The 120,037-nt window shown below is 43.3% G+C and overlaps 3 protein-coding genes across 3 annotated transcripts; 2 read left to right on the top strand and 1 right to left on the bottom strand.

Annotated features, from left to right (window-relative positions):
• Window positions 1–12,407: 12,407 nt before the first annotated feature.
• Window positions 12,408–27,226, bottom strand: SYPL2 (synaptophysin like 2). Its single transcript, XM_056844989.1, has 6 exons — window positions 27,164–27,226; window positions 26,849–26,920; window positions 21,567–21,691; window positions 15,578–15,782; window positions 13,913–14,104; window positions 12,408–13,061 (listed from the first exon to the last, which is right to left on the bottom strand). Exons 1-6 carry the CDS (start codon window positions 27,212–27,214, stop codon window positions 12,933–12,935), a joined length of 774 nt encoding a protein of 257 aa, XP_056700967.1. The 5' UTR covers window positions 27,215–27,226; the 3' UTR covers window positions 12,408–12,932.
• A 12,991-nt stretch (window positions 27,227–40,217) lies between these two features.
• PSMA5 (proteasome 20S subunit alpha 5) lies at window positions 40,218–60,381 on the top strand. The gene is made up of 9 exons (XM_056844454.1): window positions 40,218–40,251; window positions 42,861–42,927; window positions 47,635–47,761; window positions 48,865–48,932; window positions 50,708–50,815; window positions 50,913–50,971; window positions 55,194–55,296; window positions 56,269–56,355; window positions 60,105–60,381. Exons 1-9 carry the CDS (start codon window positions 40,223–40,225, stop codon window positions 60,180–60,182), a joined length of 726 nt encoding a protein of 241 aa, XP_056700432.1. The 5' UTR covers window positions 40,218–40,222; the 3' UTR covers window positions 60,183–60,381.
• A 10,119-nt stretch (window positions 60,382–70,500) lies between these two features.
• On the top strand, window positions 70,501–119,008 carry SORT1 (sortilin 1). The gene is made up of 20 exons (XM_056844197.1): window positions 70,501–70,615; window positions 93,126–93,185; window positions 95,823–95,896; window positions 97,446–97,548; window positions 101,226–101,390; window positions 101,746–101,819; window positions 102,852–102,901; window positions 105,131–105,261; window positions 105,957–106,101; window positions 106,536–106,691; window positions 107,884–107,990; window positions 109,460–109,562; window positions 110,113–110,281; window positions 110,952–111,142; window positions 113,654–113,843; window positions 115,768–115,884; window positions 116,834–116,942; window positions 117,613–117,719; window positions 118,291–118,414; window positions 118,941–119,008. Exons 3-20 carry the CDS (start codon window positions 95,865–95,867, stop codon window positions 118,953–118,955), a joined length of 2,088 nt encoding a protein of 695 aa, XP_056700175.1. The 5' UTR covers window positions 70,501–70,615; window positions 93,126–93,185; window positions 95,823–95,864; the 3' UTR covers window positions 118,956–119,008.
• Window positions 119,009–120,037: the final 1,029 nt, after the last annotated feature.

Consider the following 120,037-nt stretch of genomic DNA (forward strand, 5'->3'; position numbering starts at 1 on the left):
ATGGGTGGGGAACCTTTTTTCTGCCAAGGGCCATTTGGATATTTATAACATCATTTGTGGGCCGTGCATTCTGGCCCTGCCCCCTTTAACCCCTCCATTGTCGCCACTTCCGCCCCAGCCCTCTTGTAATGCAGAGGAAATATGTTTCTCCACAGCCCGGGTGGGAAAGAGTTCTTGGGCGGTCCTAGCAGCTTCATAGCTAATGACTGTTCTGCAAGGGGGAAAGAAGGTTCCTTTTCTGGCAAAACAAACACATCCGCCTTGAATAGAGGCTGTTCCTGGCTGCGGGAGGGGGCGGATTGCCAATCTTAGATCCTTCTGAGCTAGAGATCTGCCAGGGCCCACGAAGTGCCAGACCAAATGATTTCGCGGGCCTTAAATGGCCCCCGGGCCTGACCTTCCCCATCCCTGTCATAGAGGCTAGGAAAACCAGAAATCGTAGAGTGATATCACATCCCTGTTGTGCACCCTTCTGTCCCCAAACACCCAGGAATTTTCCCAGCCAGATTAGGCAATACTACTTCAAAAGGTTAAGCAATACAAATCTGTCCCAGCAGCATAGTACACCCATCTTCTGTACCCACTCAGTAATGTACAGGTGCTTCCTACACATGCTTGTTCTTAAATCAGTTTTTAGTGGAGCTTAGGTAAGCATAGGCCCTTAGCCACAGACCTCTCAGTAGGGTTGCCAGGCCCCTCTTCGCCACTGGTGGGAGGTTTTTGTGGCGGAGTCTGGGGAGGGACTTCAATGCCATAGAGTCCAATTGCCAAAGTGGCCATTTTCTGCTGATCTCTGTTGGTTGGAGATAAGTTGTAATAACAGGAGATCTCCAGCTAATTCCTGGAGGTTGGCAACCCTACTTTCCAGTTCTTCATATGGAGCAAAGGAACGAGGCAGGAATGTTGGCTGGTAACAAAAAGGTTGGGAGTGATGGGGGAAGAGCAAAAAGGCACCACTGCTTTTTCCCCAAGCCCCAATATTTTATCTGTACTACCCAGTGTTGCCATGTTGGTCTATTGACTCAAAAACAAAAGGACTTCTGTGGCAGTTTAAAAATACGTACACAGTACAATCTTAAACAGAGCTATGTCCTTCTTTGTACATTGAAGGGAGGGAAGGCAGCATGGTATAGCCCAATTTAATCTGAACTCGGAAGCTAGCAGGGTCAGTACTTGGAAGGGCGACCTCCAAAGAAGACTCTGTAAAGGCAATAGCGAACCACCTCGGCTTCTCACTGGAAGGCCCCTTGTTGGGGTTGCCATATGTTGGCTGGGACTTGACAGCACTTTACACACACACATGATATGATAATCATCTTCAAGTACTTGAAGGGCTGTCATACAGAGGAAGGTGCCGAGTTGTTTTCTGTTGCTCCAGAAGATCGGACCAGAACCAACGGGTTGAAATTAAATCAAAAGAGTTTCCGTCTAGACATTAGGAAGAACTTTCTAACAGAGCGGTTCCTCGGTGGAACAGGCTTCCTCGGGAGGTGGTGAGCTCTCCTTCCCTGGAGGTTTTTAAGCGGAGGCTAGATGGCCATCTGTCAGCAATGCTGATTCTATGACCTTAGGCAGATCATGAGAGGGAGGGCACCTTGGCCATCTTCTGGGCATGGAGTAGGGGTCACTGGGGGTGTGGGAGGGGAGGTAGTTTGGAATTTCCTGCATTGTGCAGGGGGTTGGACTACATGACCCTGGTGGTCCCTTCCAACTTTATGATTCTAAGTACTTTGAAGAATGTAACTGTGCTTAGAATTGCACTGTTGTTGTGACATAAGCATTTTTTGGACTCTGGCTACATGTACTCATTGGATTCTGTGCTTTCATTATCCTATAACAGGGCTCCCCAATCTTTTTGAGCCTGCAGGCACCTTTGGGCTTCTAACACTGAATGCTGGGCGCAACCACAAAATGGCTGCCACAACTTATTGATTTATGTTATTTGTAGTCCACCTTTCTCACTGGGACTCAAGGCGGATTACACAGAGGGAGTCAATACAATTAACAAGATGGGACAATCAATAAACAATGAGATAGGATGGGGTTTAGAACCAACTAAAAGTCTAAAACAAACAGAACTGAAGCAAAGCGTGTTAACATGACACATTAATTTCTTACATACACACAGCTTTTCCTCAGTCATACAGTGAAGATCCTTGTGTTGTGGTAGGACAGCCCAATCAGATCTCCAATGGCCAATAAGAAACCCTGCTGGGCAAAAGCCCCACCTGGCCCCACTTGGTGGGCACCAGGAAAGGTGTTCATGGGCACTATGGCACCCACAAGCACCAGGTTGGGGGACCCTGTGCTGTAACAACCGTTCGCATCTGTATTTTCCTGTGTGAACAAGACAATCCAGTTCTGCCTAATTGTCATAGTGAAACAATAGCACAATATCCAACAATGGCAGATGCAGCCTAATAATACTTGACATTTATTCAGCACTTTCATTGTTCAAAGAATACTGAATACCCTATCTTGTTGAACTAAGATAACTTCCATATAGAAAGGCAGCAAACTTCTCAATATCAGTGCTGGGAGACGGCAGCAGGAGAGGGTCTTGGCCTCTATGCCCTATTTGCTTTCTAGTGGCAACTGTGTGAAACAGGATACTAGACTTGATGGACCACTGGTCTGATCCAGCAGGGCACCCTTTACGTTCTTAACCTTGTTGCATCTTAAAAATTAACCCATTTATGGTGTCTGATAAAGCGGTCTCTGATGTAAGAAAGTATATGCCACAATAAATGTGTTTGGTGTTACAAGACTGTTGTTTTGGCTTGAGCAGATTAACATGGCTACCCCCCTAGCATTATCTTGTTGCAATCCTTACAACAGCCCTATAAGGTAGGTCAATAGAAATGAGGGACAGGCAGAGTGACCTGCCATGCCACCTGATGTCTCCAGCAAGTGTCTCTCGGCTCATGGTTTATTCTCTTTGCCACTAGGCTACACTAACTCCTGTTTAGAGGCATTACCTTAGATGCCAACATAGCTCATAAAAGTTTATGCCACAATAAATATGCTAAATGGTGACACTAGACTTCCAAGTGGTATGTTACATATATGAAATCACCACACACACACACACACACACACTTGATGCAATATTCTGCAGCTATCCATGCTGCACAGTGATTGCTAGTGTAAAAATCACCCTGCGCAGCAAAACAGCATTTAAATCAGAAGGGAGGCATGAACCACTTCTTGTGCTAGCATAGAGAACCTCCAATGATCTGAGATACAGGCATTTATTAACCCCTGTCCCAAGTAAATCGAGCTTACTTACAACATAAATTATGTGGGGATTGCAGCCAGAGTGTCTGCCAGGCAAGAAATGCATGTGCCGGAACTACTTCCCCTCCTCTGCCTAATGCCTGAGGGAAGCTCTATAGGGAAATGGCGCAAGCATTCCTGACCACGCCGTACCAACTCAGCCAGTCTGGATCTTCTGCCACAGTGACAGAAAGCTCCCTCGGGTTTCAAAAGAATTGCAAGCCAGGGGGCCCTCTCTATCCCGGAAAGCTTTTTGCTGCTCCGCATCCCCCTCCTCCACGTGTAGATCAATATCTTGCATGCCAGCCAGCATCCTCCCGTCCAGCCTGTACAATGAATTCATCCATCACTTTGCTCTTTTCCTAATGAATATTTTCTCCCCTGTAAGGGCTGTTGCTAAAGTCTCTGAACAGCAATATTTCTCCTTCAAGATGTAACTCCCTTTAGCAGGTCGAGGTGGAGTTTAATATCAGCAATTGTTCCTACCTCTGTCTTGCTAAGTGAAATCTTTCTCCCCCAAACCCCACCTTTATCATATCCCTTTCTGAGCCCTCAACTGATTTCTTTTAACGAGGGGGGTTCTCCTGAGAAATTTTCTGCTGCTGAGAAAGGATTCCAAATCAAACTACTTAAAAAAAACAACATGAAATTTCAAGATTGCATTATGTGGAGGGTTTTCCTGTTCACATGCCCTGGTTGGATTACCCACCCAAGGAGCTATTATCAAGGGAACCTCTGGCTCACCATCTTGCTTAATGAAGAATGTCTGGTTCTTTACTCTTTGTTACTGAATGAAATTCCCTGAAGGTGATGCCGGTCAGTAGCGAGACCTTATTTTTTCACCTGCAGATAAAATCTGCACTAAGACAGTTGTAGCCTGGCTTCTTAAAAGGGTGGGGGGAAGGCTACCATAGGATGTACAGCTAAGCCAGCCACTAGAAAAGAACAAACTCTTCAATCTATATGGTCTGCAACAACAACTGATGCCTGAACTGTGAATTTAGAAAGGGGGTGCTTTATTGTTAGTGATAAAGATGACGAAGGGAGTATATGCTAGAGACTTAGGAATTTATGCATGGTGGAGAAAATATAGAGTCCCTCCCCCTTATAACACTAGAACTACAGGTCATCCACTGAAACTGATTGGCAATAGATTCAGGCCAGACAAAAGGCAGTACTTCTTGCAACCATATTGCTGCCACAAGGCCTGGGGATGGCCATTCCCTTATATACCATTAAAAGGAGATCAGACAAATTTATGGAGGTCTGTCAAATGGTGATTTTGTTGCTCCAGTTTCTGATAGCTGTTTAATTTGCCTTTTGCAATATCAACAGATTCTACTCACGGTTATCCCACAACCTCTCAAAACAGGCTTTAAGACAGGTCTGAGAAACAATTGATAGGTATGCCACCTTTAGTGGTGAAAAACTCTTTCATTTGGTGATGTTTTGGCTGTTATCCTACCTTTGAGGAGCCAGGAAAAGAGAAAGGTGTAAACATGCAAGATTTTGCAAAGCTAGATTTTAAAAAAATGAAAACAACCTCAAATACTTAAGAAGAAAACAGTGACAATTCATCACCAGATAAGACCCCTGATAACAGAGGCAGCATCTTAGTTGTGCCACACCCCGGTCCTGAGGTCTATCTCTCCCCTTGTTCCTTTTCTTTTTCTCCTTTGTGAAGGATGGGGCACAATTTTGGGTTATTCTAAACTATGTATTATAAAACCAACAAAACAAGTGAAAGCAAGAACAGGATATCCTTCACAGTGCAGGAGGCTCAAGAATCAAGGTCTGCGAACTTGTAGGCAAGAGATATTTTTTTAAATACATTGATAATATTTGCATCCATCCCTTCCTCCAAGAGGCTCAAGATGCCAATAATTCCTCTACATCTTTTGAAGCAAACGACATGGCATTCACACTTGAGGAGAAAAGATAGCTTCAGAAGCCATAGCTACTTACAAGGGAAAGTGTTTGGCCCCTTTCGTGCAGTGCACTGTTTAAACAGGGGCCTAATAATTGCCCATCTAAATATTTATAAAACTATAATAAGTCCCTAATAGAATCAAGCCACCTTACAAGACAACGTTGGGGGGAAATCTGAAGGTTTTTTTTTGTGGGGATGGCAGCTTCTTTTTCCTGGAAGTGGTATGCGCACGGGAATACTTTTACTACAACGCTTTACAGCTCTGAAAACTATATACCTTTTAAAAAAGCTCAAGTTACACAATGTCGCTACTAAAGGGTGGAGGAAAGTAATATCGGTTCCTGTTAACACTAATAGTTCTTGAAGCCAAAGAGGCAGGACAAATTATAAGCGGCCAGTTTTCAAAGAGCAAACCTGGTCTGAAGCAGCATGATTTGTTAAACTGAATGTGGGCCTTGGAGCAGACAAACCTGGGCTCAGGTCCCAGCTCAGTTATGAAGGCAATTGAATAGACTTTGGCATTATCACCAGTTCAGCCTTAGCTCCCAAAAGGGAATAAAGCTGACCCAGTACAATCAAGATCAAAAAATCATATCTCTTGCTCTGTGCCAGTGGGACTTCATGTGTACTCCTGGCTCAATAACTACTGTTTTGCTTGATGCTCTTGGAATTACTAAACCAAAATTAGTTTGGGAAGAAGGAGTTCCAAGTCTCCCTGTAAAGCAGCATGAGGTAGAGAATGTAGTAGACACAACAGATCGCAACCAGCGAGCAAGAAGGCTGATAAAATGCCTGATCTCAATTCATGTCATAAGTAAGCATCTATGAAGTCCTTCAGAAGCCTGAAAGTATCAGTTTGAAGAAACAGGGAAGTTTCTAGTTCTCATTATACAGACTAACTTAAGATGGTCATGGTACTTGCTGACAGAAATTGGAGGTAAACGGAATGCTTCCTGAAGCCAGTACAGTCAATTTCTTTAATCTACTAACCTTCCCACCCACCATCCTGACTCATGTTCACACTCATATTGCACTCCAGTAGCTCTGAACCAGTGGTTTTCTTCCCCATCCTATATTCCATAAGGGGGGAAACGGTAACAAATGAAATGAATTTTAAGCCTATTATATTTAAATCAGCATTCTTTATTTTCGTCATTGGAGTAATTGTTTCTATGGCTCTCTTGTACACAGCTGCAGAAAATTAGTACTGTGGATCTGGGTAGCCAAAGTTGAAATCACTAAGTGATCTTGGGCTATGTTTATGCTTTCCCACCCCACCCACCTCAAAGGGCTGTTGAGAAGATAAACTGAGATTCTCCATCTCTTGTATGGCACCTATACTGAAGGAGGGCAGGATACTAATGCAACAAAGGATCTCTTACTTGTTCATTACTCAGAGGAAGTTCTGGCAGTTTTGTACATATACTTCATGAAGTGTCTGGATTTGGCTATTGCAGCCCTGTTTCCCACCATAACTAGCAGTAGGAAAAGGAAACACATACTCAAGATGCATATGAACATTTATCTGGAGCAATGGGAGCTACTCCCCCTTAACTACTATCCCATAACTACTAATAAAGTACTCTCTAGTGATACAAGTGTAAGAAAGACAAGGTAGATTGGTTTAAATCAAGGGAATACAAAATTATATAAATCATCATTTAAATCACTGTTTAAAAAAGATTAAAAACATTGATGTAAATCAAGCTTTCCACTATAAAATCCATATATTTCCTGAACAAGCATGCATAGTAACTGGTTGCTGTAGGAATTCAAACATATTGACAACTAAGTAGAGCCTTTATAAAACCTGGGAACATAAGCACAAACTGTTGGCTTTGCAGCCCGTGTCTTTTTCACCACATAATTGTCTGTTTAAGGTGGAATATCATGTCACATGCAGCTCCATGATTCTTTTTCCTCTTTCCAAATGCAGCCGTGGGGGGTTGCCATTTAAAGGTGGCAGGTTGGGATAAGCTTTAACCCTTCCCTCTTTTGCTGCGTTCCTCTAAGACACCTCAACAAAGCCTGCCTTTACTTACTACACACATCCTGCAAGCTGCAAGTTTTCCCCAGAGAGATAAAAACAGCTTAACAAGTACACAAAAGGAAAAGAGTTAAAATTGTCCCTCTTCCCCCACATCAGTCCTCTCCTTCAAATCACAGTACCAATGACTGCATTCTGTAAAAGAAATTTTTTTAAAGGAAAGCTGGACTACATATGTTTCAGAGAGTAGCAGTGTGTGTGTGTGTGTGTGTGTATGCCTTCAAGTCGCAGCCGACTTACGGCGACCCCTTTTTGGGGTTTTCATGGCAAGAGACTAACAGAGGTGGTTTGCCAGTGCCTTCCTCTGCACAGCAACCCTGGTATTCCTTGGTGGTCTCCCATCCAAATACTAACCAGAGCTGACCCTGCTTAGCTTCCGAGATCTGACGAGATCAGGCTAGCCTGGGCCATCCAGGTCAGGGCAGTAGAACAGTTAAATTTGAGACCAGCAGCACCTTGGAGACCAGCAAGAGTTTCAGGGTTTAAGACTCTCAAAAGCTTACACCCTGAAACTCTTGTTGGTCTGTTGGTCTCTAAGGTGCTATTGGACTCAAATCAGACTGTACATATAACGTGTAGCTCTGTCCTAAGAGATGAATTTCTGCTTGGCTCTCAATCTGTACATTAAGCAAGATCACTTGTATGAAGGCGAAGGCTGCAATTCTTGGCATGCTCATTTGGAGGCAAGTCCAACTGAAGAAAGTGGGGCTTACACCTGAGTGAGCATGTTTAGGATTGGGCTCCAACTAGCACCCAAAATTTTCCAGAATGAAGTGTTAGATACTGGAGGGGGGGCAGTGTTTCACCATGAGATGAAAAGTTATTGTCTGTAGTTTTTAACAGGAAGAGTGTACAAAGCACAGTGTATTGATACACTAGAAGAATAAGATGGTCCATAAGGACTCAGCAGATGATCCTTGTGAGATACAGACTAGTATCTCCTGGACTCTAGTGGTTGTGATTTGCTAATCACTGGTTCCGGCAGAAGCCTACAACAATATATACAATATATGACTTTGTCGTTTATAATGCTTAATGTAAGTAGTCAGATTTTTTTCTATGCTTTTTTTAAATAGAACTAAAGAAGCATTTCACTCATGCTTGCCTTTTCAAGAGACTGTTAAATGCAGCCTTTCGCATGTTTTTTTGCATTTACATTTAGTTTTCTTTTAAAACCAGGCTATTAAAAAAAAAAGAGCTGCGCATTGTAAGTGAAATAAACATGAAAAATACTTCCAAAACAAAAATCAATCTTATCCACACTGGGGAAAAGAATCTCACTGCAAGTCAACAGAGCAGCAAAAGTGACCAAAGTAAACTGCAATCAACTTCTTATCAATTTAATTCTTAAGGGAAACTGCACTTTTTTTCCCTCCCTAATGCCATGCACGCACACAAAAAATTCCCAAAGCCTTTAAGTTCCAAAAATGCATTGAACATTGGCAAGAAAGGGCAGAAGCACCGCTAATGATGGCCACTATTTAACAGAAATCCCTGCCAGTCACACAGAAATTCACACACTATTGCAATTGTGCTAGCCACACACCTGGGTGTTTGTCACCTGTCAGGTGTCTTACTGTACAATTTGGTGTACTGTGCAAACTTACAGAACTGGTTTGATTGTACACTAGGGCAGAACAAAAAAGTACACATATATACCACAGGCAGTGGCATGTTTACTATATTAACCACACACACAAGTCTGTAGCAAACTAGACAGTGTACCTCGTCTGTATACCACCTCAGAACTAAGACATGCCTCAGACTGAGGTCAAATTAAACATGTGTGATTGGGCTTACATGCCCCTCATATGTGGATGATTCAGAAGGAACTGCAGCTACAGAACCAAGCTTGCTGACATTGTGAGGGGATAGCCAGAATAGCGGTCCAGTCTTTAGGAAGATACCTACATTTTATGAACTGAGATGGAAAGAGTGCACTGGATACAGTAGGCAAGTGCAAAGGAAGCCTGCCTAAACCCACTTCTCCCTCAGAGCATCCTCTTCCAATACTTATTAGAAGCCATACTAATAAGCACCTGGAAAATACACACACACATGTGTATCAGTAACCACACAGATTCCCACATGGAGCACTTATACATCACTTTGCACACTAAGCACATCATGAGCGGCAGGCATGGGCCCTCCCTCTTAGAATCACTTTGCAAACTACAGAAAATTGCAAAGCCAGTAAAAGATTAGGCTGATCCTCGCCTCTCTTGAGGATACAAGTTCTGCTCGTCCCCAGTCACCTGCCTGAAATCAGTGACACGTGGGGGCCCCAACACAATGGATGTTGTGTCAGCAACACTACCCTCATGCAGCCTGAAGTCTGAGAGCATTAGTCATGCAGGATGACTGTGGTATCACTGCAATCTAGTGTATCAAAGAAGAAAACCCACAAGGCTGTGATGCATTCTGCACCTGCTGCTAGCTCAGCTGCTCACAACAGCCCTCTCTGCGCTTTGCACAGGAGAAATGTGAACTTTAATACTATTAGGCCAAATTATATATTACTTGTCTCATTCCCCATATGTACAGGGACAATCAAACTTACAGGAACATGAGCCACATGCAAAGTAATTTACAGATCTCGCAGCACGATCAGTGGTATGCAATTAACATTTCTTTTTTCACAAATCAGTACTGCTGATTGGATCACATCCCCTCTACTGCCAGTTTACACACAGAACATTTCTCAAGTTGTGGAGCAGCACTGTCCAGCAGTTTTGAGCCCATAACTTAATTGCATATCCTTCAGTTGGTGTAAAGTGTAAAGTGGCAGCATTCAGTTCTGCGACTGATTTATACTAGCTGAAGACCTTGGGTACATGTTTAAGATCCTAGCAAAAGAAAAAGAAATCAGATATTATGGGGTGAAAGATTCATGCCTCTAAGTACAGAAGACATGGAAGGTTGACTTTCTCAAGTGTCCATAATGTCTGCACTATGAAGTGCTTCAGAGAAAGATTTCAGGGTGCCTAAAAAGGACAGTCACAGTACGTGAGAAGCTGTTTTCGAAGCATCCAAAATTATAGTTGGCAGCCAAAAACATGGGTTTTTAAAAATGACCAGAAAAAAGTCATCCTAGAAGACCGCTGGGTTGGAAGCTTTAAGGAAATCTTTCTACTGGCTAGTTTTCTTGTTGGATCAAACCTGGCGTTAGTTGCAGGAGGCTGGATGCCGCTGCACATTGGGGTGACTGCATGCTTTAGAGCCCATGGCTTCAAGATGGAGATGCCACAGGATTCCATGTTCTGTGATGCAGAGGTAGGAGTAATGGCAAGAGTCAAGTTAAGAAACAGGAGGGAAATGCTCAAAAAAGGTATAAAGGACATCTGGGCTTAACATAGAGGTCCCATAGCTAATGAAGCACCATTCATAATTCTCCTTCAGTGAAAGAGAATTCCTCTCCCCCAACCTGGAAACTGAGGAAGAGAACAGGAAAACAAGAAAAAGACCAAGTCCAGACAAGGTCTGATGAGAAAGGTTTAATAGAGCAGGCAAAGGTCTGACACCCTCCCCCCATCCCATTGCACCTCATCCTCAAAAAATACTACTTTTCTCCACCCAAGATTAGATATATGACAACATGGGGATTTAAGGAATTTGAAGCCCGAGATGCTTCTTCTCTGTTTATTCAGTGTGGAGAGCCAGTGTGGTGTAGTGGTTAAGAGCAATGGTTTGGAGCAGTAGAGAACCAGGTTTGATTCCCCACTCCTCCACATGAACGGCGGACACTAATCTGGTGAACCAAGTTGGTTTCCCCACTCCTACACATGAAGCCAGCTGGGTGACCTTGGGCTAGTCACAGTTCTCTTAGAGCTCTCTCAGTCCCACCTACCTCACAGGGTGTCTGTTGTGGGGAAGGGAAGGGAAGGTTATCGTGAGCCGGTTTGGTTCTCCCTTAAGTGGTAGAGAAAGTCGGCATATAAAAACCAACTCTTCTTCTTCACACAGGTTCAGGAAATGGAAAACAAGAAGGGTTAAGAATAGACTTGGGGTCAAACTCCAGGAAATGGCATGATCCACAGAGAGAAGAAAGTGATAGAGGGACAACCCTTCCCCCCCGCCAATAACTTTCCTAACATATGTCATAGCAAATTGTTTCTTATTAATATTATTGATGATTTTAAAGGCACAGGCAAAGAATACAGATTCTACTAAGTTTGTGCTGTGGTGGTCCCATCATCTGCCAGAGGGACATGCAGGGATCTCAGTTTCTTTTTTTAAAATTGCCATGTTTCCATGAAGGCCTGGGATGCATTCGACCTTAGTCAGGGATCCCTGAAAATTCTACAGCCAGATCTCTGCTGTCACAGTGGGCTTAAAGGGAATGAACGGCAGGTGACGGTGGCATACAGGAGTTCAGTAATAAACAAGCAACAGAGAGCAAGGGCTCAGCAGCTCATGTTAATAGTAGGCCAGTTCTGAAGTGTTAGCCAGAGAGACTGTCAACAATATAACAAGCTGCATGTGTATCAACCAGTTAATGAATGCCCTAGGTCTCTTGGGCCCTAAGATTTATAACCAAGTATTCTGGGAGCTGAGCATATATCTCTAGGTTTAGATACCCAAGAAGGACCACTGGTTGTGCTATATTTAAAAATAAAATAAGCTCTAGAAGATACTGAAACACATTTCTGTGATTGTCATCAGTGACAAAAAAACCTCTGAAGATGCTGCTTCCACATAGTGAAGGAATTTCCCATCAGTACATGCATAAAGCACAGCATAGAGAGATAGTAGCCAGCAGCTGCTCAACAGGCTAATATAATAATAATAATAATTGCTGGCCACCAAGTCGCAACAGACTCATGGTGACTCCAAGACCATGGAGTTTTCAAGGTAAGAAATGAGCAGATGTGCTTTTGCCATTGCCTTCCTCTGCATAGCACCCCGTCATCCTTAGTGTCAGCACCTGTAGTTCAACATGAACCCAATATACACCCATGTATGACTAGTAAACAGCTGCAGGATCTTTTGTCCACAAGGGGACCTAGCCTTTTGCTGGCAAAAGGCGTTAAAACATTCATCCAATTGTTCTTAAGGAAACAGAGACATTTAGCAAAATCAAACTCCACAATGCAATGGACAGAAATACAATACCATCCTTCCTTCAAGCATACTGAATGTAAAAACTTTCTGTTTTCTCCCTTCTTTTGCTGCTAAGTCAAGTGGCATATTGTTTTTGTTTTCATTATGGCTGCCAAGTCAATGGAGTGCTTGCTCTTGAATGAACCCAAATGATCCAGGTTTTGAAGCACTGGTGTCTCAGCTCTCCCTATGACCCTTACCCACCCTGCTTAGCTAGTTTTCTTCAAACTGAACAAAACCAGCTATGAAGAAACAAATGCTAGACAGCCTAGGACTGATGGCCAAAGTTACAATGTACAATAACATACATTTATAAAAAATGAAACCTAGATGAAACAAAAGTTTTGTTGCAACCATGTACAGTCTAGGACCACAAGAAGGCTTCCAATTTGAGTCAGAGGAAGGCATCCCATAACAGTCATGGAGGGAGGCCTGCATGACTACTGGACAGCAGCAAAGACGGGTGAAGTAGGCACATTTCCCACACTGCTGTGAAAAGAGATGAATATGTATTTAAGAGAAGGCACTGTCTGTTCTTGGTGGGGAAAAGTAGGCTTCAGAAGCAAGGGGGTAGGTTCCTTATTGCTTATCAACCGCTCCTTGTTCAGCAGAGCTTTCCTTGTTGGTGGTCTGTGCATGCCAAGGGGTCTCTTTAAAGACAAACCAGCAGTTTCCAGCCCACAGTATAAAGTTGACAAAACCAAACAGCTGAGAAAGAAAGAGAGAAGTGCACAGTTAATGCAAACACAACTGGTAGCCAATCTCGCAGAATGTATTTGTATGCAAAGTCTACACTAGAACAGCTAATGATCTTTTACTATTCTTTTGTTCAAGCTATAAAAAAGGTCCAAACATCTCCTGGGTTTCAATGCATATGTGGGTGTTAATCCATATTTGACTGCTAATCTATTGTGAGGACTGAATCCAGGGTGGAGTCAATTAATCCATAATAAAAGAACATGGCCTTGAACATGTCACCCATGTGCTCTCCAACGGCTGTAGTGTGTTCTGAGGTCCCCACTGAAAGGTGCCATTATAGCTATTATATATTCTATTACATAAACAGTTTAAACCAGCAACTGCTACGTTGGAAGTGCATACGCAGTTATAAGATTTACTTGTTTGTCTGGTGACTACCTAGAAAATGCCCATCATAAAAAGGGTCAAGTCCTTCTCAGTCAGCAAAGTATTCTTTGCTGGTGAACAAGGAGGGAAAGGACCAGACATTCTGGAAGTGTACTTAGCACTGTGTTGCTTGTCTGTGCATTATGTTTTTTAAAAAGGATAAGATTCAGTTAGCTTTCTACTGTTAGCAGTTGTTTGCTATGGCAAATGTTATCTTGTAGAGACTGCTTATTTGACAAGACTAGAGTATCTGAATTGCTATTGTTATACTTCTGAAGTTAAAACTTAGACCTTCTTACTCTGCCCAAAGATTCTCATGAAACACAACAATTTGCACAAATCTCCAGTATCATGCTAGCTAGGTTTATGGAACTTCACCAGTTCAGTATCTGGTCCAATGCAGCTGATGCCCTCATTCCACAGACAACTCTTACCACAGAGATGTTGGCCAGTCCCATAGATGGTGTAGCCCCTGCGTTGCAAACAGCGGTTTTGAGCTGACACACAGACATAGCAGCAATGAGGCTGGAGGGCCGAGTGGCCCCTTTTACATCTGACAGGCCCTTGCCCCAAGCTGAAAATGCCACAAGCCAGAAAAAGGTAAATGAGACGGTCACACAGAAGTCCTGGAGAGGAAAAAAAGAGATGAGATCACAATGATTTTCTCTCAGTAGAACAGCTCTTGCTACTGGTCCAAATAATGGGCATTAAGGGCTTTGGATACTGGCCTATCCTTTTTCATAGGCCAAACTGTCATGACATTCCAACCACATTTCTGGAAGGCTCCACAAGTGATATGGGGCCATCACAATTCAAATGATTACACAGATCTACAAACAGAAAAGGGTTTTAATGCCACAGTCTAGAGACTTCACAAGAGACAAGGAATAACCAAAATTCAGGCTTCTATCTTTTTAAAATAGTTGTGTTGAAACAAGGTTTTCAGTACACACAGCTTGTCACACGTCACAATACTCAAACCCTGTTTACATATGTAGCAAATGGAGGTCGTAGAGTACATTGTACCAATTCACTCAAACAAGGAAATGCTATTTTTGAATACTCAGTCATGCAAATAGTTTTCAAGTGCTGATTTTTTTTTCTACAAGAGGAAGATACCAATTCATACTACGAACGGGGAAATTCAATTTTTGAATACTCAATCGTGCAAACAGTATTCAAGTACTGATTTTTTTTTTCTACAAGAGGAAGAAACATTCGTAACATTGGTAATAATGCCAAGTCCTGCAGAACTCCACATGAGAGTTCCTAGGCTATAGAAGTGACATTGATAACCAGTTTCTGCATACAGTTAGGTTTTTTTTAAAAAGGCCAAACCCATTTAGCACAAAACTTTAATACCAACAACATATTTCAGGCATCTCCAATGAATGACATGGTAAAGCAGCTAATTTAGCAGGACTAACAAACCAGCATTGCCCGGTCTACTTGAAGACACAGATGCTCCACCAGAGCAGCCAAAACCATAACAAGGCCCAAAGCCAGAATGAAAAAGATTGAGGGCAGACAAGTAATCAAGAAAACCACAGAGTTAAACTACCATCACATAGTTAGATGCAAAGCACTTATGGATAAACTATATGGGACCCTAAAGATCTGTGATTTGATCCCAACACATGATTTCACTACAAAAGCTATCCACCGGGTAGTGGGGGAGGGGGGTGAGAAGGAAGAAATATGGATGCAGTTTATAGTGCTGGGGGGAAAGATACACTATTCCCCCACTGCCACTTTCACATCTGAAAAATCCTCCTCCCCAAACCCAGGGCCTGCTTTAAGAACCAGGAGAGAAAAATATAAAGTCACAATACTAGTATCTGTCTTTATCCTCAGAGGTGCTTAAAAGCAGCCCAGGGAAGGTGGATGGGAGAATTTCAACTAGGAAAATAGCACAAGGGAGGAAGAGTTACCACCAGCACCACAGCCCTAATACATACTGCTTTCCCCTCATTGCTTTTTGCAGTTAAATTACATGTTGTGATACCCAGTATCACAATTATTTGGTCCTTAGTCATAGGTTCTTCATAATTAAGAGTTGATAACCAAACAATTTGTTGCATGCCAAGCTGAGGTCTTACCGCAAAAGGAAGTCTCTTATTCTCTTTGTAGAGAGAGTGAAATCGCAGATAGACAGCAAGAGCTGCCATGGTATACAGGAAACAGAAGACACCCAAGGTTACAAAGAACTCAGCAGGTGCTGAAAAGTCTCCCATGAGATGCAGTGTCCTTTTTTCAGTAGAATCCGGATCACAGACTGGCATGTCAAATGGAACTTTGTACAACCTGGTCAAGATGAAAGGGAGAAGGAAGGAAAGAAAATATTTGGTATAGGTTAAGTGCCTGGTACAGAGATGCCTGGTCACAACGACCTCTTGCAAGCAGGAACAAGACTTAGGCCAAACAGTTTTTGCAGGATTCTGAAAGAGTACAAAAGCCTGCAGAAACTGTTTACCAGAAACAGAAGTGGAATGAGAATACATACGAAAAAGCTATAGCCCATCTTTAACCTTTAGGAGATGCAATTCTGCCACTGAAAAGAACACATCCAGGTCTGTTTATCCTCAAGAATACACCAAGTTCAAAAGCTGGTGACAGGCAGAGCTTTTCTGATTCAGGGTGCCATGGCAGCACATCTTACTGAGAAGGAACAACCCCTCTTTGGTGCTCAGCCAGGTTTCAAATTATGCTTGCATGCATGTGGTATTTGTCCTGTCCATGAGGCAGAGAAAAGAAGCATATCCTTTTTTTGAAAGAGAGAGAACTTTAGCTTTAGGTCACAGGGAGGCTAGGTCACTTTAAGACGTCCTACTGTGATGTTAGTTCCCTACCAAGATTGCAAGCAGGTGGAAGAGACTAATAGACATCTCCCTCCTTGGCAACTTACTGAGATTAGTCAGTTAACCACCAGACAATGGGATCAGTTTTTCCACCTCACACTGCCAGTTCCTCAAATAAATGTCTGTGCTGTTGCACATAATTGTTGCTTTCATATTGTGCAGAAAATGGGGTTGGCCAGCCTAGGGTTCAATACAGGTGTAACACAGAGGGAAGCAATCTTCTGCTGAGACTACCTCACAGTTGTAGGGACATAATTTTTGGTCCCAGAGATGAGCAATCACAGTGCTCAACCTGACTACTAACAAGTTATACACAACACTGCTGGCGTTGTACATTAACAACTTTCAGCTGCTTCCCAACTAGACCATTTGAATCAGACAGGCATTGCTGCAGTTCAAACCCCCAGCAAGAGCTTCCAACTTAAAATGATGTTGATGGAAATTAAATCGGGAGTTTTTTCTCCTTTTGCATTTTTGAAATTTTCCAAGCACACATAACCAATCTGGTTGGTGTATTAGATTAAATTCTCTTACAAGGTATGTGGAACTATACTACTGATTCTAATCAACTTGGGTTCACTAAAACCAGTTCAGAATTTAGCCTTATTTTCCTGCTCCATTTTTATAGTGAAATGCAAAAACAAATTTGGCTTTAAATGAACAACCAGATGTCTTCCAACATTCTAATGTTATGAATTGTATGGTGAACATGTCTCCTGGAAGAATTATAAGGAAGATATTCTTTAGGGTTGTATGTTAACAGTTTAAGACAGGAATCTAACAGCTCATCCAGCTACTAATTTAACCAACAATACCAGACTGTAATTTGAATATCAGGCTTCTTTAACAAAGGCATACCCCCCAAAAGATGTCTATATTCTCCACAACCAGATTACAGGAGAAAGTTATTTGCCATAAAACACAACTATGAATGTTCTTACATGATCTAGAAGATAAGCAGCAAGATGGGGCTCAGAGGATGGGAGCTAAGGCCTCTTCCATTTAAGCTGCTTACACAACAATTAATTATTTCAAGAAAATATTCACTAGATATTCTATTCTGTGCTGTCACCACTGGCTCCACAATCTCCCCTTGCAATCTGTTCGGCTTCTTGTCAAAGGCATTTCAATAGACTTCATAGACATGCCTCTATTTATAGCTATCAGAAGTTGGCAGGGACGCAAAGATGCACTGTGATATAGCCATGTTCACGTCTTTCATACACGGAGCACAGGATCAGTTTCAGTCTAACTTTGGTTCCTTTTCTTCTCAGCTAAGAAGTCTTGTGATGGATCCCTGACAGACCAGGCTTTTGCTATTGTTGCTTTCTTGCTCTCTTGTACAAGCAATCGTCTCCTGATCTGGCATGCCAACAAGACCCAAGAACATTTGTCCTTTTAGCAGTGACAAGTGATGAAAGAGGCACAAGTTTGTTTGCAGTATACCGATCTCTATGACCTACCACAACCTGAGCTAGAACTCAGGGGCTGGGGGAAGAGACAGAAGAGATACCAGCAAAAATTAACTTCTAACAATTGGTTCATACAGTTCACAACAGAAAACAGAGAGATGTGTCAAATCAGCTCCTTTTAAAATCTGGGATTAAAGACCTTCACTTTTTACTCCACACCTGAACTGCAAGTTGCACAGGATTTATAATTCACAGGTGTGTTTAGGTTCAGACAGCAGCCTCCCCCATGTGCAATATGCCACTGCAGTACTGATCTGAAATCGCAGTGAGAGAGGGAAATGTCAGCTACAGGGAGAGGTGGGAGTTGTGCTAAAGTCACTATTTTGGACAGTGTCACCTGCACTGATCCTGCTATACTCACCAATTTCACAAGCACTGATCAGTACAGGGAAATGCCACCGATTCTGTTGATATTTGCTAGACTTTCTATAGAGGGTTCTGCTTTAAAGCTTTAGCCATATTAAATTTATTGATTTCAACTTATATTTTGGCCCTAAATCAAGCCCCAACCTGGTGTACAGAAACATTTAAAATACATTTAGAATGTATTTAGAACAAAAAATAAACTTAGTTCAAACATTAACAGGTAAGGGCTCCTGACAGAAAATATCACAGGCGGGGGCTAGTGTGTTAAGATCAGCAGTGTTCACCAACAAGGTTTTCTGTGGATCTCCAAAAACTGCACATCAGCACACATGCTTAACCCGTCTTGCAATGTGACAAAGATTTTTTCATACTGTGGCCTCTTCTTGTATTTGAAACACCTATGTGCAACTGGTAGCATGATCAAACAGATATTTTGTCAAGAATATAGGTCAAGAAAAGGGAACATAAAATATACAGGCATGCAGTAGCATCAGCCAAGACATACACAGTAGGCAATAGTTGAGCCCTATGTATCTAACAGTCTTTATCCACTCACTCGAAGGTAACAATATTCCCTTAATTACAGTGTAACTTTAGCCTATAATGCTGACATAATCATATGAGGTCAAATGCTAGCTGCTCCTTTGTCTGGTCATCCTAAGTGGCCAATTTTAAAACCTGCAGGAACTAATCAGCTACCTGCATGGTGTAGCTACCTGCATTCAGTACCCATTTACCAAATTAGCGCTTTTTCGCCATTAGTGATCCCGTGGCCATTTTTTTCGCTACTATGAAAGACGACTCAGCTGCAGGTCATCTTAAATTCCTCTAGAAGAACATTGCCAAAACATGTTACAGAAGCACAGTAGGAATCCAAAAAACTGCACACCCCAAAGGACTTTTGCCTTCCATGCTGCATTGTAAGATATATTTGAAACCAATGAAACTCTCAAAAGTAGTTTGTAATGTGGTACAGTGGGGGAGAGAAAGTCCACTGTAGAAAGAAATGTCAAAATTCTCACTTGGCACACCCACTTTCAGTTGGGGTAGCCCAAGGATATCGGCAAGCTGATGGTAAAAGGCAGCCTATCACATTAGCGCTTGAACCCTGCAACTGATAACATCTAGCTGTTCAGAGTTGTGCAGGTGGGTCCAGGGAGTAGTGAATGCTTCCTTAAAACAAGGGGGTTATGCCAGCTTCCTTGAAGAAGGTGGCCATGAGACCCTTCCTGAAGAAACCCTCCATGGGCTCAGATGATTTGATTAACTGGTAGCAAACAAACTCTTTTTTGGAGTAAGATGCTGGGGCTAACAGAAGCCACACAAGTCCTCATTTTCTTGGATGAGAGAGGTTAGGTAAAAGGTAAAGGTCCCCTGTGCAAGCACCGGGTCATTCCTGACCCATGGGGTGACGTCACATCCTGACGTTTACTAGGCAGACAGTGTGTACGGGGTGGTTTGCCAGTGCCTTCCCCAGTCATCTTCCCTTTACCCCCAGCAAGCCGGGTCCTCATTTTACCGACCTCGGAAGGATGGAAGGCTGAGTCGACCTTGAGCCGGCTACCTGAAACCGACTTCCGTCAGGATCGAACTCAGGTTGTGAGTAAAGCTTTTGACTACAGTACTGCAGCTTAACACTCTGCGCCACGGGGCTCCTAATGAGACAGGTTACCTGAACCAATTTAAATTCAGCTTCCAACCTAGTTTTGGAACTTAAATAGCCTTGGTCACCCTGACAGCTGACTTCAACAGGGGAGAGAGAAGGCAAGCCAGACCCTGTTCATCCTGTTCAACATTTTGGTAGTTTTGATACTATTAACCAAGGTACCGCAGCTGGCTGAGACAGCGAGCAAGAGCACCAGTCTCTGCTGGCTCTTCTATCTTGTTGATCAACACCAGGAGGTGATACTTGGGGACAGCTACTCTGCGCTATGGAGTCCCCTCATCCCTTCCCCCATGCTGTTTGACATCTATATGAAAACACTAGGAAAGGGCTGTCCAAAGAGATATGAAATGAGGTGCCATCAGTATGACGACAACATTGAGCTCTATTCTCCTTTTTATAAGAGTCACATGAGACAGCGGCTGTCCTGAATGAGCATTTTGAAGTGGTAATCAACTGCACAGAGCCAATTAAATGACACTCAAATCCACAGGAAAAAAAGCTGCTATTGATCAACAGTTTAATTAATAATAGACCACATTTATTTTGGATGGGGTTGTACTCCCTGATGGATTACATTTGCAGCTTGGGTGGTGCTGGTGGTTAGATCCATGTCTACATATGGAGACCAAGATCTCATCAGCAGCACTTTTGTTGAGCTTTTGCTGATTCAGTAGATGTGGCCCTTCCTTAAGAAGCATGATCTGGCCATATTCAGGCATTGTATGGAAACTTCAGTTGGTGCAAAAATGCAGCCACAAGATTACTGATGGGCATAAACTATAAAGAACACATCTTACTGGTCCTGAAAGAACTACACTGAGCTGCTGCTTGTGGGGAACAATTCAAAGTGCTGGCTGTTACTTTTAAAGCCCTATAAAGTCTGAAACTAGGATATCTAAAGGACTGCTAGCACTAATATAAGCAGACCCAGCAATTAAGATCTTCTGCAGAGGTGGTGTTCTCACGCTCTGGAATGAGGTGAGTGGCTACCACAGACAGAGCCTTTGTTGTGATGGCATCCCTGTTCTGGAGCTCTCCCTTTGCAGTTGTTTTCATGTTGCAGAGCTCACTTAGCTTTTGGGTGCCAGGAAAAGACAGTCTCCTAGGCTCTTGGCCGATATTCCCCTTGTTTTGGCTGGAATGGTTTTTAATGATGCTTTATTTGATTTTATCAGCTCCCATTGGCTTTTAAAATAAATTTGTTTATTGTTGGGTTTTAAAGAAATGTTTGATGGTGCTCCATTTTTGTTTTATGTTATTGTTAGCTCACTGTTGATAACATTTAGTGTTTTTAGCAGCTAATATCATTTTTGTGGATTGCTCTTATATTGGAAGCCACCTTGTGAATACTTACCCTGACAGATGGGATATAAATACATTACAAGTAAATAAATTGCATTTTAGATCTCAGCCAGCACACGGAGGGTTCTAGCAGTCACCACGACAAGTTCTGCAAGTCTTAGAACTCTCAAATCCAATCTGTTTTGATTCACTAGTTGGACTTACCTTTCAGAAAGATTTTGACAATTAGTCTGCATTAATGAGTGTGTCAAGGTACATAGTGCATAACAGAGAAAGTTTCATTTTAAGAAATTAAGGAAACCTTGTCAACCAGAGGAACAATAAGGGGTTAAGAACAGGTTAGTAGTAATTTCCCTGCTAAAATTAACAAGAGTCAACCATTCTCCAGCTTTATATAATATCATAGATTAGGGCTTTCATTTACCTGAAGGGATATCCGAATTGTACAGTGATAGCGGTCATCTCTTTAGGATCTGCATTGCATTTCACAGTAGCCCCTGTTTCTGCACTGAAAGAACCACAAGTTCCAAAGGCAAAAATGGCAAACAGCTGGGGGGGAAAGCAAAGGAAGTTAGTACCAGATGTTACTAGCAGTCAAACAACACAGATGCACCAAGCAAGACAATACATCTGGACACCCCAATTACTGGGAACTGTTCAAGATCACCTTAGAAACCATGGCCAACAATCCATATAAAGCCAACTTTACCCTGGGAATCACAAGAGCTTGGAACTGCACCCATTAAATCAAATCACATGCAACCCACAATGCCAATGATGGACAAGTTATCAGGCAGTAATTCAAGGGGGGGGGGAACCTGCAGCTGACAAGTAGTGCCTTTTTTCTTTGAGCCACTTTTTGCAAACAAAAGAGAATAAAGAATGGCAAAAAGGAAAGCCTCACTACCTAGAGGTTTTTTGGATGGGAAGGCCACCCTTCACAGAGGTACCCTCCAAAACATCGACTAACCTACCGATACTATGACAGAAATTCAATGGATGAAAAAAGCCACCACAACTAGTTCGTCTTTACAGAAAACAGGGCAATTCTGTGCCCCTTACATGGAACCACCAAAGAAAACATGCCTCAGGGGTTCATTCAGACAGTTTATTTTCTGGCAAGTCAACTGTGAGGTTGCTTTTAAAAAGAAAAGAAAGAAAGCTCTGTCCTATGATCTTATAAACATGCATAACTATAAATCAAAGAGCTATTCAACTTTATTTGTTTTTAAATTTCTGTATCAGTAACATGGAGTCCAGTCCAGTCCAGACACAAGCAAAAGCAATTTTGTCCTAAACAAATGCTTGAAACTAACAGCCTTCCTAAATTAGAGCTGCTCCAATTTAGCACATCATGCAGACCAAAAACTATGCATGCACTTGAAACCAGAGAAGCCCAGCAAGTACTACAGGGTGTCAAGAATGACAGGTACATACAAGCAGGTGGTAATAGCAGGGACCTTGATCTACTCTAAACGTGATAAGTTATTACTACTAATATATAAACTTTGCTTGGGTTATCTGACTTTGCGTAATAGGATAACAAAACATGACACAAATAAGATTCCACAAACACACAAAATAATTCTACAAAGTTCATCACAGATGAGTAGGGTTGCCAACCTCCAGATGGTGGCTGAAGATCTCCTGCTATTACAACTGATCTCCAGCTGATACAGATCAGTTCACCTGGAGAAAATGGCCGCTTTTCAATTGCACTCTGGCATTGAAGTCCCTCCCCTCTCCAAACTATGCCCTCCTCAGGCTCCACCCCCAAAATCTCCAGGCATTTCCCAACCCAGAGCTGGCAACCCTAACAGCACAAATGTATTCTGCCGTAAAATCTTTTCTTCTTATTCACAAAACACACCCTCAGAACAGGCATCACACACAGAAAAGGCATCAACCACTAAGAGTCTCCTTCAAATTTGATCAAGAGGTTTTTCATAAATACCACAATGGGCCAGACAATAAGGGGGGGATGCACCAAGCTAGAAGGGATCATATTCTCAGTTTTCACAAGACCCAAGTTCAGAACAGATTTACACAAGCCACGTGGTCCAATTTTATATGCTGCTGTGCTGACCTAACACCACCTAAGGACTTGGAAAAGCCCTCTGAGCTGTACCACTATATGTGGTACAACACAACAGATGAAGCAACCCTGGGCCATGTGCCTGGCTGCACAAGCTTTGTAAATTAATGATAGACCAAACTATCTTGGACTACTTCCACACAGAGATGATTCTCTGTGTAGTTCTAGTTGCGGCTGCGAATGAAGAGGCATTTGTAGCGGCAACAAAGCATCTACACATCAGTTTGCCCTGTACTTTCCTTGCCTCAGAACTCCTTGGCTGCCACTGGAGGGCTTTCTTCAGGCTTAAAAAAATAGTAATAGCTCTATAGTGTTATAATGATCTACTGAAACAGCATACTGGTTCCCAGCTTTAATTTTTTTTAATTAAGCCTCTAGCACTTTTAATTGTGAGGTTCAGGAAAAATGCAGTCAACACCTTTCCCTATAACTCTGCAATGAAAAGGACCAGCAACTTACTTTAAAAAAAGGAAACTTAGGAACGAGCACATTATTACAACAGATCATTATAATACTGTAGCAACTTAGCCATTACTGATTTTTAAAGTTCTCCAATTGAGGGGCGGGGGGGGGGGGAGAATGGCAGCTGCAGGGAGTGAGGTAAAGAAAATGGCACCGATGCAGGCAGGACTGCAAAAATGCAGATCTTTCTCTCCACATGGCATCCAAAGGAGCTTTTACTGTGATCTTTCCAAAAATATCATACCAAAGTGGGGGACAACACAGACTGGTTCATCACCAGATATGCAAAAAAGCACCATACTATATAAATGACATATGTAAATGAAGTATACTGCTAGTTACAGTGTAGCATAACGGAAGCAAGGACCAGAATTTGCAACAAAATGCTAATACACATGACTAGTGCACAAGGCAGCAGGTATTTTGCAGAATCAATATAATGTCCAGTTTTAAAGATCAAGGACTCTGCAGTTTTCTACAGAGGTCTTTCTCATAACCCCTGACAAGCCAACAGCCTTGATGTAGCAAGCCTTGTCCAGAGATGTTTACAAGCAACCACCTCGTTGCCATCCTACACTGATGGCAGAAATGGAACAGAGCATCATGCCAAAAACCTCTTCCCACTCTCTTTTCGTTAGCCCAACCCACATGAATCGTTAGCCCAACCCACATGAGTTGGAAGGGACCACCAGGGCCATCAAGTCCAACCCCCTGCACAATGCAGGAAATTCACAACTACCTCCCCCCCCCACACCCCTAGTGACCACAAGATGGCCAAGATGCTCTCCCTCTCATCATCTGCCTAAGGTCACAGAATCAGCATTGCTGACAGATAGCCATCTAACCTCTTCTTAAAAACCTCCAGGGAAGGAGAGCTTACCACCTCTACATGAGCTACATGATCCTGTCTACTCTCCGTGAGGTTTGCATTTAGTAGCTAATGATAGCACCATGGCTCCTATCAAAGCAGTCACTATCTGAAGGAGGAAAAAAAGACTCAACTGCAAGCGTCAGTTACTGAGCTTTCCGAAAAAGAGGAGCAACAGTCTGAAGTGCTGCCTCTGTGTGGATACACAATCTGAACTACACAAATTTAGGACAAAGTTTGCAGAAGTACTACAAGGCAAGGGCATCAAAGAAGGTATGTTCCATTTCTAGCAGGAGCGCATGTTGGCCTCAGCTTTCCAAATCTGTAAAATGCCAATATAGCCAAGAAAAGGTGTTTAAATATAGAGAGGGAAGTGCTGCATTACAGCAAGATACCATCACTACACCAAATAACCTGGACAAGCTATGCAGCATGACAAATACTCCACGGTCATGAGAAAACATGCACAAAAAAACTCCTGATACAGCACAAATGCATAGGAACTACTTATTTCTTTTGCTATGACTGAAGAAATTATTTTGACTGACAATCAAGTATTGCCATTGATTCTGCCAAAGCGATGCCTTGCATATTTCAAAGAACTCAAAATATTCCAAGATCTAGAGCATGGGTGTCAAACTCAATTGTTATGAGGGCCGAATATGACATAAATGTCACTTGGTCAGGCCAGGCCATGCCTTGCCAGCCCAGATCAAGAGGTGTGGGGGTGGCTGCTTCGGCTGGCTCATGGGCTGAATAAGAACTCTCAAGGAGCCAGATCCAGCCTCCAGGCCTAATATTTGACACCCCTGATCTAGAGGCTATGGGGTTTTTTCCTGAAAAGATCCACCATAAAAGTCTGTGCTTAAGGTGCCGATATAAAATTTGGCCTCTTCTTCCAATGAAAACTACTACAACTGAGCCATGTAACCATTTTATCACTGTAAGAATTCTGGGGTAAAAATCTAAAGTAATCTGCATTTTCTCAGCAATCTGGAGAACTATGCAGATGGCAAACATTAAGGAACGCAAAAAAAAAAATTAAATGGTGTGGGAAATGAAAGAACAAAATGCCTAAAAGAGGGAGGAGAGAGAAGAAATAACAACTGTATGGCAATGTAGATGCACAAAAGTCCAATGTTATTACATTAATTCATCATTAGCCTCTTGTGCTGAATTTTGACCACCGTGTGTAGCCAGGCAATCCACCCAAAAGGTCTTCGTGACCTACTGGAGGGTCCTGATGCTTCTGTATGAAAATCTGTCCTAAAACTGTATGCTTCTGTATGAAAAACTGTCCTAAAATCATACATGTGCAGAGCATTACCTAATATATGAGTTGTGCACACCTTGAAGTATAAAACCATCCAAAATCTCTACATAATTAAATGAAATTGATTTGCCAGCCGCCATCCATCTCCTTTATCATGCCCCACCCTCACCACTTTATGACAGTTTTTTTAAAGTCTCAGGCCACAATGTTTTACTTTGTGCAAATGCACAAAACTACAGTCACCGGCTAGATATCCCGTAAAAGATGCCATCTAGTTTTCGCAAAATTTCTCCCCCTTTAAAGAGCTGTCACTTGTGCACTCATGTGTAAATATTACCAGTGTGATGTAAAAATAATTAACATTGTAGCACAGGACCTCTGGGGTTTTTTCTTCCTATAGCAGGGACATGGGTTTGCTCCTTTTTATGAATTATGGAGCACGTTGGGGTTCGAAGCAACAAGTTTTTTCTTCTCGTGCTTACCTCTATGGTGGACAGAAATAGGGGAATTTTCAGTTACCATTTTTCCTAGAGAAAGGTTTACTTAAGTCTCTCCACGCTTGGGCTCCAAGCTGTGGATCTGAGTAAACCTACCCACCCTTGGGAAGCCTGAGATCAGAGGGAGAATTCGTGAGCTCAGGGACAAGTTAAGGTGTGGTATGTGCAGGATCAGAGCTCTAGAAAGGTTAAACCAGCCTGAGTGAAATGTGAGCTGCTAACACCAGCTCCCATACATACCCCCAGCCCATAAACCCAGACTCCTTGCACATAGAAGGGCTATCTGAGGAGCCGTCCTGCCTTGCCTATGCCCACACCCTGCCCCATTCCCACAGCCAGAAATCACACACCCCCTCCTCCAATAAACCCATACCCCGTGTGTGCCTTTCCTTTTGCAATGTCCCCCCTAGTGCCAGGGCAGAGCCAATGCATTGCTGGGCAGGAGCATCCAACCCCCCCCCCCCCATGAAACAGAAAGAGCCTGAAAGTTGCACCAGATGACCAAACTTACCCACTGCAGCACCTTAATGAATCCGAGGGGCTCCTCCAGGAGGCCCCAACGCAGCCCCAAAAGCAGCTGGGCCTGGCGAGGAAAGAAAAGGGGAGGGAGAGAGAAACAAGGGCCGGGAGTTCAAGTCAGCCAGGAGGGAAAGCGAAGGGGGAGGGGAAGAGGAGGAGGAGGGCGTCAGGAAAAAAAGAGAAAGAACAATGCGGACCGGGGAGGAGGGGGGGGGAGAGTGAAGGGGGGGGGAGAGTGAAGGGGGGGGGGAGAGTGAAGGAGGGGGGGGAGAGAACTGGGAAACCCAGCCAGGAAGGGGGGCCCTACCGCCGGGCTTCGGGACTCCTTATCCGCCGTCTGGGCGGTGGGCTCGGACATGCTCGGCGAGGGTCTGGTCCGTCCGTGCGCGGCGGGGAGAGCGCGCCTTCCTCGTTCCTCCGAGGCTTGGCCGGAGGGCTTGACCCGGCGGGGACGGCGGCTCCCTCCTGAGCGGCGCTGCGAGGGGGGAAAACGCCGTCGAAACTCCCGTCAAAGTCGCCAGGGAAAGCGAGCGCGTCACGCGGCGGCCAGCGGACGAGCTCGCGCACATGGAGCTGGCCCGGGCGGCGGAGGTGGGCGGCGCCTCCTCGCGGCCCCCTGCAGCTCCGCCCTCCCCCAGACGGCGGGGCCGCACCCCATGGCCCGCTTTCCCTGTTATGGGTGTGTGTTAAGTGCCGGCAAGCCGCTTCCGACTCATGGCGACCCTGTTGAGACAGCAAGGTAGACTTCCCCTGACTATGGGAGATCCACTGATTTTGCAATTTGTAATAATCTCTTTTCCTTTCTGTAAATGTATTGGGACAGCAAGGGAATAGCTTGTTGCTGGGCAGGGTATCTCTGTGTGCTAGTAATTGGGGCAAGAGTCACGGAGGGTTACAGTGAACCGTAACAAGAACTGGGTGAAACTGTTGCTATACTGCCGCCTCTCTGTATTACAATCAGATATGCCCTGAATGTTGATGGCTGTCCTATCTTGAATTTGGATAAATATCCCTTCCTCAGTATGATCGGGACTCAGAGATTTCTGCCCATTAGGGCCTCTGGGTCGCAGCTGCCAGAATAAACTCTTTTCTTGAAATAACGGTTCGGGACTCTATTTCTCCCACGAACGAATCAGTGTCCTCCAAAATGTCCTATCTTTGACAGCCTTGCTCAAATCTTGCAAATGGAGGGCTGTGGCTTCCTTGATTGAGTCCATCCATCGCCTGTTGGGTCTTCCTCTTTTCCTGCTGCCCTTAGCTTTTCCTAGCATGACTGTCTTTTCTAGTGACTCTTGCCATCTCATAATGTGACCAAAATACGATAGCCTCAGTTTAGTAATTTTAGCGTCTAGGGTCAGTTCAGGCTTGCTTTGATCTGTAACCCACAGATTTTTTTTTTTGGCAGTCCACGGCATCCGTAACGCTCTCCTCCAACACCACATTTCAAAGGAATCTACTTTCTTCAATGTCCAGCTTTCACACCCATACATAGTAACAGGATTGCAATAAGAGGTGGTGCCTCGATACTGTCTGACCCTTAGGGACGCCCCTACCCTGGGATCCTGCATTCTGAGCTCAGCTGGTTATAGTAAAACAGGCAAAAAAAGGCAGAGAGGAAATGATACGAACCCACCCCCAAACTCATACTGCCATTAAGATGGGGGGGGGGGGACATATTTTTAACAAAGTGAAGAAGTGAGCTGTGGCTCAGGAAAGCTCATATACCCTGCCAGAAATTTAGTTAGTCTATAAGGTGCTACTGGACTCTTGCTCTTTTCTACTGATATGTTTTAACAAACATTCTCTTACTTTAGGTCGGATAAACTCAATAAGCAATAAAGAGACCAATTATTTGACAAACGCTCTCATGTAAGCAGCTCACACCTTGTAAAACATCACTGATTTAATGGGAAACAAGGGTCCTCATTCTACTCCATTGGTGGTTGGTGCACATTTACTGGTAGTTTATATTTGTGCTTCTGGAGGTAGTGAGACCCATCCAGTGGAGAGATGCACTTGGATATGTTTCACAGTTTTCTGAAAGGTCTTCTTTGGCTCCCAGTTTGTTTCTGGCCCCAATGCAAATTGCTGTAAACTGACCTTTAAAGATTTGGGACCAGGATATTTCAAGGGCCATCTTCTCCAACATGAAACTACATGTACCCCAAGGTCATCTGGAGAGGATAGGCTCTGTGCTTTTACCAGTTTGGTAAGGTGGGGACAGTGCCTCCTCTGCAGTGGCACACAGAGGTGCTGGAATTCTGTCTCACACAAGGCTCATTTGACACTATCCCTGTTTGATTTTCCCGGAGCTTTTCCGGGAGATTTTCCTGGATGTTAAAATGCACTTTTAACCTGCTTTAAATTAGTAACTGGTTTCCTGTTTGAAGCTTGAGCTGAATAGTCGTATGGACGTAGCTTGCTAGTTTCCATTTTCTGATTTTTTGTAACTGTTGAGTTATTGGCTATCGTTATTTATTACCATGTTTTAACAGGTTTTATTACTATGTTGCTTTTAATCACAAGAACCCTCACAAGCCAATCACAAAAAAAGTAATAAAATGAATTCTTGTTTAGCTCAACCATAGTGGATTTACACTATCATTTTTCTCCATTTCACAACCACAGACTACCCCTCAAAAATGTAAATTAGACTTATTTGGCATCTTAAGTAAAGGAGAACAACGTTTAACTTATTTCTGGAAAGTTTAAGAGGTTACATAATCAACTTGACCTTAAATTCACTAAATGCCATTGACTCAAAATCTGAGTTAAAGAAAAACAAATACTACTTTTAATATTAGAGTGTCAGACTAGGATATGGGAGGGCCAGGTTTGAATCCCCGCTGTGGCATGAAGGGCTGCTGGGTGACCTTGGGCCAGTCGCACATTCTCAGACTAACCTATCTCAGATGGTTGTTGTAATGATAAAACAGAGCAGAGGAGTACAATATTGCAAACCACTTTGGGCTCCCATTAAAAGTGAAAAGTGCAGTATAAATATCTATACCTAGGTAGCTAGCAATATATATAGAAACAAAGTTTCCAACAAATCTATAAATAACAATATTTCGGCAACAGCTGTTCCTGTTGTAAAAGATCTTATCCATCTTACATCAATAACTCCACATGCCATCATATCCCATTTTCAGATTTCAGATTCTGCATAGCCAAACTTCCATAAGGAATAATACAAAGTTTAAATTGTGAATTCTCTCTGGGAAGAACAGTAAAAATTAGTTGTATACGAAGCAATGCTGTTCCAAGAGCAACAGGTTTGTGCTTACAGCCTTCACACTAAATCTGCCAATATGTGGCTAAATTGACTTAGTCTTTTTACAAAACATGCAATCCTAAAGCAAGTTATATCCTGAATTCATTGATTTAGGATTGCATCTTTAATCCCTTTATAAAGGTGATGCTGAAATATATCACTTTTATATGTAGTATTTAAAATATATAAAATATTTATATCCCCTTAATTCTGAAACTAAAGTGATTTCTAGCAATTAACATCCTAATTTTGTGTGTGTGTGTTAAGTGCCATCAAGTCGCTTCTGATTTATGGCGACTCTACAAAAATGATCTCCAAAATGTCCTATCCTTAATAGCCTTACTCAGGTCTTACAAACTGAGAGCCATGGCTTCCTTGATTGAGTCAGTCCATTTCCTGTTGGGTCTTCCTCTTTTCCTGCTGCCTTCAGTTTTTCCTAGCATTATTGTCTTTTCCAGTGACTCCTGGAAAATGTGACCAAATAATGTGACCAAAGTACGACAGCCTCAGTTCAGGTTTGATTTGATCTATAACCCACTGATTTGTTGTTGTGTTTTGGCAGTCCACGGTATCTGTAACACTCTCCTCCATCACCGCATTTCAAAGGAATCTACTTTCTTCCTTGTCTAACACCTTTGCCAATTGGAAACCATTCTGTTTCTCAATATTCTTTCCTAACAGTAGCCTCTTGTCCATCAAAACAAACAGATGCTGTGACACATCCATTTTCTTTAAAACTAGCCATAATCCATACAATCAAAAGCTTTGCTGTAATCTATGAAACATAAACTGATATTCTTCTGAAATTTTTAATATGGTCCAGTGTACGTTTTAATCCATTGTACATTTCCGATATGATCTCTAGTGCCCCTTCCTTTTCTGAATCCTTTTAGTACCATAAAAACTTGACTACTGTAACACTCTCTACACTGGGCTGCCCTTAAAGAAAGTTTGCAAACTGCATTTGGTACAAAATGTGGCAGCCAAGATCCTTAAAACAGCATTCTTCCATCTATACTGGCTTATTTGTTTCTAGGCCCAGTACAGGGTAGGGTTGCCAGGCCCCTCTTCACCACTGGCAGGAGGTTTTTGGGGCGGAGCCTGAGGAGGGTGGGGTTTGGGGAGGGGAGGGACTTCAATGCCATAGAGCCCAATTGCCAAAGCAGCTATTTTCTCCACGTGAACTGATATCTATCAGCTGGAGATCAGTTGTAATAGCAGCTAGTACCTGGAGGTTGGCAACCCTAGTACTTTGTAGTGCTTGCTAAGCTATAAGATATTAATAACACTTTTTTAAAAAGGGAGCAATCCTAAACTAGTCTACTCAGAATCCTATTCAGGTCTATTCAATGGGGCTTACTCCCAGAAAAGTGTTGTTAGGGTTGTACTGATAATGTATGAAAATTCAGCATGAGCCCACCTGGCTGCCAGTCTGATCTCTCTTCAAATGGAGTTAATTATTTTCTGAGCCTGGCCTCTGGCCAGGATATAAATCAAAAATAATTACATAAATAAAAATTATTGGGACCAGCTCTTGTCATTTGACTTATAGGGCCCAGGATATGGTCGGTCCGTTTGCTTGGACCTCTTTTTCAGAAGTACCAAGTGGGTAGTAGTAGGAACTGTGAATGGCTGTGAGTCCTTAATGTGAATGTTTTAGAATACAATAATGACCTGGTTGCATTCAGTCACTGAAGGATTCCAAGAACTTCAGAAATTATGGCATTTCCTCTTGTTAATCAATGCCAGAGAAATAATGGGGAGCACTGAGTTGTGGGGAGTGGATATAAAGACATTGTGAGGGCAGTGGAACGTAGTAATTTCTGTTGCTGGATTTGAACTACAAATCTTCCACTGAAACTCTTGCTTTTAAATGAAAACAGACTGGATCCCACTTGAGACTCTAAGCAGTAAAACAAGGTGATCACGGAGAGGAAATCTTCTGGGAGACAGAGAAGGATGGTTCTAGCAGTAGGTATTATACGTTCGTTAGTTAAACATTATGTCAGTTTTTACTATGAATAAGTGGAAGAGAATTATATGCCCACTCTGAAAACAGAGGGCAGTTACCACTAATGAACAGAGCAGGCTTTTCAACACAATCTCATTTATGTTTTCTTCACATACTGAACACATGCAAGCCTTTCATTTCCTATTATAATTAACAGAACTAAGACAGTTTTTCAGTTTAAATCAAGTGCTCTGAAGCCCACACACATCCTTGCTTAAGCAGGGTTCAGAATAGCAATATCATCCATCCTTTCACAGTCCCTTACCTATATATGTAATCACATTCTAGCTTGCTGCATTTGTTACATTGCTGCACTTATATAGAGGATTTTCCTGAAGAGACATCATTAGCTTCTATTAGAGATTAAAACATTCTCCACGTTGACTTTCAAACATTGCATAAAATGGTCCTGATTAGCATCTTCCCATTACACAAGAACTGTTTTGGATTAACTTTCAGATGCATGAACCTGGAGTAACTATCTAGGGTCAAAAAAATTTTCAGTTGGCATGGGGGCTGTGGGTCTCTCTCTCTCTCTCTCTCTTTTTTCCCTTGACTTTTCATAAGAACATAAGAAAGGCCCTGCTGGATCAGACTAAGGCCCATCAAGTTCAGCAGTCTGTTCACACAGTGGCCCACCAGGTGCCTCTAGGAAGCCACAAACAAGACGACTGCAACAGCACCATCCTGCCTGTGTTCCACCGCACCCAAAATAATAGGCATGCTCCTCTGATACTAGAGAGAATAGGTATGCAGCATGACCAGTATCCATTCTAACTAATAGCCATGAATACCCCTCCCCTCTTAAAGCCCTCCAAGCTGGCAGCCATCACCACATCCTGGTATAATGGTTAGAGTATCAGATTAGGATCTAGGAGTCCCAGGTTAAAATCCACTCCATCATGGAAGCTTTCTGGATGTTTTTGAGTGAGTCACACACACTCAGCCTAACCTTCTTCTCAGGGCTGTTGTGAGGATAAAAAGGAAGAGGGGAGAATAATGTAAGCTGCTTTGAGTTCCCATTAGGGAGAAAGGTGGCATAAATGAAGTAAAGACCCAAAGCAGCTTACATTATTCTCCCCGCCTCCATTTTATCCTGAGAACTACCCACCCTCTGAGATGCTGAGAGAAAGTGACTGACTGTCCTAAGGTCACCCAGTGAGCCCTCAGAGCAGAGACTTGAACATGGGTCCCCAGATCCCAGTCCAACACTCCAACCACTTCTACTCCAACTTTTTTTTGTGTGTATATGTGTGTGTGATATACACACCTACGGTGGTTTACAATCATAAAAACCATTAAAAAACCCTTAAAAATATATCTAACTTCTATTTTTCCTCCATATTCATAATAACTCAAATGATCTTTTGTGCTGGTCACTTAACAATTAACCACACGGCATCACTGGTTAGTAATTCCATGTGGTCAGTTTTTAAGCAGTCATCATGCCTTTGTCCAAGTTCTAGGACTGGGGTCCCCAACCTCTTTGAGCCTGTGGGCGTCTTTGGAATTCTGACACACGGTGGTGGGCACGGCCCACCTGGCTGCCTCAGGAGGCAAAGCGAGCCACTAAATGGCTGCTGCAGCTTACTTTCAGTGATACAGTGAAGATCTTTGTGGTGGTATTGGCTGCAACAACATTTTAAAAAATCTGCACAGCCAATCAGATCTCCAATGGCCAATCAGAAGCCTTATTTGGTAAAAGCCCCATCTGGCTCCACCCACTTTTTACAAGCACTTGGCAGGCATCAAGAAAGGTACAAGCAGGCACTATGGCGCTAGGGTTGCCAACCTCCAGATAGTAGCTGGAGATCTCCTGCTATTACAACTGATCACCAGCCAACAGAGATCAGTTTTATTGCATTGTAATTACACAGGAATACAGCCAGTTGAGGAATAAAGATTCTGCCTGCTCCAGACAGGATTGCACCCCACCAGAAGGTGAAAGTATGCCTCTTGGGAGTGTGATTGGATCTATGCCTATCAATGGACATTCAGTTTTTCTTCTGCGACAGCTAAGCAGGGTTGGCCCTGGCTAGTATTTGGATGGGAGACCTCCAAGGAATAACAGGGTCGTGACACGGAGGCTGGGCATAGCAAACCACCTCTGAATATCTCTTGCCTCAAAAACCCTATGGGGTCACCATAAGTCAGCTGTGACTTGACAGCACTTTCCACCACTACCAAGCAGATATGCTCTGAAGCAAGTATCATGTTATTAAATGGGTTTATTCCCAGGAAAGCATCCTTAGGATTGCACCTTTGGCTAGTATGAGTGCTGCACCCTTTTTTTGGAAAGCAAAAGCTGGAGCCTCTGTTTACATCCACAATGGCTTCTCTATATGGCTCCATTTGAAAACTGTTCAAAATGCTGAAACAAGGCTGTTGGGGGGCATAGATTACAAAGATTGTATCTTATACCACTACAGGCCTCTCAAGAGAGATGGTCACCTCTGTATCAGTCAACCTAATAGGTGAGTCAGAAACCCCTGTCTTTGACAGGGCCAGATTCTTTCTGAGCTCAATTTACCTTACCTTTAAATGTCTCAATGGCCTTGGATCAGGGTAAATGAAGAACCATTGGCTCCCACCGGCACCCACCAGACTGTTCACTTCCTTCTCAGAAGCCATGCTTTGTGTGCCTCCCACCTTCAGAACCAAGGTGGGTGGCCATTAGTATTGTCAACTGTCTTGAAAAAAAAAAGTCCTGTTCCTTTAGTAGAGGTTTAACAGAATGCTATTTACCATGTGATAATTACCATAATGCCCTGACCTGGATAGCCCAGGCCAGCCTGATCATGTCAGATCTTACAAGCAGGATTGACCCTGGTTAGTACTTGGATGGGAGACCAGGGTTGCTATGCAGAGGAAGGTCTTGGCAAACTACCTGTTAGACTCTTGCCTTAAAAAACCCATTTTGCTGTTGTAAGAACTGCAAGAAGAGTTGGTTTTTATATGCTGACTTTCTCTACCTTTTAAGGAGACTCAAACCGGCTTCCAATCTCCTTCCTTTCCTCTCTCCACAACAGACACTTTGTGAGGTAGGTGGGGCTGAGAGAGTTCAGAGAGAACTGTGACTAGCCCAAGGTCACCCAGCTGGCTTTATGAGCAGGAGTGGGGAAACCAACTTGTTCACCAGATTAGAGTCTGCTGCTCATGTGGAGGAGTGGGGAATCAAACCTGGTTCTCCTGATTAGAGTCTACCGCTCTTAACCACCACACTGGCAACTTAATGGCACTTTACACACACAATTAACCTCCATGCCAGAGAAGATTTCACTACCTAATTATATGTATTAAGCCTTGCTTAAAGTATAGGGTTGCTGGAGATATCCTGCTATTACAACTGATCTCCAGCCGATACCGTTCACCTGGAGAAAATGGCTGCTTTGGCTATTGGACTCTTTGGCATTTAAGTCCCTCCCCTCCCCAAAGCCCGTCCTCTTCAGGCTCTGCCCCCAAACGTGCCACTGGTAGCGAAGAGGGACCTGGCAACCCTACTTAAAGGGACAGGACACTTTTCTGCAGACCTGTTGGTAACCCAATTTATATTTGATAATATTATTTAGCTATATATTTTTTTTTTGTGGTATTTTGATTGATTTACTGTTGATTAGATTTCTCAACTGCTCAGCTTTTTTTTAAAAAACCTATTTTAATGCGCTTATTTTTAAAAGTAAATGGAGTTTTATGTTGTGGTATTTATTGGTTGTATTAAGCTGCTGTTTCATTTTGCTGGTTTGTATCTTTGTTACTATAATAGCACCTGTTTTCATTTTTATAAAATGCCTTGGGAACGTTTTAGTTAAGAGTGCAAGGGATAAATATTTAAAAGAAATAAATGAGAGAAAATAAACATTGTGTGATTTATTGCAACAAGTGAGGTAGGTATTTGCTACCAATCTCTACCATGGGAAGTAAATGAGGCCTAGGTTCTATCCCTGTTGTGATATTTCATTATGTGTTTATTTGTGATGTGAGGAACTAGCAACTTTGAAATCACATTTCCTCATTATTTTTCAAGCTTGCACTCTTCTGTGCTGGATGAACAATACCTCTATAGCTACCCCCAGGTCAATTTTATCGTCTCAAAACTGGGTGGTATGCTTAGATTCAGATTAATATCCAGAAAGTGTGGCAACTCTAACCTGACTTTGGTTCTTGTAGGTTATCCGGGCTGTGTAACCATGGTCTTGGTATTTTCTTTCCTGACGTTTCGCCCGCAGCTATGGCAGGCATCTTCAGAGGAGTCACACTGAAGGACAGTGTCTCTCAGTGTCAAGTGTGTAGGAAGAGTAATATATAGTCAGAAGGGGGTTGGGTTTGAGCTGAGTCATTGTCCTGCAAAGTATTAAAGGTAATGTGCAAATAATTGTCCTGTAAGTATCAAGATACTTACTATCAAGATGCTAATGAGGGTGTGGTATGTTAATGTGGAACCATTGTATCCTGAAGTGATTTGTTAACATGTGGAATCGAAGGCTAATCCACATGGCTATTGTGGACTGTAGTCTTTGTTAGTCTGGAGGTTTTCAGGACAGGATGCCAAGCCTTATTCATTCTTAAACTCTTTTCTGTTAAAGTTGTGCTGATGTTTATGAATTTCAATGGCTTCTCTGTGCAATCTGACAAAATAGTTGGTAGAATTGTCCAGTATTTCAGTGTCTTGGAATATGACCCTGTGTCCTGTTTGGGTCAGTCCATGTTCAGCCACTGCTGATTTCTCAGGTTGGCCACTGCTGATTTCTTAGAGGCTACCTGGCAACCCTATCTATCTAGTACCTGGAGGTTGGCAACCCTAGTCTACTTAGAAATAACTCTTATGCTATTCAATGGGGCTTACTGCCAGGAAAGTACTCTAACCTGACTATTCCCAAGGAAAGTCAACGATAAGTGCCTATCGCCCCTACTCCTCTCCCAGGACTCTGCCTCTTTTGCAAAAGCAGCTGTAGTTTTTGGCATCTCCAAAATACAGTAAATTAAATGTTTGGCAGATGCAATGGACAGCATAGGGTTTTATTATAGGCTTGTATGTAATGCAACCTGAAACCCACTTGTGAGCCTCCTTCTCTTGAATCACTATTTAAGCCTTGGACTTTACACCTCCAGCATATTTCCTTATGCGATAGAACAGAGTCCTCTTGCGCTGCTCTGCTTATGGCTGGCTCAGCATTCCTCCTATATTTAGGGAACTTGAACTGTGAAATTTAAAGCGTACCACAAAGACAGTGTATTTTAATATTTTAAAATTCTTTTTTGAAATCCAGGCTTTCTAGGAATATGACTGATGCAAAAAACCAAAATAACATCCCAACTTGTGACACAGAATGGTGTAATGGGACGTGTTCTAGGGTGTATGCCTAGATGGCCAGAGGCTACTGAGTGCAAGGGAACATGTGAGTACATTATAGATCTGAGCTTGGTTCATGATGGCATTAGTCAAAGGAGAGGAGGATAAATCTGCCTGATTAGGCTAAGGACCTTGGAGCATAGGATTGTCTTATTCCCTCAGCGCTTTGTGAACAATCCTAAGCAGGTCAATTTTAGGGTTGCCAGGTCCCTCTTCATCACTGGTTGGAGGTTTTTGGAGTGGAGCCTGAAGAGGGTGTGGTTTGGGGAGGGGAGGGACTTCAATGCCATAGAGTCCAATTGCCAAAGTGGCCATTTTCTTTAGGTGAGCTGATCTCTATCGCCTGGAGATAAGTTGTGATAGCAGGAGATCTCAATCTATATGGTTGCAAAGTGCCCGGTGGTGGCGGGCAAACCCCCGCCAATCCGTCCAGCTGAGGGTCAGCAGGCAGTCATGCACAAGTGCCTGCACACTGCAGAAGGTCACTTCTGGTTTATACCTGGCAGAGAAGAGGGGGGACCTGGCAACCCTATCTATCTAGTACCTGGAGGTTGGCAACCCTAGTCTACTTAGAAATAACTCTTATGCTATTCAATGGGGCTTACTGCCAGGAAAGTACTCTTCAGATGGCAGCCTCTGTCTCCTGCCATGCTGATCCAGGCTTCTTTAGCTTCCAGCCCCAACTACAGCAATGTGATCTATATTGAGCTGCCCTTGAAGATGATTCAGAAGCTTCAGCTGGTACAGAATGCAGCTGCTGGCTTCTGTTGAATGCTGAGAGGCGTGCATGTAATCGGTGCCAGTTACATTACCAATTTGATTCCCATTTCAGGGTGCTAGTCTAAATCTTGAAATCCCTGAAAGATCTGAGCCAGTGTGGTGTAGTGGTTAAGAGTGGTGGACTCTGATCTGGGGAAAGGGTTCAATTCCCCACTTCTCCACATGAAGCCTGCTGGGTGAGCTTGGGCCAGTCACAGTTCTCTCAGAACTCTCTCAGCCCCACCTACCTCACAAGGTGCCTGTGGGAAGAGGAAGGGAATGTGATTGTAAGCCGCTTTGAGACACCTTAAGGTAGAGAAAAGCAGGGTATAAAAACCAGCTCTTTTTCATATTTGAAGGACTACCTGTCCTTATATGATCCCCCAATTCAGCTGAGATCTGGCCAACAGGTCACTACTAAGTAATGGGCAGCAAACTTTGGGAAGTATAATTTCTAAATGGATTGGTCAGTGGGCAAGTTGACAGTAGCAGAGATAAAACAATGTGGCATTAGAGACTAGGGGGTTAGGTTCATACTGTGAGAATGGACACATATAAAGGTAAAATGCCATTTCTCATGAACAGGGCAATGTGTTCTGGTGGTGTGTTATGCACTCTTTGTCTTTACTGATTGATGTAAGCTGCTTTTGGAGATGATTATTAAATAAGTGGGCTATAAATATAACAAGCAATGCACCTGGTAAAATATACAATTTTAGCAGTGCAAGGGACATGATGCGCAGAGCGATCCGAAGCATGTTTATTCACAGTAAGTCTCACGGAGTTCAACAGAGTTTATTGTGATTTAAATATGTTGGTTTTATTTTAAGAGAAAAGGTGGTTCATGAAGTCCAGTACCAACAGGACAGGGCAGGAGAACAGATGTTATCATACTACTGGCCCCCTCCTATATCATCTCTTGCTGGGCCACTCGCACCAATTCTCTAGCTACTGCACTAGCACAGCAGCTGGTCAGAGGAAGGCAGTGCATGTACTTTAGCCCTGTAACAAACTGCATCCGGAGACTGAGAAATACTTTTGTATCAGTTTATTTTTTATTTCTGCAACTCATTTGTACCCTGCCTTTCTCCCTAATGAGAACCTAGAGCAGCTTACAGCATTCTCCTCTCTTCCATTTTATCCTCACAACAACCCTGTGAGGTAGGACAGGCTAAGAGAATGTTACTGGCCCAAGGTCACCCAGTGAGCTTCCATGGCACGTCTCAACCTATTAATTGCCTCGACTTCCACCTTGAGAAAGGCAGATTATCAATAAACCAGGAAATGTTCAGTAAGGAGCTTTTGGGCTATGTGTGTGTGTGTGGCATTCTAGGGCTGGCAAACCATCATAGCTCCGTGATCGCGTGCTTGAATCAGCAGAGCACACGGATAATGCCCCAGTTTCAATATTTAGCATCTCTAGTCTCAAAAAAACTTGGGCAGCTCAATGGGGAAGAGCCCTGGCTGAGAACAGAGAGGGCTATTTGCTGCCAGCTCGTGAGATTATTGATCTGACTGAATGCAAGGCAGCTTCTGATTAGCAGCGCTGCTTTCGTGATTAGAAAATCGTACCATAAAGAACCTAGGAAGTATTCTTAACGCGCTACCGAGGGCAGGCATGGTTGTGATCCGTCGCAGGCAAACCAGCACAGCACGGTTCCCCTAACAAGGCAGGGCGGGACTATTGATCGTCATAGGCCCTGGCAACCGGGAGCCAATCATCGGTCGGGACGAGTGTTCCCCGGACCAATTGCACGATGGCGTTGTAAAATCCCGCTTCGGAGCCCTATTGGCCAGGGGGGGGCTCGACGTGCGCGGCCTCTATTCCACGCATGCGCGGTGCGCCGGAGTGTGTGAAACCGGGTGCTGCGCTGACAGGGCCGCAGCCGTCCTTGGCTAGAGTGGGGTTCGAACCGGGACTTTCCGCCTTCGTCGCCCCGCGCGCATATTCCAGTTTCCCCCCGTCGCCAGCATGTTCCTCACTCGCTCTGAGTATGACAGGTGAGCGCGGGCAGGGTCGGCGGGTGCGCGGCCTGGGCCTGGTCTGGGGCTGAGTCACCGCGGGCGGGCGGCCTGGGCCTCCGAGTGCCTGCTGAAGCAAGGACGCCTGAAGCGGTCTCCGTGGTCTCCTGGGGGCCGCTTCCTTCCTGCCCTCGATCTCAAGCTCGCGGCTGGCCGCTCTGGGGGTCCGCAGGGGTCTGCGCGGGTGCCTTTTGCTCTCCCTTCGGGCCGCGGGGTTCAGCCCGCCCTCGATTAGCACCAGCCTGCATGGTGTGGAGAAGTGGTCCATGGAAGTGTTTGGGTTTCTGCTGTAATCCTAAAACCGAGTCAGGTAGTAGATGTGATTCGAGTCGGGGGTGTCCGTCTTGCGCTCAGCGAAAGTTCATCCTACAAACAGAACTCAGTTTCTGAGACTCTCTTTATTTCTCTCTGTCATACGCAAAATGTTCCAGGCTGCTTTGTCTCTTTTTTTTTTTACTCAGCCAGATTTTTTTGGGGCGGGGAACAGGACTTTACTAAATCTAAACAGCAAGTTCTCAGGTGTTCCCACTTGTGTAACAGTTAATGTTTCTTTCACCTTGCAAAATTTGAGATTTATTTTTACTTACATTGCTAGTTTGTTGCAACAACCCGTCACTACCTGTTTGTTTAGGGGGAAAGCATTTCCATTTTGGTGTTAGACAAAAGAATACTGAGTTGCAGTGGAGGAGCTATGTTCCTTGCTCAGGCTGCTTGCTGTCCATACACTTACAGACAGGGGTTACACAGTATTAATAGGTTTTCTAGGAGAACTTTACATAATTCCTGCCTATGGCAGATGGATCCTTAACTGTGCTGAGAAACTGTAATACAGTTTTAGATTACTTTTGTGTAAGCAGGGCCTCAGCCAATTTCCTTAGTCACAGCAATGACTCTTCCAGCTTTTGGTTTCATTTTCAGTTATGCTGAACTGGGTGCAGTTCATGAATGGTTTATTGAACCCCATCAGATTAAAGTTCAGTATATCAACACAGAATTTCTTTGCTCAGAAACTGATAGCTAGACAGCTGTTTTTGTTGTTGTTCCACGATTTAGTTGTTGTTTTGCTATGATTTATTTAGGGTGAGAAGGGAACTGTGTGTGTGTGTAAAGTGCCGTCAACTTGCAGCCGACTTATGGCGACCACTTATGGGCTTTTTAAAGCCAAAAGTCTAACAGGTGGTTCGCCAGTGGAGAAGGGAACTACCATGGGCAAAATTGTCAGACAGTATGCTATATAAATACATTAATAAATCGTCAAAGGAGTTCATATGCAGAAAATCTCCAATGTATTTGGCTACTTCAAATAAACACTTCAAAGTGTTTTGGGAAATAAAATAATTTTAATGGAAATTACTGAAAGAACCAGTCGCTTCTGGATTGTATTACCTGTGAAGATGTTGGTGCGCTGGCAAACAAAGAGGCGAGGTGAGGATTGTTCATGCTTCATGCAAGCCAAGATTCATTGGTGCTACTAGCATCTCAGGGGGTTGCCATGGACTTGACTGGTGGCTATGTAGGCCTGGGAGGTAGTAAGGGGCGTAAGTCATTCCTGTTGCCTTCTGTTCTACTGCTGACTCCATCAGTGCCACTAGTGGTTGAGTTGCTGGAGTCGAGATCTAGACCTGGGTGCCAAGCAAAATGGTCCAGTGAATCATTGTTGGAATGTTTGCCAGAGGTTACCTTCCTCTGCTTTATTCAATAAAGAGTGAACGTAGATCTGCTGAAGATACATACTTCTGTCTCCACTCTATTTCAATCTGCCTGTATTACTTTAGAAACAAGTCAAAACTGAGAAGCAGTGATGTGGGGCAGAAATTGTACCAAAAGCAAGCATTTTCCAATGCTGTCCAGGCTTGTACGTGGTGTATTTACCTTCTTTTGCTAGCATTATTTAATATTCAAATAATTTAAATTAGAAAAGGATTCCCTGAAAAATGGATTAAAGTTAGTGCTGATGGGTTGAGAAACAGATATACTTGCACCTTCTACACATTTGCCTATTTGTATAAAGAAAATCTAATGAGAGTTCTTATGTCTTACTTTCTTATTAAAAAAATATGCCAAATCAAGACTTTAACATTATCTACTGCATTTTGGCACTTTCGAAGTCTGTAATTGTATTGCTGCTTATTCCTGAGTAAGCATAAATATAACTCTGAGTTCTGTTTTATTTTTGTTTTAATCATTTATATCCCACTCCCTACATCAAAGGTGCTCAAGATGACTCCATCCAATATAAATATTCCAGCGTAAAACATTAAAATCACATATAAAGACATAAGTTGAAAACATGTTTCTAACTGGAAGCAAAAATTTAGCACATATTGCCAGTCAGATGTCTCTGGGAACAGGAACACCTTCCCATAACTGAGGAACAGGGAGTACAGCTCACAATAATTACCATAGTAATCATGCACTTTCTTATGGGAGAGGGCTATTCTTTAATGCCCTGTGTGGTCTGGGGTCCGGATATTTGAAGATCATAAGCAGCACTTTCTTTGATTATAAATCAATCCATTGTAAATTGATTGTAAATCAATCCATTGTAAATCCTTTTGTTGTACTTTACTTTTTTCTTTTAATTATAGGGGTGTGAATACCTTTTCTCCAGAGGGAAGATTATTCCAAGTGGAGTATGCCATTGAAGCTATAAAGGTACTATAAGCATCTAAATAATGTTTTAAGCATAACACATAACCTGTTGTGTTCAGGGGTTTCTCAAGGGTGGATGATTCGAATGAGTAACTAAATGTATCTAAAACATTTTAGGTTTGGACTAAAATGTACAATATTATTGAAAGCATGCTGTTTATTTGGCGTACAGAAGCTAAGATGGTGTTAGTCAGGTAGCTGATTGGTCATATGTTTCACACAAGCAGTTCAAGCCAGTGACTTTTGTCTCTGGTTGCATGTACTGCTGTTTGGAAGGAGGCAGCCAGTAGCAGTAGCCCTGCTTCTTCCTGATTGTTACAGAGGTGGGAGGGGGGGATAAGCATTCCTCACTCCACTATTGTGGGTCAGCCAGCCTGATGGTCAGTGAATTTTGTGTTTGTGCTGTCAACTGCTTCTTTTGTGGGGTGGGGATACTACAGCAGTAATGCATTACCAGATTCTTGAGTATCCCAGTTTTAAACTATATATGTTTTTAATCCTCATGCCCCATGGTCAAGGAAATAGCTTTAAAGGGTGCTGCTAGAAGCTTTGATATGCAAACAGGGGCTTCCTGTGGACATAAGAAGAGCCCTGCTGGATCAGACCAATGGTCCCATCTAGTCCAGCATCCTGTTTCACAGAGTAGCCAACCCTGGAGGGCAAAACAAGTGGCACAGAGGCCAAATCCCTCCCCTGCTGCTGTCTCCCAGCAGTAGTATTCAGAGGTTTGCTGCTTCTGTCGATGAAGGCTTGCTTCAGTCACCTGAGGATGCTTCAAATCCTTCCTTCCCTACAACTATCTGTACTTCCTCTGTGCTGTGTTACACGCTATCGTTGCCATAGTGGTTTCTTTTACCCCATTTTATCATTTAAAACCAAAATCTCTCCTGATATAGCAAGAGGTCATTTCATATGTAGAATCATAGATTTGGAAGGGGTCACACAGGCCATCTAGTCCAACCCCCTGCTTAATGCAGGATCAGCCTAGAGCATCCCTGACAAGTGTTTGTCCAGTCTCTGTTTAAAGACTGCCAGTGACGGGGAGTTCACCACCTCCCTAAGTAGTCGATTCCACTGTTGAACAACTTTTACTGAAAAATTTTTCACCCTAATATCCAGCTGGTAGTTTTCTGCCTGCAATTTGAACCCATTATTGTGAGCCCTATCCTCTGCTGTCAACAGGAATAGCTAGCTCCCTGCCCTCCTCTGAAGGACAGCCCTTCAAATACTTAAAGACAGTAATCATGGCCCCCCTCAGCCGCCTCTTGTCCAGACGAAATCCCTAGAAGTCCCTCGGCCTTTCTTTGTAGGGCTTGGTCTCCAGGTCCCTGATCATGCTCGTCACTCTCCTCTGCACTTGCTCCATTCTGTCCACATCCTTTTTGAAGTGAGGCCTCCAGAACATCACACAATATTCCAGGTGCAGCCTGACCAATTCAGTGTACAGTGGAATTATGATATCTTCCAATTTGGATGTTATGCCTCTTTTGATACACCCCAAGATTGCATTAACCTTTTTTTGTGCTGTATCACAGTGGCTGCTCATATTTAACTTATGGTCTACCAGTAACTCAGGATCTTGTTCACACACACTGCTACCCAGAAGTGTATCCCCCATCCAGTATGCTTGCTTCTCATTCAGAACTTGGCACTTATCCTTGTTGAATTGCATCTTGTTCACATCCGCCCACTTTTCCTATGTGCTCAGATCTCGCTGAATTCTATATCTTCTGAGGTGTTCACTGCTCCTCCCCGCTTGGTGTCATCTGCAACTTTGTTTTATTAGGAAATAACAGGTTGGTCTGGTTATCAGAAACTTGCGTAATTTGTATAGTTATAGTAATTAGACATGGCTAGTTTGTATAATCTTGCTTTACAGACTGCATACTTGATCCTTGATCCTATAGTGTGCTAAAAGCCAGTTCGTACTTACCTTTCTCCTGTTATTTCCAAAAATGAGTAAATTTATTTGTGGGAGATGACAGCCTTGGAGCTTGGCCATAGCAGTTTCCATGGTGTTAAAGTTTCAATACAGAACCACAGAGAAATTACTGTAGCCATGAATCCTAAGCCTCCCGGCTGTCTTGTTATATGGTATGCATGAGTTAGAGAACTCCTATGCATAGAGAAAGTGAGGTGCATTGATTTAAATCAAGTTTCAAACTTCTGAATTTATAATTACTGAAGATTAATCTTTACACAGTAATAAATGTATGTAACAAGCTATGGATAAGTCGGCAACTAAATAGAGTATACTGCCCAGTTGTACAATTCAAAACCTCTGGTCATGCAACACACATTTCTTTTGCAGAACTGTATATTTCTTTACGAGAACAATGCAATTAAGGGCTGCTGTTCCTCTACATGTAAGAACACCAACCAAAATCACACTGTCCAGAACTGTCCAGAAGCAAGGGCTGATAAATACTGGCAGAACAGTGTTTCTTCACAGTATGAAAAATACTGGCAGAACAGTGTTTCTTCACAGTATGAAAATGTGCTTTGGTTGAAAGAAATAATTTTTGCAATAATTTGACCTCCTGTCTTATATTTATTATGGTTGACCTCAGGAGTAATCCCTCCTGTATTTTTATATAGAAATGCAGGTTTTAACTCATTTGCTGAATTCAGACATAATGTCAAACCTTGGTTGGCTGATAAATCAGTCTTCTGTTTCTGAAAACAGAAAGCCAGATTCATAAATGCAATAGCCCTTCCCCATTGTTTTCCTCCAGTATCTGATATTCATAGAGAGACTGAACACAGAATTCCCACTTAGCTATAATGCTAAAAACTATAAGTGGTGAATTTACCTTGGTGAATTTATCTAATCCTCTTTTAAAGTTATCTAGCGACACTAAAGCACAGTGCAACACTTTGATAGCAAATTCCACAGCAATTGTGTGAAGAAGTTCTTCCTTGTGTCTTAATTAGTCAGTGTAATTGGGAAACCCATAATCTGGTATCATATGTGTGAGATAAATTCTAACTCCCCCAGCTTAGAGAGCCGGCATGCTGTAGTGGTTAAGAGCAGCAGACTCTAATATGGAGAACCAGGTTCAATTCCCCACTCCTCCACATGAAGCCTGCTGGGTGATCTTGGGCCAGTCATAGTTCTTTCAGAACTCTCTCAGCCCATGTGGAGGCAGGCAATGGCAAACCACCTCGAAATGTTCTCTTGCCTTGAAAACCTTATGGGGTCACCATAAGTTAGCTGTGACTTGACAGCACTTTCCACCACCATAGCTGCTTTATTTATACAGATCACCCTGATAATATTTGTTTTGACTCTCTCATAGTTCTGATACTAGATAAAGGCTTTCATGGTAGAAGGTACTGAGGCAGAATTCACTAGAAATTCAGTCATAATCACTAGTTAGTCCTTGAACTTCTCTGTGCAAGAACTCCTTATTATGTCCAAGTCCCACGGCAAGGACATTGACAGAACTGTAGATCAGGCAGATTCTACCCTATCACTGATGGCCAAAATCTCTCTGTATCTGCTCCCCTCCCCGACCTGCATACAAATACATTTAAGCAGGTTGGATTTGGCATGCACGTACACAGGCCATCCCATGCACACATACATAGGCAACCGCTGTCCATGCATGGAGTCACTCACTACTCTGTAGAGAATGGGATGCTAGGGAAGATTACAGGTGGATGGCTTGGTTCTTCCTTCCATGGCCCTGGACTGCTACCTGAGAGGGGAATGGAGCCCAGCTAGGAATATTGGGGGAAGTGGGCAGGCTGGCCTTGGGCACCTGGTCTGCTGAATTCCAAAGTCAGCCTATGCAGTGACTCTGATACAACCTCTTCTTGCGCAGCTGGGAGTAGGAGAGGAGGAAGAGAGAGCATGCAAGGAATGTCTCGGCAGCACCAGAGGAGGCAGCAACTGCTAACTAGCAGCTCAGCAAAATGAAAAGTTGTGCTGGATAATCAAGGCCTCCCCTTCCCTTTCTGTCTGTGGCTCTGTGTGTGTGTATAGGTTTTGCACATGGACACAATTAAAAACATTGCTTTAAAATGAATAAAATACACTTACATGAGAGACACATTTTTGAGAGCAGTGTATCCTTGAAAGAAGAAAGAAAACTGGAAAAGTCTGTACTAAATAGGTACAACTGAAGGGTAAAGGAGATACCATTCTGCATATGGGAAGGAAGATTATTTGTTTTGTGCTCTTGCATAACCATGTATTGTCCTTTTTATGCTCTGACTGCCTGAGCTCTGCATTTGCTTCAGTTCCAAAATATTCATATTTTCTCTTGTGCAAACAAGAATACTTCCTTATTATATGAAAACATGCTGCTATGCCCAGTACATAACTACAGCTTGTTTCTGGAATGTTCTGGGCCTATAGTTGTCTCCTAACAGGCAAAGACGCACAGGCTATGGTGAGCAAATGGTTTTAGATTGTTAGATGTTTTTTCTTGGGTTTGGGCAAGTAGAATTGTATAATATAGTACCAGAAGTGACACAGAGTAGTACTGTGCAAAAATATACCCTCCTAGATAATGTAAATATTCTGTTCAGTTATAAATATTTTTGGTGGCTATATTAATTACTTGGTAATTGCTCATAACTGTATAAAGTACTGCTGTAATTCTGGGTCTAGTTACCACATATAATGTAGGTTGAAATAATTCTCTCCAAATTCTGTGCAATACCTAACATTTGGCAGTGATGATGCTTTCTTTTCTTTTTAAGCTTGGTTCCACAGCAATTGGAATTCAGACAGCAGAAGGGGTTTGCCTGGCTGTGGAGAAGAGGATCACCTCCCCACTTATGGAACCCAGCAGTATTGAGAAAATTGTAGAAATAGATTCTCACATAGGTAAAAGTAATGAAAGTTTGTTCATTCCTGCAGCAAAGCCTATTGTGTACTTCCAGCATACATGAGAATAAAAACCTTCCTCAGCAGAGCATTTAATGAGAAATGCATTCTGAAATACAGTCTACAGAATTGTGTGCTGACTATATTCAGTGTGGAGTTAATGTTCGTTGGTAATGGTCGTTGGTGTTCCAGGCTCTAAGCCAGCAGGACATAGTTGCGGGAGTAGGAAGCAGCAGCTGTAGCTTGCTTCTGTTTGACCTCAGTAATGAAAGTTTGTCCCCAAATTTAGAATTTGGAGGGCAGGGAATTGCAATATAAACGCTTGATCCCCAGCCAATTTCTATCATGGAAGCTTACTGATTGGCCCACTAATGTTAGCCTGTCCTCTGTGCTCAAGACAGTTTCTTGCACATAGGTATGCGCACGCCCCAGTGAACGCTGCCAATTTAAAGTAGTCTGTGTGATGAAAACTGAAGCTTGCTTTTGAGGACATACTTTTCCTTGTAGCTTTTTCTGTAGGGCAGGTAGTTACTTTCTCCTCACTGCTTTAATGTTGAAGACACCTGTAAGGATTTTGTGATTTCCTAATCAACCCTTTAAGCATGTACCATAGATGTTTTCATGTTTATCTAAGTGATAACCCGAAATGACTTTGTACAGTGTCTAATTTTGTGGCCAATTTAACTTCTAGAGCTCCTCCTTGGCCCTTTAAAAGAGGTCTTTAAAAGAGATCTTCAACATGCTCTCCAGATGTAAATGAGCATCTCAGTTTTATACTGGCTGTGGGCAGGAGTCTGACTTGCCATCTCAGTCTTTCCTCCGTATTTCTGACCATATTGGAGCTTTTTGGCTGGAGATGGAGTGATGAAGAGGCTAGTTTACTGGATGCTTTGGTAATCCAAATGGTAATCTATGGCACCAGTACTAGTAAAGTCTACCTTTTAGTAATTGATTTGAATTTTATTAGCTTCTTTTGGCTTCCAGCAATTGAGACACAATGTGATGGTGATTGGCTGCATATTTTGTGGGGAATGAAACTAACTCATTGGAAAATGTACTGCTTGATGACAAATTCTTGTTGGTATATCTTCATCTTTCTCAAGGTTGTGCAATGAGTGGTTTAATAGCTGATGCAAAGACATTGATCGACAAAGCAAGAGTTGAGACACAGGTAACACATTGCCATCTGAGTTTCCTCTTTTTGCCCTTTTTGTTACCATCTTTCATACGCTAGTCAATAGCAGCAACAAAACTGAGCAGAGAGCCATCTGAAGTTCTTCCCTTGAACAAAGGTACTAAATGTTCCATAGAAATCATTTCTGTAAGGCAAGGGAGTGTTCCTCCTTCCATCTTCACTCTCTCCCTCCTTTGAATATGGCTGGGAAATTGGTGATTACCTGGAACTAACCACATTTTGTTTGTGACATGCACATCTGGTGAAAAGGCAACATGTCTTTTATCCTATTGTCTACAAACACTGGTTCTAAACCACAAATTCATCTTGATTTGGAATCCTGGTTTGTAGGCAGGAGAATGAACTACGGATTATCATTTTCACAAGATGCAGTTGCCATAATGAACTATGATTAGCTGCAAACCAGTAAATTGTTTCCCAGCTGTGCATGTGGAAAGGAAGGAGAGGGAGCATGCAAGCCCTAAAACTTCCTGGTTGATTCTTGTCAGAAACTGAGGTTTGTTAGCAAAATCTGCATATAGTCAATGTACAGTATGCAAGGTTGCTTTGCACTAGTCAGGGTAGGGTTTTGTAAAATAAGCTGCAGGCATACATGGTTTAAGGACACATTTTTCTGTAGCAGGATGCATTTTATATTTCTAGAGTCTGAATTTAGTATTCTGTGATAAAAGTGGGTACCCTGTCCTTGTATTTTTATAGCTCTGACCTGATCATATCTCAAAGCCTTGGGAAACTCTGGAGAGGTGCTACATTACAGATGTGGGACGTGCTACTGTGAAGCAGCCAAAGATGCTTTCTGAGAGATTTCAGATGAATAGATAATTGAATATAAATATTCTAAAACAAGCGCCTTCCCTTAATCTTGCCCTGTTTGTAACTTCAGGTTTCAGGTCACTAAATGAGTATGTCTGAATAATACAGAACCTCTTAGCTGGAATGTTCTTCTAAGCAGGTTGTCTGAACTCATTCCTAGGAAGCTTCCAATGCCATCATAGCTCCCTGGAACTACTTTTCTGTGTGCAGCTGGGGTATTATTTAAACTTATGCATGGGACCCATTTAATTGGCTACTGCCTATGTGGTAGGGTCATTAAAGATCACCCTAACTATGTGAGAGTCACTGAAGAAAAACAGATTCCATGTGTTTAGGGTGATATTTTAAAGGGACCCTGGGTAGACTGTATTGGGAATGGTATAGTTATAACATATTGGCTTAGATTGCTGGGTAGGTGATACAGGTATTTTAGTAGGAATGGCTGACTCATGCTCCTTAAATCTATCCACCTCTGCCCAGATTCCTTTTATTCCCATTCTGATATTACATTGGAAGTGCTATATAAATGTCTCCCATAGCGCATCATGTCTGCTGCTTCCAGTGTGCCACCAGGAGAGGAACAAGGGATGGCATTTTCAAGCACACACAGGCTGAGAATAGAGAGAACCTTCCCTGTCCTAGCTGTTCAGATAGGGTGGAGCTGATAAGGTCATCACTGGGAATGATCCAGTTCCCAAGCTGAAGAATTTTGCCATTTCTGTACTTAAAAGTTAAAGTTGAACAATGCAGTTACATGAATTGTTTACTCAGAAGTAAGCGCCATTGAATTCAGTGAGACCTACTCTCAAGGGTACACAGGATTGCTGCCTGTCATCAGAACTTTGCCTCGAGCGTGTTCTGGTGACTTGTGTTGTGGGGAGTGGGGAGAAGCCAGCATATGAAAAGGGATACATAAACCAATCTCTTTCTTTTCTCAGAATCACTGGTTTACATACAATGAAATTATGACTGTAGAGAGTGTGACACAGGCAGTGTCCAATTTAGCATTACAGTTTGGAGAAGAAGATGCTGATCCAGGAGCAATGGTGAGTAAATGCTTGTGTAGGTTATCTTAATGTCTGTTTTGCATTTGCCTTAAGCAGTCACTGAACCAGTCTTGATCCTTCTTTGATTTTGTTCCAGTCAAGGCCATTTGGTGTGGCACTACTCTTCGGCGGAGTTGATGAAAAGGGACCTCAGCTGTAAGTTTGGCTTTTTCTTCTTCCCTCTTGTTCATGTGCGCCTTCAGCGGCAGAATATCATGCCTAAAGGGCTGCTACTTGATCACAATAAGAGATGTCCAGGAAATGAGTGGACAACACAAGTTGATTGTCCCAGATTGCCCCTGCAGCATGCCACCCCAGGACCTCCACGGCTGCCCCGGGGTTGACTGAGAAGAGCAGCCAGAGCATGGAGGTGGCCCACACTGCAGCGACAAGCTGCGACGCCAGCAGGGTGCAAGTTGCCACTAACAGCTTCGCAGCCAGCTCAAGCTCCCGCAGCGCAGGGGCTCTTGAGGCCGGGTGGGCTCAGCTGGCAGACGTGGTTGAGGCTGCTGCCTATTGGTCGATGTTCCAGGAAAGCATGGAGATCCGACTGGGAAGGCCTGAGATCCTCTGCAATACCCCGCCTGCTGCCACCAAACAGAATGGCAGAAGAGTGCGGGCGGGAATTCAAATGGCCAGGAAGTCCACACGGGGGAAGTGGGGAACGCTATGGGAGGCAGGGAAGGACGGCAAGCAGCTGGTCCCTATATGGCAGCATGGGGGTGGAGCAGGGGAGGAGACAAGACAAGGCTGTCTCTATAAAAGCTGGCAGGAGTGGAGGCTGAGGAGGATTGTTCCTGGCTGCCTTAACGCTCAGCTCTACAGGCAAAGTGGAAACCACAGAGGGGGAAGACAGCTCGGACTCCCCCTCTGACTGGTCTGAGGCAGAGGAAACTCCACTGAGCCACCTCGGGAGAAAAGGGGGTGCCTGTTTTTGCCCCCCCCCCGGCTGGGGATTGGCCTCACATTGATTGAGAATGTTGCACCAGTGTCCAGACTTCACAATTGCTATAAGGACTAGTGGCAACACAAAAAACTGTTATCTAGTATAGAAATGAGCAGAGGTAATATGGTGAGGCAACACTGGAGGCTGCTTACTTGTAAATTATTGCTTAGTTCCTGCACAGCCTTTTGCTGTTGATTCTGTTATGATGGGATCTGAAATGATGGGATAATATGATGGATTTGACTCAGGAGCCTCTGCTGATGCCTCTGGAGCTCTGCTGGTATGAGCCACTGTTTGCTGCTGCAGTTTCGCTTCTCTATGTTGTTTCATGCCCTGACCTGGATGACCTAGGCTAGCCCAATCTCATCAGATCTCAGAAGCTAAGCAGGGTCGGCCCTGGTTACAATCTGGTGGGAGACCACCAAGGAAGTCCAGAGTCGCTGCACAGAGGCAGGCAGTGGCAGTCCACCTCTGAACATCTCTTGCGTTGAAGACTACAGGATCGCCATAAGTCAGCTGCGACTTGACAGCACTTTCCATCACCAGCAGCATGTTTCATAGCCATGTGTACTCAGTGCTGCCTGAGTGGCATACTCTTGTACAGGATATAACATTTGCATGAATCCTGAATGATTGAATAGGTGAAGTTCAGACTGAAAGGGGGAAGAGCGAAATATTCCTTAGCCCTTTTTCAAAAGGCTCAGAAGAGCCACCAGTAACATAATATCTGTAGTCTGCTGTGGCATTCCTTAGGTGGGGTTGGGGAAGCATTTGTAATTAGAAGCCCTGTGTGCTTCAACGAACCGAGTTCTCTTTAAAGGAACAAGCCTTCCTAAATGCATTAGGGGAGACTACTCAGCTTGAAAGCTGTGTGAAAAGTTAATCTTTGTTTTATTTCCCATCATGTTGAGCATTATTGGCACTGCTATATAAGCTGTCTTGGTTGCACTTAAAATAAGTTGGTAAGTTTCTACCAAGGCGATTGCTTTCAAATGCAAACAACTGCACTTATGTGCTTCTGTTGATCAGTTCACTGCAGTGTTGAAAGTATCAGTTTGTAAAAATGTATTCTCTTAAAAATAGGTTGTTCTATGGGTGCTACCAAGGCTTTTAAAAAATAACCCAGTTGTAGGCTTATAGATCTGAAGATGCCAACTTGGTGTGTGAATTTAACCAGTGGATGTATTTGACTGTCTTCCCCTTAAGGTCACAACCTGAGCTCCTATATTTTCCTAAACACATAGGCTTGGATCAGTATATAATCTATTACGTTTTAGTCCTGTCCTTCCACCAGGGAGCTCAGGGTAACTTGCATGGTTATTCTCCCCTTCTCCATTTTATGCTTGCAGAAGCCAAAGGTCTCCATACATGAATGCAAAGCACTTCTATTCAAAGTAATTGATCTCTCCCTCTCCCTCCCAAATTCTGGCATACACGCTATCCCCAAAGCTACCCTGGACCTCTAGGGTATGTTTAAGGGAATGGGAAGGGCTACAGTGGATTTAGAGAATAGAAGAATGTTAGTGCACACTGTGCAGTTCTTGAGATCCAAGGCATCTATTGGTCTCATAGTTATTTCAGATGTAACACTGGCTGTCATGCTGTACATAATTTTTTTGTCTGCCATGTACACACTACTCCTACCACAAGAGGTCAGGCTTGCAAGCCCCCCTCTGAATCCCATACTGAGCTTTTGCTTCTCCTGGCTTCTGGCTGCAAGCGAGAGTATTGCATTACTAGTAATGTGTTACTAAAGATTCTTCTCTGGACCCAGGAGATTTGAATAACCATCGTCCAGTCTCAAGATGTACCATTCTTGAGCAAGATGATTGAATGGCGGATGGACAACTGCAAGGATTACTTTATGAAGTAGATCGTTTGGCTCCTTTCTGGTTTCAGTCCGAATTATGGGACTGAAACAGCCTTGGTCACCCTAGTGGATGGCCGGCACCAGGAGATGGAAAGGAGTGCAACCCTGTTGATTCTCCGGAATCTCTCTTAATACTGTTGATGATGGGATCCTTCTGAACTGCCTTTCTAGGTAGGGACTGGGAGGCATCATTTTGCAGTAGTTTCAGTCCTGCCTGGAAGGTAGGTTTCAGAAGGTGGTGCAGGGGACTTCTCCTTGGCCCTGGCTATGCAAGGTTCTGTCTTGTCCCCCATGCTTTTTAACATCTGCATGAAACTGCTAGGTGAGATCATCTTGAGAATTGCTCTGAGTTGTCACCAATAGGTGGATGCCACTGAGCTCTGTTTTGCATTTCCAGCAGATTCCAGTGAGGCTGTGCCTGGGGCCGTTTTGAATTAGTGCCTGGGGCCGTTTTGGGATGGATGAGGACTAATAAATCTAAATGCCAGCAAGACAGAGTAGCTGTTGGTGAGGTTGAAGGTCTGTGTGTGTGCTGTCAAGTCACAGCTGACCTATGGTGACCCCATAGTGTTCAGGGAAAGAGACGTTCATAGGTGGTTTGCCATTGCCTGCCTCTGCATGGGCTGAGAGTGTTCTATGAGAACTGACAGGCCCAAGATCACCCAGCAGGCTTCATGTGGAGGAGTGGGGAATCAAACCTGGTTCTGCAGATTAGAGTCTGGCACTCTTAACCACTACACCACACTGGTTGAAGGACTGACTGGGTATTGAGGAGTCTCCTGTTCCAGATGAGGCCGCACTCCCCCTAAAGGAGCAGGTTGGCAGCTTGGGGTGCTGCTGGACCTGGGCCTCCAGTTGGGTAAGTGGGTTGCAGTGGTGGCCAGAAGCACCTTTCACCAGCTTTGCCAAATTAACCAGCCTTTCCTGGGTAAAAAAGATCTTGCTGCTGTGCTGAATGCCCTGATAACATCTAGACTAGCTTACTGTAATTTGGTGTCTATGGGGCCACCTTTGAAGAGTGTGTGGAGCCTACCATTGGTACAGAATGCTGTGGCAAGAATGTTGACTAGTGTGGGTCATGGGGATCATATCACTCCAGTCTTGTTCTATTTATACTGACTTCCAGTTTGCTTCTGGGCCCAAATAAAGGTGATATTATTGACCTTTAAAGCCCCAAATGGCTTGGAAACAGCATACCTTAAGGACCTCCTGTTCCCATATGAACCTTACGGACCATTGCAGTCATCTTCAGGTGCCCCATCATCTAAGGTGACAAAAGACCTTCTCAACTGTGTTACCAAAGTTGTGGAACTCCTTCCCCAGAATTTCTGGGAAGTCTACCCAGACTTTCAGATTGTATTAATATGCCTGTCTCTATTGTTGTCTTCTGAAGACCTTTTTGTTTCATTGAGCATTAACCCTCCTTCCTGTTTATGTTTTTGATTTTTCGTAACTATTTGACAACTTGAGGGTCCCGATTGGGTGGAAAGATGGCATGGAAATGTTTTAAATAAATATGTATATTCTGGATCTTAAGGATTTCCTTCTGTTTTTTTGTGTAGGTTTCACATGGACCCTTCTGGGACGTTTGTACAGTGTGATGCAAAAGCAATTGGATCAGCTTCAGAAGGAGCACAAAGCTCCCTTCAAGAAGTTTATCACAAGGTAATAGCATGAAGTCTGAACAATGTTTCGGCTAATTTGTTCATCCCATAAAACAATGATTGCTATTCCTTGGTGGGAGTGTAAAAGGGGCGGGACATTCACTCTTGCATTGAATACAATAAGAACTGGTTTGTGGTTGATATGATCTTGGGCCACTATCTTTGTTGAAGAAATGAAGTAAAATAATTCCTCCTGTTGAAGATGGGCATTTCTGGGAACAACATCATTTACTTCCTTTTAAAATGTATGTCACAAATACATGTGGGACTCCTCTGAAGTATTATAGATCTAATTACTAGCATACTTGATAGCTTTTAAAGAGAAGAATGTAATTCAGTGCTTGTGGATATGCATCTTTGGCAGTTGGATATCTCTTCAGCCCATTACAGCATTAATTTAAGTTGCCAAGTTTGCTTTATGTCTGAGATTTCCTTATGCAGAACTTCCCCAGACAACACTTACTGTAAGGCAAATTACTTTTTAGCATGGCTAAATAACACCTGTGTGCTAATATCTGATTTTAAAGCCCAGTATTTACCTGCTTGGTAGATGCCTTTCTGTTATGACCAACAATCTAAGATTAAAAATCTACTCATAAGGTGAGAGAGCATTGGTTATGGTTCAACTGCAAAGTTACCTTTGTATCAATTTGTTGTTTCCACAATATGGGCAAAGATTTTGAATGCTACCTGGATTTAGGAATAATTAATTTTATTTCATCCGTTCAATCATAACCATGTGAACAATGGCCCTGTTTAGCTGTTTGTGTGCAGTGGCTTATATAGAGCAGACAGCAGTTTAGGCCACCGCATCACTTTGCCAGTTTTGGAAAGAATCACCAAATCTGCATTGAATGGCTGCACTCAAATGGCTTTGCCACATGGTGTCAGCTTCCACATGGTTACATAACGCATCTTTCTTCATAGATGCATCAGCCCTTAGTATCTAATTTTTGTGACTTTTTTAAAACAGTCAATGACACTGAAAGAAGCGATCAAGTCATCACTTATCATTCTAAAACAAGTTATGGAAGAAAAACTGAATGCAACTAACATTGAGGTATGTATTTCACTCTTGATAAAAGTAAAAGTGTTCTGTCAATGGCTGGGACACTTGTTAATGGGAGCCATATGGCCCTCCAGGTAATTATCTACAGATCTTGGAAGGTATTCAGAACTTTGGTTGCAAATGGAAGGCATTTGGAATTTTAGGCAGCCCCTTTGCCTCAGTTAAAATGACTCCTGACAGCAAGCAAAGTCAGGTTGCTTTATAATGTACACTAAAGATAAAATCTCAGATCATTGCTGTTCACTGTAGACTTAAAATGGCACAGAGCTAATGGGGCTCAAACCTAACAATAAGGAGTCAGTTGATGGTCATCAGGCACAAGAGTTTAATTGGATACATGCCTGAGATTTGTGTGTCATGTGCATACATCATAAATACACCTATATAAAACTGCCTTGTCTGAAGTGCTGTTTTTTATTTTCTGTTTTTATTAGAAATTTATAAGATAACATACAAAAAACATACAACTTGCATTCATTCCCATACTTCCAGTGTGTTCCATCTTCCAGGTGATTCAGTATTTTGTCGCCTTTTCTACATTTGCCATAACTATTTTCTACCCTTAACATATCTATTTCTTACTTCAGTTCTTTGTTCTATCTATATTGATTATTCTGCTATACAGTATTGAAATTTCCTGTTACCTCTGTCTGTTACTTTATATTTTTAATTTGGCATACTCATAATATGGTTCCCTTTCTGAAATTCATCAGACAATCTTCCTTTCAACAAATTGGAAAGTCTTGCCATCACTGCATATTCAGTCATTTTTCCTGTCCATTTTTTCCAATTCTGGAATGTCTCTTTGTTTCCACGTTGATGCCAGGACCAGTGCTGCTTTTGTAGCCTTATTTTTTTTTTTTACTGGTGGGGCATAATGTTGTGTACTTGGGTTAAAGGTTAAGAACCAAAGGACTGGAGTGAGGGAATGCTGAGATGGCTTAATATGTTGGCTTGTTTTTTTATCCCACCCTTCCTCCAAGTCAGTCAGGGCAGTGTGCATATATACTCCTTCCCTCATTGTATCCCTTAACCCTATAAGGTAGGTTAGGCTGAGATTTTACACTGGTTTGTTGCTTTATTAGGGATGGCATACTGCTGGCAATTTTTAAAGATCTTGTGCCTATCCCTGATGCTTTAGGCTATGATGGGGTGGTTCATGAAAGCCCATAACCCAGTGATGGCGAACCTTCTAGAGACTGAGTGCCCAAACTGCAACCCAAAACCCACTCATCCACCGCCAAGTGCCAACACGGCAATTCAACCTAAACACTGAGGCTTCAGCCCAGCTCCAGGCTTGGCATGCCCTCGGCTGTGGCTTACCTGCTACCCGAGATCCTTTAACTACAGCGGCTGGGGATTGATTCTGGATCCTCTGCATACCAAGCAGAGGCTTTTCCCCTGAGCCACAGCCCCTCCTCATGAGGCTGCTTTATCCTGAACCAGCCCATTGGTGCATCAGTACTGTCCACCCAGATGGGCAGCGGCTCTCCAGGGTCTCAGGCAGAGAATGACTGCCCCCCAGAAGCGTGTCCTGGGCGGGCCGCCAAAACCCAGCCCAAACCAGGACTCCCCTGAAACCCGGCGCCTGCCCGCAGGGCCGTCCGCCACCGGGGAGCAGGAAGACCCACCACTGCCCCAACCCCCAGCCTGCCCAGAGCCCCCGGGAGACACGACATCGTCCAGGGGAGCCGGGCAGGGCGGGCACGAAACCGCCGGCTGCCTGCAGCACCTGTCCCGCCGCAGCCCAGCTGGTCGGCGGTCGACCGGCCCCGCCCCCAACTGCTCCAAGGCCCCTGGGAGATGCAGAAGCATCGGGGAGGCTGGGCAGAGCAAGCGCAGGGCCACAGGGGCCCGCCGCCCCACCCCCACCCAACCCAGCTGGGGGGGTGGCAGGGAGAGGAGGCGGTGCCTGCCCCGTGACTGAGACGACGTGGTCCGTCTCCCTGACGGGGGGCGGGGCAGTCGCAAGGGCCAGGGGGCCAGGCAAGGCAAGCAGCCAATGGTGCGGCCCCCAGGGCAACAACCCCACCCTCGCTCCAGCCCAGGCGATGGGCCTGCCCCTCCCCGTGCCACTGCAGGGCGAGTGTGGGGTTCGCGCTGGCGGCCTGGGGCCTGGTGCGCTCCTTGGCCCACTGGCGGCGCCTCCACCGCGCCCGGCCTGGCCTCCGGAGGGAGGCGTCAGAGAGCGCCCCCTCCGAAGGGGGCGCAGTGCGGCCACCACGCAGAAAGCGGAGGAGCGCCCCGCCCGCCCCGTCCATGGCACCACCAGTGCTGCTCCCGGGGGCCCTGGCCCCACTGCCCCTCGCCTCCCAGCCCCGCGGCCCCCGACGGCAGCGCTTCCCCGACGGAGGCGACCCCGCTGGCGGACCTGCCCGAGCACAACCCGAGCTACCCCTGGGCCTGGCCGTGTGTGGGCCCCGCACCCAGCCCGGCCCCGTAGGCGCCGGTGGGGAACAGCAGCAGAATGGGGGCGGGCGGGGCAGAGCTGGAGAGGCAAGCGGCGCCGACAAACAGATGAGCTGCGGCCGACCCTTTGCCTTCCGCCCCGCTAGCGCTCGTCCGATGCCCAGCTGGCCGGCAGGCCACTCAGAAGCTGGCAGCGCGTGTCTCCGCCTTCCCTTGCCCCCCCCCCTCGCTCGTCCTCCTGTCTCCCGGACGTTTGTGGGGAGGTCCCTCGCTGTGCTCCTCTCTCGTGCCAGCCGCAGCTCAGCTGAGGGAGAGGGAGAGAGCTGCGTGCCGGCAGAGAGGGCTACGCGTGCCATAGGTTCGCCAACACGGCCATAACCCTTAGATGCCTCAGCTTGCTCACTAATTGTTCTGTCTTCCCTTTCATTCTTTACATTTGTCTATGGACATTAGACTCTGCTTGTAGGGGTCTTACCTATCCACCAATCTAAATGTTTCCACTTAAAACGGAGTTAAAGGAAATCAGAACATGGGATTGTTGATTTCAGCAACACTCAGATATGCATAATGCCATATTGTCACCATGGTTGTGGAAAGTGCCATCTAGTCACAGCTGACTTATGGCGATCCTGTAAGGTTTTCAAGGCAAGAGATGAACAGAGGTGTTTTGTCATCACCTGCCTCAGTGTAGCAACCCTGAAGTTCCTTGATGGTTTCCCATTCAAGAGCCAACCAGGGCTCACCCTGCTTTAGCTTCCGAGATGAGATTGGGCTAGCTTGGGCCATTGGAAATAAATTGAGCTGAGTGTGGTCAGCATGCTGGTTGCACCTTACCACAAATATCAGAACAAGTTCTTCCTAGAGTTTTATGTTAATGTAAACATACACAAACTTTCTTTAACACTTAAAACATGTCCTGACCTGGATAGCAGAGGCTAGCTTGATCTCGTCAGATCTCGGAAGCTAAGGAGGGACAGCACTGATTAGTACTTGAATGGGTGACCATCAAGGGTATCTAGGGTTGCTAGGCAGAGGCAGGCAATGGCAAACCCCATCTATTCGTCTCTTGTCTTTAAAACCTTATGGGGTTGCCATAAGCCGGCTGTGACGTGACGGCACACACACAAAAGCTCTCCTAGCAAAGGCTTCTTGGTTCTGCTGTAGGGTTTGTTAGAAGTCATTTTAGAGTTTGCTATTTCAGGAACCAAAAGAGTTCAGCTGGTCTTATTAGCAGAATCTTTTCCACGTGTAGTAAGTTGGCTGCCCCTTGTGTGAGCTGTCACTTCATTATGTACATAGGCATATGTAACCCTTTCTTCCTGTACTTGCAGCTTGCAACAGTGGAGCCTGGGATGAAGTTCCATATGTACACGAAAGAGGAACTTGAGGATGTCATCAAGGATATTTGATGAGGGGGAGGACCTCTCCAACTGCCTCATTCCCTGATCACAGCAAACTGACTCTTCGGTTTTTTCCAGTGCCCGTAACTTTATTTCAGCAGCACATATGCCTGCTCTTAAACAATGGCTCAAAAGGTTTTTTTACAGTTTCTGTACATAAAAAAGATCTTCAGTAAGAGGAAACTAGAATAAATCATTTTGTTACTCTTATCTCAATTTCTTCTATAATAAAGTTTTGGGTTGGGGAAAATGGTTTAAATTGATACTGAGTTAAACTGTGTATCTTATGCAGCCAGCCTCTCACTCATTCATCGCTTCTTTCCCTAGTATCTGGCACACTCTGGAGTTGCACTGCAGTGCTTCTGCAACCCTGACTGGCTCCTTTTTGAGCACCATTTTTGTTTCAATGGCCTCTAGCATCAATGATTAGGAGGAAGTCAGATTTGAAGCAAAAAAAGTGCTGAGGCAGCAGGTTTTCAGGGCAGCAAACAGCAACGAATCCGTGCAAAAAAGGTAAGCTTTTAGGGTACAACTTGGGGGGCGCAGTCCCTTTTCCCCAAACTAAAAATATTCCCCTCCCCTCAAATTCAGTGCTGCATTAATTAAAACAACAAAAATAAGTGAGATTATGCATTGTACCTAACGGTTAAAACTGCTTTAGAGCACTGCATTAATATCTGGTTATAGCTGGGGTGTGATACCTTTCTAATCTAATGTTAGTGCTGTGCTGAGTTCTCTTTCCCTTTTCTGGGCAGCAGTGTTTGTAACCGAACTCCCAGACATTTCATGGCCTCCACAAGCCACCTCTGGAGTTTCTTTTCTAGCTAGTCAGATGACACAGCTTCTCATGTGGACCATGTGATTTTAACAAGGCAACAAATGCTTTTGACTACTGAATTCATCTCCTGCACCCTGCTGAAATGGCATGTACATTAAAACGCCTTTCATAGGCAGGACAACCTTACATATTTACAACTGTTTATATTTTATTTTCCCTTCTGTATTCCTGTTGAAAAGTATATACTTCCATCCCGAACAGGAAGTGAACACCTAGCTTGGTGGCCTGCTGGTTTCATCATTGTATCTTAAATTTTTGGGGTAACAATCTTATCTGTTTTAATTTGATATTCTGGCTAGCTGGCATTTGTTAGCTTTGTTTTCAGCTTAGAACAGAGGGCCATTGGCCAGTTACCTGAGGTGAATGAGGGTGTGGGCACTTCCGTTGGGTATCAACAGATGAGATTCCTAACCACTGAAAGATCCAGGTCTTGAATTATTTCTCAAATTGTTATGAAAATAAATGAGCTTGGAAATCTTTTAAACTAGCCTTTTACTAGATTTTCTCATCTTATGAAGACCTAGAAAAGAGGTATTGTGTAGGGGCCATTTGTGCAAAGAATCAAGGAATTTTTTTATTGGAAAGGTTGGTAGATGCTTATTATGTTTTTGTGTCAAAGGTCTGATTACAGCGCACCAAATATGAGGAAAATTAACACAGGTGATTGTGTGTATCCCATTAGACTGTGCTTTGGCTAAGCAGGCTTAATGAACATTAAATAATAGTCTGGATAATAGTTAACACATAATAGTTAGACTGATTTGGTACAAAAGGCACTGTAGGGCTGTGAGTGAGTGGCATGAATATACATGGAGGCTATACAGTTTCTGTGGAAGAAAGATGTGAAGGATGCAAAGTGTAAGAGAGATGACAGATAAAATGCGTTCTGCAATGAGAATGGTGTGTTTAAAACCAAAGGTAAGTGACATGAGTCCTTTCAGGAGATAGAATGATTCCTTTTATATAGCTGTTGCTTGGCTTGTGCAAAAAATAAAAAAAAATAAAACCTTCCCTAGCTCTTGAAAGACAAAGGCTTTTTATGTTCTTTCTTACGGCATACTAGCTGGTACCAGTTACCATGTGATCCTGTACAATTTCTCTCCGATCAGAAAACATGACTTTGTTCTAACATCTGATCTAGTGGCTTGGGACCAGAAGCAACGAGTTTTGAACTGCTGCCGGTCATCCAGCAAGTTTATTCTTCAAAAGAACATTCTTGGTCCAGATACACTTCTTTTTTTCAATTTTAAAGAAATGTGTCATAGCAGTGAGGCAAGTATTTACAGCTCTTATTGCTATACTGCTCCCCAACATTTGATCTAAAACTCTTTACAAGTACGATAGAACTAAAAACTATAACACTAGAGCATGTCATACCAGTAAACTACCAAATCATTAAAGAACTGAGTCACAATCTTAAATTCATCAGCCAATAACATCAAAGCGGCAAACCCTAAAAATCATCCAATCACTTGAGCCCTCAAATGTCTGGGTGACTTAAAGGGTTTTGGCCTGGCACTGAAAAATGAAGAGGGCAGATGGCAGAATTCCATAAGCAGTAACTGTACTTGGATGAGTGGCACAAGTTGTCTGGAAGTTGTTACTGGCCCTGGCCATGATGATTCCTCCTTACAGGGCAGGAGGGAGGGGAGCAGAGGTGGAATGGGAGGCCAAAATAGCCCCAGAAAGGGCCCTGATTCTACACCCTGTCTTTTACTGACAGAAACCAAGGTTAAAAGGCTGGCAACCTTCACATTGTCCACTGAGAAAGGTGGTACCCATTTCTTAATGATATAGTACTGCATCTATTTTGAGGTAGTCTGAGTCTTTTATCAGGCTTGTAAAAAGATCAACTGTTTATAGCTCCAGTCTCTGGATTTAAGTAACTACAGATAGGGTTATGTTGACACATATATTGATAACTGCTATTTTTACTTATGTGTACTGCTTTTCAGCTTTCAGCTTTCTTTTTAGCTTTCTTTTTAAAATTCGGCTTCTGTGCCCAGAACTTGATCTTGGTGGCCAGTGACACATCCTTACATTTCAGAATCTTTTCTAGCTCCTTCATGGCTGCTCTTCCCAGTCTCAATCTACTTCTGATTTCTTGGTTGCAGTCTCCCTTTTGGTTGATGATGGAGCGAAGGAATAGAAAGTCTTGAAAAGTTCAATTTTCTCATTGTCCAACTTAAATTGAGTAATTCTCCAGTAGTGATTACTTTTCTTGATGTTCAGCTGCTGTCCTGCTTTGGCACTTTCTCCTTGAACTTTCAGCAGTAGTCGTTTCAAGTCTTTGCTGTTTTCTGCCAGTAATGTAGTATCATTGGTATATCTCAAATTATTAAGTCCCCCCACCCATTTTCACTTCACTTTCATCTAAATCTAATCCAGCTTTCTTTATCATTGGCATACAGATTGAAGAGATAGGGAGATAGACAAGGATGTATTTTAACACCTTTGCCAATTGGAAACCATTTTGTTTCTTCATATTCTGTCCTAACAGTAGCCTCTTGTCCAGAGTACAGGTTGTGCATCAAAACAGATGCTGTGGCACACCCATTTCCTTTAAAACCAGCCTTAGCTTTTCATGATCCACATAGTCAAAAGCTTTGCTGTAATCTGTGAAACACGTGCTGATTTTCTTCTGAAATTCTCTCATATGCTCCAGTAACCAACGTAAACTTGCAATATGATTTCTAGTGCCTCTTCCTTTTCTGAATCCAGCTTGTACAGCAGTCATTTCTCGTCCCATATATAGTAACAGTCTTTGTTGTAAGATTTTGAGCATCACTTTACTTGCATGAAAAATTAATGCGATGGTCCAATAGTTGCTGCAATCTTTGATGTCTCCCTTTTTGGGAATTGGAATGAGATTTTGATGGACTCCATTTCTGTGGCTTTGAGTCGCTCTATTGATATCCCATCTGTTCCTGGTGATTTGTTTCTCCCAATTGCTCTCAGTGCAGCTTTCTCTTCACTTTCTAAAACTGTAGGTTCTTCTTCAAAAGATTCTTCTTGGAAGGAATCTGTCATCCTTTCATCTTTTCTGTATAGTTTTTCAGTGTATTGTTCCCAGCTTTTCTTTGTCCTGTTCAGTTAATGTATTTCCATGTTGATCTTTCAGCATTCCTAACCTTTGATTTCTTGGATCTTGTGGAACAGATGTCTTCTTCCTTTTTTGTTCTATTTCTTTACACTGGTTATTAGAATAGTTCTTGATCTCTATGTGTGAGTCACTGGAATGCCACATTTAGGGTTTTTATTCTGTTTCTGTCATCTTCAACTTTTACTTCTCGTCTGTCTTTAGCAATTTTAAGCATTTCCTCAGCCAGCCATCGAGGCTTTTAATTTCTTTTGGCTACAGGATGTCTTTGCACATTCTTCCTTGATAATATCTCTAGTTCCAACCCATAATTCTTCTGGTTTACATTCACTTGAACTTAGTAAAACAAATCTGTTCTTTACATGGTCTTTAAACTCTTCAGGAATGTTGCTTAGATTGTATTTGGCACTATGAATGTTCTGGTGTTTTTCTTTAGCTTTAGTCTAATTTTTGATGTTAACAATTCATGGTCTGTACTACAATTGGCTTCTGGACTTATTTTAGCAGAGAGAATAGAGCTTCCCCGTCTTCTGCTTCCAATTATGTAATCTATTTGATTTCTATACTGGCCATCTGGTGATGGCCATGTGTACAATCATCTATTTGGTTGCCTGAAACATGTGTTTGCAATGAACAAATTATTGTCTTCACAGAATTCTATGAATCACTCTCCTGCTTCATTTCGTACTCCTACCCCAAATCTGCCAACAATATTTGTTTCTGTTTTGTTTCCTGATTTGCGTTCCAGTCACCTATGATTATCAGCATATCTTGTTTAGGTGATTATCAGCATATCTTGTTTAGGTGTGTGATCAATTTCTTCCTGGATATTTGCATAAAAGCTTTCAATTTCTTCCTCATCAGCATCTGTAGTTGGGGCATAAACCTGAATGATGGTTATGTTGATAACCATCTGATTGCCTGTGCTACATCTCACCTCACTATTAAAGCAACCCAGTTTCTTCTGTTTTTGTCGTTCCCCAGAGTAAAATGGTTTGTAATTTTCTGACTGAAAATGTACTAATCCAGTCCACTTTAGTTTACTGACTTCCAGGATTGAAATGTTTAAACCAGGGGTTTCGAACTCATTTGTTTTGAAGGCTGGATATGACATCAGTGCCACTTGACTAAGCCATGCCTCGCCAGCCCAGATTGAGAGTGGAGGGGGTGGCTGCCATGGCTGGCTCTTGGGCTGGATAAGAGCTCTCAAGGGGTTGGATCTGGCCCATGGGCCTTATGTTTGACATCCATGGTTTAAATGTTGTATTTCTCATTTTACAATTTCAAGCTTAGCTTGATTCATGCTTTGAACATGCGTTGAACAGCTTTGGACTTTCCTTTTGCATCCATTCACATCAACAACTGAACATCCTTTTGGCTTTGGTCCAGTCGGGTCATTAAGAATAGATCTATTCGTTTTTGTCCTCTGCTCTTCCCCAGTAACTGATTGAATGCCATTTGACCAGGGGGTATTATCTACCAGTGCTACATGTTTTTTTTCATTTTGGATTGTCTCATCATAAGGTTTTTGAGGTAAGGGTGGGTCAGAAGTGGTTTACCATTGCCGCAGTACTAACCAGGGTTAGCTGAGGTGGCACTGCTGTTGCCTTCAAAAGGCCTCCGCCAGTGTCACCTTCCACTACTGCTGCTTCCCAGTAGCTAGCCTTGAAGGATTCCTCTGCCTCATCACCAATGGAACTGTCCTCTTCTGCTGATGCGTCCACCCCCTTTGGGCATCAACGGCCACATCTTAGCCTGGTGTATCAGTTGAGATCATTCTGCCTTGAGTGAATGCTAGGAGTTTAGCCTCTTGACAGAGTCTAGACCCGTTACTGTATTGCTCCCGGCTTCGCTGACACACACAAACCCCCTCACCACATTAAGATGTGCGTCCAAAATGGGTATTACTACTGTAATACCTATGCATTATTTCAGCAGCCTGTGGTTGGTGGTGTATGCTGACTACTGCCTATTCTCTCCTAAACCCCTCCTCTGTGGTTTCATGTTGCAACATTTCTGTTGGATGCCACTTCCCTGTTCATACTTCCATGATCTTTCGTCTACCTTTTGACAACAGCTAGTTTGCCTGATTGGCTGCAACATCCTCTAGGTTCAAGAAAGGGATGTCACATCACTCTTGTTCTTCGAGGTAGTAAGAGGGATTGCCCAACGGTTTTTAGCACCCTAAGCAAACGGCTTGCCCTGCTTCCACATGCCACACCTCCACCATTGGTCCCAGACCCAGGAACAGGGGAAGACTGCACCCAGCTCTGCTGTTTACTGTTGCACTATGCCTATGAAGCTGGGCGGGGGGAGGCCCCAACACCCATTTGAGCACCACAGTGCACCTGCAACCCGGGCTGCTCCTCTAGGAAATGTGGCATAGTATTAAGATCTTTTAGGAAGTGAGAAACACACATGATTCTTGTTTGCCCTCTGTTCATTTGATTTTTACAAATAATGAAAATCATAACAAACGACAGCAGGATCTCATACCCTCATAACTGGACAAGTTCATCCATGTCGGTGCTCTCCCCCCACCCATAGTTACTGACATGGAAGACCAATCAGCCTGCAAACTGAACTCTGTATCTCATTGCTAACTCATAAGAGACTCGTGTCTGCCCATTCTTACTGACTCTGTCTTTTAACAGCAGGTAGTCCCTTGGTTTACTGTACAGCCAGCATATGAAAGTACTTGAATGCTGTAACTCTTTAATATGTTACCAGACTCCCACTTTCATCGGCACACCCCTCCCTCCAAGCCTGAATGTATATCCTGCATGTGTAACACTGCGTACAAGTCCCACGAGGCAAGCACAGATATGGGGAGCAAATTCCTTATTTTTTTTTTTATCTCTAGATGGATCTTGCAGTAACAAACACAGCAAATGATCATGCAGTGACATCAACTTTCAAGGAAGCCTTTTTGGGAGAAATCAGGGAGTGCCAATAGGACAAAACAATTAGCCATTCCAGGCTAGAAGACAAAGACACCGCTCCCCATATTGTCTTGCAATCACTGACATTAAGTGCCCCCTGACAGCCTGGAACCCGATTCAAATCTTTCCGTTGTCCCCAAAGTTCCTGCTGAATTTATGACTCAGCTTTAATATTTCCAGATTTGTAATTGTGAATTATAATTAAATCAAAAACTTTCCTGCTGCCCTTCCCTAGGTAATTTAGTCCATTCTATAGTTTTCTTAGCCCTGACCTAGATGGCCCAGGCTAGCCTGATCTCGTCAGATCTCAGAAGCTAAGCAGGGTCAGCCCAGGTTAGTATTTGGATGGGAGACCACCAAGGAATACCAGGGTTGATGTGCAGAGGAAGGCACTGGCAAACCACCTCTGTTAGTCTCTTGCCATGAAACCCCCCCAAAAAGGGGTTGCCATAAGTCGGCTGCGACTTGAAGGCACTTTACACACACACACACAGTTTTCTTCTAAGTTGCCCAACTTCCAAGTATTTCTGAAAAGAACCCACGTTATCTCATGGGCCTAAAACAGTATAACTAGCCTGGTTTTAGATCTTGACTTCAACATGAACTGCAACACAGGTTCCCAACACACTGGATCCCTCCTCCTTTCATCTGCTTTCTACGCAGACTAGGACTAATATATCTTTGCTCCTCATCTTGATCTATTTCCCTTTGTTTTCCAAACCACACTGCACCATACAGAGAGCTGGCACTTTGCTATTCAGACCTCACATCTGGAACACTAGGCACTTCAGCAAGTTTCACTTCTCTTGTCCTATTCACCATTCCCCCAACATTTACACCTCTAGCTTAGTAGTAACTCTTGCTCCAAACTGGAGTAGCCCTGGTTGATTTTGGTTGTTATTACATTGTTAGTTTTGATAATGTGCTATTTGTTTGTGCTTTGATTTACTATTTGCTAGTATTTGCTTAGGGTAAGTCCCTGCCCCACTCTTGTAGTAAATCCTTCAATAAATGCCATATATTCCTGTTTAAATCAGGTCTCTGTCATCCTTTTTCTACTGAAAACTTGCTACTCTCAGCCACTTCTAGCCACTTCTCTAGGTAAAAGATCCTGGTTTTCTGCTTCCTGCACAAACATGCAAGCTAATTCCCCGTCAGTCTGAAAATGTGTTCATAGAATCATAGAGTTGTAAGGGACCACCAGGGTCATCTAGTCCAACCCCCCGCACAAAGCAGGATGTGTTTGTGAAGGTGTGGTAACAGCTGGTGCAGTCATCTGAAGCCGAACAAGGATCTCTATTGGCTGAAACCATACTGGCAAGTGGTTGTCTCTATATGACTTTTACTGAGTACTGTTGAGATAGAATACCTCTCAGGTTTGGTCCCTATGTAGAAGAGAATGACACTGTTTGATGGCATGTACCACTTCAGACTTCAGCTGGTGGACTCCAGTGTTAGATGGTCTCACATTTACAAAAACCCTCCTTGTAGCCAGATGGTTGGCAAAGCAGGGAAAGAGATTCTTTTCCTGCTATATGATTGCCAAGAACTACAACATAATCATTTTTCTCATATTGCTACAGCCGTCGTGGTTTTCCATTTCGATTTTCTTTAAACCTTGTTTAAAGAGCGGAGCATTCCAAAATATGATCTTCCATGTTCTCCTACCTGCAAGCCTGAAATGTCCAGTATTCATGAATAGGGCTGCCAACTTTGGGTTTTGAAATACCTGGAGATTTAAGGGTGAAGCCTGGGACAGTCAATAATACACAAACAAGTGATGTCTGTATTCTGGAGATCAATTGTAATTCTAGGAGATCTCCAGCTCCCAACTGGAGGTTGGCATCCCTATTCATGAACCAGGTTTACAATAAAGACAAGTTGACTGTTGGAGAATGGGCTGTGCACAAGCTCTGGCTAGTGCCAACATCAGTTAATTTTAACTTAAAACTTCAGACTTCTCCCTGAATAGCCTTAATAGGGTTGCCAACCTCCTGGTGTTGGCTGGAGATCTCCCGCTATTACAACTTATCTCCAAGTGATAAGAGATCAGTTCCCCTGGAGAAAACAGCCACTTTGTCAATTGGACTCTATGTCATTGAAGTCCCTCCCCAAACCCCGCCCTCCTTAAGCTTCACCTCAAAATCTCCAGGTATTTCCCAGCCTGGAGCTGGCAACCCTAAGCCTTAACAACCTTGCTTGTCTGTAACAGCTAATCCTGGTCTAGTCATTTAAACAGAGCATTTACACTTGGAAGATCCATGACGGAATTCACAGCCAACCTTTCTGGCTCAACCCCTTGTACTCTTCCCCTTAAACAGAATTCACAATAGTAAAATACATATTGTTAGTCTTTAAGGTACCGCTGGACATTTGTTTTACTGGGCACAAGCTGCTTTTGTTTTGGAAAGATCAGCAGGTGTCTAGAAACCGAGCTAATGCAATTTTCGAAGAGGACTGCCACACAACATGACCCCACAAAATTGCTTCGGAGGAGTCTGGTTACCCGCCTGAAATGGCAAGTGTTGTGACAATCATGTAGAAACAGGGGACGCCTCACCAGACAGAGCTAACGCGTACAGCCCTACCCTGTCAACCGAATGAATAGGAAGAAGCTTTAAAGGAAAAAATTGCTCCCTTTGCACACTCAAAGCATCCTATTAGCGGCAAAGCAACCCCTATCTGAAGAAGTGAGCTGTGGCTCACGAAAGCTCCTACCCTACCAGAAAATATTTTGGTTAGTCTTTAAGGTGCTACTGGACTCTTGCTACTGGACTCTTGCCCTTGCTCACAAAGTGAGCTGTGGCTCACGAAAGCTCCTACCCTGCCAGAAAATATTTTGGTTAGTCTTTAAGGCGCTCCTGGACTCTTGCTCTTTTCTACTGCTGCAGACAGTCTAACACGGCGACCCAACTGCGAATGATCTTCCAGCAGTTCCGCGGTGGGAGGGAAGCCTCGGTAAGGGGAACCTCTCTTAACCCCTAGCCAATAGGCGAGACTCGCTTGGAAGTGGGGTGATGCTGACCAACTGGAGGGCCTGAAGGCGGAGGCCGATGCGTGGCTAGCCAATGCCTGTTGGAAAGTGGGGCCGGGGAGCCGCTAGACGACGATGGGCAGCTCCGCTGACCAGTTAGCAAATAAAAACCGGAGCTGCGGCACGAATGGGGAAGGAGGTGTCCGGAGGAGGCGGGGGTTGCAGGAGGGGCGGTCGGAGCGACACCCACAGCAGCCAACGAGCGTCCCGTCTCGGCCCGGGGCCGCCCGACGGAGGCGTTGTTGGGCGGGGCGGCGGCCGAGCCCTCCCGGAGCGCCGAGGGCTGCGCTGCGGGGTTGTTGTTGTTGTGGTCGGCGGGCGATGGAGCCGTCGGGGTTGGTGCGCGCGGGGCTGCTGTGCCTGCTGGTGGCTCCGCTCTGCGGCCTGGGCGGCGCGTCGGGGCCGCCGGGGGCGAGGCGGGCGCGGCGGTCCCGGCGGGGGTCCGAGGCGGAGGCGGCGCAGGCGGGCTGCGACCTGCGGGACGGCGGCTTCGATTTGGCGACGGTGCTGGGCAACCACACCCACAAGGTGAGAGGGGAGCCCGGCTGCCCCCGCGGGGGTCGGAAGGCCCGTGCGTGCGTGCGTGCGTGGAAGGAAGGTGGGCCGGCCGGCTGGCTGGCTGGCAGAGATGCCCGTTCAGGGTGGGCGAGGGGCCAGGAGGGTCGCCGGGACTTCCGACGGTCTGAACTAAGCCGTGGAGACGGCGGCGTCGTGCAGAACCGCTTATCAGACGGCGCACCTGCAGAGCGCGTCGGGGGGAACGCAGCGCTGTGCCGGTGGGGTTGGGAGCGGGGGGGGGGGGCTCATGGCTTCTAGGCCAGCTGACGTCTCTCGAGCAGACCTGTCTCTTTGTCGCATTGTCCGTCGATGAAACCCCTCCAGAAGGTCAACGCGTTTGCGGTTTGGCTGGAGGTGCCGCCGGATGTAGGTGGGCATATCGAGGGGGACTCGCGTGTGGTTGCCGAAGTATAGGTTGCCCGATCAGGGGGCTCTGCGGAGGCAGTATTGCCTAGGAGTGCGTTTTCCCCACTTTGTGGGTGTCTGTGTAGCAGAGAATTACTGATTTTTCCTGGATTTGAGCTGGTTTGCATGGCCGTTTGAATACACTTAAGTATTGAAGTAGCCCTGACCTGGATGGCCCAGGCGAGCCTGATCTCGTCAGATCTCAGCAACTAAGCAAGGTCAGCCCTGGTTAGTATTTGGATGGGAGACCACCAAGGAAGTCCAGGGTTGCTGTGCAGAGGAAGGCACTGGCAAACCACCTCTGTTAGTCTCTTGCCATGAAAACCCCATAAGGGGTTGCCATAAGTCGGCTGCGACTTGACGGCACTTCAAACACACACATTGAAGTTCATCCTCCTCCCAAGCAGGGTTTGTGTGTAAAAAGCTGGGGTGCTGTGTACAGTATCTGAGGGGGCTGACATTCATCTGACTTCCTCATCCCATGGCTGTTTGACTGGAAGTAACTACAGGTTGATAAAGCAATGCAGCTTCCATAACATCAAAGGGTTGTGTCATCTGTGAACAGACCTGAAGTTGGTATGGTGAAAATGTGGGCTGAGTTGGGCTGTTTGGTGCTTGCCACAAGGTGTTTGTGATCTGTTGTGGATCCAGGTGAGCAGTTCCAGCACCAAAACCCCAAGTCTTGATTTCTACATTTTGCAAGGTTTGGCTGTCCGGTGGGTCTAGTTTTTTAAAATGTGTTTACTGCGTATTGCACTCCATTGTCAGTACTCCTTAGACGAACTGCAAAAATCTTGCCTTGTCCAGTGAATGCTGGCTGTGGAGTCTGTTGTGTATTGAATTTATCTTCAGGAAAACTTGTTCCACTTGCTAGGCAGCATTCATTGGCTATTAATCCCCCGTGGAAACAAAAGAACAAACAAAATGTTCACCTGGATCCACCCATCTTGTACTAAACATAGAAAATGGCCAGTATTTACTTGTGCTGTTGTAGAGCTGTTGAGAGGGTCAATTAGAGGGAGTTGTTTGGTTGGGTTGCTATGCTGAAGTAGTCATTAAACTACTTCATCAAGTGATGAACTCTGCTTGCTCAAAATGGCAGTGAGCATACAACCCCTTTCGTCACTAGGATGGGCTAGGATGTACATGTTAGCTGAGTAGGCTTTCTGACCTTCCTTCGTGGGTGCAAAGAACTCTCTTTCTGTAGTATCACGCCTTGAATAGGATCTGCCATGTCTGAAATAGAAAGGTGTGTCCCAAGATTCCTTTTTGTTAGCACTAATCTCTCCTGCCTAGCTGCTCTTAGAATTAAGCAGGAGTCTCAGGTAGTTAGTGAGTCCGCCCTGCTTCCTCATTCTTTTTAACCCATTAATTGTTGCCATAAAAATCCCTGGAATCTTCAAGATAACTTTGCAACCATCAGTTAAGAGGCCAGCTCTACTGTTGTTTGTCTGATCTCACCTTTCCTTCATCTAATATTTTGATGTTTTCTTAGCTATTTCCTCCTGTTTAATGTACTCTTAAAACAATCCTGTTGAAACTGAGTTTCTGCTTCCAACCCTGCCACGCCTTATTTTTCTCCTTGTGTATCCATATTTTTCTACCAGGTAATTTTACTGTTTTCTTCTGCCCACAAGCTCAAAATCTTGGTAGTATCTTTGCTTCACTTTTTTGTTCCCAGATATTTCCATAGTTGTTAAATATTGTTGCGTTTAGCTTTCTAATATTCTTGTTCTCTGTTTGGGTACAGCTAATGTTCACAACTCTCATCTCTCACATTGACTAACCCACTGTTCTTTTGCTTTATTTTCTTGTCTTGTGTCCCAAACATACTTTTTTCAACTTGAATTCGTCAACTGTTTTATTTATTTCTTTACTTTATTTGTATCCCGCATTTCTCCCCAATGGGGACACAAAGTGGCTTACGTCATTCTCTTCTCCGTTTTAACCTCACAACAACCCTGTGAGGAAGGTTAGGCTGAGAGTGTGTGACTGGCCCAAGATTACTTAGAAGTTTCCATGGCAGAGTGGGGATTCGAACCTTGTTCTCCCAGCTCTTAATCTGACACTATAACCATTGTACCACGCTGGCCTAATCTGTTCTACTCATTGCTGTGATCATGTTGTGCTATTTTCTTTTTCCCCTCATATTCTATTTAAATTTATATTAGCATTTAAATATCTTGACTCATTCTCTCTGCTTTTTATCCATGCTTTCTTGTGCTCTCTCCATTACTCTTGGCCTCTATGAACCCAAGATGACATTCAGAACTTGCCAATGCCACCGTGTTCTTTTTCACATTATCCTTGGAACTCGATGTCTCATGACACCTGTTATAGCTCTTTCCATCATTTTCGAGTGCGTGATAAAACTCTCCTCTTATCTTTTATTTTGCCCTCCATTTTATCTTGCACTGTAAGCATGTTGGGGGGGGGGAACCTAACCTTTAGAAGCAACTAGTGGTAGTAGCACATATGTGCTGACATGGTTTTTTAAAAAGAATAGCTGCACTGGGGTGGGAGAATTTGGAGTTGAGAAGCAACTATGATTAACCCTTTCCCCATCTGCCAGTTCTCTGTTCCCATTGTCATCCCACCCAGCTTCTTATTCCTCCTGCTGGGTTGGGAACATGGGTTTGCTTTTGCAAGCATGTTTGAAACCCAGTATGAGAAAAACTGGACCAGGGACTTGACTTGGAGCTGAGAAACTTTTAAGCACATGCTCAAACCCCCATCTCTGCCCCATACTTCTTCCTCCCAAAGTGGCCTTCCTCTTTAAGCAATAGAATCAGGGCTTATTTTATTCCCTAGCATGTGACATATCATTAGCCTTAACAATGCTGTATATACCTAGAAGATTGTGCTGTCCTAGGCAGTGAGTGGCTGTGGCCATAATCTTGTTCTCTGCAGCTGGGGCAGGTACCCGGTAGTATTTAATTTTGTTCAATACATGGTGATCTTGAGATAATTATGCTCCTTTCTTTGGTGTGTTTGTTTGGCATACTTTTAAAATGAAATCCATTCAGTTGGGTATGTTGGCAGTTACAATAAGAAATTAAAACCTTCAAAGTGTGAATGCTTTGTATTTATGTTCATAAACGTTTTGGAGAAGTTACTAGAAGAAGAAGGTTGGTTTTTATACTCCGCTTTTCGCTGCTTTTAAGGAGTCTCAAAGTGGCTTACAATCACATCCCCATCCCCTCCCCACAGCAAACACCCTGTGAGGTAGGTGGGGCTGAGAGAGCTGTGACTAGCCCAAGGTCACCTACCTGGCTTCATGTGTAGGAGTGGGGAAACAAATCCAGTTCAACAGATTAGCATCCCCTGCTCATGTGGAGGAGTGGGAAATCAAACCCTGTTCTCCAGATTAGAGTCCACCGCTTCTCTTACCTATGATAAGTAGTCTTGACTGGTTCCATTCATACTGGTCATAATAGCCACATGACAACTGCCTGTGATTTTAGTTTGTTGCTGTTATGCATTATCTGCACTGTGGGCCATGTTATCTTTTCCCCAAATAGATCTGTGCAGTGGTAGCAGGAAGTCTGCCTGAAGTGTCCCCATAAACCCTGTAAAAAGTGAGACTGGAACCCTTGAGTGTGGACTGAATTACCTGCTCAGGCACGTCTGATTTGTGAAATAAAAGCTGTGTTGATTAGCTGGTTGGTTATAAGCGTTCTGGGTATTGTATTGCTTCTGGGTTCTATATAACATCTACCTCCGTATTGGCACTAAATAAATGATAAATAGTAATAGTAGTAGATAACTCTCCTGTGTTTACCCTGTTCATGTGCTTCCTAATGTATTCTAGGACCAATTAATTTCTGCCTCCTTCCTTTACAACAGGGGTTTCAAAAGAGCGATAGGCCTCCCTGAAGTAGAATAAGAGGGTGGTTTTTTGTATCAAGTCAACCATTTTTACAAGGAAGAACAGACTATTTCCAGGAGAGTCGTAAGCACCCTCTGTTGTGTCTTGATTGAGCTAGGATGCAGAAGTAGAGTACCAAACCTTTTCTCCCCATTCCACTTCCTGTGTCCCCGTCTTCAGCAAGCGTTTTGCTTCTGCAGAGGCTACTCTCAAGTCATTATCCTCTTCATCCCTTTTTGCTGACTTGTTTGTCTCAGGACTAAGGGCAGGAAAGTGTGCTACAGAGAGGCTGATAAAACTTTTGAGAGTCCCTGTTTCAATGGGAGGGGGCTTTATTTTAATTAAAGGGGCTTTAATTCTTTGGGCAGTTCACTGATTTCTTGAAACTCTGCACCAGGCGAAAGCGACCAGTGTTGTGAACTCAAGATGTTTCAGCTGCAGAAAACGAGGAGATAGTTTTATAAACGTACCAGGCCAATGGAAATTTGTTGCCGTCATCTGCTGTGGGAGAGACTATATTGTCCCCCCCCCCCCTTTCATTTCTCTATTCTGGATGGTTTAAAATACCACTTCGAAAAGCCACCTGAAATCTCATGGTATATTTAATTGAAAACAGTATGAAAATCAACAATCTCTCCCTACCTAATGTGTGTTTACCCACCGCTAATTCTATGGTGGTCCCCCCACCCCTGATGAAGCTCCTACTCTCGTATTCTGCTCCCTGTGCCTCTCTGCTCCAGCATTTCACAAATAGCACTATATTAAACACTCGCAACATGTTTAATCTGTTGTGCTTCCCATTAAGACCTGACAGGATGAACTGCCCTGCCGCAATCACCGTGTTATACCTAATGCAACTTAAAACATTGAGTTGGGGATTTTATAAATTTTCACTGAAGTTGTCTCTCGTTTTGAATTTTAAATTCTTTGAGAATCTATTTTGAAAATTTTCAGTGAGAATCTCTCTTTGAAAATTCTTTTGAGAGGCTCAGAATAAACTGCTTCATCGAACCTGTCACAGAGCCAAAAAGTAATGTGAGGTTACCTTGCTTCCCAGTTTTTAACCTCCAGTCTTATTTGTCCTTTCTGTAGTGCAAGGCTTCTGTGAAATAAACAAGTACCACAAGAACTTGGTGTCTCAGCGCAAGGAAGAATGTGTAATTGTTTGTGGTGTTTGTTTTGTCCTTGCTATCTGTGATAGAAGAGATGGTGCCTGTTGGAGACTAGGGAGCCAGTATGAGTCCTGTCACTGTCCTTGTGGTCTTTTGCCCATTTAAAAGATGGCCTCTCATATGCAGCTTTTTTGGCTCCAGTTTTAGATCATATGTGTTCTCTATACCAGAAATCTCTGGTTGATTTAAATATGTGTTTAAATACACTGCCTCTCAATCTCCAGCAACATTCCCTCCCTTAGAGAGTATTGGAATCATCCCGTCACAGTTACAGGTTTTTGTGCAAGAGAGATTTTAATCTGTTTCCTTTGCTGTGGGATTGGGCAAATACTGTTAAGTGCAGTATCTGTCCAAAAAGGGCAGCACCTATACCAAAAGTTTCTCCTTCTTCCATGCAGTCTTTTTTCCAGGTCACTGCTAAGACAGCTTCCTAAGCTCCGTATTACTGCTTGGGTTCTTTCTCACCCGAAATCCTGCACTGTGGCAGCATTGCATAAGTATGTACTTACAGATAAGTGCAAACCAAAGTTAAAACGTGGGGATAGAGACGTAAAATTTCTAGCAACTCTGAAGCCATGGAAAACTTTTGCAGAAACTTTTTTTTAGCAATATTGAAATATACGCAATATGTTTTGTACAACTGTTTTTAATGGGGTGTTCCTGATAGTGTATTTACTTTTCTGCTAGTCTTTGACCATATTCATTCATGCAATAAACACTCCCATATCAAATTTAAATTTATTTTACTGATTTAACAACAAAAAATGGACTATTTACAGTTTAGCATATAAAATTGTATTATTTGGTACATTTATATAATTTTAGAGTAATTTTTAAATTTTGTATAAGAAAAAAATATATAAATATATCTGATACTGGAAAGAGTTGCATACTGCTTAATTTTTGCCATCAGAGGAAAAAATTGAAGTTAGTAAACAGATTTTGTAGCAAATAAAAGGAAGTATATTTGGACAGAAACATCCTTATACATACACAATATATAGGGCTATCTGTATATTTGGATATCCAGTTAAACTTTATAACAGAAAACACTTAATGTGTTTAATGTATTATCATTCACATTACAGTATACAGTATTGTTGCCATAATCATTCACATTTGAACAATAAATATGTTATTGAAAATATATTGCATATGACTGCAGTATACATAGGAATAAAATAATATTGTAGATAGTTTTATATAATTTTTTCTTACTACACATTTAAAACAAATCCTGCCTTTAAAAACATCTAACTCAGTCCCAAAGAGAATATTCAAAACTTTGTTTTTCTGTTGAGTGAGAAAAAGTTTGTCTTAAGCATTTCACTCATTTTGAAAGAGAAAATAGTTCTTATGATTTCCCCCGCAATTCCCCCTGAGTTTCACATTTTTTTCTGTTTGGAGAAAAATGGGGGGGGGGGGAGGCCCTGAGGGGAAAAAATACCTTCCCCCCCGAATTTTTCTGTTTCCCCCCCTGGACCTTCACATTTCTACATTGGGGGTTATGGTGGAGCAAGGGCCTTCTTCATGAGCTAGTTTTGAGGAGTTTGTCATTTCAGTAGCTCTTTAATGTTCTGAATATGCTTTTTGAAAATGAACTAGAGAAAGCTGTTTGCTATGTGTGTAAAATGTTCTATGATCCTGTACAGCATGTTTCCACAATAACCTTAGCAACAGTTTTACAGCTATCATCTAAAATTACTCTTCAGCTATATACATAGCTGAAGAGACCACACTTGAAATACTGTGTACAGTTCTGATCACCACACCTAAGAAAGGATATTACAGAGCTTGAGAAGGTGCAGAAAAGAGCAACCAAAATGATTAGGGGACTAGAGCAACTGTCCTATGGGGAGCGGTTAAGATGCTTAGGGCTGTTTAGCTTGGAAAGAAGGCGGCTGAGGGGAGACATGATAGAGGTCTATAAAATTATGCATGGTTTGGAGAGAGTGGACAGGGAGAAGTTTTTCTCCCTCTCCCATAATACTAGAACACGGGGTCATCTGCTAAAGCTGAAGGGTGAGAGATTCAAAACAGATAAAAGGAAGTATTTTTTTCACACAACGTATAGTTAAATTGTGGAACTCCCTGTCCCAGGATGTGGTGATGGCTGCCAGCTTGGAGGGCTTTAAGAGGGGAGTGGACATATTCATGGAGGAGAGGGGTATTCATGGCTATTAGTTAGAATGGATACTAGTCATGCTGCATACCTATTCTCTCTAGTATCAGAGGAGCATGCCTATTATTTTGGGTGCGGTGGAACACAGGCAGGATGGTGCTTCACTCGTCTTGTTAGTGGCTTCCTAGAGGCACCTGGTTGGCCACTGTGTGAACAGACTGCTGGACTTGATGGGCCTTGGTCTGATCCAACAGGGCCTTTCTTATGTTTTTACATCAAGAAGCTAGAAGCCCTGCCAGCTCCCCTGTTTCAAGCAACTAATTTTATTTTGCAGTGTGGTATGGTTCTTGAAATATAATCACAATTCCCTGTTCCTTATAATGCCACTATTATGAGTGCTATATTTGAGATTCCTCACATTCTGCCAGCATAAGAGTGGGTGCAGTGTGGGAAGATGCAAAGCAGTCTGCTTGGGCAGAGGCAAATTGAGATCTTGGTAAAAGCCTGTTGGAGGTGGGGGAAGCTCATTCTCCTGGAAATCTTTTCCTTGATTGTCTTTTATGTGTTGGTAGAATCAGCCATAGTATACGGTTTCACATAAATGCTTCTCTGCATGATGAGGCACATGCTACTGGAAGCAGGGTGTTCCCTAGGGTTGCCAACTGCCAGGTACTAGCTGGAGATCTCCTGCTATTACAACGGATCTCCAGCCAATGGAGATCAGTTCCCCTGGAGGAAATGGCCGCTTTGGCAATTGGACTCTATGGCATTGAAGTCCCCTCCCCTCCCCAAGCTCCGCCCTCCTCAGGCTCCACCCCAAAAACTTCCCGCTGGTGGCGAAGAGGGACCTGGCTACCCTAGTGTTTCCAGAATATATATGTGCTAAATCATCCTCAGTCTTGTTGACAATACCATGAAAACATTAAATTTTATTAATTGGTTTAGGTGGTCATTCTCCTCTTGAATGTTAAGTACACACATACAATGTTCTCTGGAGATAGGGCAATTTATGGTACTTTGCTCCTGGAGCTGATTTTAGAAGCAAACAACTGGACATCCATTTAGCTTTTGTCAGTAAATTGTGAATACACAGGTTACCGGTAAGTTGTACCATTTGAAAAGTCTGCCAGTCTTCAAATAAAATGTGTATGACTTTCTACCTGGGGCATTTGTATATTCTTCATGACTTAAAAGTAGGTGAAGTGACTAGACCACTGTTCATATGCTTCGCTGCATGGTGTGTGTATGAGTCACTTTTGTAGAATTGTTCTTGTTTTTGATGTGGGTGGGAGGAGTGACTTTTGTGCATTTGCCTAATTTGTTGCAAATTTTACAAGATCAAAAAATGGCAATATACAGCTAGTGTCTGCCAGTGGAGTAGGGCAGAAAATCACTAGTCTGTGAGAAGGCACAGCTGTATAAACAAGGGGTCCTCTTCCAGTTCTGTAGCAGTTTGTAGAGATGGTTGCCAACAAAGGCAGGGAAATCGCCACAAAACTGAGTTTCAAGTTTGACCCTGCAGCAGGTTCCTCCAGATCTTTTCTCTCTCTCCTGCGGTTGCTTCCTCATGGTGAAAATTCTGTGTTGCTTTCATCACCACTGCAAATACAGAGGCATGCGTGTTGGAATCAAAGCTTCCACATGTGGGAGTCTTGTGTGCTTTCGTCTGTGAGGATTAAATGCAAGAGGGGAGAACAATATAGTAAGCTACTTTGGATCCCCTGTAGGGAGAAAGGGCCCTGACCTGGATGGCCCAGGCTAGCCTGATCTCGTCAGATCTCAGAAGCTAAGCAGGGTCAGCCCTGGTTAGTATTTGGATGGGAGATCACCAAGGAATGCCAGGGTTGCTGTGCAGAGGAAGGCACTGGCAAACCACCTCTGTTAGTCTCTTGCCATGAAAACCCCAAAAAGGGGTTGCCACAAGTCAATTGCGACTTGAAGGCACTTTACACACACACAGGGAGAAAGGGGGATATAAATAATTTGTATTGGTCTGTGTTTTTTTACTCAAAAAGGTTGGGGTAAAGCAGGTTTAGAAAAAACTTTATCAAGGATGAGGAAAACCTGGAAAGAGGACGATGTAGAGCATGAGCCGAGGCATATTTTATTTTTATTCATTCGTTTATTAAAAAATCCTGTGGGTAGAAGCAACTTATGTTACCTTTGCATTTTCCATGCAGATAACCAAGGAGATTCTTTGCAGAGTTGGCCTCACTAACCTAATGTGTCTATTTTAGTTAGACCATGAAAAGTTGTTGAAGAAATTCCTTTGTATTCAACTTGATGAGTGCTGTTTGTATGGCATTTCTGTACGCTTCACCATTCATTTCTGCAGAGAGGGGTGATGTTTTCCATCTATTATTTTGTGCTTGCAAAGAGAAATACAACATTGTTTTTGAAGGGGTGGACAGATCTGCCTCACTATGACAGATGTAATTGCAAGTGGCAATATTTACACAGTGATTAAAGTCAGACACTTTGATCCTCCTAGTAGCATGGTTGAGTTTCTGGTGGAAGCTAATAGTATGGTTACAGTAATTTAAAGAATTAAATTTAATTCAGCCTTGTATTTTTTTGGAATATATATTCTTCAATATTGAAGGCTGCCAGATTGTATTAAGAATTCACATTTGCGGGACATATTTCTAAACACTGCTCAGGACACTGCTACATGTTAAGATTGGTATGGGAAACCACCAGAATTTCCTGCAGCAAATGTTTCAAGTGTACATGCGTAATACATGTCTCGACATCTGTGTGTGTGGTTCAAAGACCATGTACACATACTTTGAAACCTGATTGAACAGGCTTCCCAGGTGGATGTACTGAGATGTTCAAATGCATGTATACACAGGAGTATTATTTCCGTACTTGATGTAGTTGCTGCAGAACATGCTGGTGTAATATGTGGTTTCCACAGTATTTGTAATGCTACTACTTCCCTCTGTTACACAAATACTGTTGCCCTGTTTAGGTCCAAGATCGCTGATCCTAAAACTGAAAAATATATGGCATTTTTACTGTTAAGTAATTTTAAAGACAGTACTTGTACTACTGTTCCTTGAAAAGGCACTTCTGTTTATGTAATACTGGTTACAGGATACCCACGTGTGTGATCCAAAGCATTGTGTATGCTGTGAGTTTAGGCTTCCCATTTTCTCATGTTAAAGAAAATATTCACATTTGCAAAACTGTTCACTTACATACATTGGCATTCTTTTGTTTGTAGAAGAAATGATTGCTTGCAAGCCATGAACTTGTCCATGCCTTATAATTAGTGATCCCCAGCATGGCACCTGCTGATGTGTTTCCTGTCATCCACTTTTTTCTTTCTGAAAACAGGGAGCCAATCTGGGTTTCTTCTCCCTTACTGGGGCGGGAAGCATCACATTTGTGTCAGCAGGAAGCATGTGTTTGGAAACAGCTAGCTCCATCATAGGAGGATGCTTGGCTGGAACCTGCTAGCATTTTATGAGAAGTGGCCATTTTGTGACTGGCTGCACCTGCACCTGAGATTGACAGCCATTTTATGGGCAGGGCCTGTTATGGGTGGATATCTATGTTGTGACAAGAAACAGCCCTGACCTGTCTTGAGTTCGTAGTAAAGCACAAAACTCCATTATGTGGAGACAAGTACAGCATGTCAGCATACCATGTGGAAGAGGGGGTTGGCATATCTTTATCACAACTTGGCCATCTGTCACGATGCACTGTCAACCCAATGGGGGAACAAGGGAGAATTCCCCAGTCAGGCACATAGTCATTCCTGCCTCTACACCAAGCTTGTTTTGCACACCACAGCATTTCAGGCCGTGAACAAAATGGCCTAGGATCCTAAGGGGAAAGTATATTGGTAAACAGCTACTTCAGTAGGATTCAAAGGGCCACTCTTTCTCATTGGTCTGACAACGGAACTCCTTGCCCCGTGAGCCCCGATAAATTTGTGTCCCAAAGAAGCAAGCTTTTGTCAGCTTCTGCCAAGACACCTCGGGTGGGGTGGGGGGATATGGTTGATCAGTTTCCCAAGACAGGGAGATGTTCTGAAGATTAAGTGTTTATTAACAAGCAACTGTTTTCCTTTTGTTTTCTGTAGTTCAGGGTCTGCATCTGTTTGTGTGTAGAAATAAACCTGTAACAAGTTATATACTGGTTTGGGGAGACTTTTTGAGTTTTCTTTCCCATGAACCAGCTGCTTAAAGCTCATTCCACTGTACAGACTCTCTCTTACATGCGGAAGAAGGTTGGTTTTTATACCCTTTTCTCTACCTTTAAGGAGTCTCAAAGCGGCTTACAATCGCCTTTCCCGCCCCATAACCGATACCTTGTGAGGTAGGTGGGCTAAGAGAGTTCTGAGAGAACTGTGACTAGCCCAAGGACACCCAGCAAGCTTCAAGTGGAGGAGTGGGGAATATAATTCTGCTTCTCCAGATTAGAGTCCACCGCTCATAACCACTAAGCCACGCTGGCTGCACATAGAGCCATGTTCGAGGAGAAAAGTATTGACTGGTATGAGGCAATCTCTTATAAATCCTAAAATCCCCACAGGTGGTGTCAAGGAAACCGCTGGGGTCCCAGAGGGGTGGGGTATGGATGGGCATTTATTCACACACACAGGATCCCCTAGGGAACACTGTGAATCTACAACGTTGCCTGCTACCTGTTATCAGAGTCTTATGGGCTCAGCAAGGTTGGTCACCCATGTTCTAGATTGTTGGTCAGGGGGCTTTCCGCAGAAACCTACTCTTTCAAAAGCTCTGCTGGTAGGGAGTTGTGGTGGGTGGTTCTTCACTGCTAGTCCTCAACTATGAACCCCCCCCCCAACAAAGATGTGTGAATTTTGTGACATTGTTAACGGCCTTTTAGGGCAATCTGAAAGCATTATTGTGGAAGGCTTTTGAAATATGTTTATTATTGTGCTTGGGGTTTCAGGATTTTGTTTTTACTTGTGAGCCTCCTTGGATTTTCATAGGCCAGAAATGCAGTGTTTGGAAAGCCATGTAGTTCTTGGACTTCCATATACGTATTCGAGCCACTGCCTCATCTCATTCTGACAAATATTTACGCAGAAAACACTTCAGTGTAGGAAATGGCAAGCAACAGATGCACACACATCATGTGACAGTCATTCATTCTCATTATCGCTCTTTGCTCTGGTACCTTTTAAAATGAAAGTCACCCTGAGCTCCTTGAAGGAAGGTGGGATGCCAGCGTCACAGATGGAAATTCTTAAATATTTAATATCTTCAGCTACTGTGACTTCTCCTTCTGGAAAAAAATTCACAACTGTGTATCCAGCCTTACCTAACTTGTAATGTAGTCATAATCTGTGATTGATTCACCTTTAATAAGATGGGCAGTGTCCATGGATTCTGGCTCAGTAGGTTGCTCAGACTGGTTTTCTGGGTTTGTGCAAGTTTCTGGTAGAGCTACTACTTGCATAGCCTCTATCCAGCATTTGAATACCTGGTTACCTTGTTTGCCATCTAATGGTAATATGGGAATTATTTGCAGGGAAAAATTGGTGGGTGCGATGAAGAGTCTCCCCAACAATGCTCTCTTCTAGACCTTTTTGCATCCAGCTTGGCCATTTCTGGCCTTCAGGCTTCCTGGAGGGACAGGAATTGTAGGGGAGAATTAGTAAGGAACAAGACACCATCCCCTGACTCCACGTTAGCATTACAGTGCAAGAACTGAAGATCTGTTCCCAGTTCACTATGTGGAAAGTTACAGTTTTGCCTAGAGGCATATTGTCTTGTAGCCAGGCACACCTGGTATAATGCCATAGAGTCCACCCTCCAAAGCAGCCATTTTTTCCAGGGGCATTGAACAGTGTAGGCTGAAGATCAGTTGTAATTCTGGGAGATTACCCTAGTTGCCTACAAGACAGGAAACTGCTTTTGAGTAAGATTTTCAAGCACCCTTTCCTCATCTGTCAACAAAAGAAAAGTCTCTAGCCTCTAACTTATTTTCTTTATCCTGCTTTCCAAATCAACATTGTCTCCCAAAGCAGCTCACAACGATTAATATTCAAAATACAATTCTGGTGGGAAGTGCTGTATAAAAATGAAAAGAAAACACACCACTGCCTTCAGTTGTATGACAAAGACCAATTGGATTATGGGGATTCGGAGAATTTGAAAATGGCAACCCTAGTCATGCTTGAGGATATTTATAGAAACATGTTTCCCAGAGTCTATTATATGTTCCTATATGGGTGTACAGGTCTTGTGAAAAAATTGTCTGGACCTAGTAATACACAAGTGTTAGGAGTAGAACAAGCAACATTCTGAAAAGTGAGTTGCAGGTCTTCTCAAGTTTAAAACTTACAGTAAGAGAGAACTACCCCACTTACTTTGTTAAATGAGATTTAGTAAAGAAAAAAAAAGCCCTTTGTTTTTCATTGGCATGTATATAGTTCTTCCAGTCAACAACTGTGGATGTGGCAAAAGCTGAAAGAAATTTCAGGAAGCTGACACTCATCAACAACTCCTGTGTAGCAAGAATGGTTAACCCACCTAGCTATTTTGTCCGTTAGTGAAGGTATTTTATGAAGCTTTGGGAAACTGGGTATTTGTGATATATAGAGTTCAGAATACATTTTAACAATGCAACTCATGCAAAGTTACACCATTCCTAAATCCAGTGCTCTTAGAAGGAGAACCTCTGTTTAGGGATGAGTTGCTAAAAATTAGTAAACAAGTTTGTAGTTGTATTTTAGTCATTGTATTATTTTTCCCCAAAATGTGTTGAACTTCAGTAATACAAGGTACTTTTTGAGAAGCTGTTTTGTCTCTTGTTTTTGTCTTCATACAGTGGCCATCTTGATTGTTTTGTGGGGTGTGTGTGCAGAAGGATGATAGAAAAGCTCAAAGTGAAGTTGGCCAAATCTTTGAATACTTAAATCCATTGACTGGAGCTGTGAATGGGCAAGACAGAACTTTCTACAAACTTGAACAGGACCCCAGGTTTGCAGAATTATGTGAAATTAAAAAAAAATACATTGGAGGGTTTAAGAAACCTGAAAATGTTAAATGTTGCTTTAACAAACAGATTCCCTCAGTGGCTGCTGCAGTAGTGTTCCAGGCTGATAACACTCAACTGTCAGATCTGCTAAAAGAGTGGGGGGAATTGACTTCAAATTTCAAGTAAAATTTTGATGTCACTTTGAAGTCACTTTCAATTGGAAAATTAATTTAGAAGAAGAAGAAGAGTTGGTTTTTATATGCCAACTTTCTCTACCACTTAAGGGAGACTCAAACCGGCTTACAATCACCTCCCCTTCCCCTCCCCACAACAGACACTCTGTGAGGTAAGTGAGGCTGAGAGAGTGTGACTTGCCCAAGGTCACCCAGCTGGAGGAGTGGGGAATCAAACCTGGTTCTCCAGATCAGAGTCCACAGCTCCAAACCACCACTCTTAACCACTACACCACGCTGGCTGTCTTTAGGGAATCATGCAGATGGTTGCAGTAGATCTGTTCTAACTCCTTAGGCCTCTCACAAAGAGGCAGTTTCTAACTTCTCCTAGCAGCTTACTACTGCTAGCCATATTTTCCAAAAACATGTTTATCTTCCTCCAAGTAATGGAAAGACATAGAGCTAGTCTTACTGTTGGGAGCTAGCTCAGTTGTGACTTTAAAATGAAAGAGGGTGACTGCATGGTCTTCAAAGAGAGAAAGCACCAAACAAGGGAAGAACAGTTCAGCAGAACATTCAAAATTGTCTGGGTATGTGGAGAAATGGTGACATACCTTGTAATGATGCTACATCAGTAAGTAGTTGTGACACTAGCGCAACCACCACTGTCCCAGGAAAACCTGCATAGTTGTGGTTGTGTAAGCAAGAAACAAAGATTGCCAGCAATTTGAGGTGCTGGTTTCAGTGCTGATGAATAGTGATACTCCACAAGAAATGTGCTTGATAGGACAGCATCACATGGGTAGTTCAGTGATAACTGACACACAGTTTGCATGTGTGAAACAGCAGTGGTTGGAAGGGCCCTAAGTTTTTGCCACGTACTTCAGTCTCTGTGAAAGTTGTGAACCTGAGCTGCTAATGATTCTGTTCTTTGAATGTTATTATCCACTAAGAGAAAGTGACGCGCTGTCATCTTTGTCCCCCACCCTGAATATTAAATGAGTTATCAACTCTGTGTATAAGGAATCTAGGTAAACAAGGTCTGTCTCTGAGCATCGCTTAGATCTGAATTCTCTAGCTACCTTTCTGACAAGTCGTTACTGCTGTGTTTGGGCTTGCAGTGACTCTTGATTCATGATGTTACTGTGTTGGCTGCGGCAATATAGATACAATAGCTGTGTAGCTCAGCATCTAATCTGCACTTGAGTACCAGTATTTCTTTGAGCTCTTCTGTATTGGGATACTTTAGTTGTAATAGACGTCAGCTTCATTATTTCCATTTGGGGGTTATCTTTTTATTAATCCTTGGTCTTTGTGTGGAAGAAGTGAGCAGCTGGGGCTGGTACCATTAATCCTGAGGGAGAAATGAACCTTTCATACTTGCTCGCTTGGGCTGTTCTTTAGATGTCTTTCACCAAGCAGCATGATGGGTGATGTGATTTTAAAAAATAGTATCTAATTCCCAGAGTGTATGAACCTCGTTTATCAGACATAGTTGAGGAAGAAGAGGTGATCTTACAAACTTAGACAAAAGCCTCGGTTTAATTAGGATGGATTCAGACAAACAATTTTCCCATTGCAAAGGTAGTTTATTAAAGTGAACCAGAAATAGTATAAAATAACAAACAAAAGGATTACTTAGGTAGATTATTATTTGGCCTGGGTATAAGTACAGAATAGAGACTCAAAATTCTGGAAATGTTTTGTTCAGGCCATTTCAAAATGTAATTGATAGTGTATATTGATAGGCTACTATAAATGGTCATACCTTTTCTCTAGAACCCTATGTATGGGTCCTAATCTGGTACTGAAATTTGTCCAGACAAGCGTTCTAGAAGTCAGATACTAAGGTTATACTAAGTGCACCACTGCACTGACTCAACTCCAGGCGAGGGTGGCAACGGGCAGAAAAAGGCAGAACGCACACTCCCGCAGAGGCGAGAGGGCACCCCCCGGCAGAACAGGCAACAGCCCCCCTTTGGCTTCCTCCCCAACCACAGAAACTGCTTCCCCACACGCACACACAGAATCTGCTTCCCCCCTTCCACACACACGCAGGAGAAAAGGTATAGAGAAAACCCCAAAAAACCAAACTGTGTGGATGTCTTCCAGCAGGAGGAGAAGTAAATCCAATCCTATTCCAGTAAGCAGCTCAACTCAGGATCTCTCAGGAGCAGCACCACCAAAATGGAAGGAAATGAACTCGGGACGGGATGGGAGGGACTCGGGAGTTTTTATACTCTTCTCCTGGCCAATTCAAAAGGGAGAATCCCTGCTCTGATTGGCCAGAAGACCCAGCTTGGGCCACCAATGGCCATGGGAGAATGCTGATTCAGGGGCGCCAAAGTTGTACGAACTTATTCGGTGTCCACCCAAACTCGCTGAGTTCGGCTCGTCGTTTTCCCACCTTTTTTGACTTTGGCACTATCCGAACTGGAAACTGCCGAATCAGGGAAAATTCGGCTGTTTTCCATGTCAGGTGGAACCGAATCGACAGCCCTAGACTGTACATTGGGCATATCACACCTCTTCTGTGCAGAAACCCTTCAGTCACCACTGAGCAGATATTGTCGTGGCCAACTCTCTCAGCTGCATACTGCATATAACTGCTTATCCTTCCATTTTTAGTTATGGTTTCATGAACATACAAGAGCAGTATTTTCCATAGGCTGTAGCCAGAGACCTTCTACTGAATCATTTGTGCTTATGGAATAACATTTTGCAATCTTGCTGTTTTTTAAATTGCATTAAATTCCTTGTCGTGGAAAAACTCTATTCCTTGCAGTTCTTCAGTAGCCTTATTTCAGTTTTCGCTCTCAAACAGTTTTCTGTGAATGTTTTCTAATGTAAGGTTCTTTAGCTCTTCAGCCTATTTTTTGTGTTCTGTATTGTAATTAAAGTTAGTGAAACTAGCCTTTAATGACCAGGTTAGCAACAAGAATCTTGTCTAGTGATTTTACCCCTATATTCAGAGTTAAATTGATGGTACAGTGGTAAAAGCTGTGTGAAGACTAGAATAATAATAATAGTAAACTTTGAGCGCAAACCAGTACTACAGTCATGGATAAGAACTGCAGGTAGAAATTGTCTTTGCTAAGAATTGGACATAAGGTTTACACTTTTCTAAGGAGAAGACCTCAACAGTTGTGCATCTTGCAGTGTTTCCCTCACTGTTAAACACCCACGTTCTTCAAACATGTGCCAAACGTTTTCCTCAAACCTGGCAATGAGGCCTATGCCATGCAGGCCTGGCTCATTATTTGGTGAAGGTTTAATTTACCTGATTTATTTATTTATTTCATTTGTACCCTGCCTTACCCTGTGAGGTAGGTTAGGCTGAGAGAGTGTGACTGGCGCAAGGTCAGCCAGCGAGCTTCCACAGCACAATGGAGCTTTGAACCTAGGTCTCCCAGGATAATCATGCATAATTTTTTCTGAATTTTTTTCAACGTAGGCCAAGTGTATCTGCGTGACTTAAGCTGGTAGAATCCCACTGAAAACAACGTAACATAAAACTGTGTGAGCATTCCAGTGAATGTGCTGAGTGCGCCTAACTCTTGTGTCTTAAGACTTCAGTGATTAATAGGGTTGCAAGCTCCGAGTTGGGGAATACCTGGTGATTTTGGGGGTGGAGCCTGAGGAGGGCGGGGTTTGGAGAGGGGAGGGACTTCAATGCCATAGAGTCCAATTGACATGGCCATTTTCTCCAGGGGAACTGATCCCTGTCGCCTGGAGATCAGTTTTAATAGCGGGAGATCTCCAACCACCACCTGGAGGCTGGCAACCCTAGTGATTAATCTGAATGATACTTGAAGAAGCAAAAACTGTTTGTGCTAAGTTGATTTTTAGGCATGTACATATAACCTTTATGCTTTGGGAGTTGAGTGGGGGACACTGTTATGACTTGTTGCAATGATTATACATGTAAAAGCTGTGCTGGGATAATTAAGAAATTATAGCGGCTGTTGGTCTTGCATGGGTAACTGATGGCAAAGGACGAAAGATGTGACTTGACTTTCTTAGGTATTAGTGATCTCAAACTTTTTCAGAATCATTTGTTTCAGATGATCATCAGCTTTCAGTTCAACTGTAGAAGGCTGGCTAAAACGACTTTCCCAAGGTTATGTTTTCTTTGATAAACAGGTTTGGGTTTTGAGCTGTGTGAAAGTGACTGTTGTGTAGGAAATAGCCCCTTTTAAACCGTAGAGTTAAACGAGGTTTATTTAAAACATCTGTATGCAGTCTCATAACATATTCATGAAGTGGCTCACATCTGTTATAAAAGTATGATGACATCAGTACAATCCATACTCTAATAAAAAAACACAATTAAAATATCAGCAATATATACCAGCCATAGAATGAAAACCAAAGCAGCTGCAAAAAAAAAAGGAAAGAAAGAAAGAAAAAAGGAAAAGAAAAAAATACAAGGAAGAAAGGAGGGTGAGGACAGCAATGTGAACAAATTATAATTATATCCAAAAACCTTGGAGAACGCAAATACCTTCACCTGCTGCAGTAAGCCCAAAATACTGTCACGTGAACAGATGAAGAGGGGGTTCCACAGGTAAAGTACTAGAACAGCAAAAGTTCTGTCGCAGGCATTTAAACATGAACATATTGTATTTCCTAGATTCTCAGAAGGGAGCTGGATTTATATAGGTGTTGTTGCCATCACAGAAAGCAAAAGCATCCCTGATTCTCCAGCTGAGGCCACACCTTCTCCTGAATATAAGCATGGTGCTGGGAATTAAATGTGAAATGAACAATACTGTCACTTGCAACATTACTGTGAGATATTAGCTTCTTGTGAAAGTGCTCTGCCTCATGCCAAGATTAATGCCTGTATATTTTATGCAAATGCTTGTACTGTATCCCAGTTCTTTCATCTAAAACTTTCTCCTAGTTTGCAGTGCTGATTCTTAACTTTAAATCTGTCAGAAGTTTTATGTTAGCAAACCTAAATTTATCTTCAAGTCCAATACAGTTTCACATACTTCAGTTAAGACCTCCTTGGCATTGACCATTCCAAGCCTTTATTAAAAGGAGTAGTCTGTACGTAAATAGTTCTTAGCAACCTCTCCCTTCTTCAGACTAGTTACTAATTAGAGCCATGCTAATGTAGCTGAGAAGGGTAATTTAACCCCCCTAGATTCTAATGAGCAGTTTCATAGTCCTACTTTGCTACATGATACTACTACTTTGCTTACCTCTATCTTAAATCAACTAGTTCTTCAAATTAAGAATATTATTGGCAGTTCTTGATAACCTTGTCTTGAGATTGAAAACAGTTTGCTTAGGGAATATTTTTGGGAGGGGGAGGCTTTGTCTTAATATTGTTGTTACACAGACAGTTCACATCATTTATTTTAATAAAACAGACATTTGAGTTTTGAAACTTCATAAGTATGCCAAGCAGTACAACTTTGTGTGCTAAGGTATACATTGATTCATATTCTTAGTAAGTTTAAGTCTGATAAGGAGGGAAGCCTTGCATATATTTCAGTTCCCTCCCCCTTTCCTCTCTCTAACTAATCTCCCTCGCTAATAATTTGAAATAGCCAGGAATAACAGGAATATTAGCAATGTCCCGGGGTCTTAACTCACACTTTTTAGTTGCATAAAATTCTGGCAAATGGCCCTAGAGAACATTTTCTGAAAACAAGCTGTAGTCTGCACAGTGGTTGTCACCCTTGCTCTTTCCCCTGGAAAGCAGCAATTATAGCTGGTTCTGAAGGCTAGAATGCTTAGTCTTCTTGTTTTGCTTTCTAGACTGAGTGTCCTAGAGTTCCTTTTGTTGTCAGGAGGCGAGGAGGTTCATAGCCAGACATGTATTTAAGAAAGACTTTAATGGACTCAGAGGCATGATGAGAGTCATTCCATGGCGAGAATGCTGGAAGGGAGAGGATCAAGTGAAGGGTGGGCTCTCCTAGAACAAGAGCTCTTGCAAGCTCACGCTGTCAGTATTCCAGTAAGATGGAAATGTGGTAGAGAATTCACTATGATGGGGGGGGGGGATTTAAACTCTAACGAAGGGAACCCATTACCCAAATAAAGAAAATGGATTCAAAGTATTTATTCTCAGCCTGTATGCCCTGCTGTTGGACTTCCAGAGGAAATGTTTGGCCACTGTGTGAGACAGGATGCTGGACTAGATGGACCACTGGTCTGATCCAGCAGGGCTCTTCTTATGTTCTTATTTCTTATGTCAATAAAAATGGCACGTTGACTCAACTTTTTTCCATTTCCAGTCGTGTGGGCAGCCGGGGAAGGGGCGTCACCCCATCTCACGTGTTCCGCAGGGCGGCACACACAGCAGCTGGGTTGGCAGGCACCTGGCCGCAGCCTCTGATCAGTGGCTGCCGCCGCCGCCCCCTCTCTTCATTCGCCTGGGACAGCTGTCCCCCTCGCCTCCCCTAGATCTGCCCTGGGTTATATTGGATAGTTGTCCCGCTCTCGGTTTTCTGGTGTGTCTACAATAATATCGGAGTCATGGTATTTCACAGCCCAAGTGTTTGCTGAGCTGCATACAGAGAGCTGAGGTCTTAACAGGTTGAGGCTTCGTTTGAGGTGACCTTTAAAAGTCTACGGTGGGGGCCCTTGAGTACTTCCCACTAGTTTTTCTTTCTGTGTTAATGCTGATACACATCTGTAGGCAAGCCTTAATTTTGTAGCTTTTGGAAGTTGGAAACAAGAACAGGTTGTTCCCTTTCCCAGTGCTAGATTATTGTGGTTGTCATTGTGACCCAGTTGAACAGGTGTTGGCACAAGCTGCAAGGAATGTGAAGGGTGAGGGAACTCGAGCTCAAGCCACATGTTACGTGGAGTTCTGTGATTCTTTCCACTACACTTTTAACCCAAGCAGCCTGGGTAAGCTGCAAGTCACAGCAGAAGTAGTGTAGGTGGGGGGAGATTAACTCTTGCTTAACTCTTCCCCCTCCATTTTTCCTTTTCTTCTGAAACTTCCTCCCCAAGCTGCTTTTTCAGCCTCCCCAAGCTGCTTTTTCAATGGTGCAGTATTTCGATCAACTCACAGCTCAGGCTTTTGTTTTAGCAGCGGCATAGTAGAGCATGTTGGGCAAAGCAGCTGTTTGAGAGAAAAGGGTACTTCTTGCCGCGGAGAAGTAGCTAGTAATAGGTGTGCAATTTTCCCCTCTTCCAAACAGTTCCGTAGTTGAATCTTTGTTCATAGCCTTCATCCCTTTCTTCTATCAGCGAGATGTTTAGTGAGCTCCTGCTCGAGGAATGAAATCTAACCCAGAGCATGCATTTTTGGTCAAATGACTGTAAAATAAAGATTGATTGATTGAACCCAGAGCATGCAGCACAGATACACTTGTGGGTCGAATGACCTGTTGGACTTGGTAGCTATAATTGTTAGACTTGAGAAGGGTGGTTGAGAGGCAGTGTGGTCATGAAGAATAGTTAATCGGTGCCCAGAAATTATCGCCACCCTTCCGAATGAAGGAAGAGATTGCTTGCTTGCCAGCGTGGGTAGAAGAAAAGGGCTCAATTATCTTTTGTATTATTTGAAGCTTTTGTTCAACTGTTTTTTCTTTGAATTACCAATGGAACATCTTAAGAAAGGAGATGGGACGAGGGAAGGGTAAGATTACAGATTTAGATGGTTGGGGAACAAAAAGGGAACATAGTTTATGGGAGGGGAAGAAGCACAAGGAAATTGTGTCAGAAATTAAATATGATACATATTCATGTCCGAACAGATTCCTGAAGTCAGACCAGAAAGACTGAATGATCTTTGTAATTATCTTCACAGTGTGTCTTCGATGGTCTTAGTGGCTCCGTGTCCCTGTCCTGGATTGGAGACAGCACTGGGGTAAGTAGTACAAATAGGCTGAATTGATTTTTGCATATGCATTCCAAAGGTCTGAGTGCAATGTGTGAACCAAGAATTCCAGTCTTTCCATGAGTCAATCAATGCCTTCACTTTAATCTTCCCACACAGAAAGATAGTATTAATCCTGTCTGGTGGGTCCTGAGGAGTGGAGCTTTGGCAGGCTCTTCCGATTTGGGTAATTTCATCTGTAAGGTATGCAAGATCCACTAGAGATCAAGTCAGACAGAATATATGACAAGTGGGTGCTGCAAACCATTCAGGTTCTTCTTTTCAGTATTACAGTACTACTATCCTACCTATGGCCAAAGAGGCTGATGAGAAACTGTGTAGGAGTTGTGCACTGGATGACTCACTGTGGGTTTGGTCAGAAACTTCTGGTTGTCCATCAGTGTATAAGGTGACAATTGCTTCAGGGCTGAGGCCTTGCTGGAGAGGAGGAAGAAGCACCGCCCTTGCAGAGAAGCTGCTTGTTCTCCTGGAACAAAATCTCACGGAGAGCAAGGAGCAAGTGGAGCCTCTTGAGTTGGAAGAACATGAGTTCTGCTCCAGACTGTGAACTGTTGCTAGGAATTATGCCAGGTATTGTTCCTCTCCAAAGAGAGGACTTCAAAATTGTGGTATTGACATCCAACCCCAGTGAATAAACTAGCTGAGATGATATGCATGAGTAAAATGTCAGCGTTGGTATATTGGGCATGTGCCTATTGAGAAGAGAGAGCAAAACCACAAAGACTGCTTTAGAACATGTGTAATGAATATTTGAATATTGTCTTCAAAAAGTGATCTGTGAAGTAGACATCATAGGCATCAGTTGTAAATAGCAATGTTAGATGTACCTCTCTCCTTTAATAAAGTAATAAACCCCAAGGTCCCTGCGCTTATGCTGAAATTAATCTTCACCCTTCCCTGCATTCTGTAGCTACAGAAAGATACCTGTCTCTTCTGTGCAGACAGGTTAGTATTGTGTTGACTACAAGTGTAACTTTCCTGCCAGCTTTATACCAGCTTGGATGGGGAAAGGTTAATCTTGGATGGGAGGGAGAAAGCGCAATGCGTGGAATCACATTGGTGGTTGCTGTGTAGCTATGCAAGTTTTTGCTCATTAAAATGCTTATGTCCTGCTTTTACCCCTTCGCAAAAGAGGCCCTGTTGTCCCCTATTGCTTTTGGATAAAAAGGAAGCAATACAGCAAGCCTAGCAACCACTGATGACTGCATCTGTTCTCCCCTCCCCAATTCAAAAAAACTTAGAATGAAGCTAGCACAAAATGTATGAACTCACATTGGTTTCCCTTCATTTGAACTGGTGGTGTCAGTAAACCCTGCCAGAGATCAGTTGGCGGTGACCTTGGGCCAGATTCTGCCTGTGGGCTCACCAGTTGCTAGTTCATCCTGGATACTATTTTGGAATCCCCTAGGGTTCATTCAGCTGACCACAATGCCTTGCGGACCAAGCAGCATAGGTGTTGCCAGATTTTAAAAACTCATTCATATGTGTTTGAAAACCACACAGTCCCAATTCAGAATGGGGATATGACTGAAATTTAGGGTTGGAGCCCTTTTGTCTATTCATCTTAATTCCTTGTTGCGTGCTAGCAGGCATTGTTACTTCAGAATGGTCTGGTAGCTGTCTGGTCCCTCATCAAATCAATACAACCACAAATGCACCTCCCCCTGGTCTGATCAGTGCTCTGTTTATGGTGCTTTGGTTACAACTGTTGGTTTGTGTTTGGATATGTCCCAAGTTTCTGGCATCTGGAGACAGTGCATGTCTGTTTAGCCGCTGAGTACAATATGCTTTCATGTTGTGGTTAGGTGTGAGTTTGTGACATAGTTAAATGGCTGGCAGACATTTTCTATAATGGGTAAGATGGTTAAATGTCTCCTTTTTCATAGGAGTTAGCTAATAGTCTAACTTCCACTTCTGATTAGTCTCCCTTCTGTCTTAGTTAAATGGCTAACAGAAGTGAGATGAAAAGAAGAAAGTGGATTTGGAATAATTTTTTGCTAACTGTTGGGTGTATTGTAACTTTACAATGTTACAGCACAAAAGGGTTGTAGTAGAATTTTGGGCTCCCAGTATTTCACTTAATATTATTCTGCAGAATTCTCTGACCTCTAGACAGATTAGCTATTAACAGAAAAACCTGGGTCAAACCAGTTATCTGAAATTAAGTGGATTATCCTTTTGGGGGGTGGGGTGCGGGGGACACACACAAAATTTTGACAGAACAGAGTGTCAAAGCATTCGATGATGACATTGAGAGACTTGATTTTTCAGAGGGTTATCAAACATAATAAAGAAAATTGTGAAGTTAGAACATGATTACTTTCCATGAATTTCGTTATATTCAACTGATTTTGTGCATGCATATATGAGTTTGGAAATGACTATATCTTGTTTCAGCTAACTTTTGGAAGATTTTTTTTTACCCCTGGAAAAAATATATTGTGATCTGCATATAAGTTGAACTGCACAAAACTAGTCTAGTACACACTTACGTTGGCTATGCTACATATGAATCAGTATAGAGAGGACGGAATAGTAATTTGGCCTTAGACTGCCTTGGGGCTATGACTGTTGGAGCTAATTTTCTGGCTTCTTTTTTCTCTCCAGGTTATTCTTGTGTTGACCACATTTCAGGTACCTCTAGTGATCATGAGTTTTGGGCAGTCTAAACTCTACCGGAGGTGAGGATTTTGTGAATGTCTGTGAACTTGAAGCACATGTTGTAACAGTCTTCCCTTTGTTGAAGTCAAAAGTGTGATGACTTGTCCTGTGTATGAGGTAGTTTGTACTTGTTCCCAAATCCTAGGTGTGGCAATTAAAGGCCAGGTTTCTCATCTGGTGACGGCTCATTCTGCAAAGGCAGCGATGAGTGCTAGGATGACTGTGTGGGCAGAAAGCAGGGCTGATTTCCTTGAGGGCCAGGGTGGATCTTGTCTTTGCCCTTGCATCTCTTGGAGGGTCCAACACGTTGGAAGGGCAGCATTCTATGTTTACTCATAGCATTGCAACAGTACTTTCTGGGGGAGGTCATACTGGTTTTAACAGTGACACAGATCCTGAGTTGCCAGTTCTGTGCCAGAAGTATCCTGCCCGTGGGTTTGTTCATATGCATGACTTACTCTGGAGAAATAGGTATAGAACACAGTCTTTCCTGAATTACGAACACATTGACTGTGGTGCAGTTAATCGAGAATTTTACCATTTTTGAGGGCCAGTATCTTAATGAAGGGACCATATGTAAACCACCCCCTCTCTGCCATTTGGAAATCCTGCGGGGGGTAGCTTCCTTTTGGCTTGTTTCTACATATACCTTCCTCTCATCTTTCGTCATTCGCTCTGTGCAGAGGGAGCCACAGCCACACAATTGCACTTATTGGAAAGAGTCCCATTGACAGATAAAAGCAAGAAACAGTGGCTGGGATCACTCCTTCCTTGTTACTTTTGATAGTCTGCCCTGTTTTCCTTCTGCAGAACTGCTGGAGAAATCAGCTGCACCAGAGGCATTAAGTCTGTCAAGCCAATCCTCCTTCCCTCTGGCAAGGAGTTGTTCCTGCTGAGGACAACTGTACAGTGCCGTACACTCTTCTGGCTAGAGGCAAGGGAAAAGGCAAGGGCAGCTGAGCGTTTCAGACACTCTCCAGCCTCTGCTGCCTGTATAGATGGCTGGTAGGAGGAAGCTAGCTCCCTCCCTCAGGTTTCCAAATTTGGGAGCGCGGGCTTGTTTTTGAGTGGTCACCCATTACAAACCATTAATATATTAAGAGTAAGTTTAAACAGGCTTGTAACAGTGGGATTGGCAAGTGAAGGAGAAGAGGGCCTACTGCGGTGGAATAAACCCAACAAAAAAGTCTTGTTCTAGAAATTATGCAGAGTCTGTACCTCAAAAGTTTTCCAAGGTGGAAGACTGACCACTTAGGTGGCTTCTAGAACTCCAGGGTCAGAAAGGAAGCACGTGTGTTGCTTGAGGTGCAGGATGGATGGGTAGGCAAATAAGTGATTTTAAGATCTTAGTGGATCAGCTGGTTAGTTGCTACACACAACTGGCTCCTTACATGCTTGCAGCTGTCATATGGAGTGATGGTCTTCAGGTGGCAGTCATAAATTTGTTCAGTCCTATCATTTTTCTGCTATTCTCAGTTGCTTTACACATCATCCAAATGTTGAGAAAGTCGCCATTTGTATCAGTCTTCCTGTGCTGAAATGTCTGCATTTCTTTTTCTTAAATCTTAGCGAGGACTATGGAAAAACTTTCAAGGACATCACAGATCTCATTAACAACACATTCATCAGAACAGAGTTTGGAATGGCAATTGGACCAGAGAATTCAGGGAAGGTAAGATACGCTAATATTATTTGGAGTTGTGCAAGAGAATAACCAGCAGCACTGGCTTTACAATAAGAATTTCAAAAACAATAATAGACGCAAAAGTCACAAATCTATATTAACAATGAAATAAACAAGTAATGAGATGCAAAATTTGTGAGTCCAAAACAATGCCTGTTACATCACGGTATGACATGCAGTAAATTCTGTTGTCCAAAATAATGCCTGTTACATCACAGGGTATGTCATGCAGTAAATTCTGTCCATGAAAGGAATCCAAAATTTCCGCAGTAATATTAATAGTCCACACAGATGACTTCAAACCACACATATAAGAAGAATAAGAACCCCTCAATAATGATAGACAGGGATCTGGTAATCGTCCTGTTTTGATACTAGTCTTCCTCAGGGTTCACTAATAAAACACAGCATATATGCCAAAGCATAAAATAATATACAATACCAATACAATTACATACAAAACTTGGTATATAGTACAAAGTAGTACTCTCCTTTGTATTAAAATGGAGTTCGCCTCTAGCTTAATAGTAAGAGCAAACTTGAGAATTGCTTGAGTTATCAGATGCCCAGGATCTCAATGGAGACAACCTTTGCTCTCTGTTCTCCAAGCGATGGTTGTTTGATATGCTGCTTAGTGTATGTGATATAGTGAGCATTACAGAAACCTGGTGGAGGGGAGAGAACCAGTGGGATACAGTCATCCCTGGTTACAAACTGTATAGAAATGACAGGGAAGGGGGTGTTGCTATGTATACCAAGGAAGGCATAGTGTCTAATAAGCTAGAGACCATAAAAAGGACAGACTCGTCCACAGAATCTTTATGGGTAACGATTCCGGGCCCCAAAGGAGATTTAGTACTGGGGATGTTCTATCGGCCCCCTGGCCAAATGGCTCAGGGTGATCTTGAGATGGAAAATGAAATTAGTGAAGCATGTAAAGGTAATGAAGTAGTAATAATGGGAGACTTCAACTTCCCTCATATTGATTGGATAAATGTATGCTCCAGTCAAGCCAAAGAGATAAAATTTTTAGACATCCTAAATGACTGTGCCCTTGAACAGTTGGTCATAGACCCAACCAGAGTGGAGGCGATCCTGGATTTAATACTCTGTGGTGCTGCCAGTGATTTAGTGCAGGATGTGGATGTAGTTGAGCCAGTTGGCAATAGTGATCACAATGGCATCAAGTTTAATTTATATGCAAATGGGAAAGTGACTGGGAAATCTCACACAATTACCTTTGACTTTAAAAGAGAGAACTTCTCTAAAATGAGAAAACTGGTAAAGAGGAAGTTGAAAGGAACAGTTAGGAGGGTTAAATCTCTTGAAAAGGCTTGGGGGTTACTCAAGTCCACATTACTAGAGGCTCAGCTAGCTTGTATACCGCAGGTCAGGAAAGATAGTAATAAGTCCAAGAGGTCCACCATGGCTAACGGGTAAGGTCAAGGAAGCAATTAGAGAAAAAAAGTCTTCCTTCAGAGACTGGAAGGTTTGCCCAAACAAGGCGAACAGAAGCAAACACAAACTTGCACAAAGGAAATGCACAAAGGAAATGCAAGCAGATAATTAGAGATGCAAAAAAAGATTTTGAGGGGCTTATTGCTAAACACATCAAAACAAACAATAAGAAATTCTTTAAGTATATTAGGAGTAGGAAACCAGCTAGGGAAGCGGTTGGACCATTGGATGACAATGGGAGTAAAGGAACTCTAAGGGAGGATAAAGTGATTGCTGAAAAACTAAATGAATTCTTCTCATCTGTCTTCACTGTTGAAGATACAGGGCAGATTCCTTCTCCTGAACAGAGATTTTGGAGAGGGGAAAACGAGGAACTGAGGCAAATAGTGGCAACAAGGCAGGAAGTCCTAGACCAGTGGTCGGCAAACTCATTAGTCAACAGAGCCAAAAATCAACAGTACAACCATTGAGATTTCTTTTGAGAGCCAAATTTCTTAAACTTAAACTATCTAGGCAGCGACGAGCACTGCCCCAATGGCTCAGCAGAATGTCCCTGGACCGTGGGGGGAAGGCGGGGGGGGGGCCTACGTAACTTCCCTCCCACCCAATTCCCTGAACTCAATAGCGGGGGTGGGGAAGCCTGGCCTCTCATCTGCACACAACCCTTGCAGCCTGATCCCCCCCTTACGCAAGAGTACCGCGGGGGGTGGGAGAGGGAAGAAGCCCGGTTTGAGCCGAGGAGGAGGATCCAGTCCCAAACAGGGGAGGGATGATAGGCTTCCCGGCTTCTCAAGCCTCCTCCCCGGCTCGACCAGGCTTCTTCTTCTCCTTGCCGGCCCGTCTCCTCTTCCATAGTCTCGAATAATGGTGGCGGTGGAGGAAGAGCTCGGGACGCCTCCTACTCCCGAGTAAAAAAGGGGAAGGCAGCCCGGAAGTAACACCACCCCCAGCATCCAGGCCCCAGCATCCAGAGCCGTGAAAGAGGGAGGGGGCTGTGGCTCACTGGTAGACCATCTGCTTGGCATACAGGAAGTCCCAGCTTCAATCCCTGGCATCTCCAGTTAAAAGAGTAGGGTAGTAGGTGATGTGAAAGACCTCCACCTGAGATCCTGGAGGAGCCACTGCCAGCCTGAGTAGACAGTGTTGACCTTATTCATTATAAGGCAGCCATGTATGCTTTGCAGTCTTGCGGTTCTTCTTAGTAAGCATGCAAAGAGGCACCTTGTGGTGCCTTTCCCCCTGTGCATGCACATGAGCAGCTGGTTCTTCCAGATAGGTAGATAATAATATGGTGGCTCTACAGATGCTTGCAACCAAGTAGATTGAGCTCTGCGATCCACCTGAGGGCCCTGACTTATAGGTTGAAGACCAGCGCCTCAGGGGGCTCCTGTACCATAACATTTCTACATTTTTCTACTTTCCCTCCCCAGTTTAATTGGCATAGAGATAGAACATTATTCTTGAGTCTTCAGTGCCCCCCTTGTAAACTGGAGCTGTTGTCTGGCCAGTGCAGACTTAAATTCATTGTGCTAGTGTCAGGAAGTTCTGGCAGTAACTCGGAAACTCATGGTTACTTGTTAGAGCAGATCAGTATCCTTGACAGAACACAAACCTTTCAGACAGCAACTTTTACTTCTTATCCCACTTCTGGTCTGCACTCTGCTACATTTGATACAAGGTAGGTAGGCTGTACAGGACTCGTCTGCACTGCCAGTAGTTAGACATGTTGTCTAACTCTGCATTTTATCTGACTGTCATTCGTTTGCTGCCAAAATAGAAGCACTGGTTAAACACTGTTTTAGTTTCATCCTGGGTCATTAAGGCAGTCCTTGGACTCTCGAGAACATTATGTTTGGTATTATATAATATGTGCATTATGTGTGATAATGAATCAGTGCATTTACACAAAAGCACACTGAAGATTTGCACAATGGACCTAAGCAAGGGAAATGGTGCGTGGAATAAGTTGAGATTTTCTGTCCCATGACCTGCTGTGGTTTTTGTTTTGGATTAGTGAGAGATCTTTACCCTCTTCAAAACCTCACCGTTTGTAATGTACAGTAATATCTTCTATTCATTCTGGTAATATCTGGGTCTCTGTTATTGTATCGACTTTGTTCAGCCCTAGCCCACAGTTTATTGGTGCTGTGGATGAAGGTCTTAGGGTCCACATTGAAAAGTAACCTCATCTTTGTCTTTCTGTTTAGGTGATATTGACAGGGGACAGATCTGGACTTTACCATGCTGGAAAAATCGTCAGATCAGATGATTTTGCTAAAAACTTTATACTTACAGAGATCCCTTTTCACCCTTTGACTCAAATAGTTTATCATCCTCAGAATTCTGATTTCTTATTGTCCCTCAGCACTGAGGTAAGTCTGGGATTGCTGAATTGTTCATTAGCTCATTTATTCATTAGTACAGTGGTAACTGAGCCCTACATTTGAGCTCCTAGAAGCCATTGAGGGGGGGGGGAAGTATTCATGAGCGACCCCTTGTGGTAGTAATTGCATTATAGTTTCTTTGAGATGAATACAGCAATTTATTCATTTTATTCCATCGTCAGCATATAATGCTTTACTAGGCAGATTGAGAGATGGTGTACATTGCAGCTGAAACGAGCATTGAAATAGTGTGGTAGTTTAATTCTGTGGCAAATTTCAAGTATTTGTGACTGTCATATGATAGCAGTACAGCAAATAACAAGCAATCCTGTTAATGTTTCAGGGCAGCCTATGGATATCCAAGAACTTTGGTGCTAAGTGGAAAGAAATCCACAAAAATGTTTGCCTGGCAAAATGGTGAGCAGATGAAAAACAAACATGTTCTCCAGGCAGAGTTAGAAGCTTATTTTTTCTCTTGGTTGCAGTAGAAGTGGCTGTTTGCATTTTGCAAAGATGGGAGGCTTGAGATGAAATATTTAATGCTGTTTTCTTAGCTCTAATAAGGTGTTTGCTTATGGCCACATTTTGTAATATATGCTTTTAAGAAATTCCCTGTAGCTACTTCTTCAAATGTTTTATGCTTTGGCTCAATTCAGTCCACCAGTTAGAGGCCCTGGGTTAAATCAGAGCATCTGAGCAGCGCTCTCTGCTGCCTGCCCTTTCCCCATCCCCTGCCATTGTTGGAGAAGTGGTTGGATAAGCAGCATCTGTGGCACTGGGACTAGGTGTGCGGGGAAGCTGTGAGCCAACCCGGCCCCTCTCCCTTCTTTGTCTCAGTGCCCCTTCACCACCAACAAGAAGGGGTCTTGTGGCACTCTTGTAGCAAATGATTTCACTAGCTAGAGCCCTCTGTATTTCTGTGCAAGCTTCAAATTATACAATCTAAGCTCCAGCTTAAAAGTTTAAACTTTTTAAATGAAACTTTTGAGTTTTGCAAAGAAATGTCAGATTGCTCCTCTGGTATTTCTGTGGTCCTTTACATTACTACTTACATTTTCTTCCTCTGTGTGTGTGTGTGTGTGTGTGTGTGTGTGTGCTGACTAAGGTTTCACTCCAAGCACCTGGTGAAGTGGGCTCTAGCTCATGCAAGTTTGTGCTACAATAAATCTGGCAGTCTTTAGGGAGCTATAAGACTTCTTTTTGGCTTTGCTATGATGGTCTTAACATCACTGTTGCCTTCTGGAATTGCTCACCGGAGCTACTCCATGCTACAGGAAACCCCAACGATTGGAAGAGAACCGCTTTTGTATCATGTGTTATAACTTGTTTCAAACTGTTGGCCATAGGCTGAACCTTTGATACTAAGTGTTCATCTGACAGTTACTCAATTGGCTGGCTTTCCTACATGCAGCTCTGTATGCCATTTTTTTTTCTTTTGACTGTTTTTAGGGGCTCTGGCACAACCATCTTCTTCACCACCTTCATGAATGGCTCTTGTAGTAAGTATTTTCAATTACAATGAATAATTATACTGCATCTTAGAAGCTTCTCTACAGGTGCGAGATCAATAGTTTTCATACAGCCTTTCCTTAGGATATATATCCGACAAAAGCTGTAATAGCATCTCAAGTAGTCGCTCAGTAAACCAACGAAGGACTGACAATATAGACTGTTTTGAACAGAAATGGTGTTGCCGATGAATAATGGCCAACCTGTATTGATTTTAATATGATAAAGTGACATCCCCACTGTTTCTGTATGCCCTTTCTTGCACTATATATGGGAATTTCCTCCAGTGATCCATCCACTGAAATATTATAGTGGTAGCAATCCCATCACCTGAATTAGTAGAAAAGAGCAAGAGTCCATTTGCACCTTAAAGACTAACAAAATTTCTAGCAGAGTATGAGATTTCATGAGTCACAGCTCACTCCTTCAGATACAGCTACAACATGAATCCATCTGTCCTTATGTAGAGAAGAGTGAATTCAGACGCCCAATGGCAATAGCATGTAAATGACAATAGGAGACATGATTGGAATAGGTGTGATATGCAGAGGGGTAGTAGGCGTGGAGAAATCAGCATGGGTAATGAGACAGGAATCCCAGGTCCTATTCAATCCAGGAGAATGCATTGTTTTGAGCTTCATTATTAGTTATAATTCAGCAGTCTCTCTTTCTAATCTCCCTTTGAAATCCCTTTGTAAGAGAACTGTTACTCCTAAATCAGCAACTGAATGTCCTGGAAGGTTAAAGTTTTCCCCCACTGTTTTTTGAATGTTGTGGTTTCTGATGTCAGACTTATGTCCATTTAATCTTTGTCACAAGGACTGGCCTGTTTGTCCAATGTAGAGGGTGGAAGGGCATTGTTGGGCAGTGATGCCATAAATCACATTCGAAGATGATCAGGAGTATGAACCTGAGATAGTATGGCTGACATTGCTTGGTCCAGTGATGGTGTTGTTAGGATCTGTATGAGAAGAGAGTTGGCACCTTGGTTTTGTTGCAAGCCTTGATGCCAGAGTCAATGCTACTTTTAAGTAGTTTATCATTGTGGGTGAGAAGTTGTTTGTAAGCAAGAAAGGGTCGGCCCTCTGGTGCCTTAGAGAGCAGTGTCACAATCCAGCATTGGTTGTTAATACATTGGACTGGCTTGAGTTGTGAGCTGTATGTGGCCACCAGAGGTGTTCTAGTGTCATTTTCTTTGGGCTTGTCTTGTAACAAGCTGTGCCTGGGTATCATTCCGACCTTTCCAATCATCTTTCTTACCATATTAACAGGATATTGTAGTTTCAAAAATGCTTGCTGTAGGTCCTTCAAGTGAGTATCTCTGTCTCAGGGGTTGGAGCAGATGCGACTATAGCATAAGGCTTGGCTGTAGACCATGGACTGTTTGATATGGTTGGGATGGTTGCCTACATGGCTCCATCGTGTTCTACATGGCTCCATCGTGATCTATCACCTGTATTGTTAGGCTGAAGGACAAGAACATTGGGAAGCCGTATAAATTTAGATTTTTCCAAGAATAAACATCATATGGGAGATGGTTACAGTGGAGAGGGGAGGAACAAGGCACAGGTCTGTGCGTGCTGGTAATGCAACTACTGCTGCTTCTTGGGAAGTTGAAATGGAATAATCTAACACATTGAGACATTTCAAGGTGCTTTCTGTGACTGGCAAATGGTATTCTCCTCCTGCCAGAGTGAAGGGGGAGACACGTGTGGCCAAACAAATTAAGTGTTGAAGCACAATAGATTTGGGGGTGGGCTGAGTAGGGTAAGAACAGATGGAGTTGGATTGCAGAACAGAAGCAAAGTTTTCTTTGGTTGCAATAGTTCATCACTGAGGCTACAGTCCAAACAGGAGACCTGAATGGTTGCTGCCAGCTGATGGCATGAGGGTGGGAGTTTTGGAAAGGCTGAATTCAAAACGGAAAGCAGTCAGATGAAAAATTCAAACCAGCGGTCAGGGGTGGGTTCAGTGGTAGGAAAAAAACAGCTGCTGCTGAGCAGTGGCTGAAAGGGAGGACAGGCCACAAACCCTGATGACTGGATGTGTCACTGTGGAGGCAAGAGGCATTTTGAGACGAGCACAGTGCAGGCCAGTTAGCAGAACAAGTAAGTCCATAGCTGCTCTCCTTAAAATTCAGTCCTCTTCCCAACTTTTGTTAGGAGTTTGTTCTTTTACGCTAATTGGATCAATATTAATACAGCTTTTTCATTCTCAAGAAGCTGATCTCGGCTCGCTGGAACTGAAGAGGACTACAGACTTTGGAAAGTCGTTTAAGTCAATAGGAACAAAGATCTACTCCTTTGGCCTGGGCGGACGCTTCCTCTTCGCGTCTGTGATGACAGAAAAGGTAGGAAATGCATTTTTTCCTGGTTTCTGTAGGCCTAACATGCTTACCTTATAGTATTTTTTTCTGTAAGGAATGGTAAAGGAAAAACTCCTATGGATGGGTCAATCTGACCCATATGAATTCACTTGAAGTACAGCTGACTGAAAGACAAATAGGCACATCTGTGAAGAAGTTCTGTAAGGAATGGTAAAGGAGAAACTCCTATGGATGGGTAATGCTGACCCATATGAATTCACTTGAAGTACAGCTGACTGAAAGACGGATAGGCACATCTGCGAAGAAGTTCAATTCATCTTTGCTGTGAAAGACCAAACATTGTATCACTGAACAGTATTCTTAAGAAAATATTGACATATCAACCACAAGCTGAAGTGAATAGTTATAGTTTGTTATAAACTTCCCTTAGCCAAAGAACAAAATTAATCAGTTTTTGTTCAATCACCAAGTTGTTAGGGAAAACGTTTTTAAACTTCAGTTATAAAGGTGGCATTTCTGCGCCACTTCCATCCCAAAGTCTGAGTTCTGAGAATAAGAATTCTTGAGGAACATTTATTTATTCTGCATAGAATGATCACCTTTGTAGCAGTAGGGTTTCTTGATGTGGTTCTGGCTGTTTCTCTCGCTGTATGAAATTGTACAAAGCCACCAATGGCATCAGAGTGGACAGAGAAGGTAAATTTTGTTGTCTTGTCTAGGGTAATACAAGGCGAATCCATGTGTCGCTGGATCACGGTGAAACCTGGAACATGGCCCAGCTTCCTTCTGTAGGCCAAGAACAGTTTTACTCGATCTTGGCAGCTAATGATGACATGGTGTTCATGCATGTAGATGAACCTGGAGGTGAGAGCAAGAGGGGTGGGGTGGTTGTGATCTGCTTAAATAGGTGTCAGTCTTGATCACATCTGTATCGATTTGAGTATTTTTACCACCACGGTTTAATGTTATAAATCAAACCAAACACTTTGTATATTGAATCTTCACTGGGAGTCAAATTTTCATTTATGGAGGCCATTCTAACATCAGTTGTATTACACAAATGGCATCCTGGTTGTTTCCCCCTTCCACACTACTTAAGTTGAATGCACTGAACGTACTTGTATATTTGTGCCCAGAACACTTTCATTTCGTATTTCAGGTAGCTTATTTTAATGGCCATTACTTTTATGACTAGATGCAGGTCACCTGCAGCCATATTTCTGGGCCTGTTAATTTCCATTTTAATGGGAGAGAGCTAAAATGACAGATTTCTGGATTGTCTTTTTTCTCCCTTTCAGATACTGGACATGGCACAATTTATACATCTGATGATCAAGGCATCATATATTCCAAGTCCCTAGAAAGGCACTTTTATACCACAACAGGAGGAGAGACGGACTTTACCAATGTAACATCCTTGCGGGGCACCTTTATCACCAGTGTACTGTCAGAGGGTCAGTTCTCACTCCCAGTTTTGTTTCACAGTCAGTGTGTGTGCTGACTACCTAGTTTAAAAGAGGAGCTCTGCTAGGAAGGTAGTCAAAGCTGAATTCATTAGTGGAATGGAACTGAGGCATCTTTGGGGATGGGAGTCAGACTCATACAGTGGACTTTCTTGATTCCTGTACCAGCCAGCTGGCTGGGAATTAGGCTGTTTCGATACTAAATTGTCCCATGGTGATTTGGACTGAGGGAAGTAATCCTTTTGTCTTCATGTCATGTCTAGGATGTGCTTGCTGTAAAGAAAGATTTGTATATGACAAATTGTTCACATTATCTTCTTTAGTGCTACTTGCTCGCAGCCCAAGAGCAAGCCTCTTTAGATGGCTTGAGTAAAGTTAGGAGGATCAATAGATTTATGCCAAGCTGTGATGTGGAAGCAGAACTGCAGACATTAGCGCAGATAATGCAAGGAGACTCTCAACACAGAAAAATGCCACATCTACAGAAGAGCTTTATTTAATGGGGGGTGGGGGTGGACATCAGAGTGCTACCTTCTAGCCCAGATAATAGATGAGAGGCAGCATTTTCACACACCCCTCCAAGAAAAAACTGTTTTGTGGGCCTGGGGCAGATGTCATCCTGGGGTAGCCCATTTAGCTCCAGTCAGGGCCACAGATGGCCCACTTAATTCTTTGGGTTGTACACCCCTGTATAGGATCTTTACAAAGTTGCACGCCATCTCTCTGAAACCACAGAAAGAAAGCCAGCTTTCCTTGCAAGAGAGTAAGTTTGATGCTGTGTATTTGAGAGTGAAGCTGTTCCTGATTCTCTACTACCTTGGGAACAAATTTCAGATGGTGGTTTCAGCTTTTGCCTCCTTAAGCTCTGTTCTAGAGCTGCTCCTGACTATAAAAATCTCTTGGTCTTAAATTGCTCAATAGAGTACTCTTACTTCATTGATTTTGGTTTCAGAGAGAAGACCACACCTTTCTGCTTTTCATTTGACATGGTGGCATTGCTGTGTGGTAGTGAAAATGTATTTTAGTCAGTGTTAAAAAATATGTCCTTTTTTGAGCATTTCGGATATTACCTGCTGCATATCCTGGAAAGGGGGGGGGATGCAAAATTAAATTTGAGAGGTACAACTTTCAGAACATACAACACAAAGGTAAGTATTTACTTTCATCTTTTCTGCTTCATCAGATAATTCCATTCAATCAGTGATCACCTTTGATCAAGGTGGGGAATGGTCACGCTTGAGGAAACCTGAAAATGCTAAATGTGACTCGACAGCCAAAAACAAGGACAAGGTTTGTGTGGTTATATGTGTATATACTAGCAGAAATGGAATTGCAGGAAATGATGTCGGGCCAGAGTTACAATTCTAAGCCACATGTACAGGAGTAGGCTTTACTGAAATCAGAGGCCTGAAATGTAAGTCCAGGGTGTATACATATTGTGTCTGTGCATATCCCATTTAGATGCTTAATATAAAAGCTTTAAATTAGAGTGAACGCATTACCATGGCTGTGGCTTATGGAATCACTCTTTAGAAAACTGTTTCTTGTAGTCTGCACCATCTCGTGCTGCAAGATAAAGTAGTACACGTGTAGCGTGAATAAGCTATAGTTTGTACAGTGATCTGGGGTGAACAATTCGAAACACAAACAAGCACCAAAAGCTTTAAAAAAATACACACTATACGAATAAAGAACTCCCCACTACCACTGCAGCAGGTACCTCTAACTACTTCCAAGGCCTGGCTTCCCTTTATAGAACTGGAGACGCCTAATGTCCATATCAGAGTCCTGCTTGGGGTTGCCCAGGTATCATCGGGGTGCTGCTTCCATTAATGTTCCACGTCATTCTGTCCTGTGAGGCTCAGAAGTTTTCCTTTTCACACCACCAATTTTAATCAGGATTGGCTTCCTCAGTAGGCACAGTCTCAGAAGCTTGATGTTCCTTTCACTTCCCTGGTCTCTCTCCTTTCTCCTCCCTGTTGTATCTATTGATACAATCATCTTTTCCCCACCACCATTCAACTGCTGCTTTCTTCCTCCAGCATTCCAAAAACCAGGGCAGCAGCTGCACAAAGCTGTGCATCCTTCTTTGACCGCCCCCCCCCCCCATATCCAGGTGAACTATCCTGCACCTGCAACACGTAGAACCCAGAATGAAGATATAAGGCTTTGATCCATTGGAGGATTTCCATGAATGGGAGGGGAAGGGATCTCCCCCTCCAATTCTCTCCTCTTTCTGTTCCTTGGAGTTCCCTGTCCTCCAGGAGCACAATTTGGGGGCTGCAGCAGTGATGGGGGTTGTGAAAATGTCATGTTTCATGCATAGAAAACTCCTTCAAGTGGATCTGAGCTGTAATTGTAGATATCTTTTTTAAGGGATATCTTGCAACAACTGCAAAATACCGAACAAGACTTTTGTAGTGAGTTTGGCCAAACCCAGCCCAAAGGAAAAAAAGAAGTAAAATTGAGTGTTCACAATTCAGCTTCTTTTAAGAATCCTTAAAAAAATTAAAATGGGAGGGAATGGAGTTATGGGAAAGAAGCCGCCTTGAGCTATGGAATCAGTCTGTTCTGACTGATTTGGGTGCTTTGACTAGTGAAGCTTTGAAGCTCAGATTCAGTCTGCTTTGACTCTCCATAGTGTTTTAAATGGGTTGGCGATTTGAGTAGTTCTGTTAGCTTTGCTTTTAATGAGGCCAGGTTTTCTATACTGCCACATGTTGGCTCTCTTTCTTACTTGAGTTTCCTTATATTTACAGTGCAGCCTTCACATCCATGCAGCCTACAGCATCTCCCAGAAGCTGAATGTGCCAATGGCGCCTTTATCTGAACCCAATGCTGTTGGAATTGTCATCGCTCACGGTAATGAATGAATGTTACGCATGCACACAACGCAATGTGAAAGACCTCAGCCTGAGACCCTGAAGAGCCGCTGCCAGTCTCAGTAGGGGATACTGACTTTGAGGGACCCAAGGGTCTGATTCAGTATAAGGCAGCTTTGTGTGTTTTTAACCTTTGGGGAGGGACTGTTGCACAGTCGTAGAGCCTCTGCTTGGCATGCAGGTCGCAGGTTCAATCCCCAGCATCTCCAGTTAAAGGGACTAGGCAAGAGCGGCTGCTGGTCTGAGTAGACCATACTGACTTTGATGGACCAAAGGTCTGATTCAGTATAAGGCAGCTTCATGTGTTCATGTGTGTTCATGTGTTCAATGTGAAATCATGGCCAAATGCAAAGGCCTGTCGTATGGTTCTTTCCCTGGATTGCATATTCCACAAGCCTAACAAAGGGTGGCAGCTATTTTCTGCTTAGTAAGGGAGGGCAGAACTCTTGAAGGAGCATACATCCTTAGACCTTACTGAGAAAAACAATAGTGTATTCTCGCTCATTCATGTTGTTGAACACTCTTTGCAGGAAGTGTGGGGGATGCCATTTCAGTAATGATCCCCGATGTTTACATTTCGGATGATGGTGGCTACACCTGGGCACGGATGCTTGAAGGACCACATCACTACGCCATCTTGGATTCTGGGGGCATCATTGTGGCCATTGAGCAGACCATGCAGCCTATCAATGTGATTAAGTATGCAAGAGCTCATTTTGCTAATCCTCATGTGGCGGAGGGCATGAGATGTACATTGTTCAGTTTCTGACCATACAGCCACTTCACTAATTATGACTGTTTTAGGAACAGTGCCCCTATAAAACACTGTCAGGAAAAAGAATGCAGTGCTGTTTTTTTGTTTGTTTGGGCCCTTAAAAAGCCCCCCAGTTGTGTGGGTGGGGAAATGGCAATGGTAAGGAAATTAGGTAAGGAAATATGGAAGGGCGGGGAAATGGCAACCATGAAGGTTTCAGCAAGACAGATGGTACTGATGTGGCTGGAACTTTCAAAAATGTGCATCTTCCCATCCACACAGTATGCAAATATTCTTTGACTGTGTTGTTTCCAAAAAGATTGTGTCAGACCAGGTTTGGGAAAGATTGCAGCCAAGCTGGGAAAACCCAGAAAGTGGATGAATGGATGATGATGTTGTGTGAGCGCTCTAGGAAAAAAAAACCTGCTTCTTTTTGTGCGCATGATGTGGAAGCAACTGAGGAATCAGTAGAGCACATAATTCCGCTCTAATAGGTCCTTGACTAGTCTTGAAATTGCAGTTTATTATGCTGTTCAAGACTTTATCAGGCTTCGTGACACTTTAAAACCCACTGATGACGTCGAACTGCAGTCTTAATCATTGTCTGTTTTTTAGATTCTCTACAGATGAAGGACAGTGCTGGTATGAATATGTTTTCTCTAAAGAACCTATATCTTTTACTGGCCTGGCTTCAGAGCCAGGGGCAAAGTCAATGAATGTTAGTATCTGGGGATTTCGGGAGAGCATCCTGTCCCGTAGATGGATCTCTTATACCATTGACTTCAGTGAGCTCCTCAGCAGGGAATGTGAGTAACCATTAAATGGATTGCATAACTTACTCTTATACCTTTGTGCTCATAGTGGAAACTATTACGTTTTAATCCAGGAAATGTTGTTGTAGGAATACTGTGATACAACTGGAATATCTTGTACAAGTTGCTGGTTTGTTAGAGAACCTGTCTGTGTTAGTATTCTACAGCCCAGTTATTTGAGTTGTTTATATGCAACTGTGGGCAAGGTTGCTACCTCCATTATTTTAGCAGCAGTGAAAATGGAAGCACAGCAATCTCTTAAGCTGAGAGTTGGTGACTGTCTGAAATCACATCTCCATAACAGTTATTCCACCTTGCTCCCTGCACAGTTGTATGTGCTTCAAATACTCAGGGCTGAGGAATCAAAGACCACCAATTCCCCTGCTCTATTAGTGTTTTAAACAAAAATTATATGTTTTTAAAAGATACGTCTTTCCTCCTTAAAATGCTCATAACGAAACAGGGAGTCTGATTTTGAATAGTTGTCAGTCTCTGCCAGTTGGGGGTCATGAGTCCAGGAGGTACTTACCTTGAAGTTTCTCCTTCCCCAACATACCTGTGAGCAGTGCCTCAGCAATGGAAAGGAGGGGGGTATTCCTTCACCCTGGTTCCCTTTTTCTCTGGCCTGTGCCCCCCCTCTGGCTTTGAGGTCAAGACCTGACCTCCTTCCTCCTTGGCTGTCTCCAGGCAGGCCTTATAAAGGAGTACTTGGGGTGGGATTTCCCTAAGCTCCCACCAATGCATCCCCAGCCCCTTTAGTGATTGGCCTCCCTTTTATGCCAATAAAGGTGTTTCTGATTCTGTTTCTGTTTCTGACTGGCCTCCCAGCCAATGGGCTGTTGTCCTTCCAATCTCTCCAGCCTGCCATTTTCTCTCCAAACCTTTAAAAGCCTCTCCTAGCCCCTCATCATCAGGGCTAGGGCCCATGCCACATTTCCCCAGGCTGTTTCTGGCCTGCTGGACCTTCCATCTGCTCCAGGGACTCCCCAAAGGTCACCCTTCCTTTTCCCAGTTTCCTGTTACTGCCCAGATGCCCCCTGCTGGTGTCGCTTCCCCTTCCCTCTGCTGCTCATGTTTTGGCAGCCAAGGACAGTCCACCTGAGGCTCCTGCTGCCTGGGCGGGGCTAGCCAGTAGCAGAGGCCGCAGGAGGCTGTATGGCCCTGCTGGGGCAGGCTCACGGGGATCGTTAGAAGGAGTTAAGTGCGGGGATGGGAGGGACTGTCACCCCAGACAATAGTGAAACTGGATTAAACTCTCTTCCCTACACAGTTCCAAGGCAATCTGAGGAATAACAATAATAATAATGATGATAATGATGATGATGATGACGACTTTAATTTATATTCCACCTTCCCCTGGCAAAGCCAGGCTCGTAGCGGCTCACATCATAATCAAAATGCAGGATAATCAAACCAGCATAATAAAATACATATTGCAATATAATAAAATTAGTACAACATAATAAAATTAATTATACAATGCTGAAAATTAGCACAGATTGTCTAATTGATGGTGTCAAAATAATTCCCTGCAGGGAGGGATGTTTCCACAGCACCAGCATGCTTCCCAGCACACGCACAACCCGGGGCATTTTCAGCTCACCTGACCCTGGGGAGGGAGTTAAGGCTGATGCATGCAGCCAAGCCACCTTTCCAGCATAAGCATGCTGCTTACATTTTATGGAGGGAACTTAATGTGTGATTTTAATTTTTGTCTATTTGAACACTCAAAAGCCACTTTATGAAGTGTCTAATGGATATTCAATTGGCGATGGCAATCATTTGCAGTCTGGAATGCTGGCATGTATCTTGCCATTCTGCTTAGGAAAGTTTGGAGCCTTCTGTCAATGTAACTAGCTCTTCTGGGACGTAAATTGGAGGAAGGTTTCTTTAGGTTGAGGGGAGTGGTAGGATGCATGGTACTAGTTGTTAGAGATCCTTCATTAGCCCGTCTGTAATAACAAATGTCATGTTAGTGACAAGGTTATGTAATAGACACTAATGCTATTATTGAAATCCATATTTATGGGTTTGATTTAATTTAATGAATTTCTGTCTCCGTGTTGGAGATTCCAAGATCTGTTATACATAGGCAGTAGTCACAGAAATCAGCCTATACTGATGCCTAATGTCTATGCCAAACAAAGATCCAGTGCATTGGACAGCTTTACTGAAATCTTTCAGAAGTAGCCTTGAATTCCAGCATGCATTCCAGCCCCATAATTTTACTGCAGATTCTAATGCAAAATATTTCAGGAAGACCAGAGACCTGCTGCCAAATTCAGCGTGGGATAGTTTAGCACCAACTTTAGCATTGATTTCTTTTGTGGCTTTTGGTTATAATTCAAATGCTAGTCTCTTGTAGCAAAGTAGAAGAGAAATCGAAGATGCAACTTTCAGACTAATCGAACTTATTCCAGCATAAGTTTTTGTGAGTCAGGTCTCACTTCATCAGATGTATATGTGTGGTTATATCAGGAATTTGATATTCCTTTCTTCCTTTAGGTGAGGAGAAGGACTATACAACATGGTTGGCTCACTCAAACAACCCCAATAACCCTGCAGATGGCTGTGTATTAGGGTACAAGGAAGAATTCAGACGCCTGCGCAAGTCCTCGATCTGTCAGAATGGACGTGATTATGTGGTATCTATGGTACCATCTGTCTGCCCTTGCACGTTAGATGACTTCCTCTGGTATGTTTGAGGAGTTCCTCCCATATTCCTTCTCCATGGCTGTTCTGTTGAGTGTTGTGAAGTGGCTGTTCCTTTTCCTTCTTTGAAATATTGTTAGACTGTGGAGGGATAATTATTTGAGCCAGGTGGACTTGCCGCCCAAAGTGGAACTCTCTCTAATTTGACAAACCAGATTCCATGACCAGCATATATTCTAGGCAGAGAAGATGTGTAAATTGACGCTGGTCTGTTGTCTAACTAAAAGAGCATGCAAATCTTTCATCAACAGGTACTATGGTGCATGCATTCGATCACTTTGGGGCTTAATATACACTCTGCAAGAATAAATTATATAAGCTTGTTTGATGTGTTGAGCTCTTGGGCAGTGGCTGGGATCTTGGGGCAGCAGTGAGAGCAGTAACTATATAAAGGCAAGTCAGTGACTGAGCTCCTGAGGAATTATAAAAACCTAAGCAGTTCAGATATCCAACACCTACACCATTGAAAGCCTTGCCTTAGATCTCTTCTGGTACTGTGCCTTTTACAGACTACTTGCACAGTATTCATGCTTTTCTTTGTAATTATTCTGATTTTGAAGAAATGATGAGTTCCCGCATAAAGCTGCCGGCTTGGATCCACCAGTCCATTTTCACAGACCGCATTTCTGCCCATGAAGCATGTCTTTCTCACCCCCTTCTGAAATGCTGTTTTTTCAGGAGGAACATGGGCTGTGATAGCACTCTTTGGGCAGAAATCCATCTGTGGAAATACTCTGGTGGGTCCAACCTGTTAGGTTTTGCAGCACAGAGCCATTTCCCATATGCAGCCTTGTTCATGTGCTGAAAAAAATTTTTTTTACAGAAGTTTTGCAAGCGTGAATATTTCATAGTTATCACAAAACATAAAAAATAAGGTCTTCTCCCCTCTTTAACCTTATCATTCCATGCCATTCCAAAGTTGACTTTATCTCAATAAACTTTGTATGTTGATATCATCAAGATTTCTAAATTGGTACATCAGTTTAGAGATGCATGCTGTTTTCCAAATTCTCAAAATCCAGTCATTTTACAGGAGGAGCTTCTTGCGATTTCTGTCAGGAGGCGATACATTGTCTTGCTGCTGTTACTGAACTATTGCTTTCCCTATCTGTGACTGGCACATACTTTTAGATAACAGAGCAACATCACTAGAGGTTCTAGCAGCAAACTGTATCCTGTAAGATCATAAATAATATTTAAATATGTACCCCAAAAAGTTGGATAATAGAACAGGTCCACAATATAGGTACGAGATCTGGTTGACTGGATGAACATGAACAACTGCTAGTAAACCCTGGATAAATACCTGCCAACCTATTCGGCATTTAATACCAGTTGAGCATAATTTTTACTATTTTTTCTTTAGTTCAGAAGATACTACATTTTAGCCAACATAAGTCCACATGCATTTCCATATTTTCATTGATATTTCTATTGACAGCCTTTATTCCAGCTTTTGATAAATGTCAAAGCTGTTTTTTTTTTTTTTTTTTTTACTTTTTAATGTCAGACTGTAGAAATCGAAGATGCTTCCTTTGGTGGCATTATTATAAAGCAGTATTTCAGACTTACCATATGGCAGTTCTTTGTCTTTAAAGTTCATCAATAGCGCTTCTGTTTAGAGAGTTGAAAATCATGCATCCTCTAAAGAAATAAATGGTGAGAGAGCAGTGTAATTTTACAAAAAATTAGGAAATGGTGCAGGCATTAGGAAGCAGGAGTTTGTTAATGAAGTCACAATTAACTAGCAAATAGATGTCCATGATGTTTGCTCACATAACCATAATCCACGCTATAAATTCTTGTAATTGGTATATTCTGAGCACTGGAAAAACAGAGAACTAGTTGTAACAGTAGAATTACAGCTGCACGTTAAAGTTTTTTGTTTTCCTACTCTTGTGCTGCAGTGATTTTGGTTACTTCCGCCCAGAAAATGAGTCTCACTGTGTGGAGCAGCCAGAGCTGAAAGGTCATGACTTGGAATTTTGTCTGTATGGGAGGCAAGAGCGGTTAAAGACCAATGGGTAACTTTTGCTTTAATTTTTGACCTTTGGCACTGGGGTATAAGTTGAGTTCTGTAGTTATCAGCCAAAAGTTTGATGGATGAAATAGACTGAGGGCAATGTCTTGGAACAGTGTGGCACATTGAAAGAGACCCTTCCTCCTTTTTGAACATACTGGAGATTTTGAGCATTAAAAAGGGCTGCATCTTGCAGCTGTGACTATAGCAGTGTAGGTCATTGGGTCGGACAGAAAAGCAAGTCTGGAGATCAGCCACCTAGTTTACCTTAAAGACATTTAATGCCGGCAGGATAGTTATTTCTTTGGGACCAGAGGAGTAATGATCTCAATTTGTAAATTCTGTGATCTTAGAGAAGCTTGGTGTAGTGGTTAAGAGCGGTGGTTTGGAGTGGTGGACTCTAGTCTGGAGAACTGGGTTTGATTCCCTACTCCTCCACATGAGTGGCGGACACTAATCTGGTGAACTGGGTTGGTTTCCCCACTCCTACACATGAATTCAGCTGTGTGACCTTGGGCTAGTCACACTCTCTCAGCCCACCTACCTCACAGGATGTCTATTGTGGGAAGGAGAAGGGAAGGTGATTATAAGCCGGTTTGATTCTCCCTTAAGTGATTCTCCCTCCTCCTCTTCCTTATTCTGAATTATTCTTAGATGAATGGAGAGCTCCAAATAGTTTCCAGTTTTTTTCTCCAGGGAATGACAGCAGTACATTGAGGCTGGCATAAATGTTCCTCTCAGTGCACCTAGCCTGGAAGAATGCTGGCTTGTTAAAAAAAAATTTGAAATGCCCTGATTGGAGGTTATACAGCTTTGTAATGAAGAAAGCCTGTCGTCAATCACCTAGTGACATTTGGTCATATTTGAAAGAAGAGGCTGGCTAATCTTTCATGGCCTACGAAGCCATCACTTTGAAAGGAGCTTCCCTAATTAACTTATATCCTGAATTCCAGATATCGGAAGATTCCAGGAGACAAATGTGTTGGTGGGAAGCACCCTGACAGACAGGAGACTGACCTGAAAAAGAAATGTACCAGTGACTACCTGAATCCAAGCCAGCTGGTAAGTAAAATGCAGAATTTGGTTGAAGAATCGTAGAGGGCAGGAGGAGGCAGAGCAATCTAGGCTCCATAAAAGAAGCTAGGAAAAACTGGCCACTGATAGAATTTCAGGATAAATTTTTCTTAGAATTTGCTGCCAGTTTTGGACCCCCAAAGGAGCTTTCTAGAACTGCTGTTGATGCCGTGATAGCATCCTAAACTAGGAAAGCCATCTGAGGAGACCTTTCCCCTTTCCCAAAATAAACGGATTCATCTGTCTTCCCAAATGTTCATGGTATTAATGTTCAGTGCAGGAGTTGAATGTACAGCCTTGAAGCCTGTGCTTGGCAGATCGTTGTATAAATATTTCATAATTGCAGGGGCCTTGTCCTTCTTAGCAGCATGTCCTATAAACTTTAACCACATTGTCAACGAAGAGATTATGCAAAATGAAGCAATTTTTTCCTTGGCAACTGTTGAGTCTGATTAGAACTTTCTAGCTACCCATAAATAGACTGCCGGTTCGCACCTGCTTGCTTTGTGGAGTTTTGGGAGAATTGTTTTATTCTGTAGCTTCTTATGTGAATTTGTATACATTACAGTTGTCTCTTTATAATTTTCATTAGGGTTTACAGAGGAGGGATAATTCAACTAAAATCCATGAACGTAACCAATCTTCATTCTTTTTGCAGTCTGCCGCTTCCAGTTCCACTCCCGTCATCCTGGCTGTCATCGGTTTGATGCTCACCACTGCTGTAGCGGGAGTAGTTGTTATTAAGAAATATGTTTGTGGAGGAAGGTGAGTTTTCACACAGCAGCTTGCCATTTCTGTGCGCAGATATATGCCAACTTAGATAGGATGTTTAGATAACACACACACTCCCTACCCGAATAGGCATGGAAGGAAAATAATGGACAGGGAATAGAGTCATCACCCCCATGTGGCCTTTCTCCATTTTATGTCACCCACCCTGTTCCCTCTTCATACATGTTCAGAAGCACCTGCATGCTAACAAACAGCTTGTTCCAACATGATGTCTAGGAGTTCAGGGTTGACTCTGTGAAGGGTCAGTGCTCATTTGGTTTTTCATACAATATTGGCTGCAATAATTCTAGGGTCAGTAATTTCTTCCACCTCCATAACCAATATTTCACCTTTGAATGTGACTGTTCAATGTCTGGCATTGCTATAAAGCAGCTATAGTCTCTCCATAAGAAACTGCAGAGCAGCATCAGCAGCAACCCATGTGACATCCTTTTAAAAGTGACTGGAGCCACCTCTGCCTTTGCTTCGTACACACTGAACTGCCTTGACTAAAGAGGCAGCCGTAGACTGAGTTCCTTTTGTTTGTGCTTGTTCTGCCCCCTAGGTTTCTGGTGCACCGATATTCTGTCCTGCAGCAGCATGCAGAAGCCAATGGCTTCGAAGGGGTTGATACGCTAGATGCCACTACCTGTGCCAGTAAAACTGGTTACCATGATGATTCTGATGAGGCAAGTGATTGTGGCAGATGCATATTGTGTGTGCTGTGCCATTTTTTGGCTTTGTGAATTGTGTGGTTACGGCTCATTCCTGTTTTGAAAAGTCAATGACTATATGTTGCAGTGGGAGGGTGGGGCTGAGAACTGCTGGAGAGCCAACGTGGTGTAGTGGTTAAGAGCTGGTTTGGAGTGGTGGACTCTGATCTGGAGAACCAGGTTTGATTCTCCACTCCTCTACATGAACAGCGGAGGCTAATCTGGTGAACCGGATTAGTTTCCCCATTCCTCCACATGAAGCCAGCTGGGTGAACTTGGGCTAGTCACGCTCTCTCAGCCCCACCTACCTCACAGGGTGTCTGTTGTGGGGAAGGGAAGGTGATTGTAAGCCGGTTTGATTCTTCCTTGAGCGGTAGAGAAAGTCGGCATATAAAAACTAACTCTTCTTAATTGCTGAGCTGTGCTTGCCACAGCAGTGTGGTAAGGATCCTGTTCCTGAAGTGCTTGTTTTCACAAAGATGCTTTCTGCTCTTCTGCTCAGGACCTCCTGGAGTAGCGAGCATGGGATGCACACGGATTTGGATGCTGCTACGGAAGGGCAAGGAGGTCTACAGTTACTCCCAACTTGGATGCCTTTCCTGTGTCTAAGAGATCCTGTATTTCTGTCGCTTCCGTCAAACCGGCGCAATCAACAAGGCTGCCAGAACTGCATTGGGGGGGAGGGGGGAGGAAGACACTGCAGCTCTGAGAAACAAAGGGGAAAACGTCTTTTAACATGTAACATTATCTTAATCAGATTTTTTTCCCAGCTCTTAAGGGAAAACTAAACAGGAACGTGAAAGCAGCATTTTGGTGAACATTAGCATTACTAGATACACTTGACTATGCTGCTGGGAGGAGGCTCCATACCCCCAGATTGGGGACATGTTCTACCCCATCACTCTGATGACAATGCTTTGAAGTTGCTGCAGTATGTCTAGCACTTCTAGCAGGCAGGGCAGTGAGATGCTGGAGGAAGGGACGGAGGGAGCCCAAAGGGCTGTATGCCAAAACGGGGCTGCTTTTAACTGTAGTGTAACTAACTGGGTCGACCCGTGCTGTGCAAACCAGAGTTTATTCTGAGGTCAGCAGCAACTCTGCAGCTGGGCTTTTTGATTCCAAGGAACTAAACTGTGAAATCAGCATGTGAGCTAGCATAAATTTTTAAATAACTGTATTTTGGGGGAAGAAATAATTTTATAAAGTGTGGGACTAAAGTGGTACCCATCTTTCTAAATAAGACTTACTTAGAATGTTATCTTTTGAAGTAACAGAAATTGTGTTCTCTAGATCGGGTTCCTGAAGGAAAGCTTCATTGTGGGCGGCACCATGATGATATTCAAGTGTTGTTTTTCACTATGCACCTGTTTTCTTGAAAGCAATAGAATAGTGGTAGCAAGCTCTGCTCCACTTTGTCATTGCATATACATTGGTACAGTCAGACTTCACTGTTCACGTAGATTCATACTTTATTTTCCAATGATAAATCACTTCATCATATGTTTGGTTTATTCCCCATGAGTCACTTTGGAAGCCAATTTTGGCTGAAAAGCAAGACAAACTAGGCTTCAGCTTTATTTGCAAGTATCTTGATTAGTT

Source organism: Euleptes europaea, chromosome 2 (genome assembly GCF_029931775.1).
Source record: "Euleptes europaea isolate rEulEur1 chromosome 2, rEulEur1.hap1, whole genome shotgun sequence".
NCBI classification, from domain to species: Eukaryota; Metazoa; Chordata; class Lepidosauria; order Squamata; family Sphaerodactylidae; genus Euleptes; species Euleptes europaea.

Excerpts from the sequence above, each read along its gene's own strand:
- SYPL2 (XM_056844989.1), bottom strand. The coding sequence starts at position 27,214 with ATGTCCGAGCCCACCGCCCAGACGGCGGATAAGGAGTCCCGAAGCCCG. Across the intron at positions 14,105-15,577 it reads ATAAGAGACTTCCTTTTGCG|GACTTCTGTGTGACCGTCTC; the intron begins GTAAGACCTCAG and ends TTTCCTCTCCAG. Across the intron at positions 13,062-13,912 it reads GACTGGCCAACATCTCTGTG|CTGTTTGGTTTTGTCAACTT; the intron begins GTAAGAGTTGTC and ends TTTCTTTCTCAG.
- SORT1 (XM_056844197.1), top strand. The coding sequence starts at position 95,865 with ATGAGTTTTGGGCAGTCTAAACTCTACCGGAG. Across the intron at positions 97,549-101,225 it reads GACCAGAGAATTCAGGGAAG|GTGATATTGACAGGGGACAG; the intron begins GTAAGATACGCT and ends CTTTCTGTTTAG. Across the intron at positions 107,991-109,459 it reads CAGCCAAAAACAAGGACAAG|TGCAGCCTTCACATCCATGC; the intron begins GTTTGTGTGGTT and ends TTATATTTACAG.
- PSMA5 (XM_056844454.1), top strand. The coding sequence starts at position 40,223 with ATGTTCCTCACTCGCTCTGAGTATGACAG. Across the intron at positions 47,762-48,864 it reads AGAAATAGATTCTCACATAG|GTTGTGCAATGAGTGGTTTA; the intron begins GTAAAAGTAATG and ends ATCTTTCTCAAG. Across the intron at positions 48,933-50,707 it reads AAGCAAGAGTTGAGACACAG|AATCACTGGTTTACATACAA; the intron begins GTAACACATTGC and ends TTCTTTTCTCAG.